Below are 144,179 nucleotides of genomic sequence, written 5' to 3' on the forward strand. Positions count from 1 at the left end.
TATTTTAAATACGTGATCCCATTACATGTATTCCATTATTCCCCAACCCTGGTTCTTGGCAGCTTTGCATCTATTAATGGGCCTTGATGAAGACCCTTCTTCAGTCTTTCACCATGTCCAATCTGCAGTTATTGTTGTTGGCTTAGCTAGCTTTCATTTTAAGTAATTCTGTAAACTAAGAGAACACCACAAGCACAAAAATGTCCAAGCCAAATCTATGCCCTTGGGTAACTTTAAGGGTTACAAGATTCCAAGGTTCCAATATATGTTATGTATGCACGGTGTAAGTGTTAACAAGCCACTGACCCTAATGGTTTCCATGATGACAATTACCAAAATATACTTACTCATATAATCTCACTGCAACCAAAGAATCAGAGAGATTCAGAGAGATTTTGTTCCAGTTCCCAAAAAAGAGGTAAACAAGATGCTTCAATCAACAACAGACTGAAAGTTAAAGGCAGCAGCAAGCTAAATTCACAGATGAAGGGCAAAAATACATTCAATGGAGAGAACTTTATTATGACTGTAACCCGTTACAGTAAAAGGTTTTTGCCTATACAACAACTGCATTCTGCTGTGGGTGTAATTTTTATGAAAAAATGTAACAAATTCATCCTAATTAAGTGATTTTGCCCACTTTGTAATTGTTGATCCAAAACAGTGCTTCCCCAACCATGGTGCATGCATATAACCCATAGAAACAGGTGCAACACCAGAGTGCTAAAGAACATATTTGTCATCTTGTTATTTGTTTACGTGTTTGACATGATTCAAATGGCTTACTTGACACCAATATTTTTATATATATATATATATATATATATATATATATATATATATATATATATATATATATATATATATATATATATATATTTTTTTTTAAATTTAACGAATCAAATTTCACATGCATTTATCTGCAGTTGAAGCTATGGCAATCACCACATTATGTTTGCTTTAATAATGATTGAAGAAAAGTTATATGCTGTAATGATTCATTTTAGTCATAAATACAGATCAATACAGAATATAACTTTTTCAATCATTATTAAAAGCAAACATAATTGTAGTGATGTCATATTAACTGTAGATGTAGGCATGTGAAATTTGATCTGCCAAATTTAAAAAATATATATATATATATATATATATATATATATATATATATATATATATATATATATATATATATATATATATATATATATATATATATATATATATATGTGTGTGTGTGTGTGTGTGTGTGTGTGTATATATATATATATATATATATATATATATATATATATATATATATATATATATATATATATATATATATATATATATATATATATATATATATATATATATATATATATATATATATATATATATATATATATATATATATATATATATATATATATATATATATATATATATATATATATATATATATATATATATATATATATATATATATATATATATATATATATATATATATATATATATATATATATATATATATATATATATATATATATATATATATATATATATATATATATATATATATATATATATATATATATATATATATATATATATATATATATATATATATATATATATATATATATATATATATATATATATATATATATATATATATATATATATATATATATATATATATATTTTTTTTAAATTTAACGAATCAAATTTCACATGCATTTATCTGCAGTTGAAGCTATGGCAATCACCACATTATGTTTGCTTTAATAATGATTGAAGAAAAGTTATATGCTGTAATGATCTGTATTTATGACTAAAATCTGTTAAAACATTTTCTGATACACAAAGTGAAAATTCTGTGCATGTTGCAGTTAGTATAGTTATAGCTTGACAATTGTCCAAGATAAGAAAGGGGGTGTGGACCGCTAAGATGACTCGCTATCAAATAGCTCACCTTCCTCTTCCTCCTTTGAAGTTTACACTTCTGAATTTGAAAACAAAGTGATTTACAGACAAAGAAATGGAGAGAAAGGAGATGTGGTACATGTACAAATATAGACAATGATATTGCATCATGAGCATGCTCTTTGCTGTCCATATATAATCTACTGTTAGTCCTGTACCAATACATAATGGACACAGCTATTATACCTGCTTTATGCACTCCTTCATTTCTTAAAGAAATATTCCGGGTTGAATTCAAGTTAAACTCAATCGACAGCATTTGTGACATAATGCTGATTACCACAAAAATTTATTTTGACTTGCCCTCCTTTTCTCCAAATAAAAAAAAAAAAATCTGGGTTACAGTGAGATTTTTACAATGGAAGTGAAGGGGTGTAATATATATATACCATACATAGTACACACACACACACACACACACATACATATATATATATATATATATATATATATATATATATATATATATATATATATATGTGTGTGTGTGTGTGTGTGTGTGTGTGTGTGTGTGTGTGTGTGTGTGTGTCTTAAAATAGGCTAAAATTGCAGGCAGAAATTATATATTCATACATACATACTCACACACACACACACACACACACACACATATACATATATATATATATATATATATGTGTGTGTGTGTGTGTGTGTGTGTGTGTGTGTGTGTGAGTATGTATGTATGAATATATAAATTTCTGCCTGCAATTTTTGCCTATTTTTAAGATTTACACACTTTAGTTACATAACAAAATTCCATCAAAATGAATTAAGTAGAACAATCAAATTAATTAAAAGAATATAATTATAAAATAATATATAATATAAAGAATATAAAAGAAAATCATATAATGAAAAAATATTTAGTTTTTTTTTATTTACTTTTATTTAAGATTATGCAATTAAATTTGTTCGAATTTTGTTATGAAATTGAAATGGGTAAATCTTAATTTTTTTTATTTTTTTTTAGAGTGCTCATTTTGTTGTGTCCGAAATCGCTAACTTGTTAACGCATTCATTTCGGACAGAGCTTTTATTTTGTTACACTCTTAGTGGAGCCTCAAGTGTGGCCAATCAGCTCTTGCGCTCTGCTTACGTCTTTATGAAAAATGGCGGTGACTCGCAGCAGTGAGTTATGCGACTTGGTGCTGATTAAAAAGCAACTTATTACTATCATAGCGCAGTGTAAGGAAAGAGGACTCGTCCACAGTGTAAAATGGTAAAATACATTATATTCATAATTGAACATATGTAACAGCCTATTTTAATCGTAGTGTTTTCTTGGGTGACACTTAGTTAGCATGGCAGCTAACAGAGAAATGATTGCTAAAAACAACAATAAATATTACATTAAAATGATATTACTAGCTGATGACATCATTGTACTTTTTGTGACCTAATATGATGCTCAAAAATGCTACTTAAAACCTGAGTTTTGTGACCCAATCAGTGGGGCATTTGAAATGTTTATAGATGTTTTCATATCAAATGACTCATGTCATGACAAATTCACTGATAAATTAGCTAAATAAGTGCATATTAGGCAAGATGATACAGTGAGGAAGTTATTGATATTATTCAATATACAAGAAATCTTAATGATCTTATTCAATGGAAGCTATTCTTCAGAAACTCATTCCTTGTAATAGAAACTTTTACATGCAGTCAGCCTTAACAAACTCAAACATTTAGTTAAGTGTATTTATACTTGTGGTTCCATTGAAGTTTAATACTGTATCTTTTATTGTCTGTAATTTGCCGTAGTTATTGCACATCCTGTGCTAAATGTCTGCTGAATGTATGTTAAATGTCTGCACTGTAGTTTTGACATTTCACGGTCTGCAAAGTGTAACAATGATGATAAACTAGCCTTTTGTGTTGCAGGGCATCTGAACTGGCATTTTCTCTTGATCCCCTTCCTCTGAATGAGAGACCCCCAACGTCCGAACTAACTGCGGTCAGTGTGCAGTCCTAAAACCTTTTTAGTGTGGTTTATTTCTGTTTGTCATGTCAGTGCTTGCCATAGTGCATGTGTGGTAGCTGATTGGCTGATTTTTTATTTCAGGAGGACACTCAGGATTTGGATGCCCTTTGTCTGGCTAAATCATATTTCGACCTTAAGGAATATGATCGAGCTGCATATTTTCTCCGTGGCTGCCAGAGTCCGAAAGCATATTTCCTGTACATGTATTCACGTTACCTGGTAAGTGAGAAATTTCTCTGCTGTTTTTTTGTGTATTTAACTCTCTAAGACCCACTGTAGCAGGTTTGCAATGTTTGTTTGAAGCAGTTAAACAGTACTTTTTTCAAATGAAAAAATAATGAGGGAGGTAGTCACTACAAATAACAGTACTGGGTGAATCTGAACTGTATCAGAACAACAGTTTTAGTGGGGAAAAATATGCAGCTTGCTCAAGTAATAGAAAAAAAAGTCTTTATCATCAGTGGCTTCCTAAAAACACTTTAAAAGAGGAAAAAATAAAATATATCATCAATATCGATGTTTGGCTTTCTGAGGGAGGAGAAATGTGGAAAAAAATAAGTAAGTCTTGCTTTTTTTCTTGCCAGTCAGGGGAAAAAAAGAAAGATGACGAGACAGTTGACAGCCTTGGTAAGACAAAACCTTCATTTTTTAATCAGTTCCTCCAGCACAGACAGTCTTTGTAGCACCTATTTATCTGTCCCATGTATCTGTTTGCAGGTCCTTTGGAAAAGGGTCAGGTCAGAAATGAAGCCCTGCGAGAATTGCGGGTGGAGTTGAGCAAAAAGCACAGTGCAGGCGAGCTGGATGGGTTTGCTCTTTATCTGTACGTATCATTTGAAAAATATGTCAAAGATATACTGGGACTGTTGCACTTTTTGTTAATATTTGACAGTTTACTTTTGGTATTAACTTCCGTCTCAGGCGATTCGATCCCAAGTGGACATAGCTAAATACAGGTGCAAACTGGGACCAGAACAGATGTCAGAAACGCATAATGGTACCACATCACATTTGTATTGCAAGCGCTAAAGTGTCCCAGACATTATGAAAGCGTAAACTTTGCCGGTTACGTTCAGGTTGAAGGAATAGTTCACCCAAAAATGAAAATTCTAACTTACTCACCCTCATGCCATTCCAGATGTGTATGACTTTCTTTCTTCTTCAGAACACAGACAAAGATTTTTAGAGGAATATTTCTGCTCTGTAGGTCCATACAATGTAAGTGAATTATGACCAGAACTTTGAAGCTCTAAAAAGCACATAAAGGCAGCGTAGAAGTTATCCATAAGACTCCAGTGGTTTAATCCATGTCTTCAGAAGCAATATGATAGGTCTGGGTGAGAAACAGATCAATATTTAAGTCCTATTTTGCTATAAATGTCGATTTTCACATTCTTCTTTTGCTTTTTTGATTCCTATTCTTCGTGCATATTGCCACCAACTGGGCATGGATGAGAATTGATTAAATATGGTTTTATTATTATTAGAGCCCGACCGATATGCGATTTTAGAGGGGAAAATTCACAGATTACCGATATGCTGGCCAATATATTTAATTTTTGAGCTGGAATGAAAACAGACCTTTTCTATGTGGATTGTGCACTGATATGACTATGCAAAGGAACTCAGAAGGCTGATTTCTTAAATATTTTTTATCAAAGAATATTTGACATTATTATTATACATTGTCAACAAATTCTAGAAATGAACACTGAGAAAATAAAGAATAAATAAAAATAAAATAAATAGCTAAATAAACATCAGTATTACTATTTAGTATCAGTCAAATGCTGACCATTAAAATAAAGAATAAAAATAAAATAAATAGCTAAATAAACATCAGTACTGTTTAGTATCAGTCAAATGCTGACTATATTAATACTGCCGAGTCAAGATAAACAGCACCAGCGGTATTACACCGTATTCTGCTATACAAGTTCAGGGGAAACTTTCAACGGTGGAAAACCAGACTTCTAAATATTACATTTTATAAATGACACAACTGGAATTGTTCGGTTGAAGGGGGTACCAAACTGTGAATCCTGAACAAAACAGTTTGGTGAATACATGTGTACTCATTAGCTTCCACTCAGCTGAGAGCAATAGCCTATTTTCCATCCACTTTTCGTGCTATTTAGTTATCGACAAAGTGAAAATGCGTAAATTTATTTTGCGAAATTTGCCGTCTTCTGCCTGTTTCCATTCAAATGGCCTTTTATTGATAAAAATGGTGTGCGTGATGACGTCATGCCTAAAAAAACACTGTCGCATAAGTTTTGGTTTATCGCAAAAGAAATCTGCCCTTAAGCCGTTTCCATACAGAAATGTGTGTTTATCGCTAATTTGCCTCCCAGATGTCCCTAATTTTTTCTTCCGAAGTTTTGGTAAAATGGGGAGAGTATTGAGACGATTCATTTAAATTAGACAGCTTACTGTCATTTTAATTTCACAAATAAATGCAATCAGAAGATGAGGAATTGCAATCAAAAGGGAGCAGTTGTCCTTCTGATAGGACTGTAATATTGGTCCTGTTGTTGTGCCTATCGCAGGTTGCCATCGGTTCCGACCCGAAAATGAATCGTCATGGCCCTGTTCAAGCTGGCAACCTGCACCAAGTAGTGGGGGAAACTTTCGGTCTTAGTATAAGGATCATCCATCGATGTGTATATGCTGTGTGCACAACTATTAAAGAAAAACTGATGCAGTGTAATATCAGGGTTTACTGAGATTCAATAGGCTATTTTGAACAATCATTTAATCAAAAGCATCGCCATCTCAACTGCATTATACCCGTATATCCCACAACTTTTAACGACCAAATGAACGTGATTATCATCTAAACTTAATTTTAGTGTCATAATGCAGTTGACATTTTCTGAAGAAACTCAACAAATGTGATTCGATGTAAAGAGGGTTAGATTTAAAATATTTAAAAGTTTTAAAATGATCAAAATTTTGTTTTCTGAAAGTGAACTCAGCATTGGACAAATAGTTCTGATAGTTTATAGTCTTGAAAAAAGTGCAGAACATTCTGAGAATGTCATTCAGCCGACTTTATTAGTCTATAGAACAGGGTAAGGCTAATTTAAGTTTGTGTGAAGAAAAGGCATATATAGGTCTAAAAATATAAATAAATTAGTTTGGTAATTAATTTTTTTAATTTAATGCGTTTTTCGTTTGTTAATTTTATTTAATTGAATACAGGGAATTTTGCCAGCATTTTTTCAAAAGTATAAACAATAATTTAATATAATTGGGCTGTTAGTGTTGCAAAAAAGCACACTGAAGCTTTTCTTCTAGTATTGTGTATTTATTTTAATTTAAAACATCTTTGTGCACAGAAATGATATGTTTTTTGTATTTGCTAATTCCGTGACTGCCGTCTATTATTTTGAATGGTGTGGAAAAGCAACTTTAATAAATAAACGGATGTCTACCGCGATTAAATTAATCACAAACAGTGGCCATTCATTTGTTCTCCGTGCACTTGTCAATGTGCATGTCTTGATACGAGATATTTGTGTTGGCACTTCTGGAAGTGTCATGTTTGCAGTGATCGGATCTTTATGCCGTTAAGATCAATCCATAATCACGTACAATAAATTGGCTTTCAAGGATGTCTACCGTCGTCATGATTAACACAGGCTAACGGGTAAATTCTGTCTTGTGACACTACATTTTTGCGTTAATGCCAATTTCCTCGACAAAAAGTGTTTCCAAACCAGTTTTTCGTGACATTTGATGTATTGACATAGAGTTTATGCATTAGAGTTAAACGGAAAAATATTATGTCGACACTTGTGAAATTTTAGCGATAATTTGCATTTCCATCAGCTTTATTTTGATGCGCTAAAACTTTTTTCGCAAAAAATCCTTGGATGGAATCCTTGGTAGTTAATGAAAGTAGCTACGTGATTAGCTAGTTACCTATAAGCTCATTGTCACGGAGAGTAAAAGATGGATGTTGTTTATTTTACTTTCCAGCATTGCGTCTCACCAGCTACATAACAACGTAGCGTGAAATCAACACTCAACATACACAATCCACTACTGCACTGTTGTCTGCTGAGCTGCAAAAAGATGCTCTGATGTTTACCTTTCAATCTGCTACATTACTGACTGCATTGACAAACTATAGCTGGCTAACAGCAAACAGACATGAGTGACATGGTTGTCAGGGACAAGGTTAACGTTATATTAGTTATACTGAAAAGGGAAAATGATGGGGTCATTGTTTATTAAGTTTCCAGTATGTATTTCACAAACTAGTTAACTTACCGAGACACCGTTTAACTCCACCCTGTCTGCAGAGTCACCATCAGTTCAGAGTCAGCTCTGTAAACAATGGAGTCAGAGCGCACTCTGCTGGACAAACTACGCTATGACACCAATTCTAAAGCATTGTTTTCTGCATTATATGTTCTGAATAAAAGTTTGCATATCGGTAAAATATACACCGATACGATATGTCGATGAAAGACTAATATCGGCCAGCCAATATATCGGTCGGGCACTAATTATTATTATTGTCATTATTATACACAAATATATTTCCTTAATAATTTCTTAACTTAAAATTAATATTGGGTTTCAAAAATAATGATTTATAAGTGGGCTGAGACCTTATCACAACAAAAACAGGTACACAGTGAACAGATACAGTGTGAAGTAGGGCAGGGTATTGATACAGGTTCACCGTCTTTCGATTCTGATTTCCATTTGATATTGATTTATAAGGGTATATTTCTATTACAATGTCCATTTTGCTTGCATATGAATGAAAAATTCTCTCTCAGGGAATGCTCTTAATTTTAAAGGGATCTTCTATTCTTTTAGAGTAACTCTTCTGGGTACAATTTAAAAATATTAATTTGACAAATATTCTATCATTAGTTTTTCATTGTATTGGTCACGTTTTAGCTTTTGAAAATTGTTCAAATTCAGCCTATTCCATCAATATACTGTATATTTTTGTTACATGTTTATTGTTTACTTGCATAAGTTGTGTTTTTTTTAACAAGTGTTTACACTGATATGTAAAACACATGCTAAATTGGTACTGTCTCTTTAAGACTACCTTCATCAGTCACTGAGTGCATATAACTAGAGAACATGCACAGTTTCTTTAGCGCATCCTTGTGTGAATGGAATTAAATGTTTCTTTTTTAATTTTTTTTAATCAACCACTAAGCAAATGCAGGTAAAAAAAAAAAGCCTAACAATGAGGATTGAGCTCAAAACCTCATGTTGGTTGTGAGATTAAAACTCAAGTATATTTATAACTTGTTTGTGCACTGAGTAATGTGTGTATTCACAAAATCAGCGACCCTCCCCTCAGGGCGATATAATCATAAGTGGTCACTGAAAATGCATTTGAGATGCATGTTAAGACCAGATGCAAACAGCCTCTTTGTTAATATGCATATCTCTTTTCCCACCAGTTACGGGGTGGTTCTCCGGAAAATGGATTTGCTGAAGGAGGCTGTGGAAATCTTCGTAGCTGCGACACATGCTCTCCCTCTGCACTGGGGATCATGGCTGGAGCTGTGCAATCTCATCACTAACATTGAAATGGTATGTCTTTAACAAAGCCATATCACACAGTTCACCGGATGCACACAAACGTAGAAACTCTGATCCATGTTTTCATCAGCTCCTCTGTGATTCATGTCTATCTCAGCTGAAGTCCCTGTCTCTGCCTGACTGCTGGGTGAAGGATTTCTTCATGGCTCACATGTACACTGAACTCCAGATGATCAAAGAGGCTCTGCAGAAATATCAGAGTCTGATGGAAGCAGGGTTTGCCAAGAGCACCTACATCATCTCCCAGATCGCTGTGGCCTACCATAACATTCGAGGTGTGCCTTGTATGAAAAAGTAAATCATTGAATTGGAGTCATATGACACACTGTTGACTGATAGTTAGGGCTGGGAGATTAATCGTATTTTATTTTCAATTACGATTTTGGCTTCCAACGATTATGAAAACAAGATAATGGAGATAAAACAATTATTGTGCCGCATTCCGTTTCGTAATGATGCTCTCATTTTGTCTTGTGTTATAAATCCAGTGCACCTCTTTCCTTTACAGCAGTGCGCTTTTGCCCTTCCCTAAAAGTCAAACTCACTCCCCGCCAGGCTGTGACATGTTTAGTTCAGCTCAAGCCAAGATGACTGAAAGAGAGCCTTTGGTCATTTTTATATATTGAATAAATGTTTAGTAATTGTCAGTTGGTTGTGGAAGTGCACTAGGGCTGGGCGATAGGTCTCTTACAAAGAACCCGATACCGATTGCAAAACTCAATTGATCAACGATGATCGAAAATATTGTGAAATGGCAAAACCATGGTTCTGGGAAGTCAGCAAATATATTAAACAGTAGCCCAGAGTGTGAAACTAGCACCCACAATCCAGTTCACAAACTCCTCGTCCAAATGTATTTCATGCATGGGTAATTTTGCTCATCTACCCACAACAGGCGGGTGACCTGTAAGACCGACGTCTCGTAGTGACACGTGTCAAGAAATGCTGTTAGTCACAAAGACACGCACATGAAGAAACACGCACACATTATATTTTTAAGAACAGACAAAAGAAAAGCAGCCAATGCTTGTGTCTGATTCGCTGTTTGTTCAGGTCTTGTGGAACAAGCATCTGTAAAGAGTTTTCAAACTTTTTATGTTTCATTCATCTGAAAACTGTTTGCAAGAATAATGTCTTCTATGAAAATGCTGCAAATTATCTCCGATCATCTCAGAAGGTGCTGTGAGTTTAGTTCGCTTTATTTCCACGCGGTTGGCTTGCATTGTGAACGCAACTCTGCAGGTTCAATAATATACGTCCTTGTATTAAAGAAACAAAGAGGAAAGTGATTAAATCAAAGTAATACAAGACATGTTCACCTTGAACTTAAAATTTAGTTTTTATTTTCTTTAGGCAGCTTTAACTGGATTACCAAAACGCAATACAAACACAAATTCGATAAGAACAGATTTAGCAGCATTATTTTGGGAACACAAGGGAATCTATTAGGCTATATTATGATGATTATTATTATCTTTACATTTATAATTGTCTTTAGTTCATAATCAGTAGGCTATTAGTAATTTTTCACTTGTTGTCGTTGATGGATGCTTGCGTGATGGCAAATGGGGCCGTTGGAGACGGTGAATGTATGGATTTGGCGATGTTGTTAAATAAGATTTTGTTTAATCACTTCATTATTTAAAAAAAAAAATTTGTTTAGTTTAATGTGCAGTGTGAATTTAGAAATCTCTTTTGTTTATGTTTTTCATGTTTCAAAAAATGAATGTAATTTTTAAAACAAAATCAAAGAAAAAAAATCACCGACCCTCGTCAGAGGGGTTGACGATATAAGATAGTAAAAAAAAAAATTCACATATCGCCCAGCCCTAAAGTGCACTACAACATAGATTTTATTTATTTTTATCTAATTTATTTTTATATTATTTATTTAAATGTGTATATATATTTATATATTTATTTTTTTTAAATTTTTATATTTATAAATTTTTTTTACATTTATTTTTATTTGTTTTTCAGTTGAATTATATTTAAAGTTTAAGGAAAGTCTAGGTTTTTTTTTTTAAAAGTTCAATAAATGCGTGATGTTTCCAAAGCCAATGAGTAATCGTGTTTAATAATCGTGATCTCAATATTGACCAAAATAATCGTGATTATGATTTTTCCCATATTCGAGCAGCCCTATTGATAGTGGATTTTGCCGATACTGATAACTAAGGTGGTGGGAAAGGCAGATAACCGATTAATCGGCTGATAGTTTTTAAAATCGATTCATAGAATGTAAAAAAAAAATGGTATTCTTTTCTTACTATGATCGGCACAGATATAGAGGCTGACTGACAGACTGATAACCGACTAATTTACCGATTCATTGTTGCAACTATTGGCACTGATCAATCGGTAAAACCAATATATCAGTCTACCTCTTGGTGTAATTGATTTAGAGAATGTAAAAAAATCTAATATCATACTCACTTAAAACTATACTACACTACTCTCTCCACGATCTCAACACTCCATTCTCATATAGGTCACAGAGTGTAGCAACCCCCCTCACAATCCACTCTGACCAGCAGAAAGGGGATTTACCAATACACAATCTTGGGTTCTGCCATATGCTCGAGGCAACATTTAAATAAATGTCCGATTTAAACATTCTGGACACTTTTATCCATACCGAGTGTAAATGCGAAATAACGGGGTGTAACTTAACTTCTCAGATTAGTTTGATAGAGAGGTTTTGCAATGGCGAAACAGGGGCAAGAACTTCCTGTTCAATAACAAATCAGGAAGGGGCTCTCTCAGGTGGAAGTGACCAATGAGCCAAATGTCTGTGACTGAACGCATAGTAATAAAACAAAATCTTCGGTAGGCCTAGCCCACCTTTGTCAATCGGCCTATGTAATTTATTGAAATGCAATCTGGGACACTTACCATTCCAAATGAAGGACTTTGCTATGCTATAAAATTACTTGAAATAAGAGAAGGGTACATCTACAGGGAGAGATTGTAGCAGGTAGTTACATTTTGGAATTCAGTTCATTTTAATAACATTAACCTTCCCAATCATAGATAAATGTAATAAAGCCCACCTGCCCAAATGCTCAAAAACCTTTTTATTAAAGGGTCAAAATGAACACTAACTAAATCAGACAAATTTGCTGGGAATAAAATTCCCAAATACTTAATGCCCTGTTTGGGACACTGGAAGGTGCCCGGATGGAAAGCCATTACTGGACAGTATGCTGTCAGAGCCAAAGCTTTGGATTTAGACCAATTGACTTTGTATCCTGAGAACTTGGAAAAGGAATTAATAATTCTGTGGAGGCAAGGCATAGATCTAGTAGGTTCAGAGACAAATAATAAAATATCATCTGCATAAAGAAGAAGCTTATGCGCCATACCTCCCGCCATCACCCCTGGAAAATCATCCTTCTTTCTTATCGTGGCTGCTAATGGTTCCAGGGCAAGACAGAACAATAATGGGGAAAGAGGGCAACCCTGCCGAGTGCCCCTATTCAGAGTAAAATAATCTGAAATTAATCCATTTGTTTGTACCGCTGCTACAGGGTGTCTATAAAGTAACTTAATCCAACCAATAAATGTACTCCCGAACCCATACATTTCCAAAATCTTAAAAAGATTATCCCATTCTACCATATCAAACGGCGTCAAGTGAGATGGCAGCGACCGGAGACTGATCATTTGCCACTGACCACATGATATTGATGAAACGCTTAATGTTATCAGAAGAGCTACGGCCCCGACTAAACCCCACCTGATCTATATGTATAAGAGATGTCATAACTTTAATTAAACGGTTAGCCAAATTTTTTGACACCATTTTTACATCTAGCTGGATCAGGGAAATTGGACGGTAACTCTTACACTCACTTGGATCTTTGTCCTTTTTAAGAATCAGACTGATCCGGGCTTGCGTCATGGTTGGAGGAAGCTTTTCATTCTTTAATGATTCCGTATAAACTTCTAACAAAAGTGGAGCCAGTTCTGCTGCATAGGATCTAAAAAATTCAGCAGCAAAACCATCTGGCCCCGGAGCCTTGCCTGTAGGTAAGGACTTAATTACCTCTTCAAGCTCCTCCAAGGATATCTCAGAATCAAGATAATTGTTTTGCTCCGTCATCAGTTTAGGGAGTTCTAATGGTTCCTCAAAGTTTCTAATATCTTCATCAGTAGACGAAGACGTGGAACTATAGAGATCAAAATAGAACTCTTTAAAAGCATTATTAATATCAATGGCCGAGGTAAAAATTTCACACCAGCAGATTTCACTGAGGGAATGGTAGAAAAAGACTCTCTCTGCTTTATATATCTAGCCAAAAGCTCCCCTGCTTTGTCCCCCGACTCAAAATATGACTGTCTTGCCCTGAATAGCCAAAACTCCACTTTCCGCAACAAAATAATATTATATCTGTATTTCAATTGGGTCAATTCTCTGAGGCCATCAGACGACATTCGGCGCTTCAGCTCTGCCTCTGCAATTTTTAATATTCCATTCCAACTCCAGAAGTTCTCGTGCCTTGGATCTCTTGATGAATGAGGCATACTGTATGATCCGGCCCCTAAGAACTGCCTTAAGTGCCTCCCAAGCCACACCCACAGAAGATACTGAAGACCAGTTGGTCTCCATATAAACATTGATTTCAGTCTTAACATTTGTTGGAAATCAAGATTTTGCAAAAGGGATACATTGAAGCGCCAACTATGTGATTTCTTTTTCTCCGTATATGGCAACACTTCTAAACTCACCAGGGCGTGATCTGAGACTAAGATGTTTCCAATTGAACAATCAACAACAGATGAAATGAGGGACTTATATATAAAAAAATCTATTCTAGAATAAATCTTATGGACTGATGAAAAAAATGTATAGTCCCTACCAGATGGGTTCAAAAGTCGCCAAATATCTGCAAGACCAAGATTTTTACACATCCTGTGAAGCATCAATGTTGCTCTAGTGGGCTTACACACTTTTGCTTCACTATGATCAAGGACTGAGTCCATCAATAGATTAAAGTCTCCTCCCAATATTATATCATGAGGGGTGGCAGTGGCTTGCAACATCCCTTCGAGATCAATAAAAAGCCCTGATCATCAAAGTTAGGTGCGTAAATATTAGCCAAAATCAACCTTCAAATAATAATGACTCTTCCTAATTTATATTTAATCTGTTTTAGACATTTGAATTGTAGATGTTTATCAATATATGAAAAATGACTCCCCTGCTCTTACTTGAGCCAGCACTAAAGAAAACACGTCCACCCCGTATATTCCCAAATTTTTCAGCTTCCTGTGGGGAAAGATGTGTTTCTTGAAGAAACACTATCACATTTCTTACGCTTAAGAAAAGAAATAACCTTCCTTCTTTTTATGGGGTGCCCCAACCCATTCACATTCCACGTGGAGAAAGATTTGACATTTTGATATAATAGAAAAAATAAATTGTGTGTCAAAAATAAGATTATACAGACAACAATCAAACCAAACAAACAGAAAAAAGAAAAACGTGCGCATTAACCCCGCGCACCACAGTGCCAACCGACGTCAATCCCTTTAAACTCAAAAGGTCCATGTACGCCTACGAGAGCCCCCGTGACAAGTTTGTCATCGGATTGCTCAAGTCCGATGCTTCTGCACAAATTTTGTAAGGCAAAATTACATAACAGAAAATACTTTGTAAAAAAAAAATAAAAAATACACCATGACTTAGTCAATCAACGTTATAAAAGACATCCTTTGTGTGGGCATGTAAATATTTTGCGGCCATCCCCAGCATCCACTCTCAGTCTGGCCGGGAACCCCAGTGCAAAAGCGATCCTCCATCAATGCAAAAGTTTCTTGAAAGAGAAGTGTTATTCCACAAAACAAACTCCAGCTGCTAGGCAGAACCAACACAAACAGAAACAAAAATGGCACCCAGCTTCCTCAGACTATTGAGTGTATTTTCAGCAAGTCAATCCACTCACATAAGAAACACCAAATGGCTTACTCACTCCAATATATTTATGAAGGACAGTGCTTGTTTGGGACATGTAAATACTTTGCGGCCATCCTTCGTTTCCATTTTCAGATTGGCCGGAAACATCAGTGCAAAAGCGATCTTCCATGATGCGAGTTTCTTACACTCCTTGAATCGATCGCGTTTCTCTCTTTTCGAATTCACAAAGTCCTGGAACAAGAAAATATTGTGATTCTTCCAAGAAAGCTTTCCTTTGCTCCTCGCCTCACGTAACACAAGATCTTTATTGGATGATCTCAGAAATTTGGCCAGAATTGATCAGGGCCAATCTCCCTCAGCAGATCTGTGAGCCAGGACTCTGTGAGCTCACTCGATTTCCAGTTTATGGCCTGTTATGTCGAGCAGACTCGGGAAGAGCTCATCTAGGAATTTCACCATATCTCTGCCTTCTTCATGCTCAGGAATTCCAACAATCCGTGCATTATTTCTTTTTTCGAGATTTTCCAGTTTTTCCAAAATGTTTCCCAGGTCTTTTTTGGTTGCAAACGGATTAGCGGATTATTCCTTTTCCGATGACTCCAGATAATCAATCCGTTTCTCAACATCTGCCACTCTTGTAACCAACTCAGAGAATTTTGTTTCCATCGCCGTAATCGATCAACGTATTACAGCGAGATCCTCCAAGTCATTAACAACCTACGTCAGCATCACAAACATGTTGGACAGTTGACGCTGAATTTCCCCAGCCTTGCCATCCAAATCGAGTCCCCGGTCTGCAGGCCCGTCAGAGGTTTCAGCTTGAGCACGTAATTGTCCTCTAATGTCTCCAGAGTCCAAGGACCTCGACTTCCCTGCCATGTTTACCCCAAAGAACAAATATATAACTGGGTGTATTGAATCTAACTGGACTATAACACAAAAATAATAAAAAAAAACTAACAAAGTGCGCAGAGCTCATCACTCACACGTCTGCTCCTCGCATGGTGCCATGCGACCTCAATCTATTGCTTTTCTTACTATGATGGGCACAGGCATAGAGGCTGATTGATAACTGACTACTTTACCGATTAATCGTTGCAACTATTGGCATAGATTAATTGGTAAAACCGATATTTCAGCCTACCTTTTGGTGTAATCGATTTATAGAATGTAAAAAAAAAAAATCGTATTCTTTTCTTACTAGGGTGGGCACAGATATAGAGGCTAACTGATAGACTGATAACCGACAACTTTACCGATTAATCTTTGCAACTATTGGCACTGATTAATCGGTAATACCGATAGATCAGTCTACCTCTTGGTGTGGTTTTACTAAGCTTTTTAGAAGACATTGCATCTGTGTGATGTGTTTGAAATCAGCATATTGAAATTGAATATTAAAATTACGACATCCTTAATAATAATACATTTCTATATTAATAATTTATCTGAATAATTTATGATAATGGGATCATGCAAATAATAATATTTGTTTCCTAATTATATGTTCTGTCCAGATATTGATCAAGCTTTATATTTGTTTAACGAGCTTCGAGAACAGGATCCTTTCCGCATTGAAAACATGGATACCTTCTCAAACCTGCTCTATGTTCGGGTAAGAGCAATTGATCAGAACCATATGGGGATTTCTGTGTCCGATTACAATATTTAAATAAAATAATAACATTACAAACTTATCAGCTGATATTTATATCTATTTTTAATTTGAATATAAATCAATAATAATAACATGAAAACATAGTAAATGTTCATATAAATGGAGTATTGCACAAATGAATTAATTATGAATGGCATATTTCAGTTAATTAAATGCTATGTTTTTGTTTTGTTGTTTTTCTTCTCCAGAGCATGAAGCCAGAGCTCAGCTACCTGGCTCACAATCTAGTAGAGATCGATAAGTACAGAGTAGAGACATGCTGTGTCATAGGTGAGCATTGAACATGGTCAGAGGAAAGCCATTATTTCTACACCCATCATGCATTGACTCTGATGCATAGTGCACTCAAAAATAGCAAGAGCTTGTTGAAATCAAAAGTTCCAGTCTGATTAACTGACTTCTACTCAATTTCTGGAGTCAATGTGCACAGGTTTTTTATTACCCCAGCCAGTTTTATTACAAGTTACTAATGAGCTCTTCAGAGAAGCTTGACAAAGTTTGCAGCATTCAGTTTTCACATCTTTGAAAGGAATTGAGGAGTTTAGTTTGAGACACTTGGTGGCAAGCAGTAAAATAAGCACACCTGTAAATTCCACTTTATACTCAGAGGTAATATGTTCCCTCCTCTAAATCTCTCTCTTCTATATTCTTTCTTCTGCCAAACACAAATGAAGATTTTTAGAAGAATATTTCAGATCTGTAGGTCCATACAATGCATGTTAATGGTGACCAAAATTTTGAAGCTCCAAAAAGAACATAAAGGCAGTATAAAAGTAATCTATACGACTCCAGTGGTTTAATCAATGTCTTCTGAAGTGATCTAATCGGATTTGGGTGGGAACAGACCAAAATATAATTATTTTTGCACTGTAAGTCTTGCCATTGCTGTCTCTAGACACTATCATGATTTTAACCTTGATTACAATTCCTAGCGCCATCTAGCGCTCGGAGCATGCATCAATCACTTCAAACCATGATTGCCTAGGAGACTGATGATGTCTAGATTTATAGTAAAAAAGGAGATTTATTTTGGTCTGTTTTTGCCCAAATCCGATTAGATCACTTCAGAAGACATGGATTTAAACACTGGAGTCATATTGATTACTTTTATGTGCTTTTTGGAGCTTCAAAGTTTTGGTCACCATTCACTTGCATTGTATGGACCTACAGAGCTGAAATATTCTTCTAAAAATCTTAATTTGTGTTCAGCAGAAGAAAGTCATACACATCTGAGATAGCATGAGGGTGAGTAAATGATGAGAGAATTTTCATTTTTGGGTGAACTATCCCTTTAAGTCAGAATTGGTTGAATAAAAGCAGAAATGCAAAATAATACATGCTCATCTGAGATCTATAGTCTCAAGATCTTCACACTTTAGTAATGTGTCCTTAAAATTAAACAACACCAAGTCGTAATTCACTTGTAAATACTGTTTGTTTTGTCCTCCATCCCCAGGAAACTACTACAGTCTGCGGTCTCAACATGAGAAAGCTGCCCTGTATTTTCAGCGGGCTCTGAAGCTGAATCCACGCTGTCTGGGGGCCTGGACTCTTATGGGTCACGAGTACATGGAGATGAAAAACACATCTGCTGCCATTCAGGCCTACAGGTACGTCTGATGAAAAAGAGTAATTCTCTTCAGGTCTTTAAGCTGCATGTTTACGACCAGAAAATGAAATGATACATTTTTACACATTTGTTTGCTGTAGATCAGGAAGTCAGTATTGACTAAATATTGTAGTTTTTGATTATGATAATATCTTGTTTTGCACTTTTGTCAAAGCAGAGCCATACACCATCGTACATTTGTTTTTAATTGTAATTATTTTAAGAAATAAAATGAGTATTTATGAATGTACTGCTCTTTCTCTTAGACATGCAATTGAAGTGAACAAAAGGGACTACCGTGCCTGGTACGGACTTGGACAGACCTATGAGATCCTCAAAATGCCTTTTTACTCACTTTACTACTACAGAAAGGCCCATCAGCTCAGGTGAGTGCATCATATAAATGAATCAGTCAGTCAGAGTTTTTAACAGAACTATTTTGGGTTTCTTTTTTAGTAATACACTGTGTTTTTGTGTTATCTTTAGGCCGAACGACTCTCGGATGCTCGTGGCTCTTGGTGAATGCTATGAGAAATTGTCTCAGCAAGTTGAGGCCAAAAAGGTTTTCGGCACGGGAAAAGACACTTTTCTAAAAATAACAAGGTCTTTTCACTCCAATGCAAACTTCATGCTTTTATCTTGAGTTGTGTTGTCTTTGTTTTTGTGGGTACAGTGTTACTGGAGAGCATATTCTGTTGGGGATGTGGAGAGAATGGCTCTTCTGAAGCTGGCAAAGTGAGTGAGTCATTGTTCCATTATGTCAACGTGAATTTCTTTAGATTGCTTTAATGATGTGATGACCTGTTTTGGCAATACATTGTATGTTTTAGGCTTCATGAGCAACTGAATGAATCTGACGATGCGGCACAATGCTACATAATCTACATTCAGGATATTTTCTCATGTGGAGTAAGTCACTGGATTGGTTCATGTTAGTGCAAGGCATCTGTAAATATATACAACAAAATGCTTAACTCTCATACAGGTTGTTTTTTGGAATATTATAATGCTTAAAGATGGCATTTGCCATCCTTAATGTGGCATTCACCAGTGAAACAGAATGTTCAGGGGGAAATAATGTTTGGATTGTAAAAATTGGGCTATAATATTATTAAAGGAACAGAATATAATACAGTGATCACATAATTATGAATCATAACTGTATATTCTGTGATCTTAGGAGCAGTTGGAGCACGCTGAAGTGAGCACAGCTCTGCGATATCTTGGCCAGTATTACTTCAAGAACAAACTCTATGATGAGGCTTCTCTCTGCGCTCAGCGCTGCTGCGACTACAATGACGTGAGTTTCGACAAATCCACCTCACTGAGGCCTCGATTTTGAGATCACATGATCAGCCAAATTGTACTCGCTTTGTCAAACCCCCACCTATTATCAGACACTTTCACTCACAAAATAAATGAATCATGGCTGACTGCAAACAGCACATTTATACAGTGGCATCAGTAACTAGAGGTAGACCGATATATCAGTTTTACTGATTAATCGTGCCAATAGTTGCTTTTTGGCACTATCGGTTGCCGATATATATATATATATATATATATATATATTTTTTTTTCCACTCATTTTTTTTCTTTTTTTTTTCTTGTCAGTAACTTCATCTGGTGAGGTTACATACAAATACAACACTTTTATACAGACACACTCTTATTCACATACAAAACTCTTCATCTGATGAATATATAGGCTATAAAAAAGCTTAAATTATTAATTACATTTTCACATAACTATCTGCCATTTCAAAATAAGAGTCCTCTGTGTATTTTGGGCTTGTTATAGTTAAAAGTCCTGTGTTATGTACCAAATCAAAAATTTTCTGGTAATTATTGGGATTTAGGTTGCACAATAAACTGCTTTTGGGATTTTATTAATTTTGGACTCTTGTAGCTTCAATGTATGTGCCTGTCATTGTAAAGAATGACAGTGTTTTGTACATTCTATAAATTGGTTTTAAAAAACTATTGGCCGATTAATCGGTTATCGATCTTTTCCACCACCTTAGTTCGGCAAAATCCACTATCGGTCGACCTATATCGGTAACCATTTACTAAGACGACAGCCATAGAAGCCAGTGCAAAATTTACTGAGTTGACCTTTTAAAGGAATATTACTGGTTAAAGACAAGTTGAGCTCAATCGACAGCATTTGTGACATAATGTTGATTATTAGTACAAAATATTATTTTTCCTTGCCCCTTGTTTATTTATTAAATGTGCACTCAGTAACTTTTTGCTTGTGTCATCTTGGACTTACAGTGACTCCTAGTGACTGTAGTTTTCAGTTACAGATGCCATTGTAGAAATTCACTATTCACATCAGCCATGATTAATTTAATCCAAGAGTGAAAGTGTCCAATAACAAGACCGTTACTGAGATTAAGCGAGGAGTATTCAGATGGTCATGTTATTCTAAAATGGCAGCCCCCAGGGCGCCCCTGCCCCATGTAGAATAAACAGCTTTTATAAGTTTACTGATGATTAGAGTCTTCATCTCGTGTGAGTGGACATGATTTTATACATATGTTTCAAAATTACAATTAATTTCTTTAGGAGTAAAACTTTTTTAATGGGAAAAATTACTGAGTGTACCTTTAAGTAGAAAATGTTGCGGTTGCAGTAAGGCACTTTTAATTAAAGTGAATGGGTCTAGTCCATAAACATTCAAATACACACTGTTTCAAAAGTATAGTCACAAGATGTAAACATTGTACATGTTAACATGATTTTAGTGTGATAATATTGCTTACTAACCTTATCTGTGCAATGTTATATCCAATATTTGCTGCAATATTTATAAAACTTGTCACGACAATGTAACACTGGTTAAGAATGGTAAATTCCTGATTTTATCAAACTAAAATAATATTAACAAGTATACATTTTCACGTCTTGTGGCAATACTCTTGAAACAATGTGTATTTTAATATTTATGGACTGGCCCCATTCACTTCCATTGTGAGTGCCTTACTGTAATTGAGACTTTATACACACACACACACACACATATATATATACACATACACAGTTGAAGTCAGAAGTTTACATTCACTTAGGTTGAAGTCATTAAAAAAAATGTTTAACCACTCCACTGATTTAATATTAGCAAACTAGTTTTGGCAAGTTTTTAGGACATCTACTTAGTGCATGACACGAATAATTTTTCCAACAATTGTTTACAGACAGATTGTTTCACTTTTATTTGACTTTATCACAATTCCAGTGGGTCAGAAGTTTACATTCAATAAGTTAACTATGCCTTTAAGCAGCTTGGAAAATTCTAGAAAATGATGTAAAGACTTTAGACAATTAGCCAATTAGCTTCTGATAGGAGTTGTACTGAATTTGTGGACCTCCACAAGTCTGGTTCATCCTTGGAAGCAATTTCCAAATGCCTGAAAGTACCACATTCATCTTTACAAACAATAGTACACAAGTATAAACACCATAGGTCCACACAGCCATCATACCACTCAGAAAAGGAGACGCATTCTGTCTCCTAGAGATGAATGTAGTTTGGGGCGAAACATGCAAATCAATCCCAGAACAACAGCAAAGGACCTTGTGAAGATGCTGGAGGAAACCGGTAGACAAGTATCTATATCCACAGTAAAACGAGTCCTATATTAACATAACCTGAAAGACTGTTCAACAAGGAAGAAGCCAATGCTCCAAAACTGCCATAAAAAAGCCAGACTACAGTTTGCAAGTGCACATGGCGACAAAGATCGTACTTTTTGGAGAAATGTCATCTGGTCTAATGAAACAAAAATTGAACTGTTTGGTCATAATGACCATTGATATGTTTGGAGGAAAAAGGGTGAGGCTTGCAAGCCGAAAAACACCAGCCCAACCGTGAAGCATGGGTTGGCAGCATCATGTTGTGGGGTGCTTTGCTGCAGGAGGGACTGGTGCACTTCACAAAATAGATGGCATCATGAGGAAGGAAAATTCTGTGGATATATTGAAGCAATATCTCAAGACATCAGCCAGGAAGTTAAAGCTCGGTTGCAAATGGGTCTTCCAAATGGACAATGACCCCAAGCTGACCCCAAAGTTGTGGCAAAATGGCTTAAGGACAACAAAGTCAAGGTATTGGAGGGGTCATCACAAAGCCCTGACCTCAATTAGATAGAAATTTTGTAGGCAGAACTGAAAAAGCTTGTGTGAGCAAGGAGGCCTTCAAACCTGACTCAGTTACATCAGTTCTGTCTGGAGGAATGGGCCAAAATTCCAGCATCTTATTGTGAGAAGCTTGTGGAAGGCTACCCAAAACGTTTGACCCAAGTTAAACAATTTAAAGGCAATGCTACCAAATACTAACAAGTGTATGTAAACTTGCAGATTTTAGGCAGTGGAGTTTTGTTATTGGCTTTCCAGTTTATAGAACTAATTGCAGTTTAGCAGAGGATGTTGCACCAGTAACCAAACTGGTTTGCTAATTATTATTATTTTTCCAGGCCCGTGAGGAAGGCAAAGCTTTGTTGAGACAGATCTCTGCTGTGCGAGAACAAGGAGAGCCTTCATCTACAGACCTGTCCTTACCCTGTGTCTTCAACCCTCTGTCCAACAATGCAACTCCAGTTAGAAGAGTGTCTCCACTAGATCTGTCTTCTGTTACACCCTAATGCATGTAAATCAAGGATTGGGTGCTTTTCTGGTTAGTCAACTCCACAGATCCTGAGGAATTCAACATTCTGACTGGAGATTTAAAACTTTATTTAATGCTGATGTTGGAGAAAAAACAAGCAGTTGGATAACTGCTTGTATAGACAAAAGTGTCCATTATACCAAATGTCTTCTGTGTTTTTGACAAAACAAAATCATAAAATTAACAGATTTCAGTGTAATCGTTGAGACAAAATAAGCAGGAGCACAACTAAAAATCAATTTATGAGTATTGGCTGTTTTATTGCAAAGCTCACAAATCTAGTTCTGATTGTATAAATGGTGAAACAAAAACATGCAGACGTACAAACATGACAAACGGTGAAAAACACACACCTCCAGCCATGCAACCTTCCCAAACTTGTGCAAAACAGCAGCCAATGCAAGAACGTAGTGCTTTAATCTATGCATTTGGCAACTTGCATTAAGCACGTTTATTTGGTGATGTGCAGAGTAACACTGAATTCTTCCAGAACAACTCTTGTACTCAAAAAAAAAAAAAAAAAGACAAGTAAAAAGCAGCACCCGTTAACAACACATTTCAAAAAGTAGTAACTGACAAACATGGAATTTTTTGTTTTGTACAAATTTACATATATGGTTTAACACTACCTGTATACAGTTTGTTTTGGATTGCATACGTACTTAAATAATTAACACATTTTAAAAGCATTTGGGGTAACATAAAAATGTATAGGTTTGGTTCACCCAAAAATGAAAATTCTATCATTTACTCACCCTTATGCTGTTCCAAACCCAAATGACTATCTTTCGTGGGACATGACTGGAGATGTTAGGCAGAATAAATTAATGCTTCAGTCACCATTTACTTTCATTGCATCTTTTTTTTTCCTCCATACAATAAAAGTGAATGAGGACTAAGGCTGTCATTCTCTGACATTTTTTTGTGTTCCACATAAGAACGTTTCTTTTATGGGTTTGGAACAGCATGAGGGTGAGTAAAACAATTACAAAATGTAGCATTTTTAGGTGAACTATTAGTTTAAGTCTTTATATTCTAAAGCATTTAATACAGTCTCCAGCTGAAATTAGTACATTACCATAACATTCTCCTTTTACAAATGGAAACCCTCAAAAAATGTAATAAAAAATAATAATTTTGAAACCAGTCTTCACAGAAAAGACACAAAAAATAGTAGAATCAGGCCACCTTATAATATGAAAGCGTAAGAGTAATATGTACATTTAGATAAGATATAAAAGCTTAGGTTTGAACTTTAGTGTACAGGTCCTCAGGCTCTTAATATTTGACCCGCAGCTGGATGGGAGTAGACGGAGGGGAAGGCTGCTGTAAGCGTAACACGTGGGTGTTGGGCGTTGTGGCCTCGGGCCGCTGTGGAGTCTGCCGGCCGTGTGTTTTGGACACTGTGTGTGAAGGGAACAGGGAGCGGAAGAAGGGACGTTTTTCTGGAGGCTGGTTCTCTACGTAAGCTACTGCTGCACCGCAGCCTCTCTTCTTGCAGGATCCAGATGTTATGGGGGGCTTGGGTGGCTGAGTGCTCTGCAGCTGTGCCAGCATCTCATCTTTCCTGAGGAGGTCTGCTTTGACCAGCTGCAAGCTGGTATGCAGCTCTACCAGCATTTGATTCTAGCGGACAGAGAAAGAGGAAGGAGAGGGCAGCCAACTGTTAGAGAGGCCAGAGGGCAACAGGTGAGGGTGGAAACTGGAGTTCTGAGTAGTGTGGGTTTAATTCTACTCGATTAGATTAGAAGACAATCAGGATACAATCAAAGACAGGAATATCACAGAGAGGAGAATTTAAAACAAGGCATGTTAGTAAAATAAGAGGAGTTAAGAGGTCTAGAGGAAGGGATAAGTCATGTATCATTCTCAAGTCATTATTTGGATTTTATTCTTGGCAAGTAGTTCCAAAATCTAAACCAGGGTGAAAAGATTTAGGGGGTAAACAGAGAATATAGGAAGAAACAAAGACAGGAAAAGGTGTTGGTGCAGGATAGGGTATGCATCCAGTTACACATGATAAAACATTTCTAACTGTTTACTACTTCAATGAAATGTACATTTGTTAAAGTACAATATGTGAACTTAAACTGAATCAGAATTGCTTGCTAAGCTTCTTAATGTGTCCTGCCCTTAACATTACCTAAAAGCTCAATGTTTGCACATGTTACCTGATTGGCGAGTTTACTGTCTGCTGATGAAAGGGCATGACGAAGTTTCTCCCTGTCTGTGTTACGGCAGCACGCTCTCTCTCCAGACTGCAGCTTCATGCCTAACATCTGTAGCTCCATTTGCAGCTGCTTCAGGTTCTACCAATCCAACAGATTTAAATGATTAGATTAGATGACCTTTTCGGAGCTTGGAAGTGTTGGACCCCATTGACTTGCATTGTATGGCTATGGATAGTTCACCCAAAAATGAAAATTCTCTCATTTACTCACCCTCATGCCATCCCAGATGTGTATGACTTTCTTTCTTCTGCAGAACACAAATGAATATTTTTAGAATATCTCAGCTCTGTAGGTCCATACAATACAAGTGAATGGTGACCAGAACTCAGAAGGTCCAAAAAGGACAAAGGCAGCATAAAAGTAATCCATATGACTCCAGTGGTTTAATGCATCTCTTCTGAAGCGATATGAAGGTGAGAAACAGATCAATAATTAAGTCCTTTTTTTTTAATTATAAATCTACACTTTCACTTCTACATTCTGGTGTGGAAGTGACTTTCACATTTAGCCACCTACTAGTTGGGGCTGGTCAAATGTGGAGATTTATAATAAAAATACATTTAAAATTTTTTTAAATATTGATCTGTTTCTCACCCACATTTACCATATCGCTTCTGATGATATAGATTTAATCACTGGAGTCGTATGGATTACGTTTATGCTGCCATTATGTCCTTTTTGGACCTGAGTTCTGATCATCATTCACTTGCATTATGAGGACCAACAGAGCTGAGATATTCTTCTAAAAATCTTCATTTGTGTTCTGCAGAAGAAATTAAGTCATACACATCTCAGAAGGCATGAGGGTGAGTAAATGATGAGAGCATTTTCATTTTTAGGTGAACTGTCCCTTTAAGCTTGAGTCTGTGTAGCACTGGTATAAGCTACTGTGCAACACTAACATAGAACTGTCTATTGAAGCGTTTCTTTGCACAATGAGAAATGCAAGTACAGAAATGCTCACCCTCTGGCCCTCCTCTAGTTTGCGCTCAGCTGTGGTTGTCAGAGTACCCGTGGCACCCGTAAGAGGCATGTTCTTTTGGAGACGCTTCAGTTCTGGGGAACAGTGTAGAATTAACCGCTCTTGTCCTTTGTATACAACATCTGTCTGATCACAAGTCATTTTAACAGTTTAATGGTTTCCAAAGTCTACACCCCTTCTCCTTTTTGAACAAAACTTACCAAGCGTTTTCAGTTGCAGTTCTGTTCGTTTCAGGTCCAGCTCAGCCTTACACTGTTCAAGCTCTGCTTTACACTGCATGAGCGCCATGCTTTCATGTTCAGTGTCCCGCTTGTGTGTTGAACTTGAAGCCAAACGGCGCGAGCGCCGTGGACCGTTGGCATCGCTCAGAGGTGGGAACATAGGAGCCGGGGCTATATTTCTGTCTTCCTTTTCCTTAAGAGCTGCAGTAAGCTCTCTGATCTCCTCATCTCGCTCCTGCAAAACAAAACTTCAGTGTTCAAAATCTTTCCTTACAGGAGTCGCTCCTATTACCAGTGTTTGGTAACGTTACTTAAAGTTAATTAATTAAAAGGTTATTTTTATGGAAAGTGAAGTGTTACTTTTGCATTACTTTTCTCTCACAGCCGCTTTCTCTTCTGCTATGCTATGCATTCCATACAAATAAGCCATGCACTGCATACAAGAGACATTACAGGTCATGCTAGCTACTGTACAACACTTATGTCAAAATAACTTAGTAAACAAACAGATATTTCGAAAGTACGCATGGAATCGTATTTAATGCTACCAAAATGTCACACAAACGGTTTGTTTCATGAATCAAACTATTGTTTATTATAAAACATAAATTTAGAATATTTTTAGAAACTAAAAGGCATTTTCTCTGCGAACACAATCAGTGTAGAACATTGCTCGGAGCGACAAATCCAAGGTCTTTTCTCATCCCATTCTCATAGTTATAGGGAGCTGTAACATGGAGCAGTTCGGCTGCATAAGTGAGTGAATTGATTAAGTATTTCACTCTGTGTATCATGTCGTGGCCAGTGGAAGACTAGTCTTATAATCCCTCTGCCTAAACGCATTTACTGATTTAAAAAAAAAAAAAAAAAAATGTATGCAGTGTGTATTAACACATGAATTAACCACGTTTTACTCAACCGAATGTCGATGTCGTATTACTTAAAACAGTGGTTCTCAACCAGAGGGCCGGGACCCATTAGGGGGCCTCGGCACACTTCCAAGGGGGCCTCAAGATGACTTAAAATTAATTAAAAAAGAAATATTAAAATAATTTAAATAATCCTACTTAATTAAAATGCTAAAAAAAATACTTTAAAATGTATGCCTACAAATTATAAACAGACTCTTTCTGAAACTTCTAGAATAAAAAATTATCCATGATTAATTATTTTAATCAGACACGTCTAGTTTCGGGCGAGGGGGGCCTTCAAATATTGTCTTGGACAGTGGGGGACCTTGCAGTCAAAAAGGTTGAGAATCACTGCTCTAAAACACGAAATGAACATGCGCTTTAGCGAGTTGATTGACAGTAGGGCTGAAACGATTAGTTGATGTTATCGACAACTTCGACAATAATAATTGTCGACAAAACTTTTCGTTATCGAATAGTTGTTTGATCTCATTTAACATAACATGAGATCAGATATGAAACTAATGATGGCGCACGAAAGCAGCACTGCAGCTCGCACATGACTCCTATGAGTCACGTGAAGTGACCCGATCTAAGAGGGAGAGATTGAAACTGCACCCGGCTGATGTACACTCCGGCGTGGGTACGCTCGTCCCTTGCGCACACTTGCTCAAGTTAGATTAAAACGCAATGGCTCGCCACGAAGTGAATCATAATACAAATGTGTTGCGGTGCGTATCTTATCGTGAAGAAAATCAGTGATATGCAGCTCTATTAAGAAAAGAGAGTTAAAGATGGATTGATGTGAACAAAAAGGTGAGAGGGTAGTCTTCGCCCATTATATACCCTGCAACTAAATACTTTTTTGTTTTGGCTTGTTTTCCAATAAAATAAAGTACATTTACTTTAGGAGCTATACTGCAGAAGTAAAAATTTGTTGTCTGAGAATGTTGAATATAATATTAAATATTTAAAAATATCTAAAAATCCTTAAAACAGGATACATTTACCTGAAGCAACATATATTTAGACTTGGTTTCATTGAATAGATCTTGAATAAAAATATATTTTGACTTTACTGCACTGGCAGATGAATAAACAAGTGAAAAAAATACACTTATATTCAAAATTAACTTCAAAATACATTCTCTGAAAGCAAGTCTAAATATTATATGTTGTTTCTCAGGTAAATTTATCTTGTTTTAAGGATTTTTAGATATTTTTAAATGGAAAACAAGACAAAACACTTGATCACAATATGATTTTTTTTTCAGTGTTTTATTGTTACTGAATGAAAAGTAATTTCCTTTAATTAAATGGATGTCAATTAAAAGAGGATTTTATCCTCTTTATTATTAGTAAGCACGTTTATTACAACCTTTTAAGTCAAGGTACAAGAGCTAATGATTAATCATTGCAATAATAGACAGAATAGTCGAATACTCGTTACATTAGTCGATTATCAAAATAATCATTAGTTGCAGCCCTAATTGAGAGGCGATGTCTGTATCTAAAAGGTGATTGGCTCCTTTAGGCAGGACTTCCTTTCTACATCCATTGACTGTTGGGTGCAAGAGCTTCTTGGTTGGGTGTTCCAATTTCTCCCATTCATTTATATAGAAGTGACTCGTCTCTGCTAAATAGTCACTGGCCTCACACTCTATAGAACTACAATGCCAATCATGCACTACGTCTCCTCCCCGAAATTTGCACACTTTTACTCCTGTACAGTAGATGTGTACAAAAGCAACACATTACTTTATTTAAAAAGTAACTTGGATATTATGGTCTAAAATAAAAAATATTGCATTACTCATTACTCAAAAAAGTAATCTGATTATGTAACGTGTGTTACTTTTATCGCGTTACCCCCAACACTGCCTATTACTATGAACTCCTGATGGTCAGTGTAGTGATAATCATAGCAACGTCAAAACAACAAGTATTTTTCAGGTGCACAGACCTCCAGCTCTTGGCTGTAGTATTTCTTCAGGCTGCTCTTCAGGTTGTTGATTTTGTTTTCACATCTCTTCTCCATCAGATCCCTCTCACTCTCCAGTGTCTCACTGCACAACGAGGGAGAAAGCTTAAACATCGACTTAAATGAAACATATTTGAGGATCTTCTGCACCATGAAATGGGCCGAGTACCTGAAGTCATCCTGCATGCGACTGATGACCTCCATCATCTCAGTGCAGACCTCTTCTCGAACCTTGGCCTCTTGTTCCTCTTTCTCCTGCCGCTGTCGCAGCACCTCACGCTTCAGAACCTCGATGGCTTTCAGGAGCGCCTGACAAATGCAAACAGATCCAGCTATAATCCCTTATAACATCTATAACAATAATGACTCCACAAAGTCTCTTCCAAAACCTAAAAAAATACCACTGGTGTATACATAGGCAGAAATAGAGCATCTTAAAGTGACAGTTCACCAAAAAATGAAATTGGACGCCGACTGCGAGCCAGGGTTCTTCACCCAACATCAGTGTCTGACCTTACTGATGCTCTTGAGTCTGAATGGGAGCAAATCTATGCAGCTATAAAATCCCTATGGTTCAAAAATGCTTTAGCTATCAATAAAAAAAAAAAAAAAAAGGTTTTCACAACGTTTTTCTACGATTCTGAAAAAGTTGGGACACTTGAAAATGCTAAAAAAAATACATTCTATTCACCCAGTGTTATATCAAAAGCACTACAACGACTAGGGCTGCAGGTTTAATCGAAAAAAGACTGCTGCTCCAATTAACTAATATTGAAACGTGTTAATTTCAGAAAGATTAATGATTAAGATCTACTTCTGTTGAATTAAACAAATGTTTAAGTTTTCCCCCATTCATCCATTATGCAGGTCTTCAGCTGCACAATTGGTCTTCATTGCCGTATTATGCGTTTTGTAATGCGCCAAGCATTCTCAATTGGAGACAGGTCAGGACTGCAGGCATGCCAATCTAGCACCCGCATTATCTGCTTACACAGCCATGCATTTATAATCTGGGCAGTTTGTGGTTTGAAATTGTCCTGCTGGAAAATGCAGGGATGTCACTGGAATAGACAATGTCTGGATGCAGCATATGTTGCTCCAAATCTGTTCATATATTTCTGTATTAATGGTACCCTAACAGATGTTACCCATGCTATGGGCACTGATACAACCCCATACCATGACAGACACCAGCTTTTGGACCTGACCTTGATAACAGCTTGGATGGTCCTGTTCCTCTTTGGCACGGAGAACATGACGGCTGGTTTTTCCAGTAACAATTTGAAGTGTGGACTCATCGGACCACAAAACACAATTCCACTGTTCTACTTTCCATCTCAGATGAGACTGAGCCCAGAGAAGTTGACGGCGCTCCTGGACAGTGTTGATGTATGGCTTCTGCTTTGCATAATAAAGCCTTACAGTCACGTCATGTTGGATTTACTGTAATAACGAGATGCGCTGCGCACATCTTATGTTGTTCCGTGCAGACGTATATAAAACATCCATGGCAGATGGCCCCATCCTGATTTTCTTCTGCTTTTGTGTATATCTCATACTAAATTGTATCAAAAATTCTAACATAAAATAAAGGCAATCTGAGTGAACACAAAATACAGTGTTTAAATGATAATGTTATTTATTGAAGCAAAAAAGTTAGCCAGTACCAACTGGGCAGTGCGAAAAAGTATTTAGTTACTAAATCCCCAAATCTATGAAACTGCATTCATAATGGGGTTCAGCTGGACTAGACACACCCAGGCCTGATTACTGCCAGCCCTGTTAAATCAAATCAACACCTAAATAGAACTTTTTCAGCAGCAAGAAGTTGGCTAAAAGGACTCACCCAGTAGCACACTATGCCAAGGTTGAAAGAAATTCCAGAAATTAGGAAAAAGGTGATTGAAATACATCAGTCTGGGAAGGGTTACAAAGCTTTTTCAAAGGCTCTGGGACTCCAAAGAACACAGAGCCATTATCTCCTAATGGAGAAAACTTGTCACAGACCTTCCAAAATTCCTCCAAGAGCACAGTGACGACTCATCCAGGAAGTCACAAAAAAGCCAAGGGCAACATCCAAGGAACTGCAGGTCTCTCTCGCATCAATAAAGGTCAGTGTTCATGACTATCAGAAAGACACTGGCCAAAAATGCCATCCATGGAAGAGTGGCGAGGCGAAAACCACTGCTAACCCAGAAGAACATTAAGGCTTGTCTGAATTTTGCCAAAACACACCTTGATGATCCTCAAAACTTTTGGGAGAATGTTCTGTGGATTGATGAGTCAAAAGTGGAACTGTTTGGAAGACAGGGGTCCCGTTACATCTGGCATAAATCAAACACAGAATTCCACAAAAAGAACATCATACCTACGGTCAAGCGTGGTGGTGGTAGTGTGATGGTGTGGGGATGCTTTGCTGCTTCAGGGCCAGGGTGACTTGCAGTAATTGAGGGAAACATGAATTCTGCTCTCTACCAGAAAATCTTAAAGGAGAACGTCCGGTCATCAGTCTGTGAGTTGAAGCTCAAGTGCAACTGGATTATGCAGCAAGACAATGATCCAAAGCATAGGAGTAAGTCCACCTCTGAATGGCTCAAAAGAAGCTAAATTAAAGTTTTGGAGTGGCCTAGTCAAGTCCTGGCTTGAACCTGATTGAGATGCTGTGGCAGGACCTTAAATGGGCAGTTCATGCTTGAAAACCCTCCAGTGTGGCTGAACTAAAGCAGTTCTGCAAAGAGTGGACCAAATTTCCACCACAGCATTGTGAAAGACTGATTTCCAGTTATCGGAAGTGTTTGGTTGCAGTTGTTGCTGCTAAAGTTGGCACAACCAGCTATTAAGTTTAAGGGGACAGTTAGTTTTTCACATGGGTGACATAGATGTTGGATAACTTTTATATTTGAAAACTGTATTTTGTGCTTACTCAGGTTGCCTATGTTTTATATTATATCTCCTTTACACACCGAGATTTCTTGAATCTTTTAACTATATTGTGTACTGTAGAGGGTGAAATGACCAAAATCCTTCCCGTTTGTTTTTGGGGAACATTGTTCTCAAAGTGCTGGATCATTTGCCGATGCATCTGTTGGCAAATTGGCGAGTCTCGACCTATCCTTGCTCTTGAAGGACTAGGCTTTTTTTTTTAGGCTCCTTATACTATGACACAATTGCCTCATCTGTTTCACATCTGCTATTTTTCATCACGACAGATTGTTTATAGTCCTAAATTTCCCGTCTCATCTTTTTTGGAGTGTGTTGCAATCATCCAATTTTAAATGTGTGTGTGTATATAACAACAACAATAAAATTCACTTAGTAAAACATCAATTAATGTGTTGTTGTAATGATTTTAATATAGCACATGGTGAATCGAATTTACAAATCATTCCTTTTCATTTTAATAGCATTTTCTATACTGTCCCAACTTTTTCAGAATTGGGGTTGTAAAATGACTGAAGCGCTTACGATTGTTTTTTTTTTTTTTTTTACTAGAAAATGAACTGGATTTACCTCAGGATCAAACATGGTAATGTCTTCTTCCTCATCACTCTCCTCCTCTTCCTCCTCTAGTAGAGTGGTGTTGTTGGTGTAAGTGGGCTGCTCACGAAGCAGAGACAGGATGTAGGCCACACGTGTCCTACTGCATGGGCCATGTACCAACTGAATGATCAAAGATTTGTCAGTGGTGAATTTTAAAATTGTCTATGTGCAAAAAACTAAATGTTCTGGCAGAGAAAGAACCATCTTGTCACCTGAGTGGCAATGGCAGAGAATTTGAGTGCTTGAAGTGTCTCATCATAAGTGGAGGCACAGGGGTTGATGTTGACCACCATGCAAGAGCGCCCATGACCACAGAAGAATCTCTGAAGAACCCTGGTTAACTTGCTGTCTCTGAAAGGAACAACCAGTGGAGGCCGAGACCTGCGGCGATGTGAAACCAGAAATCACTGTGATTTGCGGTGTAAAATTTCCTGGGATATTAAAACCATGCATGCAATGCTTCAAATCAACCCTGTCAGCTCATTTGAGCACAAACCTCAAACTTAACTAAATCATACGCCCACGCTCACCAACAACAGTGCATAGTCACAGGCGTTTCGGTCAGAGGAGTCCAACTGAAAACGACAGGTTTAATATGCCTCAGTTACAATAGGCAGATGCAAATGGTGGTGTTGGTATTTACTTATTGGTTTGGTTGTGTCTCAGAGCAGTGATGCAGCGCCCCAGTGTAAGCAGAGATGTGTTGATGTTGTTTGCTTCTTTCATTCTCTCTCCATTCTGCTGGTCTTTACAGCGCTCAGACCCTGCCAAATCACACACTGAGAGCCTGCCGGAGGAAAGAATTCACAATGCAATAGTGCACAATTCCCATATCAAATCCTGTATATCTGACCAACCTCTTGGCTTTCTTTCAATAAACCTCTAAAATAATTTTAAAAAAGGGAAAAGGAGGAATACACTTATTTTTAATATTCAGATATTAAATTAACATATAGAATAAAGAAACAAACAAAGTTGTAAGGTCTGAGACTTACTCGCTGATTCGAGTCGCCTGTCCCAGCTCTGCTTGTGGCTGGACATGTAGAACGCGGATAGTAAATATACTATGACTAAAAAAGGAGAGAAAAACTTAAATTACTGTGCAACACCACAAGATGCCTCATTTTCACCTAAATACCATGTTGTCTTAAAGCATTTAAGGCAATGATAATGCTCCAAGGCATCACCCATACTCCAGTAATGTAATAATGGGTATTATGAAGACATTAAGCAGGCACCTGCGGCTGGAGTTGTGGTTTAAGTGAGTGCTGGCAAAACTTTGGTTGCGTCGTCCAACTTTAAGCACTTTCCAGGCCTCGTCTGCACTTCGTACCTGAATCCAGGTCAAATCTAATGAGAAGACAGGAATGATTCAGTGAACACTTTACCTACAACAGATAGCCAAATCCGAAAATCTAGCCCAGGAACATGCCTCAAAGCAGATACCTATAGAAAAAAAAGCACTTTTCAAAGGGTTTTCTAGCAAAGACAAAATTGCTAGAAAAGTAACTGTCAGTGCCATTTATTGTGGCACACCAAATCAGCTAATTATCAAAATGTGATTGGTATATTAGCTGAACTTTGGCTCTGTATGATTCTTACCCTTCACATAAGGGTTTCCGTGTTTGTCATCGCTAAGGCGTAGAGTGGCTCTCTTGCAGTACTGAAGTGAAGGTGGAGCATCCAAGAGATCGTAAAGAAATTCGTTGTAGATCTCATAAAACGAGACCCACACTGAGAACTGCACCCCCTCTGCCAGATCTTCACCACCACCACTGAGGGACAGGCCATTCGCCTCCAGACAAACACCATCTGAATCTGAGGCACAAAGACACCAGCTTTGAAGAACTTCGATTTCTCAAAAAACTGTTGTTTTGAACATAAGGATTGTTATAGGAATAGTTCACCCAAAAATGATAATTCTCTTATCATTTACACACTCATGCCATCTCAAAATCGTATGACCTTCTTCTGTGGAAAACAAACTAAGATTTTTTTTTTGTAGGACACGTGGTGTGTTTTTGTCCATACAATGAAAGTCAATGGGGTCCAAAAATTTCAAGCTCCAAAAAAGGACAAAGACAGCATAAAGGTAATCCATACAACTCGGGTGGTTTAATCCATATCTTCTGAAGCTGCAAGACCAAAAATAAGACTCCTTTGTCACTATAAATCAGCAGTCTCTTGTGTGAAGCACAAGGAAGTGTGAACAAGCCTTGTATGGATTACCCTTATGCCCTTTTTGGAGCTTGAAAGTTTTGGACCCCATTGACTTGTATGGACAAAAACATCATATATCCTAAATAAAATCTTTGTGTTTCCGCAGAAGAAAGTCATAAGTTTAAAATGCTATAAGGGTGAGTAAATGATGAGACCGAATTATTTTTGGGTGAACTATCCCTTTACGATGAGCTACAAAATGTTGGCTCAGCCAATGGGGTCACTTTGAGAAAGGACTACCAGTTTGACCATTCAATGGCAAACAGCAGGAATGTTTAAAAATTGTGCAAAAACAGTCATTGTTTTCGCAATTCTCTTTGATGCCACTATTTGTGCAGAAAGTACCCTATTACCCAGCTCTAAAAAAACCTTTTAGAAACTGTGTGGATTGTCAGCAACATTGAGGAAAAAATAAAAAAAATTAATGTACAAACTTTCCAGATGGTTCTCTCATGGAAAACAATGTTGTACATGAATGCCAGATAGATCCTCACCCTCCAGTTGTGTTGCTATGTGAATGGTCACTGAGAGTCCACTGATGCCGCTGTCCCAGGACAGGCCTGCACGCAGCCTAGACTGATGTCCACATGAGATCTCCTCCTGGACAAACAGACCGACAAGTGACTGTCCAGGAAAAATTGAAAACACTTAAAATGATAGTTCACCCAAAAATTTTAATTCTCGCATCTTTTACTCACCCTTATGCCACCCCAGATGTGTATGACAAGTGAATGGTGGCCAGAAAGGCAGCATAAAAGTAATCCATAAGACTCCATTGGTTTAATCCATCTCTTCAGAAGCAATATGATAGGTGCGGGTAAGAAACAGATCTATATTCTATATTTTTACTATAAATTCTCCTCCCTGACCAGTAGGTGGCGATATGCACGAAGAATGCAAATCACCAAAAACAAAAGAAGAAAGTGAAATTGGAGATTTGTAGGAAAAAAGGACTTAAATATTGATCTGTTTCTCACCCGCACCTAAGTCCTTTTTTCCTACAAATCTCCAATTTCACTTTCTTCTTTTGTTTTTGGTGATTTGCATTCTTCGTGCATATCGCCACCTACTGGTCAGGGAGGAGAATTTATAGTAAAAATATAGAATATAGATCTGTTTCTTACCCACACCTATCATATCGCTTCTGAAGACATGGATTAAACAACTTTGTTGTATGGATTACTTTTATGCTGCCTTTGTGCTTTTTGGAGCTTCAAAGTTCTGGCCACCATTCATTTGCATTGAATGGACCAACAGAGCTGAAATATTCTTCTAAAGATCTTCATTTGTGTTCAGCAGAAAAAAGAAAGTCATACACATCTGGGATGGCATGAGGGTGAGTAAATTATGAGGGTATTTTCATTTTTGGGTGAACTATCCCTTTAATCAAAAAAACAAAACAAAAAAACATTGACAGTGCACTGCAAACTGCTGATTTTAAGTATGACAGCACTGGGACGCTTCAGTCCATTTGTTCCACTTCGCTTGTCTGAGTTCACTTCATAGAACTCCAATTCTATAGTTCACAACATTGTAACCAAACCATTTCCATATTGGAGTAAAAATGAAGTAGCTTGCCATTATTGTCCAAAAAAAGTTGGCTACTTTTTTATAGAACTGTTGGATAACTTCTAATTTTTTGTTTCTTTACCTCTTTCAGCAGAGCTTCACGACGCACTTCCTCAGCACGGACCTCACCAGGGTCCAGCTTCCTGACCTCCTGAGTCAGAACAGGCTTGAGATCCATGGTAGGATACAGACGCCCAGAAAGCTTGAGGAATATAGACACCAAAGCCCGTGGCAGCAGACCCGCCTCTCCACCGGTCCCTGTTGAATTAAAGTAACAACAGTATTCTTATTCCTAAAACATCATGTATGCCATCAAAGTTTGATTTTAACAAATTATGTTAAAATGAAATGCTGCCTAGATGAAATCAAACTGATATGCTGAACTGGAGAACAGTGTGTTGCAGCTGTCTTACCCTGTATGGTGTAGGTTTTGCCCGAGTTGGTCACACCATATGTATAGAGGAGCCGATTCTCTCCTCGCAGAACATCTTGTACCATCTCACGTATGGTGTGATCATACACCTCCTGCTGAGAAGTTTGTGGTCCAAATATCTGCACAAATGAAACTCTCTTCATTAGAACAGTGCAATAACATCATCTTTAGTGCCTACAATATCCATTTTTTGTGGTTGTGCATCCACAGTGAAACACTTGTTTCAGACAGCACCATGAAATGGTATATTAGATTACCTTAGTGAAGGTAAACTTGTGCAGGCTTTGAGCAACCCCTCGCTCTGCACTCTTCATGTTGCGGGAGTCCTTGGGAGCTCTTAGGAGAAGACTGTCCTCAGACTGCACATTCACACAGCCCTGAACAGAACATTTCAAACACATTTCAACAAAAACGGATAGTTCCCCCCAAAATTCAAATGATCTCATCATTTACTTGCCCTCATATCATCCCAGATGTGTATGACTTTCTTTCTTATGCAGAACACAAACAAAGATTTTAGAAGTAATTCTCAGCTCTATAGGTACATACAGTGAAAGTGAATGGTGGCCAGAACTTTGAAGGTCTAAAAAGCACACAAAAGGCAGCATAAAAATAATCCATACAACTCCAGTGGTTAAATCCATGTCTTCAAAAGTGATATAATAGGTGTGGACCAGAAAAAGATCAATATTTAAGTCTATAAAACTCCACTATCAAACAGCCCTCCTAAGCACTCTTCTCTGCTAAGTGTTTCTGGAAGATTTGCATTCTTTGTTCATATCGCCACCTACATGGCAGGGAGGAGAATTTATAGTAAAAAATGACTTGAATATTGATCTGTTTCTCATCCACACCTATCATATCGCTTCTGAAGACATGGATTAAACCACTGGAGTCATTTGGATTACTTTTATGCTGCCTTTATGTGCTTTCTGGAGCTTCAAAGTTCATGTCACCATTCACTTGCATTGTACGTACCTACAGAGCTGAAATATTCTTCTAAAAATCTTAGTTTGTGTTCGGCAGAAGAAAGAAAGTCATACACATCTGGGATGGCATGAAGGTGAGCAAATGTTGAGAATTTCCATTTTCGGGTGAACTATCCCTTTAATTGTTTGCCAACAAGGTCCTTACTGATGACCTTCTAAAATGTCTTTCAAATTCCTGTTGTGATTTTTACCTGCTCCTCTCCCCGCTCCTTCTCTGCCTCTGTAAGAGGACGGATCCGTAGGAAAACCTTCAGCTTCTCTGCTCCATCATCAGCGCTGCCTCTTCTGCTCACATCACTCTTAATCTTCACTGACTGATGGTCAGAAGAAAAGATGAAAGAGCCATTAACATCACAGCAGTGAATCTTAAAGCCTGAGGTGAGATATAATTTATAAAGCAAGCAGTTTGTGTTTACTCAAGGACAAGTGCATAACTTACAACTTGTCCGTAATGAAAAGAATAATTGTGAAGGAGCCGCTTAGACACAAGGGGAGACTAAATAATCAACAATGCCAAGCCTGAGGCAAATGTCAAAGCACAATTTGACAATTCAGCATCTTTTTTAAAAGCATGCACACATTTCCATCACTTTGCTTGCACTATTAAAGGGCTAAGATTCAAAACACTTTGGGGCATAATTTGAAACAGTATATCTATTGTTAAATAATTACAAAACAAACATCTTTTCATTAACTACTTTGCTTGAAGGTGTGCTTGTACCAGCTTTCCCTAATATAAATGTCATTTGATTTGATGCTTTGTTATCTAATGCAGTGACACGGACATACATTTTAAGTGTGGCTTTTAATTTGGGCTTGAGTGCCCAAATACCTTTTGTAGCAACTGTGGTCTATTTTCCAATGAGCAGGAGTTCAGTGAACACTACAGTGGCCATCATACCTCTTTAAAAGGAGTGATCGAGTCTGCAGCAGGAGTTAAGACTGAGATCTCAGGCAGTGGAGACACAAACCGCTGAGATCTCATGAGACCCCCAATATCAGCAGCTGTGGACTCGAACACAGCTCCACACACTTCCTCATCAGACAGAACCCCGCACGCAGACGCCAGAGCCATTACACCAGATCTACAATTGAAAACATGTCAAAATCACTCCTCAGCATGAAGGCTTTCACAGTGAGGTTTAGATGTGACGTCAGGATGTTTACGTATGTTGTAATGCTTATTATTTTGAATCTGGAAACAGTAAATGGGCTGTAAATAGAGCAAGGAGTCAGCTTAACAAAACATAAAATTAATAACTGAAGAAAAATAAATACAGAGCTAAAGTTACAAATACAGAACAACAAAATAAATGTTTATTTGTGTAAACCTACTTCATAGACAGATACAATTCATTCGGTTAGCCAGCTAGCTGCACTTCAGTTTACCGAAATCGTTTTTCCTGGTTAGTAAACAATGTCTTTGTCATTTAGCTATACATAATAACAAAACACAAAAATAAAAAAGCAGAAGTCAATACTTGGATTAAATAATTTATTCAATTATTCAGAAGTTGCGTTTGACGTCATTGTATTTGAAAAGACTCGTGTTTTATTTATTCTTACCTTCTTTGTGATGTCCTCTGGGGGAAAAGGTCATTCCAAAATGTAATTTAAGTAATATATGACTATATTACGCCTACAGTTAATCTAGATATCTGACTGCTTTTACACTGTCAACGTGGTATGTAAACGCATCCTTCACTCTGAACGGTTACTGAGACAAAACATTCGAACACTGCGCTCCAACGCTCCACCAATCACCGCGTACTAGACCTCCACCGGCTGACCAATCAGACACGCGGGAGAGAAAGCTCTCATTGGTGATTGGCAGTGTTGGGTAAGTTACTTTAAAATAAGTAATTAATTACTAACCACTAATTACATCTTCTACAGTGTTCTGTGATAATAGATAATTTAATACCAAAAATATTGAGGATGTTGTGATCATGCATTAAAAAAAATAAAATAAAAATATATGAAGGCTAATATATTAACCAATGGGTTGTTAATTTGTTTTGTGTTAATGACATCATTCCTTGTGATGGAATGCACAATTATATATTTTGTTATTCCCAATGATGTGACAAGAAAAAGTGTCACATTAACAGTATGCTATTTTGACATGTACAGTATGAGTAAAAACTTTATTATTTTATGATCTTATAATTTTAATGTCTTTTTGATCTTAATGTTTATGCTTAAATGCCTACAGATAGTTTTATAGACAAATTGCCTATGTATGAGGTTTTTTTCTTACAAAACTAACAAACATATTTATTTATTTTTAATGTAAGAACTGGACCAGATAGTGCTGGAAAAGCAGTAACCAAGAGCCTATAACATAAATAGTTGTGTTTTTGTTACTGCGTAACTTGCATCCATTTTTATTTAATAGTTTTGATGACTTTACTATCATTATAAAATGTGAAAAAGAGTAATAATAAAGAATGAAAGAATGTGTCCAAACTTTAGACTGGTACACTGTAAAAAAAATAAGTAAATAAATAAATAAATAAAAACGTAAAAAGTCTGGCAGCAAAGTTTCCAGATGGATACAGTCAAACTACAGTAAATAACCATACCACAAAATTGCATGCAATAAATTGTAAAAATACAGAGCAGATTTTACAGTCAAAATTAATTAAATTACAGTATATTATTGTTTATAAGTGTTCATTAAACAGTGAAAATCTGATATATTATGTCAAAATACATTAAAAACAACTACTTTTCAAGTTAATCTCTGTAAATATAGGGCTTTTATTGGTTACTTTATGAAACTGCCCAGTCTATCTACAGTAATTTCTTATTAAAATATAGTTTTTTTCATGTACAATAACTAAGAAATAATGTATAAAAACACAATAAGTACATAAAACCAAAGACAAATGTCTGCACATTTACAGTATTAATCAGTCATTTTACAGAACTATTATATTTTAAAAAGTTGATTGGACAGTGGAGAAACAAGCATAGTACATCTTCAATAGCTACATTTAAGGCCAATATCTGTACATTAAGTGTATTTAGAAGTTACTTTATGCAACTGCCCTGTCTACCTACAGTTATTTCCTGTAAGATTTTTGTTTCTCCAAGTAAAAAAATTTATAAACACAGAATATGTACTTTTAATTTATGAGGTTTTTTTTTATGTGAAAAAACTAGGAAATAAGTAGAAATACTTAAAGGAATAGTTCATCATTTTGAACTCTGGGCCCGAATCATGTTTTCATGATCCCTATTAGTAGAAACCAGAACTTCGCTAGCTCCCCTGCTCCACCTGTCCGGTAACACCAGGAAACCCCCTCCTACTCTACTGCATGGGCATATGCGACAGTCTTTGAAATCTATGATAAACGCTTTTCAAAACATGACGCTCACAGTATAATCATACCGGTGTCAGTATGTTATTTGTGCTATTTGGATAGGAACTATTTTTTCTCAAAGACGCACTACCTTCTCAGCCGGTGTAAGCTCCACGAGAGAATTTTTTTTTTTCCCAAGATAACATACTGGCACCAGTATGATTACACTGCGAGCGTCATTTCTTGCAAAATAATGTTTATCATTGTTTTCAAAGACATGTATGCCCATGCAGTAGAGTAGGAGAGGGCTTCCCGGCGTTACCAGATGGACGGAGCAGGTAGCTAGCAAAGTTCTGGTTTCTGCTAATAGAGATCATGACCGAAAACATCATTTTGGCCCAGACTTCAAAATACCAACATATTCCTTTAATAAGTAGCTACAATCAAAGAGAAATTTCTGTATATTTACACAATCAGACATTTTAAGGATTTAACCCATTTTTACACATTCATTGTTTTAATGTAGGTTTGAAGATGTACAAATGTCAATAATTATTGTAAAATACATCCCCAAGTAATTCATACTGACTGCAAATCTCTACACTATTCAGCTTTCATTTAGAAAATGTAAAAATGCTCAAGAACTCAAAGTACATCACAAGTTGCTTTTGAAAGCAGATCTCTTCACATTTACAGTGTTCAGCTAACATTTAAGGGATTTACATCAGCAATCTACAGTCTTTACACATTAAAATGCAAGGAAACACGTTTTACAAGTGTATAAAAAATAAATAGTAAAATTATAGCACAGTTGACTACTTTAAAGTACATTTTCTGTATTATTTTAGTACATGCTTAACCACACATCACATATGTCAGAGGGTTTAAACTCATGGGGTGTTATTTCATGGCATAGTGGTGAGGCACTTTAGAGGATAAGACCAGTGTACAAACCCCATTTCCAAAAAAGTTGGGATGCTTGTCAAACAGTTAAAAACTAACATTTCTCAACGCAAGATTACAAAGAATTTAGGTCTTTTACCATCTACCATATATTGTGAAAAGATTCAGGGAATCCAGAGAAATCTCAGTCCGTGTAGGGCAAGGCCGGAAACCACTGTTTAATGTGCGTGACCTTCGAGCCCTCAGTGGCATTGCATGAGAAACAGTCACGCTACTGTGTTAAATCTAGCCACATGGGCTCAGGAGTACTTCGGAAAACAGTTGTCACTAAACACAGTCCGCCGCTGCATCAAGAAATGCAACTTGAAACTCGATTACGCAAGGAGAAAGCCATACATCAAGCCGAGTTCTCTGGGCTTGAGCTCATCTCAGATGATCCGAAAGACATTGGAAATGTGTGGTGTGATCATATGAATCCACGCTTCAGTTTGTTTTTGGGGATAATGAACGTCGAGTTCTCCGTGCCAAAGACGAAAGGGACCAACCTGAATTTTATCAGCAAAAGGTGCAAAAGCAAACATCTCTCATGGTATGGGGTGCATCAGTGCCCACGGCATGGGTAACTTGCATATGTGTGAAGGTACCATTGACGCGGAGGTGTATATTGGGATTTTAGAGGGACATATGCTGCCATCAAGACGACGTCTTTTCCCAGGAAGTCAGTGGTTATTACAGCAAATCAATGCAAAAAAAATTTATCCACTAATTCATGAAAATCGATTCATGAAAATCGAGTCGATTTGCATTATATTCAGTTCCTTATAACCAAACCTTGCAAGATGGAGGTCTCACTGTTGCAATACCAAATCTGAAGTGTGGTCATATTTTGGGTTTTACAAGAGTGCTGAGGGAAACTTAATCGAAGATGGTCACCCTGTCTGCAGAACATGAAAAAAAAAAAAGAAAAAAAAAATCGCTGTGAAAGGGGGCAGCACTTCAAATCTCCCGAGTCACCTTCGTGACCACCACCCACTGCTTTATAGCGAATGGCGAATGGAAGACACACACACACACACACACACACACATACACATACATGTCTCTGAATAAAGTATGTTGTTGATTAAAAGTTTGAATGTTCATTTGATTTATGGAGTTGAAATTAGAATAATGCTGTTTCAATTATGCGCATTATATACAGGGTTGGGAGGGTTACTTTTAAAAAGTATTCCACTACAAATTACAGAATACATGCTGTAAAATGTAATTTGTAATGTATTCTATTAGATTACTCAAAGTCAATAACGCAATCTAAATACTTTGGGTTACTTCTTCAGTACTGTCAAATTTTTCACTTGTTTTGACTATAAAGAAGTAAATAAAGTAAGAAAATTCACTTAAATTTATCTTGCTTTAAGGATTTTTTATTTATTTCTTTTCAATTTTCTTCCCTTTTTCTCCCCAGTTTGGAATGCCCAATTCCCAATGCGCTCTAAGTCCTCGTGGTGGCATAGTGACTCGCCTCAATCCGGGTGGCGGAGGACGAATCTCAGTTGCCTCAGCATCTGAGACCGTCAATCCGCGCATTTTATCGCTTGGCTTGTTGAGCGCGTTACTGCGGAGACATTGCGCATGTGGAGGCTTCACGCCATTCTCCGTAGCATCAACGCACATCTCACCGCATGCCCCACCGAGAGCAAACCACATTATAGCGACCACAAGGAGGTTACCCCATGTGACTCTACCCTCTCTAGCAACCGGGCCAATTTGGTTGCTTAGGAGATCTGGCTGGAGTCACTCAGCACGCCCTGGATTCGAACTCGCGACTTCAGGGGTGGTTATCAGCGTCAATACTCGCTGAGCTTAAACTACTTCAAAGGTTTCTCATCAAAAAATCCTCCACGTGCAGCAATGACAGCTTTGCAGATCCTTGGCATTCTAGCTGTCAGTTTGTCCAGATACTCAGGTGATATTTCACCCCACACTTCCTGTAGCACTTGCCATAGATGTGGCTGTCTTGTCGGGCACTTCTCACGCACCTTACAGTCTAGCTGATCCCACAAAAGCTCAATGGGGTTAAGATCCATAACACTCTTTTCCAATTATCTGTTGTCCAATGTCTGTGTTTCTTTGCCCACTCTAAACTTTTCTTTTTGTTTTTCTGTTTCAAAAGTTGCTTTTTCTTTGAAATTCTTCTCATAAGGCCTGCACCCCTGAGTCTTCTCTTTAGTGTTGTACATGAAACTGATGTTGAGCGGGTAGAATTCAATGAAGCTGTCAGCTGAGGACATGTGAGGTGTCTATTTCTTAAACTAGAGACTCTGATGTACTTATTCTCTTGTTTAGTTGTACATCTGTCCTTCCACATCTCTTTCTGTCCTTGTTAGAGCCAGTTGTCCTTTGTCTTTGAAGACTGTAGTGTACACCTTTGTATGAAATCTTCAGTTTTTTGGCAATTTCAAGCATTGTATAGCCTTCATTCCTCAAAACAATGATTGACTGACGAGTTTCTAGAGAAAGCTGTTTCTTTTTTTTGCCATTTTTGACCTAATATTGACCTTTAGACATGCCAGTCTGTTGCATACTGTGGCAACTCAAAAAGAAACACAAAGACAATGTTAAGCTTCATTTAACGAACCAAATAGCTTTCAACTGTGTTTGATATAATGGCAAGTGATTTTCTAGTACCAAATTAGCAATTTAGCATGATTACTCAAGGATAAGGTGTTGGAGTGATGGCTGCTGGAAATGGGGCCTGTCTAGATTTGATCAAAAATACTTTTTTCAAATTGTGATGGTGCAGTTTTTTATATCAGTAATGTCCTGACTATACTTTGTGATCAGTTGAATGCCACTTTGGTGAATTAAAGTACCAATTTCCTTCCAAAACAGCAAAATCTGTACATTATTCCAAACTTTTGGCCACCAGTGTATATATATATATATATATATAGCTTATGCCATATTAGGCTACTACTGGTTAGAACAGATATTGTTTAAAACAGACCTGATGAAAAACACTCTGATTCCTGGACAATTTTTGTATTTTTGATGCCCAAAAGTGAAATAGGCCTGTGGTGATTCTAGCATTTGTTTTGTATGTGTTTGACTATAAAGGAACCCAAGGAAATAGGCAAGGGTAAACTATAACCCGACCATTTATTTGAATGTTTGCTTCAAAGTCGAAATGTGCATTTCCTGAAGAATGCGGGTGATTGCTAATCAATAATGCTGATGGATGCTGCTGCAGTATAGGTCAATTCAATTAAATTCAGCGTGGCTTTATTGGCATGAAAGTTTGGAGAAACAATGTTGCCAAAGCATCACAATAAAATTTTGACCAAATATTTGGACAATACACAAAAACAGTAATATAAACATTAATATAACATTAAGATTGATATATATTGATTATGTATTTACAGTATATCATATTCATGCATGCAGTCAAACAGTGACCACATATTCTTTTTTCTTTTGTCAATTTGTCAATTTGTGGTAACCGAGCCTATACTTGGTTTGGATCTGTCTCTGCTTTTTAACTCTGGCAGTAGAGATATATTCTGCCAATTCATAATCTCTTTTTAGGGCCAGATGACATTCTAATCTACTTTGGCTTTTATTTTTTTCTTTCCAATGTTCCAAATACGTTTCTTTACATTGCATTATAATTTGGTTTACTCTGATTGGGGTTTGGAAAGCAGTGTTGTTGTGAGACTGGTCATAGTGTGTCTGAGAGGGGGCAGTTAGTCTCAGGACCAACTGACATAGGGACTCTTTTCTGGGCTCAGCTCTTGGGTTTGGAGGACTTTGGAATGGAGGGTGTCTGGGGGGCTGGATTTAAGGTGAATAAAAAATTTGAGTTCTCTATTTTGAATGTTTATTATCAGTGAGTATCTGCCTAATTCTGCTCTACATGCATATGTTGGTGTTTATCTGTGTATGTGTAAAATGTATCTGCAAAATTCTGCATGTAAAGATTCTGTTGGGTGTTTGTCCCAATGGGTATAGCTATGATGACTGAGCGGACCCCATACTTCACTATATAGCACATTGGGCTGGATGACACTATAAAATATTTTAAACTATAAGTAGAAGTGGTTGCGAAGCTGTTACAAGGTGATTGCTAATCATTTAGTGGTTTTGGTGTTACTTGGTGCTTGCTCTGTGATTTCAAGTGGTTGCTAAGGTGTTTGTATTTGGTTTGTAGGTTTATGGCAATCAGGGGCAGACCATAATAAGCAATACCTTGCCCATAGCAATCACAGGATAGACCATAATTGCAATACAGAGCCCATAGCAACCATAAGATCTCCCATAATAATCAATATCTAGCACATAGAAACCAAGGAACATTCAATATTTATCAATACAGAGCCTACAGCATGCACAAAATATATGCAGCACATCAAATGAAATTACCTTAATTATTATTTCATCAATCTGTGGCCTTTACAAAGCAGATTTGCAGAGCAAAATTTGTGAATTAGCCTTTGATTCAAAGCACTGTCTGTGGTAATTCTCACAATTTGTCACTGTATTAAATAATTAAACTATTTAAAAACTCAATTATGAAAAAACAAAGTGCTATTTTACAGGGTACCATGACAACTTGTCCCCCCTCCACAAATTACATAAATCCATAAAGTCAAGTTTCTGTAATTTTACATTCATTTCTTTATCACGAACAGGAAAAATCTGTAAAATATTACATTGTAATCTCACATTATGGTTAATTACCTGTAATTTTAAAGGGTAAAACTTTACATTTCGGCAAATATCTGTAAACAACAGGCATTTCATTGTTTTATGGAAAAAAAGGGAAAATCTGTAAAAAAAAATAAATAAAAAAATAAAATAAAAATACAGAACATTTCCTGTAAAATTACATTTTTATTTCATTTTTACAGTGTATGTGTAAAGACAAATTATGTACATCCTCTGTACATTCTATGTCTGAGAGAAGCCTTGGGTCAAACCCAAGAGACAAATGTTTTGGACATGTGCATGACTCCAGTCCCAAGACTGATTGGTATCTTGGGGCGCCATAAAAGGCGAGAGTATTATATGTATTAGAAGTCAGTCAGGCTCCGAGTAGCAAAGAGACACTACAGTGTCAATTCAGATAAGCTGAGGAAGGCCATCACTGTGAAAGAAATTAGTGTTTTGGGGGAAATTGTGTGGATTTAGTTTAGAGAGTTGTTTCTTCTTTTTTTATTGCAAAACCAGAGACAGGTGAGTTTGAAGGACTAAACATCTTTTCAAGTTCGACTTTAAACTAAAATGACTGATGACTTTTGATGCATTTGCAACTTTGAATGCCTCTGTAATATAAAGAAAATAACTTTTTATCTGTTTCTCCCCCAGATTGTTTGTATAATTGAGCCAGATCAGACTGGTGAGTGAGATATTCTGTCCTCGGCTAAACTTAGTCCTGAGAATAGTTTCTGTCATGGTGGTGTATGGTTTCAACACAGAGTGTGCAGCAGTTGTTGTACAATAACTATATATAGATACATGAAAGTGCTGACAACAAGATGAATGTGTAAAAACGGCATTTAAAATAGTTTGATCAAACACCTGTTGCTCCATATTTTAAAGGTTTCAGATTATGTAAAGCAGGGGTCTGGGACCTCTTACCAGAAGGTGTTCTTCATCAGTTCTCCATTAGTTATTCTAACTGTGATGATTACTATTCCATGAGACCCTTCTCTTCTTGTTGCCATGGGCAACTATAGCTCTGCCCTGACTGCAGGTAAGAAATCTCAAATCCCTATGTCTGATCCATCCATGTTTCATCATTCATTTACATGATATTTGTGTCCCATGTAATATTGTTAACAATTCAATGTACTGATGTATTGTGTTTAATTACACTTCTGCCTTTTTAAAAAAAAAAATATATATAAGATTGTTTTTTTCTCTGTTGTGCTTGAAATATGCAACTCCTTCATTTGCATCTATTTATTTCTTCTATAATGATATTATTTCACCTAACCAAGGTAACTTATCTTGGATGTACGTTCAATTAAGTGTGTTTTCTTTTCATAAACAATAACACGTTGTAATAATATATTGCGATGCATTTTTTTCCACAGAATTGTATAAAACAAAATATTGAAAGTATTAGAATTCTATACTTAAGTATCTGTGTTCCAAGTTTTTATACTGTCTTCAAGAGACTGTCATTTAGTGTTTATTAGGATTTGTGAGATTCCGAAAATTAAGATTGAAATTGGCATTTTCCATTATTTTCCCATTTTCTTCATCTCATCACAGATGTTGAAGATTTCAAGTCCATTGTGTCAACTTTTGAGAGCCAGTGTACTCTGATTGAAAACTACAGGCTGGAGAAGATACTATCAGTTAATCATGTCAGTAAGTGAATTATTATGTATTAAAAGATTGCATGAACAAGCCATGATATCTGGTATCATGCATAACATAAAATACATAACCAGCTTTAAGTGAAACATTCAAAATTTTTAACAATATTTAAAATGTCCTGTATGATTAAAAAGGGAAAAATAATATTTTTGTCTTATTTGTTGACAAAGGAAATCAACCTCAGTGGTGTAGTGTCATTGTCAGGAAATTGTGCTTTTTAGGCCTGAAATGTCATTATTATTTTTGTTTTATTTATTTAATTTGAATAGGTTACTGCAGAACATTCAAGAAATATTTTTTTTTTTTCTACAAAGTACTAGGACCATAACTATATTAGACATTGGGGGACCACCAGGGGCAAACAAATAGGTCTAATCAATATTTCCATTATTCAGATTAATCATCAAAAATTGATTTGGCCTCTGACTCAATGGCTTATTCTTAAATGAGTAGTCCCAGTCCTAAATATAGTATGTGATTACAGCCCTGTAGTTGTTTATTGTTATGATTAACCCTAAAACACATTATTTTAGCCCTGCCACAGTAAGTTTTAGATTCAAATAGGAATTTGAATAGTTTGACTTTGAATAGATTAATGTTTTATTTTAAAATCTCTTTTGCATTACACATTAAACAGTTCAATCTACCAAATTATCAGACTTGGTTTAGTATATCATTAGGAAGTCATAGGGGCACAAATGGCGAACACCGAGAATGACCCAGTATTACATAGGTATTACATTTGCTGATTTGCATCAGCATGCTGCAGGTTCAATAGACATTTTTCTGCAGATCCAGAGAGTAGAGAAATGTGTTTATTAGGAGTATACGATTTAAAGGGGTAGTTTACCCCCAAATAAAAATTCTTTCACCTTCATGCCATCCCAAATGTGTATGACTGTCTTTCTTCTGCAGAACACACATAAAGATTTTTAGAAGAATATCTCAGCTCTGTAGGTCCATTCAATGCAAGTGAATGGTGACCAGAACTTTGAAGCTGCAAAAAGCACATAAAGGCAGTATAAAAGTAATACATACGACTACAGTGACTGAATCTATATCATCAGAAGCGATATGATAGCTGTGGGTGAAAAACAGATCAATATTTAAGTACTTTTTTATTATAAATTCTCCTTCCTACCCAGTAGGTGGCGATATGCATGAAGAATGCATTTACATATTTTTATTTGGCAAATGCTTTTATCCAAAGTGACTTACAAAAGAGGAATAATACATCATAAGCGATTTATCTTAAGGAGACAGTGGTACGAAAAGAGCTGCATTACAAAGTTTCACTAGCATCAGAATAGTAGTATTCAAGACAGATTAGAGTGCAACAAGAATATATATAATTATTTGTACTTTATTTTTTAATTATGAGTGAATGGTTAAGTGCTCATGGAAAATATGCATTTTAAGCCGTTTTTTGAAGACAGAGAGTAAGTCTGCTTCACAGATGGAATTGTAAATGTCATTCCACCAACGTGGTACAGTGAAACCAAAAATCCGGGAAAGTGTTTTGGTGCCTTTTTGTGTTGGTACAAGGCGCTGCTCATTAGCCGACCGCAGGCTTCTGGTGGGAACGTAGCTCTGCAGAAATGATTTTAGGTATGCTGGAGCAGACCCAGTGACTGTTCTGTATGCCAGCATCAGAGCCTTGAATTTGATACGTGCATCAACCGGCAGCCAGTGAAGAGAGACAAGGAGTGGTGTAACACGTGCTCTCTTTGGTTCATTAAAGACCAGACGTGCTGCTGCATTCTGCTGAATGAGAATCGGCAAACACAAAAGAAGAATGTCCAAGTGAAAGTGGAGATTTATAGTAAAAAAGGACTTAAATATTGATCTGTTTTTCACCCACACCTATCATATCACTTCTGAAGACATGGATTTAACCACTGGAGTCTTATGGATTACTTTTATGCTGCCTTAATATGCTTTTTGTAGCCTCAAAGTTCTAGTCAACATTCACTTGCATTGTATGGACCTACAGTGCTGAAATATTCTTCTTAAAATCTTAATTTGTGTTCTGCAGAAGAAAGAATGTCATACACTTCTGGGATGGCATGAAGGTGAGTAAATTATGAGAGAATTTTCATTTTAGGGTGAACTATCCCTTTTAAGGAATGGTTTGCCTTTCAGAGTATGAACATAATACAATAGATTTTGAGTTTACTTTTGGCCAAAAGGCATGCTTACCAGTGAGTGTTGCTCCTGGGAGTGACTGAACTTTTGTCACAGTAAGAGACTGTGTCAGGATGTCCTTGAGTTATATTTAACATTGCTGTGTTAATTAGTGCAGCAGTCACAATCATATACACACCCTAGAACATTCTAACAATTCAATGACTAATGCACTAATGGCTCCATGACTGATTTCATTAAATGACATGAATAACTATATTTAGGATGAAACTGTATGATTTTTTTTGTAATTTACATTTTTATTGATTCATATGCACGACAGAGAAAAAAATCAACACATATACAAAGAATCAATATTTTACATTTAAACCCCACAAATACAATCCCACCCTGACACCCAACGAACACCCCCGTGGTCCCACATAATAACACACAACCCCCCCCCCCAAAAAAATATATAAATAAATAAATAAAATAAAATAATAATAAACATACATGATTAAACTAAACTACACTCTCCACATCCCCTCTCTGAGAGTCCCCCCCAAAAAATAAATATTTGCCCCATTTTTTATCAAATAAGTCCCTAAACCCCAGCCTTCTACTTACCATTTCCTCAAATGCAGCCACCCAACCCATTTCCTCACACCACTCCGAAAAAGAGGGTGCTCCAATTGCCTTCCACCCCCTTAAAATTATTTGCCTGCCAATCATGAGACTGGTCAGAATCCAATTTTTTATGTGATTATCCCTCAAATTCATGACCGCCCCATCACCCAAAATACAGAGTCTGGGACAGAGCAAAATTTGAAAGTTCAAAACATCACACAAATAATTCTGAACATTTAACTAAAAATCTTGTATCTTAACACACCCCCAAAAGACATGGGTAGTGTCTCCAACTTATGATTGGCATCGCCAGCAGGTGGGTGTGTCTCTAAGACTAAGCCTATATAATCTAGAGGGGGTCCAATAAAATCGATGTAAAATCTTAAATTGCATAAGGCGAACCCTTGCATCTCTAGATACAGACTTAACATTTTTCAGAATCTTAGTCCATACTCCTTCCTCCAATACCAAATTCAAATCTTTCTCCCATAATCTCTTGATAGAAGTTAAAGCTCCATCCCCCAGACCCTGAATTAGCAGGGAGTAATACACTGATGCCTCATGACCTTTTCCAAAAGCAGTAATCACCACTCCCAGGGTATCTGCCGCTTTAGGGGATGTGTGCTACTCCCAAAAATAGTACAAAGCATGTAGCACAGCTGTAAATACCTATAAAACTGAGATCTGTGAATCCCAAAATGATGACCCAAATTCTCAAAAGATCTCAACACTCCACTCTCAGACAGGTCGCCGAGTGTAGTAACCCCCCTCACAATCCACTCTGACCAGCAGAAAGGGGACTTGTTGATGCATAATTTGGGGTTCAGCCATATGCTTGAGGCAACATTTAAATAAATGTCCATATTAAATACTCTGGCCACTCTTGTCCAAATCACGTGCAAATGTGAATAACCAGGTGTGATTTAATTTCTCCGGTTAGTTTGATAGAAAGGCTTTGCAGCAGCAAAATGGGGCAAGAACTTCCTGTTCAATAGAAAACCAGGGAGGGGCTCTTTCAGGTGGAAGTGACCAATGAGCCAAATGCCTGAGACCAAACGCATAATAATTAAACAAAATCTTGGGTAAGCCTAGCCCACCTTTGTCAAGCGGCCTATGTAATTTGTTGAAATGTAGTCTGGGACGCTTATCATTCCAAATAAAGGACTTCGCTATGCTATCAAATTGTTTGAAATAAGAGAGGGGGACATCTATAGGGAGTGACTGTAGTAGGTAGTTGAATTTTGGAATACAGTTCATTTTGATAACATTAACCTTCCCAATCATAGATAAATGTAATGAAGCCCACCTGCTCACATCGCTCGAAAACCTTTTTATTAACGGGTCAAAATTAACTCTAACTAAATCACACAAATTTGCTGGGAATAAAATACCCAAATACTTAATGTCCTGTTTGGGCCACTGGACAGCACCCAGCTGAAAAGCCATTACCGGGCAGTATGCTGTCAGAGCCAAAGCTTCAGATTTAGATCAATTAACTTTGTATCATGAGAGCTTGGAAAAGGAATTAATAATTCTGTGGAGGCAAGGCATAGATCTAGTGGGGTCAGAGACAAATAATAAAATATCATCTGCGTAAAGCGGAAGCGTATGCGCCATACCACCCGCCATCACCCCTGGAAAATCATCCTCTTTTCTATCGCGGCTGCTAATGGTTCCAGGGCAAGACAGAACAATAATGGGGAAAGAGGGCAAACCTGCCGGGTGCCCTTATTCAGAGTAAAATAATCTTAAATTAATCCATTTGTTTGTACCGCTGCTACAGGGTGTCTATAAAGTAACTTAATCCAACCAATAAATGTACTCCCGAACCCATACATTTCCAAAATCTTAAAAAGATCATCCCATTCTACCATATCAAACGCCTTTTCTGGCACCAGAGCCTTGCCCATAGGTAAGGCTTTAATTACCTCTTCAAGTTCCTCCAAGTTTAGCTAAGTCGTCAATTTAGGGAGTTCTAATGGTTCCACAATTTTTCTAATATCTTCATCAGTAGACAAAGACGTGGAACTATAGAGATCAAGATAGAACTCTTTAAAGGCATTTTTAATATCAATGGCCGAGGTAAAAATTTCATCACCAGCAGATTTTACTGAGGGAATGGTAGAAAAAGACTCTCTCTGCTTTATGTATCTAGCCAAAAGCTTCCCTGCTTTGTCCCCTGATTCAAAGTATGACTGTCTTGCCCTGAATAACCAAAACTCCACTTTCCGTGACAAAATAGTATTATATCTGTATTTCAATTGGGTCAATTCTCTGAGGCCATCAGACAACATTCGGTGCTTCAGCTCTGCTTCGGCACTGTAAATATTCTCTTCCAACTCCATGAGTTCTCATGCTTTGGATTTTTTGGTAAATGAGGCATATTGTATGATCTGACCCCTAAGAACCACCTTAAGTGCCCCCCAAGCCACGCCCACAGAGGATACTGAGGACCAGTTGCTTTCCATATAAACACTGATTTCAGTCTTTAACATTTGTTGGAAATCAGGATTTTGCAAAAGGGATACATTAAAGCACCAACTATATGATTTCTTTTTCTCCGTATGTGGCAACACCTCTAAACACACCAGGGCGTGATCTGAGACTAAAATGTTTCCAATTGAACAATCAACAACAGATGATATGAGGGACTTAGATATAAAAAAAAATCTATTCTAGAATAAATCTTATACCAGATGGGTTCAAAGGTCTCCAAATATATGCAAGACCAAGATTTTTACACAACCTGTGAAGCGTCAATGTTGCTCTAGGGGGCTTACACACTTTTGCTTCACTATGGTCAGGTTTGAAAGACTGAGTCCATCAAAAGATTAAAGTCTCCTCCCAATATTATATCATGAGGGGTGCCAGCAGCCTGCAACATCCCCTCAAGATCTATAAAAAAGCCCTGATCATCAGTGTTAGATGCATAAATATTAGCCAAATCAACCGTTGCCCTTGAATTTCTGCTAAAACAGTAATGAATCTTCCTTATTTATCTTTAATCTCTTTGAGACATTTGAATTGTAGATGTTTATTTATCAGTATAATGACCCCCCTACTCTTACTTGAGCCAGCACTAAAGAAAACATGTCCAGCCCATATCTTCCCGAATTTTTCAGCTTCCTGCGGGGAGAGATGTGTTTCTTGAAGAAACACTATATCATATTTCTTACGCTTAAGAAAATAAATAACCTTCCTTCTTTTTATGGGGTGCCCCAACCCATTCACATTCCACGTGGAGAGAGATAACCCACTTAAACTAACATTTGACATTTTGATATAATAAAAAAAAAAAAAAAATTGTGTCAAAAACAAGATTATTAGACCACATTCCCCATTAGTGCAACAATCAAACCCCGAACTTCCCCCCGAACAAAAACAGAAAAAAGAAAAACGTGTGCATTAACCCCACGCACAACAGTGCCAACCGTCGTCAGTCCCTCTAAACTCAAAAGGTCCATGTACTTTGCCATCGGATTGCTCAAGTCCGGTGCTTCTGCACAAATTTTGTGAGGCAAAATGACATAACAGAAAATACTTTGTAAAACAGACCCCAGCCAACAGGCAGAATAAACAAAAAGAACATGTAGATTCATTCACAGAACTGTCAAACACAAAACAAACTCCAGCTGATATAAAGCCATTCAGTTTCCTCGGACAGACAAACAAGGGTTACAGGTGTTCAGTGAGCCAGCTGTTTATGAGTACGGCAGATGACGTAATCCTTCTAATATCCCTTAAAAATACTCCACAAAAACAAACTCCAGCCAACAGGAGGCATAAGCACAAGGAACAAACAAATTCATCCACAACTGACCCAAAAGTGTTATTCCACAAAACAAGCTCCAGTCGCTAGGCGGAACCAGCACAAAAAGAAAGAAACGGGCATCCCGGTTCCTCGGAGGCAGCGCAAAAAATAAAAATAAAACTACACCATGTCCACTCAGCCCGTCAACTTTATAAAAGATGTCCTTTATGTGAGCATGTAGATATTTTGCGGTCATCCATAGTGTCCATTCTCAATCTGGCCGGGAACTTAAGTGTAAAAACGATCTTCTGTCAATGCAAAAGTTTCTTGAAGGAAGTGTCCTTCCACAAAACAAACTCCAGCTGCTAGGCGGAGCCAACGCAAAAAGAAACAAAAATGGCGCCCAGCTTCCTCAGACAATCGAGTGTATGTTCAGCGAGTCAAACCACTAATATAAGAAACTTCAAATGGCTTACTCACTCCAATGTATTTATGAATGAGAGTGCCTGGTTGGGACATGTAAATACTTTGCGGCCATCCTTCGTTTCTATTCTCAGTTTGGCCGGAAACATCAGTGCAAAAGTGATCTTCCGTTGATGTAAAAGTTTCTTACATTCCTTGAACCGATCGCGTTTCTCTCTTGTCGAATTCGTAAATTCCGGGAACAAGAAAATATTGTGATTCTTCCAAGAAAGCTTTTCTTTGCTCCTCGCCTGGCGCAACAGGAGATCTTTATCGGATGATCTCAGAAATGTGGCCAGAATTGATCGGGGCCTGTCTCCCTCAGCAGATCTGCTTGCCGTGACTCTGTGAGCTCGCTCAATTTCCAGTTTGTGGCCTGTTATGTTAAGCAGACTCGGGAAGAGCTCGTCCAGGAATTTCACCATATCTCTGCCTTCTTCATGCTCAGGAATTCCAGCAATCCTTATGTTATTCCTTCGGCTCATATTTTCGAGAAATTTCAGTTTTTCCAGAATGCATTCCAAGTCTGTTTTGGACGCGGGCGGATTAGCGGTTAATTCCCTTTCCGAAGACTCCAGATAATCGATTCGTTTCTCAACATACGACACTCTTGTGACCAACTCAGAGAATTTTGTTTCCATCGCCGTAATCGATCGACGTATTACAGCGAGATCCTCCAAGTCAGCAACAACCTTCGTCAGCATCACCGAGATGTTGGACAGTTGACGCCGAATTTCATCTCCCGACGTGCTTTCCAAATCGAGTCCCAGGCTCTCAGGCCCGTCAGTGGCCTCAGCTTGAACACATAAGTGTCTTTTAATGTCTCCAGAGTCGGAGGATTTTGACTTCTTTGCCACGTTTACCTCAAAGAGCAAATATATAATTGGGTATATCGAATCTCACCAGATTATAATATGAAAATAATTAGAAAAACTAGCAAAGTGTGCAGAGCTAGTCACTCACACGTCTGCTTCTCGCATGGCGTCACGTGTCCCCCCAAAACTGTATGATTTGAAATTGTCACATTTAGAACCTACAAGACTTATTTATGTCTTTTATGAAGGCAATTTAATGTTGTTGTTTTTTTTATGACTGTTCCCTCTGCAGGCTACTGCTGAGGAACCGGAAGGACAGGAAATGAATGAAGTGCAGCAGGAACCAGACCTCAAGTTTCTGTATAGTAACACCAAAGACATCACAGTAAGTCGATAGCAATCTGTGACAATCTTTGATTTAAATGTGAGGTGTTTATTTTGGGATTTCCCCTTTAAGTGTAAAGACTTTGGTTCTGTAGTGCTTACTATTTCTGCGTGATGTAGATGTTTGCTTATATAGCCATTACATTTTGGTGATGCTAGCAGAGCAAAATTCCACATTTCACATTTAAAAAGAAATTTAAAGCTTGTCCTATGGTGAAGTTTTCCTGACAAAAAAATGTTTCTGCTTCATTGACAAGTGTGTTGTTTTAGCAATTGTGTTTTTCATGTCACATTTGCTTTTATTACACTATCGGTTAGGTTCAAGGTTTAGGGTAGGGAGGTAATTTTTGTTGAATTAAAACTCGATAGAGCATTAATCTTAAAAACCTCTTATGTTTGGGAGAAAATTTAACTGATTTTTAGCACCGCACAGTGGACATTTCTCTTCGGACCTGCTGCAATACGTGTAGCCAGAGGGGAACTGGCCCCCACAGTGAGCCTGGTTTCTCCCAAGGTTATTTTTTTCCATTAATCAACATCTTATGTAGTTTTGTGTTCCTTGCCACAGTCGCCTTCGGCTTGCTCACTGGGGTTCAAAATAAAATTATTATTTAATTAATTATTTTTATACACACTTCATAATCGTATTTAATCAAACAACACAGTGATCACTCTAAGACTTTATAGATATTACGGTTTCATTTACTATTAATGTATGATTTTCTGTAAAGCTACTTTGAAACAATGTGTGTTGTGAAAAGCGCTATACAAATAAAAATAACTTGACTTGTGAACCGCGGAATGTCGTTTAGCAAAGATGTTGTCAATCACATAATTTTCATGAGATCAGGGTGAATAATTGACATCTTCCTCTTCAATTTTTCAGGAACCTGTCAACAACTGTTCTTCTGCTCCAAAGCCAGTGGTTTCCTCTTCTTCTTCTTCATGTTCTGGCACAAACCTGCCCCAATCTCTCAACTCTCTTCTCTCTGCTGCCCTCTCAGCATCATTACCAGCTAAACCCAGAGGGAACCTGCAGGGCCCCGTCACTATGGAGCAAATGAAAGCGGATCTCCGAGAGTTACGGGATGAACTAGACCAGCTTAAGACTCAGCATAAGTTAGTGCAATATGCATGCATGCTAACTAAATGACAGTTTGCTTTTTCTTGTTCTAATTGTCTTTTACTGTATGTTCCAAATGTGGTGCAGTATTGTGCAAACATTACTCATCTCTTTTTCCTTTGCACTTTGATATTAGAAAAACTAAAATCAGTGATGGGGTATTAAACACAGGCAGAAAATCAGGAGGGACAGAAACATCAGTAACACTTTAAAATAAGGCTAAATTTGTTAATATTAGTTAACAACATTAGTTAACATGAACAAACAATGGACAATGCTTTTACAGCATTTATTAATCTTGATTAAAGGGATAGTTCACCCAAATATGAAAATGCTCTCATTATTTACCCACCCTCATGATATCCCAGGTGTGTATGACTTTCTTTCTTCTGCAGAACACATTTGAAGAAAAACTTAAATATATCTTAGCTCAGTAGGTCCTTAAAATGCAAGTAGACGGAGATTTCTCTTTTGAAGCTCCAGAAATCACTTGAAACATTTAAAACACCTGAGAACTGACGCACGTGCGTCACAACCGGAAGAGGAGCGCTGTTTACAAGTGAGAAGGAGGAAAGCTGTACAGTAGCTTGGTTGGTTTTGTTTTAGATCTGTATTTATCTGTTTCTTTACTCACAATGGTGCTTTTGTGTGCTTATCCTGGATGTCTCAATCGAGTTGAGAACTTGAGATTGCTTCTGTATCATGGCAACGGAATGCGTCACACGAGAGACCGCTTGGACCAAAAGTGATCGTATCGCTTCAGAAGACATTAATCTGGAGTCGTATCAATGACGTTTATGCTGACATGTAAACAGCACTACTCTTCCATGTGTGTAGCTTCAATAGAGAAATCACCATCCACTTGCATTTTAAGGACCTGCTGAGCCAAGATATTTTTCTAATTTTCTTCAAATGTGTTCTGGTGAAGAAAGAAAGTCATACACACCTGGGAAATCAAGAGAGTAAATAATGAGAATTTTCATTTTTGGATGAACTACCCCTTTAATGTTTATTTCAACATAAACTTACACATTTTTTAAATTAAAAGTGATATACTGTATGTTAACATATGAACTGAACTAATATGAACTAACAATGAACAATTGTATTTTTATTAATTAACATTATTTTAACATATTTATACTGTAAAAAAAAAAAAAAAAAAAATATATATATATATATATATACTGTATATATTGTTCATTGTTAGTTCATGATACTTAATGCATTTACTAATGTTAACAAATGTAACCACATTATAAAGCGCTACCGAAACATTCATACTAAACAATCCTATCTTATATTAAGACCAGTATGCTTTATATAACTTGTCAGATTATAACTTAAGATTTTAACACTGAAGAATAGAGTTTCTGAGATACAACCCCTGTTCCTTATCTCTTTCTTAATGTTATGCCATTGTTGATTGTGTTTCAGAAAAGAGATCACACTGCTCATGAACGAACTGGATGAGGAAAAAAAGATGCGTTTGTCACTGCAAGTAAGTACAAAGATACATGCATTAATAAGGGGCCATCACTTTGCTGATTGGACCAGAAAGACTTGTTTGGGAAAAGTCAACATACTGAAGTGTCCGTGACCTGCTTCAATAAACCAATTAAAGTTCACAGAGAAACAGACACACCTACTATTTACCACATTTTAGAATAAAACTAAAGTCAAATAAAAAAGTCATAAAATAACACAAATGGAAGTAGTGACCAAAACAGGTCTTTTACATATACATACTTTTTTTTTTTTTTTCTATATACACTTTATAATCTTTAACATTCATGTATATAGATTGTACTTCACCCTCACTCACTTGTGTTCTGTTATTTATGTTACTAATTATATTATTCCAAACCCGTATGACTTTCTTTTTTCCGTGGAACACCAAAGGAGGTGATATGTTAACTTTCAGTCAACATTCACTTTAAGTGCATCTTTTGTTCAAAAAATGAAAGTGAATTCTGACTCAGACTAACATTCTGCCTAACACCTCCTTTTGTGTTCCAAAGAAGAAAGAAAGTCATTTGGGTTTAGAAGGACATTAGAGTGAGTGAATTATAACTGAATTCTCAGTTTGGGTGATTTATCCTCTAAGTTTAGGTCTCTGTGGAACAATAATGGACGTTTCTCAATCTGTGGGCGTTTTTGAATCGGGGTGGGCGTTTTTCAACTATCCAATGAAAGTAGGGAATCTCAATGTAGTAATCAGTGGGCGTTTCCAAACCAGGATGAGCGTTTCTGAACTATCCTGAGTTTGGAATGGCATACTACCCATACTACTCCTGCCATATATTTCTATGGCACAAATAGTATTAGTATGATAGTATGCAATTCTGAACTCATCCATGGTCTCTCAATGTAGTAGGCAAATCATGTAAAGGGCTTGTAAAAAGCTCATCCCAGTTTGAGAACGCCCACTGTTTGGAAAATGCCCATTTTTGTTCTGCAGAGACACAAGTCTCCTTTAACATGAAGGTTAATGATTGTAATTATAGATTTTTGATAGCCTTAGCTCATTTAACATTTTGCTGTCTCTCACCTTAGATTGACGTAGAACGCCTTAAGAAACACATGTCCAAGTGAGCCCGTGCTGAGGTAATCGTCACCAAATCAAAGCGGTGAAACCACCAATATGCCACTGTGGCTCTGAATGGACAAACTCGAGTGTAGAAATGAAAAACTCGGCACTTGAGAGATTCTGTGAAATACATATTTATATAATGTCAAATGTCTGGATGAAAGGTTATTTCATGTTTTTAAAATTCTTACAGTTGACTGTATGACTAGTAAGAGACAATAAATGAAAATAGTGTATATTGTTAATGTTTGGACTTCATTGTTTCAGAGCTAATATTCAATTCAATCTTTATTATGTGTCTCATGTTGTTTTATGATGGCAACACAACTGAAAACCTCTTTCCATTTTGTGTGTAGCAGGATTCTGAAAAAGTAACATATGAACCATAATCAGGGCAGGCACCACATGCTCATTTTAATCTTTGCTTGATATTGACATTAACTGAATGAGTAAACACTGACATATTTTGTATTCACATCAACGTAAGAGATGTAGATTTTAGATAATTTAAATCCTAGAAAACTGAGGCAATTCCATAAATATCACTGATATACAAAAATATTAATTTACATTACATAGAAAAACAAAGTAGTCCTGCAAAACTTAAATGATTTACACATTGATATTTCATAACAAAAATCCATCAAATTGAATGAGTAATCTTTTTATCAATCAACCAAAGTTTTATCAATTTCATTTAGTTACACAACTGAATTTTGTTATGAAATTGAAATGTGTATTTTCTCTTGAAAAATAGACTAACACTCAAGAAAACATTTAAAGACTACAAATGAATCAAATGACACCATTATGCAAGTAATTTACAAAAAGAGGCAGTGGTGTTATGCGTACTGTCAAACTAGCCATCAAAATCCTCTGGATCAAAAGTTGGAATCTTCACATGGAATTGGTCTGAAAGTCACATCTTTATTTTCTTCTAGTAGAAGATCATAGCGACAAAGAGGCCTGTTTGAAAGCAAAAGCAGCAATTTATTTCTCCCTTTATTTTTGCCCAATGAAACCATAAAACTAACCTAATTACCTCGGTTACAACAAGCACTCATGTAATCTTCACAGAGACTGAAACTTTGACATGAATAAAATGCTCTGTTTTGAGGTTTTACTGAATGATTGACACTACAGTTTTAAAATACTATATTAACGAAAACAGACTTTGAGATCATACCGGAGGTTGTTCTGTAAAGGAGTGAGGCGTATGCGGAGCAGTCGTAGTTTCTTCCTTGGTCGTAATCCTTTCCTTTTACAGAACTTCACTGTGATACTTTTAACAGGCTGAATGTCTCTATCAAATTGAGCAAGAAGGCTGGTCTCCACATACTTTGCAAACATTATGGACTTACTGGAGTAAAGATGAGAAAACAATTGCATCAGTCCACATGAACGAATCTAGAACTGTTCTATAATGAATGTCATGGGAGTGGGAAAGTGTATGTGAGAGACGGGAATGTTTCATAGACGTACTGGTTGAGTTCAACTTGTGTCTCTTGTTTTCCATCTTCTAATTTAATTGTTAAAGAACCCCACTGTGTTTGCTGGTTCCATGTCACAATATCAACCTTGTAACCGAACTCTGGGGGAGACAAAAATCACTTGCAATGAGACAAAAAAAAGTCTCAATTTACATTGTCTTTTACACAACATATGTTACTATGAATAAGCAGACAACTTAAAAAGGACTGTTCCAGGTTCAATACAAGCTCTATCAACAGTATCTGTGGAGTGCTGTCAGTTGCAACAGAAAATAATCTTGACTTATTCCTCGGTTTGTAAAGACAAACAAAATCGTCTTTACAGCAATGCACTTACAATGAAAGTCTACGGGGCAAGGCGCTGAACATCTATATAATTTATAGCCACAGATCTTAAATATTATACTTGCTGACATGAGTCTAGTGTGATAAAATCACTTACTAACCATGGCTGGGTTTCCCAAAAGCATTGCAAGCTTAAGTTGATTGTAGAGACCATTGGCGCCAGTGGTTTCTATCTACTTAGGCTTACGATGCTTTTGGGAAATGCAGCCCAAATCTGTGCAAAGCTATAACCAGGGTTGGGCTGTAACAGAATACATGTAACGGCATTATGTATTCAGAATACGTTACGTTTTCAAGCACCTGTATTCAGAACACAGTTACTTTATACAATTTTGTTAGAATACTTGAAGAATATTTTGTTGTCATTATGATAGAAGGCATAAAAAAAAAAAAAAAAAATGAATAGCAGGTTGTGTTTTTGGGATATTTTAAAAATGGATCACGGTAAACAAAAGGTCTGATGGTAGGCACTAAAGAATAGAAATGCAACGTCTTATTCGTGTATAATGATTCCTGGATTTAATATCTGGCAACCACACCAGCACATCTTAATCAGCGCGCTGTCAGCTGTATCAATTGACCTGTTTCAGTGACATCACTTTTTCCTCGCAGCCACCATATGTGACCTTCAGCGGGAGGAAACAATGCCGATGGATGGAAAAACACCCGTGAAACGATAAAGAAAAACATCAAAAATTGCTTTTGATCCATGGCAATTCCCAGGAATAGTTCATACAGGTCTGAAGACAGCACAAGTTTAGCCAAATTGGACTTTTGCAGACATAAAAATACTTTATCCGCGATTCATCTCCGCATGCTGGCGAGTCTGATGTGTGACCAATGAGTACACACGCCCACCGGTATAATCACCATAAACATCTCTCATCCAGAAGTTACACATTGTTGTAAAAGTACTGTAATATAAATTACAATTGTAATAAAAGTATTATTGCATTCTGAATACATTACTTTTTGATGTATTCGGAATAATTTACTGAATACATTTAAAGGAATAGTTCACCCCAAAATGAAAATTTGCTGATAATTTACTCACCCCTCAGGCCATCCAAGATGTAACAGTTTCTGTCTTCATCAAAACAGAATTTAAGATTTTTAGGATTTCATTTCAGGCCTCCTCCTCTAAACAATACAAGTGAATGTCCTCCATTTATTTGATGGTCCAAAATGCATATTTAGGGTGCATCAAAATAATCCACAAGACTCCAGTCGACAAATAAAGTTCTTCTGAACCCAAACGATTGATTATTTTTAGAAACAAAACAATACTTATACTTTTTAACTACAAATGTACATACATCATCCCTCTCATGAGCGTGCATCACAGATGTACAGAAGCAAACATTTGTAGTTAAAAAGTATATAAGTATTGTTTTGTTTCTAAAAATAATTTGGACCATCAAATAAATGGAGGACATTCACTTGCATTGTTTAGAGGAGGAAGCCTGAAATGAAATCCTAAAAGTCTTAAATTGTTTTGATGAAGAAAGAAACTCAGATACATCTTGGATGGCCTGAGGGGTGAGTAAATTATCAGCAAATTTTCATTTTTGGGTGAACAATTTCTTTGAGTATTCAGTATTCAGCCCAGAATACTTTCTTAAAGTAATCTGCCCAACCCTGGTTATAACCAATATTTCAACTCCTGTCATGACTATGTAAAGCCAATAAACCAAATAACTTGCACCACTAGTAGTCCCACCACTAAAAAGGATGATTAAGACAGCTTTACAGCTCTGGCGACACTAACAATTTATGAAATAAAGGACGAGTCGATATTACATTTTCTGTGGAAATCGACAGCATACCATAGATGCGGTCCAAGCTGTATTGAGCCCAGAATATTCCTATACTTTTGGTATTTTGTATTTACGTGTCCATAAAATTCAAACAAATGATAGTAATAAACATAAATGCTATAAAATGATGCCCACTGCAGTACGGAAAAGCATTGTTTGTTTGGAAATATGTTCTTGTTTGTTCCAACTGCACCAGTGCCTCCTTCCATCGAATGGCATCATAACCTAAAAAAATGTAATAATGATGTGATCAGAATGCAATGGAACAATAGGAAATTAATGAAATTAAACGCACACAGATTGTACATTGCATATACTCAGAGTTAAGTATACTCCGAGTTTACTTAGTGTTTGAAGCTTACCAAAAACAGGGCATCCAGCAGACCCAAATTTGCCACAGTCCATGCATTTCCCATCCAGGAAGTCTGTGTAGGAGTCACAAGGGTAGGCAATAATGGGACAAGACCCATTAACAGAGCTCATATAGAGAAACACTGACCTCTGGTGGTCACACTTGAAATACTCCGATCCTGTGATGAAAGTATGGAAGTATATTAATGACAAATGTCTTTCATTTTAAAATTAAAAGCACATAGGAAGTTTTGAGGAGAATGAACCATTTGGACATACATTATAGAACAAAGACTTCTGCAGCATGTATATGCATAAATGTAGATACAGGATGTGTAGATGCAATATTGATGTAAATAGTTGTATTTTAGGAGAATATTGAGCACTGATTGACTAAGTATGGTATAAGCAACTGAGGCATATTTGTAGATATGGAATAAACTTCAATCTCATTGACACCAGTCAGCTGTAATTGGCAAGCATGTTGTTAATATGCTTCATTTATAAAAATCAGAGAAGCTGTGCTATCCATTGATTACAGGAATGTTCCGGGTTCAGTACAAGTTATGCTCAATCAACAGCATTTGTGGCATAATACCGATTTCCACAAAAAAATGTATAAGTATAATTAATAAGTAGACTTGCCCCTCCTTTTCTTTATATAAAAAAAACAATCTGGACTACAGTGAGGCACTTACAATGAAAGTGAATGGGGCCAATTTTTGAACGTTAGAAAGATTCACTTTTTCAAAAGTATCCACCAGACATAAACAATATGCATAAAATCACTTACTAACCTTTTCTTTGTAAAGTGAATTTTACAACTTTGTTGCCATGACGATGTAATGTCAACAAACCCTAAAACGACTTGAAAATGACAATTTAAACAACTTTACAGGTCAAATAAAAAACAAGTTTTAAAAGAAAATGAATGTAAGTGCTTTTATAAAATTATAAGCTTCACATTTCTGCCTTTAAACCCTCCAAAAATTGGCCCCATTCACTTCTATTGCAAATGCCTCACAAACCTCAATTTTTGCTTTTTTTAAAAGGGATGTCAAAATTAATTTTTGTGCTTATCAGCATTATGCCACAAATGCTGTCAGTTGAACTTAACTTGTATTGAACACAATATTTCTTTAAAAAAAAACAAAAAAAAAACAATATGGGATTTGACCCTTGTTTTGACAACATTTTTAAAAGGAAATTCCTTTTAATATTCCTTGTCTTTAAATATAAGTTTAGCTCTATGGACAGTATCTGTGGCATGCTGTAGTTTACCACAAAGTGTTTTTGCCTCTAACGTCAATTTGTAAAATCAATAAAAATTATTTGACAGTTATGCTAGGTAGCTGATATGCACTTTAATTTTAATTTAACAAGATTTTTGATAAAAAATTTAATTGGGAAAGTGTATATCTTAGGTTCTGCAACTCACCTTTTCTTTTAAAAATGTCCACTATTTTTAATAACCTTTTTGCCTTTTAGTTAATTTTAAATGGTTAAGATGGTTTTAAAAGTTCGAATATTCCATGTAGTCTGTCAAATTATATGAGGTTACAAAACTGTCTATAATAAAGGAATTTGGTGTCAAATAGGTTTAGGTAGCCCCATAGACTTCAATTGTAAGTGCAGTTCTGTACAAAAGGTTTGTTAGTTGTTTTACAAACTGAGTCGAAATTATTGTGGTAATCTACAGCATGCCACAGATACTTTCCATACAGCTCAACTTGTATTTAACTTGTTTTTAAATTGCTTTAAAGGGGTCATGACATGACTAATAAAATTTTCTTTGATCTTTTGACATATAAGAGTTTATTGTACTATAAAAACATACTGTAAGTTTCAGAACTCAAAACTTCCTCCTAACTGCAAAAAGTGCATTTGTTGAAACCAAGCTGCCAAAACAACTCATTCTCTACTTCCTCCACATTGTGATGTCACACTTTGGTAGACATTTGCATCTGACCACCTCCACAACAATACATCATTGCAGATTTCACCTCATCACTTCCGTAGCTCACTCAGTAGTGTTGAGCAGTGAGATGGCAATGAGTGAGCAGGTCAGTCAAGATCAGAGAGCCAATCATAACAGTGGGCATTTACTGTCAAATCTTAAAGGAGAAGCAGCACAAAGACAGAGCATTTCCGACAGAGTGTCAGAATGAGGGTGGAAAATGATCATATTTTACAAATATATGGCAAAAACTTCACTAATATCATAACTGGACCTCCAGGAACATATTAAAATAATATAAAAAGGCATGCCATGACCCCTGCAATGTCACTTTTTCACCTAATAATAAAATGCTTTAAGCTGACCTGAAAAGATGGTTTTGGGGCATCCTGGTTGATCTGCTCCACCATTTGCATAGTAATCGATGTGACCCAGGAGGTTCCGGTAGCCTAATGCTACAAGAAAAGTAAAATAATAAATTAATTACACTGTCCAACTCACTTGGACTGAACACAAGGCATGTTTAACGGCAGTAATGTTATTTCCTACATCCAGTCCTATCTGCTTTTTTACAAAAGCGTGCAGGAAATACAGAAAAAAAAAAAAAATTTGCTGTTTGAAACAAATGTACCATCTATATCAGTGTGTAGTGCTTCCACAAACTGGGCATCAGAGGAGTCTAGGCGATCACTGATAGGCTGACCATTAAATTGTGGTCCTGCTGGATCCAGTGCTGAGTAAAACAATACATGCACATTTATGTAGCTGGAAATCTCACAAATGGCACAAGTTACTGGAACGATAGATGGGTGAATGCGTTAGTAGGTGGATGGAGGTATTTTACCTGTTATTCTGCCGATTTCACCATTAAATTTGGCCCCAGTGAAACCTGAAATGTGGGCTCCCAGACTGATGCCAATCATGTGTATAGAGCCAAGTGCAGCCCCATTTTCCTGCAATGCCAAACACAGGCACGCACTTAGTTTAAAGTTATAATTCTGCCAGTCTGCTACAGAAAAGTAGAGCAAACGTAATGGTGAACATTTTATAGTAGAATGAATGAATGCTTTAAAGCAAACTAATGAATGATATATTTAAGAATGGAATTTTCTTTGCAATTTTTTTTAGTTAGATTCTTGCTATTAGGAATTGACTATTATGTCAACATAAGATCTGCAATATATAGACGAGTATTTATTCTCATGCAAGTGCTCATTTGGCCAAGTTAATAATTAACATGTAATAACATACAATGTCTGCATAGTTCACCAGTGAACAGACAAAGCTACTGCCTACACTCTTGTTAAAACTTGACCAAGAGAACTTACCCTTACATACCCTTAAATGGTTGTTAATACAGCATACTTTTAGTCATCTGTGCCATATATGTTGTGTTATTTTATATGAAATACTCATTAAACAGGAATTGATACATATGCATAGAGAATGTGGCTTAATTTGATACTTATTGTTTTTGTATTGTGAGATTGTTTTTATGACAATTAAGCATAATTGATTTATGCATAAAAAAAACAAATGCTTATTTTAATATCCTTAATATTGTTTTTGCATTGTGACATTGTTTTCAGGCTAAATTTATCCCCAGATTCTCATTACCATAATGTGTCTGGACATTTTACTTTAACAATTTCCCATTATTCTCACAAATTTTTACTGTAATGTTTTTGTATTTATCAGCAAACAAATCAGCAAATAATAAATGCAATAAAACAAATGCTACTACAGTGTATAAATGTTACAATTCAAATAATTATATCATTTTTTCAACAAAAAAAATTTGCATTATGGTTATGAGAATGGGGGAAAGTGCTTATTTTTATGAAAATGAAAAAAAAATATGAATATGGAAAAATAGGCCTCATTCTCTTTTTACAAAATTTAATTTAGGTCTTTCTTGGTCTAGATTTTCTCATCATTTACTCACCCTCATAATATTCCAGATGTGTATGACTTTCTTTCTTCAGCAGAACATAAAAGATTAAGAAAAATATCTCAGCTCTGTGGGTCCTTACAATGCAAGTGAATGGTGACCAGAACTTTGTAGCTCCAAAAATCACATAAAGGAAACATAGAAGTAATCCATAAGACTCCAGTGGTTAAATCCATACCTTCAGAAGCGATATAATAGGTGTGGGTCAGAAACAGATCAATATTTAAGTCCTTTTTAAACTCCAAGTCCTTCTTAAATCTCCACTTTCATTTTTACATCTGAAAGTCACATGTGGTGCCTGTTTAGTTTCACTTTCACATCTGAAAGTGAAAGTTGAGATTTAGAGTAAAAAAGGACATATATATTGTTCTGTTTCTCACCCACACCTATTATAATTGCTTCTCAAGATATGGATTTAACCACTGGAGTCTTATGGATTACTTCTATGTTTCCTTTATGTGATTTTTGGAGTTACAAAGTCTGATCACCATTCACTTGCATTGTAAGGACCCACAGAGCTGCGATATTTTCCTAAAAATCTTTGTGTTCTGCTGAAGAAAGGAAGTCATACACATCTGGGATGGCATGAGGGTGAGTAAATAATAATTTTCATTTTTGGGTGAACTATCCCTTTAAATATTTTTTAAAAAAAATATTTTTTTTGTTGCATCAAAAGCGATTGTTTTGCTTTAGAAGACATTAACAACTGGAGTCGTATGGATGACGTTTATGCTGACTGTCTGTGATTTTTGGAGCTTAAGTAAATAAGAATTTTCATTTTTGGGTGAACTATACCTTAAATATGTAAACTGTATTTTAAAACATGCACACATAGAAAATGAAGGCATTTTAGAATTCTCCTGACAACCTCCCAAGTTGTTCAATATCAATTTCCAGACCATCATAAATGTTGATGTCTGGCACACTATCAATTTCGACTCACCCACAAATGAATTTCCAGTATTTCCATTCTGGTTTCAAGATTATTATATTGACCAAAAAGATACAGACATCCCTTATGTTGAAAAATTCTGTATCCCAGATTCCACAGAGGAAGTTTGATTGTACCTTCATTTTATGGATGAGATCAATAAGCTTTGCAGCCACCACACGTGTGTTCTTGACAACTTTGAGATAGTTGATGTTGGTGGCACCATGGTTCCAGTCCACCACGATAAGGTTCATGTCTCCTTGGTTCAGAAGAGACTTCACAAACTGGTACATCCACACTGGGGGGGAGCCAGTGGGACGGTAGCCATGGATGAGGAAGGTGGTGAGACGGCGGAGGTCAAAGTGAGGATTACTAAAGGGCTGTTGGTGGGAGAGCAGCTGGCCACAGGACACATTCTCCCGTGTGTACAGCAATAATCGAACATTCACAGCCGTCCCAACAATGGAGTGTTGAAGGTCAAGATCGGTCATCTTCTCACATTCCTGAGCTTCAGGGACAAATATTATGTTTCAAGGCTGGTTTCTCAGTCAAGATCTTCATTAAAAACTATTTTTACAAAATGAAAATAGACAAAAATATAACATTAAAAACAGACATTAAAATGGACAAATGGACATTAAAGCTGATGTGTAATTTTTCAATTTGTAGGTTGATTTCCCCCAAAACACTGCATTCTGTGGTGCTATAAAAACATTGCTATGTTTGTTTGAGTCAATGTTGCAGTGTCAGTCTGGTCAGGGTGCTCAATTAATGGTGCGAGTTGGGGACGGGACTATCTGTTTGTCTGGACAATGAAAGATGGTGCATTTGGAAAAGCTGTTTGAAAACAATGTTTATTTTTGCAATTCCGTTTGGCGACGCTAGTAGTGGCACAGAAATAACACACCTCCACTTTAAAAAGTGAAAATCAAGTGTTATGGATAGGGTACACTTTAGTTTAGACACCACACTTTTATATTACACATCCCATACACTGGGGGCAGGGTGAAGCTTATCTGCCTGGATACAACTAAAAGGAGTGGTGTCAGAGGCAGTTTTCTCCCCCATCGAAAGGCTCTCTCCATCATGCCATCAATCAAGGTCCAACCAAGAGAGTGCAAGTGTGGAGTGAGCATGCCAGTGTTAAAAGGAAGCCAACCTTGGGAAATTCTGACATGTTTGACAGCGGAACACGCCAGGTGGACGTCTAACTGCGTGTCATGTCATAGTTTTCATTTTTGTACTGTGTGAAGTTTTTTTAAATCCCCATTTGACAACGTATATATAGACATATGTAGAATTAATTTGAATTCTTTTGGTAAAAATTATTGCTATTTCTAAATGATTGTGAGTGTTCAGAACTCTAAGTTTGACGCAGTCACAGAGCAATGCAAATAAGCGCTACTCAGAGCCCTTTAAGAATAGAGCAGCAAGCAGTACGCAATATGCATTGCTGCGTAAACTAAGTAGTTGGTGTAGACATAGCTGCATGTTGTGACGGATTTGCGCTTAACGCTTTAGAAACTTGTTCATGATTGCTCGTTTATATCCACAGTGTATGAGTAAAGGAATGAGTAAAATCCACATCATTTACATTATTGTTTGATTATATTAATGCCATGAATGTTATGTAATAATCACTTTAATAAAGCTTGTTGATATTCGTTTGTGAATCTGAGCATGCTGTGGTATATGGCGCCCTATTTTAAGAGCACTAGCGTTAAGCACAGCGCTATGCTCTAAGTCGTAAGTGTAAAGTCAACGGGCATGGCCATGAAGTTTTGGTATTTTTGTGCAAGCATGCGCCTGACCTGGCGCAAGTGGGTTTGGCGAATTTGCATGCGTAAAACGCAATTTAATTCTGAGGTTTTTCTCCGGTTATTGCCGCGTCAGTGTCCTATTACAGTATAAAGTCCATTCAAGCATCAGAGGCCTCGTGTATAAATCTCTGCTTAGATTTCCTCCTAAAAAAAGTGTGCGTAAGTACAAAAGTCAGATTTTGCATATGCACCAAAAAAAAAAAAAAAAACAGATTTATAAAACCGTAGGTAGGCCAGAACCTGCGCATAGTTCCCTTAATAAATCCCAGCTAGCAGAAGATTATGCATACATGCACACGTGATTCATTCCCCACCCTATCTCCTCTCCAAAATAACCATATATGGAGTGTACAACGTCTGTTTTTACTATTCATATACTCATCAGCATACAATTACCATATGCATTTCACCATACAGACACGCGAGTACTGCGTTTAATGGTACGAGAAACTGTATTAAAAGAGATAAAACTGTAAATGTCACATGTGCCCAAAGGTTAGATGCTGCACCATGAAGAAACATCATTTATTAAGATATTAACTTGTTTTCAAAGAACATATCTTGAATATCCCTTGGCAAAATGTTTTTATCTTTGCAAACATAAATCTAACCTAAGCAATTTTGCTTCTCAGAAAACCTTTTAAATCATTTTAAGGGTGTTTTTATTAAGTTAAATATTTATTACTGGGAACGAAACAAAAATTATTAAAATTCTTTGTGCAGCATTGTCTGATATCATCGGATTACTAAGATTTTATATTTGACTGGTATTTTAGATTTAAAAAAATAAAAATAAAAAAACAGCTGAACATCACATGTACTTTTCATCATGTTTTTATTAGACTAGAATGGGGGTGTCACTGCGATGAGGGTTGGGATGAAGTGGAGCAGGCAGCACATTTGATGTGCATTGCTGTACCTGTTTGCAGCTGTACAATATTGTTTCTGATGAGACATGTCTCTCCAATGATCCATTCGACTGCTGAATGTGTCCAGCAGTGCCTGACTTTTAGCTACTGTCTGCTTTACCAAGCCATTTCACGTCAGTCAGTGTCAAGTGCGCATCGCATTACAGATAATCATTATTCAAAGGCTGTACTTATTTTTATTTACTCTATGTTCCTTCTCTATGATGACACAGGAAAGTTCTCCAAATGCAGCGCATCCCAAACCAATATTTCCCTTTTACAGCTTATATATGAATGCCTTTTCAATTAGTTACATACAAATAATTTAGCCTACTATTGTCTTGATAACGATTACTGTTTCAAGTGCTTAACTACATACTTTATTCTAAATGTGAATTAAAAGAAAATCAGAGTTTATAATCAGTCTGTTCAGTTCATTATTTGTCCAGCTGGAGTCGTCAGTTCACACACACACACACACCCACACAAAAGTGTCCGGACGGTGTGCACATATTTACGCCAAGTTTATTTGTTTTTTATAAATCCCGATATGTTCGTGGAAATTGCTGACGCACATTTCAATGCCCATTTTGTGCGTACGCAACCTTTATACATCAGGCCCCAAGTCTATAAACAAAGACAGCACATTCATAAGAATTTGGTAATGTAAATAGAATGCAATCAATTAGAAGAAGAGAAATATGAAGGTATGTTCTTTTGTGCATTCATTTTGGACATTCAGGATTTGGATGTACGCTCCATTATATTATAGATAATGTAAGTATTACTAATAATATTCATCTACTGACACACAAATCATGGCAAGTGATTGTATCATATGCATTTAACTTCTACCAGTCGATTTTGAAAATTTTTATTAATTTATGGATTTTTTTTTTTTTTTTTACAAATTACACTTCCAATGAAACGTAAATATCATAAAAATAATGAAGTGATCAGAAAAATCATACCAAATTCAAACATTTTACCCTCTCTCTCCAACTTCTTCCACCAGCCCCTTTTGCAGTGACTTAATCACTCTACGAAAGAGGTGGAAACATGCTAATACAAATATATAATTAATACTTGTAAAAATAAACAATTATAATTGAAAACTAAACCATTACAACTAGAAATACAAATCTCAAAGTCTTGTTTCATAAAATGGCTACAACAGTGGTTGCCATAATGTTCCACTATATTTTCAGAGTTTAGACATGAACTTTATTACCACCTGCTGGTGGAATCTCCAAACTGCAAATGTAGGAACTGAGTTTAGACTTTGAGCTGAAAACAGTGGTATTGTAACGTCAAAGTGTAATGAACAATTTCTCAGGAAACTGTACCACTTCATTAACATACAACATTAACATACACCCACAGACAGCGCAAACACTCCCACCCACGGCCACTAGCGCTTTGTGCTGGCAGGAAAATTTTGTTAAAGAGGCCCTATTATGCTTTTTGGGATTTGACCTTTCCTTTAGTGTGTAATATAGCTGTTTGTGCATGTAAAAGTCTGAAAAGTTACAAAGCACAAAGTCCCACAGAAAACACTGCTCCTGAACTGCCTGAAATGCCTAGTTTGCAGTCCAGCCAATACATCCATGACATAGCTACGTCACTATGTAACACATTTGCATAATGCCCACTTCAGGAATGTGCAGCTCAGGAAGCCTCAGGAGCTGAAATTCGGTTATGGTAAGGGCCCTTACATTTCCAACACAGGCTCCAAACGGTTGACCAATCACAACAGACTGGGCCAGCTGACCAAATCAAAGCAGAATGGGCATTTCGGAAAGGGGGGCTTTAAAGAAACAGGAGCTACAACAGCGCATTTCAGACAGAGGGTGAAAAGAGGTGCTGCAGCAATGTACAGTATGAGAAAAATAGTGTGTTTTGAACATTAAAGCATGTAAACTTGTGCTTGCACAAAAATAAAACTTCATGGCCATGCCCACTGACTTCACGCTCAAGACTTATAGCATAGCGCTTGGCGCTAACGCTCTTAAAATAGGGCCCTTAATATGAAAAAGTGAAGTGAAACAAGTGCAAGAGTGTGAGTGAAAGAAAAAGCTAAATAAACGTGCAAAACGTGAAAGAAAAATATTGGAATCGTGAAAGACAATGCAAAAAGTTGTAGGAAAACTGGGAATATTGACAAGTGGTGGTGCCCACATTGAATTATGCAACAATTTAAGATTAACCTTTATAGTGCAATACCCATCATAAATGAAACAGTATGCGCAAGAGAAACAAATTTTATTTATCTCTCAGCTGACTGTCATGGTGTGGAGTTTTGACTCAACAATGCTACGGTTAACCACTGTATGCTGCGAGCAGCAGATACACAGTGTCAATGAACATTTCGTAGGTTTATGTGGCAAATATATTAATGCAGAATAAACTGACTCTTAGCAGAAATCCACTTCTGGTCACTTGGAAGATTGTCATGTGGGGTTTCAAACTCCTTTTAAAACAATAAATGTTTGCTTTTTAAAAGATGTTTCAGGGGTAGTTCACCCAAATTAAAATTGTCATAATTTATTCACTCTTATATTGTTTCAAACCTGTATGACTTTCTTCCATGGAACATAAAAGGAGATGACATGTTAGCCTCAATCACCATTCACTTTCATTGCATCTTGTTTTCTGTTTTTACAGCGAATGATGACGGAGACTGTCAGTGTCTAATGTTTTGCCTAATATCTCTTGGTGTTCCACAGAGGAAAATTACATGAGTTTGAAACAGCTTGAGGGTAAGGATGACAGAATTTTCATTTTTGGGCTAACTATCCGTTAAACTATCCGTTTAAGGCAGCAACATTGGATTTGCATTACATGCAATGTTACCTGTATATGTGTCAAACAACATCAGAATCATGTATAAGAGCCCCCAAAAGAACATCCCACTGACCTACAAAGACACAAGAGGCACAACAAGGGAATATGATAAAAGATCAGAAAATATATTGTACTCCAAATGAATCTACAGCAGTTACATGAAATAATCGGTCACAGATCTTGGCAGCTTTTATTTTTTCCTCACTTTAAAGTGACAGACTGGTTTTATATAGCAGTGGTGCTCATTACTGTACAATAGGGTGTGCGTGTATGCGAGTGGGGATTCAGTTTTTGCCAAACATACTCCACAAGGGTAGTGAAACCTGAAAACCCTCATGTTGTTCCAAACCCAGGTGACTGGGATTTTTAATTCTGTGAAACACAAAAGGAGATGTCAGGCAGAATTACACCATCAGTCACTATTTACTTTCATTAAAAAAAAAAAAAAAAAAGTTCTTCCATACAATAAAATTGAATGGTGACTCATTCTGCTTAACGTGTAATTCCTTTTGTGTTCCATGGAAAAAGAAAGTCATATGGGTTTGGAACAACAAAAGGGGAGTGAATGATGAAAATGTTTATTTTTTGTTGAAATCCCTTTAATTGGAATGCAAAAAGGTTTGTTTGAGGGGTTTGAAAACATCATTAGCTCAGGATGAAGAAATAGAAGTCAATGGAGAGTCCCCACCATGACAGAAAACAAATTTGTGTGTGTGTATGTATTGTTAATTGTGATCTGATACATGGCCAAATATGAGCATAAATAGTTTATATATTTGGGCATACAGTATATGTACAGTACATATTCAAATTCCACTAGTAGGCCTATTTAGGAAAATATATGCTGCATACATACAGTATATGAAAACAAGTCATTTCTGTGGTATTTTGAAATATATATTGCATATATTTACAAGTATGTAAACTTATATGAACATATTTAATATTTGTGTTTTGCATATCCTACTATATGCATCTCAATACATTTTAATGTCTCAGAAGTTGATTTTACTAAAGTTGAAAAGACAAACTGGTTTTAACCTGTTACCATAGAGAGTGTATATGAATGTGCTTTCCAAACAAGCAGAACAATAACTTCAACATTTACAACACCTGAACTTTCCTCATTTCAAACCATTCTGAATTAAACAGTATGCACCAAATAAACAGTATGCACCAAATGTGACAAAACACCTCAATGTAAACAGGCAAACACACAGTCAGCCATGTGCACATGTATTAACCAATGGACATTTACATATTACATACAAACAAACTATCTGCCAAAAACAACTTGATGACTTAAGTAATATTTTGAGGGGTGTTTACAGGGGGGAAAAAAGAGGACATCTTACCATGGTGGAGGAGTAACCAGACCTGTAGTCTGACAATAAGGTGTTACTAACAAGTCTGCTAAGGCTTCATTTGAAGATAACAGGAAGAGCAACTCCTCCTTGACTTTTACAGGATATGCTCCACCCACTATTCCTACAATCATTCACCTACAGGTGGCAAATTCCTGAAATCTGATCCTGACTTTATTTGGTTACCTGTTGTGAAAAAGAGCAGAGCTCTCAAACCACTCTCATGAAATGGGGAACATGTTACAAAGAGTGACTCTGGTGAAGAAACATGTCTGTGTGTGCTGAAGCACTAATGGTGCTTTTCAACTTTTCAAAACTTTAAAATTATTATAAAAGAGAAGTGATATTTTGATAAAAGAAATACAGTTTGTTTATAGCAATTAAAAACTAAAATGTTTTATTCATATACATAATTTTAAGATTTACACATTTAAGTTCCAGAACTAAATTCCATCAAATTGAATTGTGTAATCTTTAATAAAATATTATGTAAAAAAACCTAAATGTTTTAATTTTTGTTAAATACATTTTGTTAACTATTACACAATATCATTTGATGGAATTTTGTTATGAAATTGAAATGCGTAAATCTTTAAACTAGGCAAAAACATTTTTTAGTGTACGTTTATATTTAAATTTTTATATTTCAATAATTAACACAACAATTGTGTATATTTTATTGGATGGTAATTCTTACACTTGCTTGGATCTTTGTCCTTTTAAGAATCAGACTGATTTGCGTCATGGTTGGCAGAAATGTTCCATTCTTTAATGATTCCGTATAAACTTCTGGCAAAAGTGGAGCCAATTCTGTAGCATAATATCTAAAAAAAAAAACTCAGCAGCAAAGCCGTCTGGCCCTGGAGCCTTGCCTGTAGGTAAGGCCTTAATTACCTCATCAAGCTCCTCCAAGGTTATCTCATAATCAAGATAATTTTTTTGCTCAGTCATCAATTTAGGGAGATCTAATGGTTCCACAAAGTTTCTAATATCTTCATCAGTAGACGAAGACGTGGAACTATAAAGATCAAGATAGAATTCTTTAAAAGCATTATTAATATCAATGGCCAAGGTAAAACATTCACACTCTCTGCATTATATATCTAGCCAAAAGCTTCCCTGCTTTGTCCCCCAACTCAAGTTATGACTGTCTTGCCTTGAATATCCAAAACTCCACCTTCTATAACAAAATAGTATTATATCTATATTTCAATCTGATAAATTCTCTGAGGCCATCAGATGACATTCGGCACTTCAGCTCTGTACTTTTAATATTACCTTCCAACTCCACGAGTTCTCGGGCTTTGGATTTTTTGATGAATGAGGCGTACTGAAAAATCCAACCCCTAAGAACTGCCTTAAGTGCCTCCCAAGCCACGCCCACAGGGGATACTGAGGATCAGTTGTTCTCCATATAAACATTGATTTCAGCCTTTAACATTTGTTGGAAATCAGGATTTTGCAAATGGGATATATTAAAGCGCCAACTATATGATTTCTTTTTCTCCGGATGTAGCAATACCTCTAAACTACCAGGGCGTGATCTGAGACTAACATATTTCCAATTGAGCAATCAACAACAGATGAAATGCGGGACTTATATATAACAAAACAAAAAAACAAAAAACAAAAAAAAAATCTATTCTAGAATAAATCTTATGGACTGATGAAAAAAATGTATAGTCTCTACCAGATGGGTTTAAAAGTCTCCAAATATCTGTAAGACCAAGATTTTTACACATCCTGTGAGGCATCAGCATTGCTCTAGTGGGCTTACACACTTTTGCTTCACTATGATCAAGAACTGAGTCCATCAAAAGATTAAAGTCTCCTCCCAATATTATATCATGAGGGGTGCCAGCGGCTTGCAACATCCCTTCAAGATCTATAAAAAAGCCCTGATCATCAACTTTAGGTGCGTAAATATTAGCCAAAATTAGACTTTGCCCCTGAATTTCTGCTAAAACAAAAATGACTCTTCCTAATTTATCTTTAGTCTGTTTGAGACATTTGAATTGTAGATGCTTACTTATCAATGTAATGACTCCCCTGCTCTTACTTGTGCGAGCACTAAAGAAAACATGTTCACCCCATATCTTCCCAAATTTTTCAGCTTCCTGCGGGGAAAGATGCATTTCTTGAAGAAACACAATATCATATTTCTTACGCTTAAGAAAATAAATAACCTTCCTTCTTTTTATGGGGTGCCCCAACCCATTCACATTCCACGTGGAGAGAGACAATCCGCTCATATTAATGCTTGACATTTTGACATATGAGAAAAAATAGATTGTGTGTCAAAAACAAAATTATAAAGACCACATTCCAACATTAGTGCAACAATCAAACCCTGAACCTCCCCAAGAACCAAACAAACAGAAAAAATAAAAACATGCTCATTAACCCCGTGCACGACAGCACCAACTGGTGTCCATCCCTCTAATGGACTATATATATATATATATATATATATATATATATATATATATATATATATATATATATATATATATAGCAGTAATTCACTGTGTTAGAAACAAAATGTTAAACCGAGTGGTCCCTGCAAACAAATGATGCGAAACCTTTTCTCAGAACCAACTTTTGTCACTTAACAGTCGTACGTGTAATGTGTGGTCCCTCTTTTGGGGCTAAATGAAAGCTGTCCTCTGGCTCCATCTGCTGGAGTAAAGCAACACTGCGCTGTCGCAATTCATTTATTCATTACGACATACCAAACCATCTTTTCAAACAGAGCTTGACAAGAGATTACCGACTAACCACAAAATATCTAAATTCTCCCATTTCGAAACATAAAAAACAAACAAACAAACAAACAAACAACAAAATCTGTTTTTTTTTTCTCTCCAAAGAATGGTTGAAAGGTACAGTGATCTCGACAAGACCATACTAGTGGGAAACATCCACAGCTGTGTGACAGAGGAGATACTGTTTGAGTTATTTCTGCAGGTGAGCTCATCTCAGATCATAAGTGCACTGCTCAAACTAAAAACAATGCTTTTGTCCTCTTGAAATCTGATATTGCATTACCTGTAATTATAGAGTACACTGATGTTTTGACAAAGGGTCATGTTAAGGGTGGTAAATTTACTTTGAATACTTGTTTTATAACTTAATTACTGGAATTGACTTTAATTTATAACTTTTAAAAAATCATCTATGTTGAAGAAACTAGTTGTTTAGATGTTTTTGACTTTTATCTGTTGTAGAACTAGAAATATATATATATATATATATATATATATATATATATATATATATATATATATATATTTATATATATTAGTTCTACAGTATATTTAAGAAAAATTGGATATTGGGAACAGTTTGAATGTGAAAGTGTGATATTTGTTCATACATAATTCACTCACCAGGCTGGACCAGTGGAAAAGGTGCATATATTCAGAGATGGACACCATAGACCTTATGGATGTGTTTATTATAAGCATGCAGAAGCTGTTCCCTATGCAGTAGAACTCCTCAATGGAATCTGGCTGTATGGACAGCCAATCAAACTGCAGTGTAAAGTTGGTGCGTAACTTTGTCTTGGACTTTCTGTATGTTCGATTCAGTTTTGAATTGAAGTCAAAAATGTTATCTTGAATGCACTCAACAACATATATCAATAACTGTGCTATTTTTAGGTGGCTACTATCAGAGTTATGACATGCGGTTTGGAAACTTAGAGAATGGAGTGATAGCAAACAGGTGTGTCAGATTACAATAAATGTTACACAAAAGTTATACGCACTTGCAACTGGTAAGCTACTTCTGTTTAATTGTAGTTGCAATTGTAACTGTAAAATGCACTAAAGTGTTGGTTTCTATGGCAAGTTAGATCACCAAAGTTTCTGTTACATGATGCCTTCTCCAGCTTCTTCATTCTTTACAAATGTTGAATTATAGTATTACTTTTCTTAGAAAGGCATATAGTATGATTCAACATTAGAATTTTGTGGCTTTTAGTTATGTCTTAAAGGGATAGTTCACCCAAAATGAAAATTCTCTCATGATTTACTCACCCTCCTGGCATCCCAGATGTGTATGACTTTCTTTCTTCTGCTGAACACAAATGAAGATTTTTAGAAGAATATTTCAGCTCTGTAGGTCCATACAATGCGAGTGAATGGGTGCCAAATGTTTGAAGCTCCAAAATCCAAATAAAGGGAGCATAAAAGTAATCCATAGGACTCCATTGGTTAAGTCAATGTGTTCTGAAGTGATATGATACATGTGGGTGAGAAACAGATCAATATTTAAAAAACATTTTTTTTATCACAAATTCTCCTCCCTGGCCATTAAGGGGGATATGCACGAAGAATGTAAATCACCAAAAACAGAAGAAGGAGAATGTAAAAGTGAAAGTGCAGGTTGATTGAGCAGGGAGGACAATTTATAGTAAAAAAGACTTAACATTTATCTGTTTCTCACCCACACCACATATCATATCATATCGCTTCAGACTATATGGATTTAACCACTGGAGTCATCTGGATTACTTTTATGTCACCATTATGTGGATTTTGGAGCTTCAATTTTGGTACCCATTCACTTGTATTGTATTGACCTACAGAGCTGATGAATTCTTCTAAAATCTTCACTTGTGCTCAGCAAATGAAAGAAAGTAATAGACATCTGGGATGGCATGAGGGTGAGTAAATGATGAGAGAATTTTCATTTTTGGGTGAACTATCCCTTTAAATGCAAGTGTACTCCTTAAAACTAAAAATTACAGTTTATCTCTTACAGGAAAACAGAAAAAAAATATGTTGTTTTTTAATTCTTTTTTTAATTGGGTGACATCTTGTTATTTTCTTTGTTATTGACATCTTTGTTATTTATCTTTCCCTATAGTAAGGATGTCGTGCTCAGGGGCAATATGGATTTGAACTGTAATGACAGTCCAGGTTTAAAGAACCGTTCTAATGAAGCACATGGATGGAGCAACATGGTAATGCTGAAAAATAAAGTTTTTATCTCTTCAAATGAGGATAATTGCACTTTTCTGTGGTAAATGGTTCCTTTACAATCGAGCGCAACAGTCGATTCCGGAAGTTAACATCTCATGCATTTCTGTCATAGACGAATTGATTATTAACAATAACTTATTAACCTTTAAAGACAGACCTACCATGAGCTCTGAAGTTGTTAATCGATTTAATTTGCTTCTGTTTGATTACATCATCATGGGATTTCCATAGGCATTTTATGAAATTCCTATGGGAAATATATTTCTGGAACCAAGATGGCTGAAAATGTGGGTGGGCACTGTTGAAGAAAAATAAATAATATCACCTCTTGCCCTGTTTAATCAATTTCCTCATTGACAATAACACAGGAACATTCAGATCAAGACATAGGCAACCAATTTTTTATTATTTTTTCAATTAATTATTATTAATTTTTATGTGTGTTAGGTACACAACAGAGCTCCTGATATGTGCTCTTCAGTTGTGCCACCTGTTGTGTGGTACTGTCCACCTTTGCAGCAATGGATGAATTCTGGTTACCCCCCTTGGACATCCTATATGGAAGAGAACTCCCTTCTATTTAGGTCAGACAACACCACGGTGGATTGTGCAAAAGTGAGTTTAGAGGGGAACAAACTTGGTATTGCAGAAACAATATGCAGTCCTAATGGCAAACTTAAATGCAAATCCTATTTTGCTGGATCCGATTCACATTAAGGTGACGTGTGTACATTTCTTTACATTAAAATACTTTCCCATATCCCAGCTTAAAGGAATATTCCGGGCTCAATACAAGTTAAGCTCAATCGACAACATTTGTGGCATTACTACAAAAATGTATTTTGACTCTTTCCCTTTTTCTTAAAAAAAAGCAAAAATGGAGGTTACAGTGATTCACTTACAATGGAAGTGAATGGGGGCCAATTTTTTTAGGTTTTTAAACAGAAATGTGAAGCTTATAATTTTATAAAAGCACTTACATTAATTCTTCTGTTAAAACTTGTGTATTATTTGTGCTGTAAAGTTGTTCAAATTCTAATTTTTACTGTCATTTTAGGGTTTCAGGGTTTATTGACATTACATCATCATGGCAATGAATTTGCTTATAAAATTGGCTTTAAGTTTACACAGAAGAGGTTAGTAAGTGATTTTATCAGATTAAAATCATGTTTACACGCAGATTTTGTTCATGTCTTGTGGCTGTACTTTTGAAACCGTGAGCATTTTAATGTTCATAAATTGGCCCCCATTCACTTTCATTGTTAGTGCCTTTCTGTAACCTCGATTTTTACATTTTTTTAAAGAATTTTTTGTGGTAATCAATATTGTGCCACAAATGCTGTCGATTGAGCTTAACTTTAATTGGACCCATAATATTCCTTTAACATGCAGAGACAACTAAAAGTAAGCCATTGGTAGGTTGATTTCCCTGAAAAGCATAAACACTGTGGCTCTGTGGCGCTTTCAAAACATTGCTCTGTCTGTTTGAGTTTACCAATCAGTCAGGCACAGCAAGATTGACTCAACCAGTGGTGTCGCTTTGGGATGTGACCATCTGTTTGGGCGACCAATGGAAGATGAGAAGAGTGTTCAAACATAATCATTATTTTTGCGATTGCATTGGGTGCCGATAGAGGAACAGAAATAACACACTTCACCTTTAAAAATGTGAAGTTTGATTCTAAAGCCTAAACTTCATATTGACTATTAAATCCAGAAATATGTTTTTCGTTTTCAGAGAGAATTGTACACACATCCTAAAACATCTTGCACAAAAAAAAATCCACAATATATTCCACTGACTGCTTTTGATCATGCTGATTCAGATTGTAAGCTGTAAAGCATTAATATCTGTAAATGATCTCATCTAATAAAGCCATTGAAAGCACCTTAAAGTTTCATGAATTTACAAGCACAGATCTGATTATCGCAAAATCTTGTTTTGTTCAGTAGGACTTTGTATCTCTTGTAGTTGTGAAATAAAATGTGGCAGTAGCAAAAATGACTAATTGATCACTTAGTCTTGCACAATGACAGACATTCATTGTGGAATAAAAGCTAAATTGTCTCATTAGATGATAATTTAAAAACAATTTCTGAGAGCAATACCAAAAGTCAATTTACTGGAATAGCATGTTGTGGGCAGGACAGCGCAAGCCCCTCCCGCTCTTGAGTGTAGCTGTGCTTGATAAGACACAATAGCTTTTATAGGCTATTGACAATTTAGGTTTTAAGATTTCACAGCCACATCTCTCCACCTGGAATATAGTTGGATTGTGGAAATCTGGAGGTATGATCGGTCTTTGAAACTTTGAAAAGGCTTAATATTTTTGTTTTCAACTTTCATTTGTAGCCTTGCATATTACAATCTTGCCTACTCCCTTGGTTTTACACCTTATGGAAATGCTGATAAAATTGTTCTCAGTAATGCCAATCAACAATGGTAGTTGCTGTTCAATAAAACTTTATTGCCAGGCTATATAACAATCAGAAGGGGAGAGAGGGATGACAGAAGCTTTGGAAAACACTGACTCTTCTCACTTTTACAGTAACTTGAAAGACATCTGTCATTAAGACAGTTAGAGTATTATTATCATTAAATAAGTGGACAACTGCCAGTCTAAAGTTAGTTGCTATCAAACATTTTGAGGAAAAGTGTAAGTCTGCATTAGTAAGTCATTCATCCAAATAATGTCTAGAAGAGGTTGTCGTTTGTCATCGGCGGAGGTGCTGTTCTTGACACTTATTGTCATGCTGTTTGTGGTATGTGTGGGACTAATTGTCCTCTCTTGGCTTGCACTGGACAAAAATGGTATGAAACTCTTATTTTCTCCATATCAGTTATTTACATTCTAAATAATTATGAATATATGGGTGGTTGACATTGAATACTTCTGAGAAGTGGGCGTGTCCTGCATTGTGACTTGCTAAACTCTATCTAAAACTATTTTAAACAGCATTTAGCTAATTAATTAGCTATTATTTTATTGTTATTATGCATGTGGTGTTATGCCCATATTTAATGAGAGACTAGTACGTGGAATATTTGTGCTATATTTGTACTTTTAAAAATTAATTTATTAGGCCGCAGAACCCTTAAAAATGAACTAGTGAAGGCGAAAGGATTAAGAATGTTGAAAACTTGAAAAAAATGGTGACCAGTAACATAACCTAAAATATAAATTTTTTTAATGTATGTTATTTTGCACATAAAAATTGATGTTGTTTAAAAAAAGTTAATTGTATCAGAATACCCCATATACACAGTGTTCTGCAGTTGTCCTCATTTCATTTTTTGAGTTGGTAATGCTTTACAGTACAGTTCGATTATTTTGTTAATCCATTAGGTATCATGAACTACAACCCCAATTACGAACAATTTGGGACAGTATAGAAAATGCTAATAAAAACAAAAAGGAGTGATTTGTAAATTCGATTCACCCTGTGCTATATTAAAAGCGCAACAACAACACATTATTATTTGATGTTTTACTTTGTGAAATTAGAGTTGGTAGAGGCTCACCAATTTGCCAACAGATGCGTCAGCAAATAATTCGGCGCTTTGAGAACAGTGTTTCCCAAAGACAAATTGGAAGGATTTTGGGCATTTCACCCTCGACCTCTAATATAGTTAAAATATTAAACGAATCCGGTTAAATCTCTGTGTGTAAAGGGCAAGACCGAAAACCATTTCTGAATGCACGTGAACTCTGATCCCTCAGATGTCACCGTCTTAAAAACTGTAATTTTTTTGTAATGGATGTCATGCACATTGGCTGTACTTTAGTAAACCTTTGTCAGTCAACATCATTTGCCTCTGCATCCACAGATGCAAGTTAAAATTGTATTATGCAAAGCAGAAGCCGTACATCAACACTGTCCAAAAGCACCGTCGACTTCTATGGGCTCAGTCTCATCTGAGATGGAATGTAGAACAATGGAATCTTGTTTTGTGTTCCAACGAGTCCACGTTTCAAATAGTTACTGGAAAATACAGCCATCGTGTTCTCTGGGCTGAAGAGGAAAAGGACCGTACAAGCTGTTATCAGCATCAGGTCCAAAAGCCATTGTCTGTCATGGTGTGTCAGTGCCCATGAAGGATATGTACAAACTTTGGAGCAACATAGGCTGCCATCCAGATAATGTCTTTTTCAGGGACATCCCTGTATTTTCCAGCAGTACAATGCCAAACCACATACTGCCCGGATTTCTAGTGTATGGCTGCGTAAACAGAGGGTGCAGGTGCTAGATTGGCATGCCTACAGTCTTGACCTGTCTCCAATTGAGAATGTGTGGTGCATTATGAAGCGCAAAATATAGCAACGAAGACCCCGTACAATTGTGCAGCTGAAGACTTACATAATGGATGAATGGGGGAAATTCTCGTGTCTTCAGTGCCCAAATGCTTAACCTGTTCATGCTCATTGACCCCACCCATGGGTTTGACTTTACTTTGCTTAAATTAGTTCACATTTACCATATAGTATGCTGTTCAAAATTGTTCGTAATGTTGACAAATTATACATCTTTATAATATGTCAACGTTATTAACTCTTTTTTTGACTAGACTATATAGTATATGTGATCAACAGGTTAATGTGTTATTAGAAGAAATGGTGGTGTTACACGGTGGTAAACACTCGACTGTCCCAACTTTTTTGGAGCGTGTTGCAATCATCTGATTTGAAATAAGTGTACAGTGTATATATATATATATATATATATATATATATATATATATATAATTCACAAGATAAAACATCAAATAATGTGTGTTGGACAGAATTCACAAATCACTCCTTTTTGATTTTATTAACATTTTCCATACTGTCCACACTTTTTTGGAATTGGGGTTGTAATTAATGAACTGTTTTTTATTTTTATTTTTTACAGCATTTATTAATCTTGGTTAAGGTTAATTTATCAAAATGCTGTTAACTAATTTCAACACAACTTTTAATGTAAAAATGTTGTAATATTTGTTGATTTTAAATGAAATTAAGTATTTTTCATTGTTAGATTTAACTAATGTAAATGAATACAACCTTTTTGTTTAGTTTTAATGTTTAATTTCACCTTGACACATTTCCCCTCTACCAAAAGAGTATTTATGTAGATATTTTTTTTTTCTTCCTCCTAATGGTTAGCTGAGATTTTGTTTCATTTTAGCTAAAGAGGATGAAGGAGGTGGAACAGGCTCAGAGTTTGCTGGGACGCTTGAAATTTCTCGTGGAGCCATTTTTTCAGAGGAACTCCTCAACAAAAGCAGTGTACAGTTTAAAGCTCTGGCTTATGACATTGAGCAGCAGGTAAAATAGCTATTTTTAAATAATCTTTCCAGATTTGTATGCGGATATCTTTATGAGACGATCATTGGTAATATATAAATCTTCTACTGGAAATAATTATAACATATAAAGTGTAAGTTAACTAGTTTATCATTATTCCAGCTTGTTTATGTGTGAAATAAACTTCTAATAAAATCTTCATTATTTATATATAAATCTCTTACTGGTATTAATTGAATTATACAGTGTTGTGTTTTCATAATAGTTTCACATTAACTTCAACTTCAATATGACCTCAGTTGTGTGCTTATCTGTATGTAAATTGTATTTAGATAAGAAAGTTATGATTCAATAACACACAAAAAACAAACTTTTGTGTGTTTTCAGAGTACACTCAAAGTATGTGAATCTATAAGCTAATCAAATGTTTAAAGAAGGTAATTTACATTGAATGTGTGAGTGTGGGCTATTCCCTGAATCAAACGCAGAATCAGCTATTTCTACGTGGTGTAAATAAATGATTGTTGAAATATAAAAATGTTACTCCTGAGTGCCGGACATAGTGGGCAGAATGTGTTTTGCAGCCCTAAGACCTGGAATGTTTACCATTTTGAAACAATGAATTCTAGATGTTACAGAGCATTGTTCCATCTATGTACTACATTTTTTTTTTTTGTAAAGATAAATGGGACAAACAGATACAGCGATACATTATACAGTATTTTAGTGAGATATAGAGTAGCTTTGTTTTATCTGTGCTTTGCTGCCTGTTTGTAGATAAATGAAGCCTACAGTCGCAGTTCCCTTCAGGAGCAATTAAAAAATTGCAAAGTGAATGAATTCAGGTGATGCTTTATATTTATTAATGTCCCAGAGCTGTAAAGAACAATAACATTTACAGTTAGCAGTTTTAAAGAGCATGTGCATGCATTTAGTTTTTAGAGACAATGTAATTGGATATCAAAATTATCGACAAATGTTAAATGCCTACAGCTTTTTTTTTTTTTTTTTCATTCTATCGGACAAATATCCATAACTGAAATGCTATGCACAAAAAGAAAGATTTGTTTCTCAAAACTATAAACATAATTTCTATGATCAAGTGAATATGATATAGTTTTGAATAGAGTATTTAATTTCATCCTAGAAGTTGGAGGTTTGTACAACTGAGTTTTGATTTTTATAGCTTTGAGAAATGTGTTGTAGGTTTTAAGCAAGGGCGTAGCAGCCGTGGGGTGCGTGGGCGACACATCCCCTGTACTCTTTTAAAAGGTGATTTTTGTCCCCCGCACTTCCAAGCTAAACCCATACCGAGTACAAATGGTGGATTTGTATACAGTGTTATTTGCATTTTGTTACTTTGGGTTGATTGAGCAACCATCCAGCCAATCACAGGTGAGTTTCATGAGCAGAAACAACCCTTAAGTAATAGGCCGTCAGTCAGACTGACAGTCTAATCAACACGGCTCAGTTCATTTCTACAATGTTGCTTTCAACTATGCTCATTTATCCATGTTTTGTAATCACAATTGATGTTGATCTAAATTAATGATCTAGAGATGAGGAACACACAAATGATTAAAAAAATATTTATCGGCATATCATTTTTGATTGGCAGCATTACGTGAAATGCACTGCAGAGAAAAAAAAAACAAAGGCCAATCATTCTTTTAAGCACACTTGTAAGTGGAGTTTATATCAGCACCTGAGTCTTCATTAAGTTATGCTTTTTACATTATGTTTGTGAGGTAATAGTTTGATCGGTTATTTTTGCCAATTTAAGCAGATTACTAGATCTGTGTTAAATATGTAAAGCTATTTTTAATATCAGCTTCTGTTTTTTACCTCTATGTTGGTGTGCAGTCGACAGACTGTAGGAAAAAAGATAGATCTGCTGTGTTCTTAGAACTCTTTGGCATTTTACTGAAGTCAATAGATATGTAGACACACTTTTATACATGAAAACGTACGGACATTATTTAAACATTTTTTATAAGACTATTATTGTTGTCTTTTGATAAAAGTCATGTCAGCAGCTCACAAACTGAAGGGAAATGATAGATTTGCTTTGTTCTTATAATACTTAAAACCTCTACTAATGTCTCTTTGTAGGTCTGCAGACATACACATTTTAAAGGATTAAAATTATCTTTTGATCGTTGATTCAGTGACTAACTCATTTCACACAAGACACTCATTTGTCACCACCTTCTGGCATCACCAGAAATGGTCACTGAATGAATCATTAAATGGATCAGAACGAATTTTGGTGAACATAGTCAAAACACTCGAGCCACTTGGATACATTTAAATCCCACAATGCACAAGCACAGAGTAAAAAATAAATTGTGCACATGCACAATTGTCATTATTGTAACTGATTAAATAATTTATTCAGGACCAGCTTGTGCTCAGTCTTCTATTGTCAAATGTGAAACAGAAGCAAGTGCTCCACAAGATGCCCTTTATTTTTGCAGCTAATTTAGCTACATTTTGCAATTATTTTGCAATAATTTAAAATACTACAAATATTCAAAGTAAATAATATGTATATATTAAAATGATACTTATACATATATATTAATATATACTGAAATATATTAATACTGCACTGTCCCCCTACTTTTAAAATGACTGCTACGCCCCTGGTTTTAAGAAATGTGTCTTAGCAACTGAGAAAACATGTTGATGTCTAACACCAGTTGCAGTCGTTCTGCCAACACTTTTCCAGTGTTTATGTGCAATTCTTAAAGTGTTGACAATTTGGCATATCTGTGAAAAATGAAATAAAATTCCTCACTTTTCATCTCTCTTAGTGAGGGCAGTGTGATTGTGCACTTTGACCTTCTCTTCAGTGGTGTTGTGGATTCAAACACAGCTCAGGAACAGTTAGTAGAGGGTTTACAGCAGGGTGATGCTGGATCTGATGAAGGACTCATGATTGACATCAGCAGTGTGCGGGTCACAGGTGACATCATCACTAGTGACTGTAGATGTCAGATTTCTCACGTATGGATTTTGTCTGAAGATCAGCATGTTCGTTTTTAGTTTTTAGTCAAAGACATAATATTTGTGAACTAATCAGTCCACAGCTTGGCTCTGAGAGTTTCTTTACACCATATTCATGCAATGTATTCATATATACAATATAATTTCAAACATATGCCTTCAGATAAAGAAACTTCAACACAGAGACCATCTACAGCAAAACCAGGTGAATTATTTTCTTGTTCTGTAATGATATATTAGAAGTTGCATTGGATAAAGAGTAAAAAAAAAATAACAGAAAGAATAGTTGTTTAATTAAATGTAAAGATAGTTTACAAAAAACCTCTTCTACGTTACCTTGCGAGATATTAATTTAGTGATTTAGTAAGTTTTTAGCTGAATTTGATATTCAATTAATCAACAACAATATTTATTACATCACAAAAATTCAAATGTTTAAGTTTACAAATCATTAAAATAATTTCTAAGAGCGAATGTAAGAAATGAGGACAATGCTAGCGGGCCATGTTCCTTTAGATGTGTAGAATGATAATAGTTGTGCATCTTTCATTAGCCACTCTAGTGAAGTGTCCAGATGGACAGAAGGCATGTGCTGATGGTACAACGTGTGTTTCTCAGACTCAGTTCTGTGATGGAATACACAACTGTCCTGATGGCTCAGATGAGAACCACAGTGTCTGTTGTATGTATTTGGACATGTTCCAGCTTTTGATATGTTCTTTTATTGTTATTGAACACATAAAAAATAGCATTTATTGTGTTTAGATGATAGATTATACATTATCCCTGTTGAGGGAAACAACATCAGGCACATGAAAACCCCATAGACAATGAAGCAACGATGGGGACATGTCCCCGAAATATTCAGTGATTGATCAATATGGGTTTTGGGGGAAGTTAGTGTGTCCTAAACAATGTCTTGTAGCATGTTAGCAAATCTTTAAGAATATATCCTTCATGCTCCATAGCAACAGTGTGTGATGGACAGTTTTTATTGGTTGGGTTGACCGGATTCTTTCACTCTAAAAACTTCCCGCTGGAGTATGACAGTAACACAGCCTGCCGCTGGATCATACGGTACTATGGTGCTTCAAACTGATTTAGTTATCCAGAAACAAATAATCTGAGATGTCCCTGCCTCACACATTTTTTCATTTGATCCACAGAGTGAACGAAGGCTTAGCCATAAGAATTGTTTTTCACAGTTTCTATATGGAGGAAGACATTGATGTTATGGAACTATATGAGGGCACTGGACCTATGAAAAAATTAACATGTATGTTCAACTATCAACATTATTGCCTGTACTTCTCAAATGGATTTTTGAAATCTGGTTGTGCATTTAGACTTTATATAAAATGATGGCTGTTTGACATATTTTCTTTCTCAGACTCTCTGTCAGGCATGTCACCTGGAAATATCTGGCTTCTATCTCATGAGGCCACTGTTGAATTTTATGCAGACTTCATCAACAACTTTCAAGGCTTCAATGCTAGCTACAGAGCAGAGAACATCAGCCAACTTTCTAGTGGGTATTGTTTTCAACAAAGTAAAAAAACAAAAAAAAAACATAAACTATCAATTTATCATTTATGAAGTTTTGAATCATGATTCTTAATTCTTACTCATCGTAAAGCAGACTGCACCCTTTCACTCCTAATTGAGTGGCATTAATGAGAAACATGACTTATTGAAGATGGATGTTCAAACAGGGCCGGTATTAAAATGCATTCTTTGGTGGGGCACTTGTATGTTTATGGGGGCAAAGTTGATCGCTTCGCTGGGACTCAAGGCAAATCTAGGGGGTCAGTGCCCCCCCAGCCCACCCTTTGAAATGGCCATGTGTAGAGAAGTTAAGCTCAATTGACAGTATTTGTGGCATAATGTTGATTACCACAAACATTTATTTCTGTTTGTCCCTCCTTTTCTCTAAAAAAAGCAAAAATGTAGGAAACAGTGAGACACTTACAATGGAAGTCAATGGGGCCAATTTTTGGAGGGTTTAAAATGTGAAGCTTATAATTTTATAAAAGCATTTGCATGAATTCTTCTGTTAAAACTCATGTATTATTAGAGCTGTAAAGTTGTTTAAATAGTATTTATTTTACAGTCGTTTTAGGGTTTTAGAGTTTGTTGACTACATCGTCATGGTAATAAAATTGGCTATAACTTTACACAGAAAAGGTTAGAAAGTGATTTTATCACACTTAAATCATGTTTACATACATGTTGTTTATGTCTTGTGACTACTCTTTTGAAAAAGTGAGTATTTTAACATAAAAAAATTAACCCCCATTCACTTCCGATGTAAGTGCCTTACTGTAACATAAATTTTTGCTTTTTTTAAAGAAAAGGAGGAATGAGTTGACCACATACATTTTTGTGGTAATCATCATGATGTCACAAATGCTGTCGATTGAGCCTAACTTGTATTGAACCCGGAACACTCCTTTAAATGTATTAAAATCAATCAATATACTAATTTGTTATTGTGTTTAGTGATGTCTTTACTGAGGTTTATACTCTTTGTCAGATGAAGACAAGATAAATTGTTCATTTGAAGAGGACTTCTGTCTCTGGAGGCAAGAGCAGGAGGATGATGGTGACTGGTTAAGAGTACGAGGCTCTACTCTTCCACCTGACACTGGCCCAAGCTTTGATCACACAATGGGCAACCAGTCAGGTGCCATTCAGTATTCCAACTGCTCTTAACTATATATTCAACTAATGTAGGCTTAGCTGCAATTTGCAAATAATTACAGAACATTGTGCAATATATTTTCAGTTTCTATAATATTGAATGTTATATTATGCTATTAACCAAAGCAATCAATTAACTGATATACTGTTTAATAACTTCAAAATGTTTAAACATGTTATTCACATATACATACCTGATACATTTGACATTGATTTTTCATCTCAAGGGTACTACATTGTGACGCCTCTGAGCCCAGGAAGTTGGGATAAGAAATTCCGTATCTACAGTGTCCCTCTGTCTCCTGTAAATGAATCTATATGTCTGCGATTCTGGTTAGTTTTTTGATAGTTCTCACTTTCAGGGCATCATCATTTATTAGAAATCCCTCTACTTACAATCTACAACAGTGCCCTTTGAAAAAAGTCCTTTTATAAGTGCATGTTTTTTCAAAATGAGTTATGAGACACTTTCCATGTAAAAGGTACAAAAATATGGCCTGAAGCTCTTGAAAATATATATTTGTTTTCATTTTCAACAACAAAAAAAATTCTACTTTTCATGCTAGGTTATTGTTGTTAGATAACAGTTTATATAACATATAATAGTTCTCAAAAATATATATATTAATAAATTATCATTGCCTCTAATGCTTTTAAATAAGTCTTTGGACACCAAAGTGTGCCGTGTTTGTGGAAAGTGGCCCAAATTTTAACTGAAATGGGCTAGAATGATATTATGGCGATAGTAGCTCTCTGTCAAGTAGGCTACATGACATTAGCTCATCTGTAAGCATTTGATGAGTGTGTCTGTGCTCTTTAAGGTATCATATGTTTGGAGAAGAGGTTTGGTGGTTGTCGGTCCTGGTAGAGGAAGGGTCAGCATCCACTCTCCTCTTTCAAAAAGAAGGGAACTATGGGGACAACTGGAACTATGGCCAAGTCACACTAAACTACAAAACGGATGCTGTGGTCAGTTCACAAACAATTCTGCTGGCTTTAAAGTAATGAACTGCACAGAGTTAAAATTGAAGGATCATTGATGATTACACCATTTTTTGTTTGTCTCTCAGGTAGTGTTTGAAGCACAGAAGAAGGCAGGCTTTCTGAATGATATTGCCCTGGATGACATCAGTATAGTGCCTGGTTCTTGTTTAGATGGCCCCCCTGACCCAACCCCGGTGCCCCCACCCATCACTTCCCCTCCTGTACCAAGTAAAGCAAGATCTAATTTACTAACATATTAACAAATCTACATACAATTGTTTTGTTATGCCATTTTCATTTAGGTAAAGGAGATCCATTTAAAAGACATTTAAATTTATCTTCAAGCAACATGATGACTGAAAATAAGTGGACATAATGGCATAGGTGGAAATAGTTCTTTTTTTATATGTTCAGTCCCTTAAAGATGCACCCAGTAACTTTTTGTTCCTATAATCTTGGACTTACAGTGACACCTAGTGGTGTGGATGCAGCATCATTCAAAATCAATAGTTTTCAGTTACAGATGCCATTGAAGAAACTCACTATTCACAATCAGCCATGATTAATTTAATCCAAGAGTGAAAGTGTCCAGTAACAGGATGGTTACTCAGATAAGCGAGTAGTATTCAGCGGGTCATGCAATTTTAAAATGGCCACCCCCATGAGGGCGCCCCTGCCCCATGTAGAATAAAACAGCTTTTATAAGGTTACTGATATGACTAGAGTCTTCATCTCATGTGAGTGCTCATGATTTTATACATATATTTCAAAATTACAATTCATTTTTTTTTGGAGTAAAACTTTTTTAATGAGGAAAAAATTACTGAGTGCACCTTTAAAAGTTTCATCAGTATCCAAATTCCCAAAATACACAGTAAAAACTGGCCTAGCCTTTCCTATAAATGTGACTTTTTAATAAAGCTCAGTAGCTTAGTAAGACACCAGATAACCTATAACTTTAGTTTAACAATAGTTCAAATGACACCCTTGACAAATTTGACAGATTTTGCAAACATTAACCCACAATTCAACATTGCAACGTGCATGTTAAATAATAACCATTGTATTACTGTTATCGTATGAAGAACATTGTGCTCATTTGTTTTTCTTATAACTATGTAATACTAAATTGAACACTCTCATGTAGGCTACTATTGTTTCTTTGACATAATAGCTGATTGTGGGGGACCCTTTGACCTGTATGAATCAAATTCAACATTCAGCTCTCCAGATTACCCCAATGGCTATGGAAATGATGCATTGTGTAAGTAATACACTCTAATATTCACTGCTTTCAGCTTGGGCCTTAAACCATTAAGAACACTGAACAGTTTATGGAAGGATTCTAATAGAAAAATGGAAAATAACACCCTTGCCTAACATTGGTTAGGTATGTGGACTTTGTATGCTAAGGAAGGACAGAATATCCAATTGCATTTCCAAGATGTTGCTTTGGAAGCATCAAATGACATTTTGGAGGTTCGAGATGGAGTGGAGCCCCATTCAGAGTTGTTAGGTAAGTCTGTTTGGAACGGGCACAAAAATGCATATTTTCAGGGGTGGGGGCATTAACATCCTAAAGATGATAAAGGGAAATAAATGAACAAGAGAGTTGACCACAAAAAATGACAATAAGCATTTTGGCTATTATTTTTTACAGAATGTTAAAGTAAATTTGAATAATATGTACAGACACAAAATGATCATGTTTGGAGTAACACGTTTTCATCCTCAAAGGTGTCCTAACAGGAGATTGTTCCTTTTCGGATCTTTTCTCCACGAGCTCTCAGATGACCGTCATGCTCTTCACTGACTCATCGTGGAATGACAGAGGCTTTCTAGCCAACTTCAGCACAGGTCTTCACCTCGGTCAACCAGGTATGTTTTCTGTTATACATGAACTGCCACAGTATGGTAACATGGAGACTGTCTACTACTATAAGTGGAAAAACTGCAAAATTCTCATCAATATGTAGGTCCGTGTCCGACCAGGCAGTTTCAGTGCAGTACAGGAGTGTGTGTGTCCAACGCCAGTGTGTGTGACGGAGTAGAGAACTGTTCTGATGGCTCGGATGAAGCTGACTGTGGTAAGTTGTCAAGTTAATTAAACAACAATTTTATTGCATGAAATGGGTTTCTACCCAACAAACATATGGCTTATAGCCATTTTAATCAAATTGTGTTGACATAAAGGGTCTGTTGTATTTTAGTGCATATAATAAAATATAATCTCACTGGAGCCGGACTATTGAGACTTCAGGTCCAGCATAGCCTTTACACAGTGTGCGCTCAAGACTGGACTTCTCAGCTATCTGACTTTTTTTGTCGCTACTTGGGCTACAGGTAAGTACTGTACTTACAGTGATTACATTTGTGCACACCTCAGTCAGATTAAGCTTAAAATAGTTTAGTCTGTTATACTTTAAGGACAAAAGGACTTTGAAATGACTAATATCATGTTTGTTGATTCATCTAGATCAGGAAATGCTTCATTCTTTACCGCTATGGATGGAGATGCTCCCTTTACCACTGTAACGCTGAATACTAATGGAACATTGGATCTGAAACCTAGGTAAATTACCTTATAAAAGATGTACATTTACATATTTACATTTTTTGACCTATCAAATATACTGAAAATAGCTGTAGCTACCACAGAGAATTGTTGCTAAAATACTGTAGACAAAAAAATAATACATACATGCATACATAATTTATATGCATATACACTTAAATGTATAATAAGCTCATAGTTTGTCTGATTTGCAAATTACCTTTATGTCATGACAGAAAAACGTCTGGATGTCCTGTAGATCCTTTAGAATTGGATCCTATAAAATATCAATCTCAAATCATTTTGTGTCTTTTTCACAGTGACAAATGTCTGAGCGGGAAAGCTGTATCCCTACACTGTAACAATCAACGTAAGTTTGAAATCCGCAGGTTGCATCAGGCTCGCTTTAAATGTAATATCTTTCAAAAAAAAAAAAAATGGAATGATGTGATGCTAATTTTTTGTTCGGTTTATTAAAGGTGCAACAGGTAATTTATTTTCCTCTTTAAAAAAAGTTTTAAAGGTGCACTAAGTACGTTTTTGCTAATTAAAAGCATTTTACACATCAAGACATGAATAACATTTTTTAGAAATATGTTGAGAATGATGTTGACACATGGTATGAAGACTCATATCAGAAACCCAATAAAAGCTGTTTCATTTTACATGGAGCGGGTCGCCCCCTCATGGGTGCTGCTGTGTTGACAGCACCTGTCACTGTGTAATGCAATTGACTGAGTTACTACCTTTAATAATGATAATAATATGTTTACTTTATACTGTATAGTGCTTTCAGCCAGTGCTCAAACATAAAACTTCATGTAAACTAAACAAGCTAACCAAACAATAAAACAAAAAACACAACATACTTGCAACAACAGAGCCCAAGTCAACAGTATAGTCCAGAGTGATGGTATCAGCAGGAGTGTGATCCACCAGACAGTACAAACAGAATGAGCGCAAGTGGAAAGATAAAATGTTTAAACAAGAGGTCCCTGCTGGAATCATGAAACAAACCGCTTCTACCTGCAGCTCTCACGGCGCAGATCATGGATAAACGGAGCAAACATCAAACGTCAAGTGCAAGCACAACCGGCAGAGAGCTCGGAGTCTGCCAGGTGTTGTGCCGAAATCGTACCTAACCTCATTGGTCCCTACCCCTAAAACCTATCCATACACCTACCACTAAACATACGTAAGGATACTAGGGAGTCAAGATTCGGCACTACACAAGTCAGTCCAGAGTGTAAAAACAAAGCAAAAATTTGTTTGGAATGAATACAAGAATGTCCATAATAGGAATGTGTGCATTATGAGATGGAGAAAAACACAGACTAAAAGTACCAAAAGGATGATAAACAAACATATTCAGTGTAAAGTGGCAGCACTTTGTAAACAAACTTTCAGTATCCAGGATGACAAGTGTCAATAAAGAGTCCAAAGCCACAAGTACTACAGAGAGCAGTGGGCGAGTAAGAGCCAGCTAAAATCTTACTGAACGCACCTTTAATTCCTAAAGAAATTAATCGTCAATTTGGAACACATGTATAAAATCATGAGCAATCACATGAGATGAAAACTCCAGTCATATCAGTAACCTTACAAATGCTGTTTTCTTAAACACTGAGAGGGTCCTCTCATGGGGGCTGCCATGTTAGAATCACATGACCAGCCGAATACTACTCGCTTAATCTCAGTAACCATTCTGTTATTGGACAGTTTCACTCATGTGTAAAATGAATCATGACTGACAGTGAATAAAGAATTTTAACAATGGCAACTAGAGCTAAAAACTATTGTGTTTGAATTATGCTGCATCCACACCACTAGGTGTCACTGTAAGTTCAAGCTACAAAAAAGTTACTGAGTGCACCTTTTAAGTTAGTCAAAAATACATTCAATCAATTAACACAAAACAGTTACTTAAATACACCTCTACAATGTTGAAGATGTTTTCAATATCTGTGATCAAAGTCATTTTGAAATTTTTTCTGGGGCTTAAATGAAAAAAAGTGGTGTAACCGTCCTGAGACAATAAATAAATAAAGTCTCATTAAAAGCTGACATTTTTGAAAAATAAATGTTATCATAAGTAGTTTGGAATAAAATTTGATTATTATTTCATTAAAACCTACATTACACCGTATGTGTTTAGCCTGTGGAGTCCGTAAGGTGCCCTTGCAAAATGAGCCAAACAAGGACACAGAAATGAGACAGATAGCAGGTAAGGTGGTGGGAGGACAGGATGCCCAGGAAGGGGCGTGGCCATGGATCGTGTCTCTGCGATGGCAGGGGCGGCATGTCTGTGGGGCCTCGTTGATTGACAGGGAATGGTTGGTTACAGCCGCACACTGTGTTTTTGGGTGAGTGTTGCTCAGTATTCTCAATAGAATGCTTGCACTGGAATAGCAATAAGGAACAAGCAATGATACTAAATGTTAATGTTTTGATCCTGTAGAATTAATGTTTACCTGTCAAACTGGGCAGCAGTTTTGGGGCTTCACACTCAGTCTGGGACTGATAACTCTGACAGACAAGTCCATTCTGTAGATCAGATTATTATGAACAAGCGCTATAACAGGAGGACAAAGGAATCTGATTTTGCCCTAATGCATTTACAGACACCAGCCAACTTCACAGGTACGTAAGCAAATATTAAAGTTCCTTTTATTTTACAAGTACTTCTACAGGAAATGGGCACTATCAAGGAATGTCTGCCAGACATATACAGTATGTAAACCATATTAATGTATTATTATCTTCCAGATTACATTCAGCCCATCTGTCTACCAGATCCTGGAGAACAGTTTGAAGTAGGGAGGAAGTGCTCTATTGCTGGTTGGGGAAAACTGGCTGAAGATGGTCAGATACACATTTGTGCATCCTCTTTTACTTTATGTATAATTTTAATTCTGAGCATTAAACATTATGCAAACTGTGATTTTAATTTAGAATCTTTGTATGGCTGTGTATGAGCCATTGTTTTTTACTGTGTGTTTGTTTGTGGCGATCCTCAGGGTCAGTAGCTAATGTGTTACAGCAGGCTGTTTTGCCCCTGTTAAACAATGCACAGTGTCAGGAATGGCTGCCTGAGTACAACATTACAGAGCGGATGGTGTGTGCAGGATATGCCGAAGGTGGAGTGGACTCTTGTCAGGTGTGTACATTTCAAAATTAACTTAATAGCTTTATTTGTTATGTAGCAAGGATTCATATTATATATTGTGCACGCATATGTATATGCAATAATTTTTATGCATGTTCTTGAACATTGTGGGAATGTTATTTTGTTATCATTGCCGAAATAATGTTGTATTGCCATGTTTGTGTAAGATTCTTATAACTGTAAATACCTGTCTTTTTTCATTTTGATGATTCTGTTAGTATGACAACAAACAACAAATTCATTTTTTGATTAAATGCCAATAATCTGAGAATCTTACATTGTACTCTATGATATTATACTAAAAATAGATGCCTTTATAAAGGAAACTGGTTTGAAAAAAATAAATATATATATATATATATATATATATATATATATATATATATATTTACTGTATATACAGTATATGAATGTGTTGTCTTATTTTGTGCCGTATATTACAGGGGGACTCTGGAGGTCCACTGATGTGTGAAGAGGATGATCAGTGGGTTCTTGTGGGGGTGACATCTTTTAGGAAAGGCTGTGGACAACCTCAGCGGCCTGGAGTGTATGCTCGCGTCAGTCAGTTTGTTGACTGGGTGGTCGAGACACGACGTCTCTACTCAGACTGGAAGGGATAAAATCATTTAATATAAAGAGATATCTTGAATTGATTGTTTTCTTGATGTCTTTGGCTTCTGAACATTTGAGTCCTGGCCTAGCAAGTGACATGTTTTCTCAACTACTTGTTCTGGTAATTGCCACTAATGTGGTGTGTGCATTTTCTTGTAAGTTGCTGCTAAAAACGTCATTGTGAATGATGATGAAGGAATGTCTTTGTGTCTTTGTAACTAGTGTTCAGTTTTATTTACCCAAATTTGAAATAATGTTTTTGCTACAATTAATTTTTTAACAATGTATAATGAATGAAGATGTTCTTGTAATTCTTGTAATTTCTGAGAACTTGTTCAGTTGTGTGGTAGCTCTTTGTTCACCTGAACAGCTTGTAAAAGGTGAGCTTGTGGCAATCCATGAAAAAACGACAGGTGACACTGTACACTTATTTCTTATGCTGTACATGAGACGTGTACATTTTCTCAGGGTATATTTGATTAAATGAAAATGTATCTGAAGATAGCCTTATGGATTACTTTTATGCTGCCTTTATGTGATTTTTGGATATTCAAAGGTCAGATCACCATTCACTTGCATTGTATAGACCTACAGAGCTGAAATATTCTTCTTAAAATCTTAGTTTGTGTTCAGCAGAAGAAAGAAAGTCATACACATCTGGAATGGCATGGGTGAATAAATAATTTTATTTGGGGCTGAACTGTTTCTTTAATTGTCATGAAAATATCACATTTATTAAATGTTGGTACAAACAGGCTTCATTTTCTTTATGCAAAATATAATTTCTTATTTATTTATTTTACGGGTCAATTATGTAGATATTGACAAAATGCAATGAACATATCCGGAACGGTTTTTGAAACTCGTCCGGATTTATTTTTGAAGCGCACCGCAGCACGAGCGCCACGCTCAAAATCCACCCAGTTTCCTCTTTCTTTACATGTTATTTTTGACATAAAATTCAGTAATCCCTGGTCTATAAAACGAGAAAATGCAAAACCTCTGTATCAACGGTGTCCATAGATTTTTAGCAGTTCTACATTAATGTTTTCTTGTCATTTAGTAGGTTTTCTATCCAGCTTTTGTTGAGAACGAGGGACAAAAACAGTATGGTTGAAATGATCTCTCAGACAAACATTATACACGCTTTTCGACATTTACCACACGTTGTGTTCGCTGTGATCATTATTGCAGTTTTACATCCAGGGGTTTGTCAGGATGCTGAGATAAATCCGAATAAATGTCTTGTGTGGGGTCCTGGACTGAATCCTGATGTTGTGCTGCCTGTCAGATACTTTTACATTCAGACTGTAGATTCACATGGAGGAAACATCACTGTCTCTCCAGGTGAGAATCTAAAGGGAAACATATGTCATATGAAGTGGTTTCATTAATACAACATTACAAAATTCACTCTACAAATACAGCATTATATAATTCTCGACAGTGTAGTAGTTCATGTACAGTACTACAGGCAAAATATATGAATTAAAGGTTCATTACATGTCTGATTATTTGGTTGTGCGTGATCAGTTTAGCATTACGTAATCTAATAATGTTGAAAATATGTTATGAATGAAAGATGAGAGTTAATTTCAGATACATGTTGCGGAAGTACATCAGTCATATTCTAGAAAGATATTCTAGAAGATTTCAAAGATAAAATACAATAATCAATGCTTTCCTAAATGGTTAATCATTATTTTCCCTTCATGTAAATTGACAGAAAGCAGTGATTGTTTTAAATGATCCCATCTTTGTTAGGGCATGTCGCTTTCTCTTCTTGTTCACCCTGTATTGATTCTGTATTATTGATTCAAGGCAAAGACTTATTCAAAGTGAAGATAACCTCTTTGGAAAAAGAGTATCTACGTATCCATGTCCCACCACCCTTGGACCGGGGCGATGGCTCCCTGCTTGTGCGATACCGTCTCTATGGAAGCTCTGCAAAGGGTTTGAAGGTTGAAGTGTTGTATCAAGACAAGCCCGTGGCAAAGTCACCGTATACTCTCAAAGGTGCAGGGAAGTTTTGTGTATGTGACTGCAGCACAGTTCCTGTAGGATGTAATGTGTTCCATGGAATGCATGTTAAACAAAATGAAAATCAGTTAATTGTTCCTTTTTTTTCTATCAGGTCCTATTTATCATGAATACTGTGATTGCCCAGAGTCAGATGTGAAAGCCTGGCAGAGTGTTATGCAGTGTTCAGAGGAAGATCCCCAGATTCAGATTGATTTCAGCTCATTCCCTTCTATAGACCTGCAGCAGCTTTTGCAGGAGGTTCCACAACGCTTTGCAAAGCGAGGTGGACTCATTCACTATACCATCTTAAATAACCAGGTGCATCGGCGCTCTCTGGGCAAGTACACAGATTTCAAGATGTTCTCCGATGAGATGCTGCTCTCCCTTGCTCGAAAAGTAAGACACAGACAATATTATGTTGGCTTGACAACCTTCTAGAGTCTACACCTTCTAGAGCTTGTAAGCTACATCCACCAAACATGGTGCAGACCTTCAGAATGTTCTGGAATAGTGTGCTATATCTTTTCTAACTGACTGGACTTCCGGTTTTTACACAACAGACGATCAAAAAATAGAAAAAAATTCCATAGACATACATTGACGGAATGTTCTAATGTGCTAACGGAATGTTTGTGAATTCAAACTCCAACTGTCAAAAATTCAAATGCAAACAAACCCACAAAAGGCCTTTGATCTGTGTTAAGTTGCTCTCTGTCTTGACAAATTTTATCTAACTAGTTTTTGCTTGTAGTCTTATTTCACTGTTAGATGCTTTAGAAACTGGGAGGTCTTTTACTAATGGCTTTAGATTGTGTTAGAATGGCTCTTGCAGAACAAATCATGAAAGATTTTCTGGGGTGTACTCACTAAGCAGTTGCGCCACTTTTTCCCATGGTCTTTATTCACAAACCATCGCTAATCCGGGTTAACCAGGAGCTTAATATGCTGAAATAGCACGGTGTCCTATTTAAATAGTCATTGTAACTATTTACAGTGCATCCGGAAAGTATTCACAGCGCTTCACTTTTTCCACATTTTATGTTACAGCCTTATTCCAAAATGGATTACTTTCCTCAAAATTCTACAAACAATACCCCATAATGTCAACGTGAAAGAAGTTTGTTTGAAATCTTTGCAAATTTATTAAAAATAAAAAAATGAAAAAAATCACATGTACATAAGTATTCACAGTCTTTGCCATGACACTCAAAATTGAGCTCAGGTGCATCCTGTTTCCACTGATCATCCTTGAGATGTTTATACAACTTGATTGGAGTCCACCTGTGGTAAATTCAGTTGATTGGACATGATTTGGAAAGGCACACACCTGTCTATATAAGGTCCCACAGTTAACAGTGCATGTCAGAGCACAAACCAAGCCATGAAATCTAAGGAGTTGTCTGTAGACCTCCGAGATAGGATTGTATCAAGGCACAGATCTGGGGAAGGGTACAGAAATATTTCTGCAGCTTTGAAGGTCCCAATGAGCACAGTGGCCTCCATCATCCGTAAATGGAAGAAGTTTAGAACCACCAAGACTCTTCCTAGAGCTGGCCGCCTGGCCAAACTGAGCGATCAGGGGAGAAGGGCCTTAGTCAGGGAGGTGACCAAGAACCCGATGGTCACTCTGACAGAGCTCCAGCATTTCTCTGTGGAGAGAGGAGAATCTTCCAGAAGAACAACCATCTCTGCAGCACTCCACCAATCAGGCCTGTATGGTAGAGTGGCCAGACGGAAGCCACTCCTCAGTAAAAGGCACATGACAGCCCATCTGGAGTTTGCCAAAAGGCACCTGAAGGACTCCCAGACCATGAGAAACATTGATTGAACTTTGGCCTAAATGGCAAGCGTCATGTCTGGAGGAAACCAGGCACCGCTCATCACCTGGCCAATACCATCCCTACAGTGAAGCATGGTGGTGGCAGCATCATGCTGTGGGGATGTTTTTCAGCGGCAGGAACTGGGAAACTAGTCAGGATCGAGGGAAAGATGAATGCAGCAATGTACAGAGACATCCTTGATGAAAACCTGCTCCAGAGCACTCTGGACCTCAGACTGGGGTGAAGGTTCATCTTCCAACAGGACAACGACCCTAAACACACAGCCAAGATAACAAAGGAGTGGCTCCGGGACAACTCTGTGAATGTCCTTGAGTGGCCCAGCCAGAGCCCAGACTTGAAACCGATTGAACATCTCTGGAGAGATCTGAAAATGGCTGTGCACCGACGCTCCCCATCCAACCTGATGGAGCTTGAGGGGGGGGGTTAAAAATAAACTTGCAAAGATTTCAAACTTCTTTCACGTTGTCATTATGGGGTATTGTTTGTAGAATTGAGGAAAATAATGAATTTAATCCATTTTGGAATAAGGCTGTAACTAAACAATGTAGAAAAAGTGAAGCGCTGTGAATAATTTCCGGATGCACTGTACAGTGCAAACATGGGTCCTTTCTATGTAAAGTAGGCATATTGTAGTATGTTTCATACTAATCCTAATGTGCATCGTCACAGTGTAATATGCCAGTTTATGTATATTTACTGACAGTGGAAAAAGTATATAGTTCCTATTACTTCAGGATATTTAATGATTGATTGGACATATTGCTCATTTATTTAATGTATCTTTTGTTATTTCTGTCCTGTCTCCACCAGGTAAAATTACCTGATGTGGAATTTTATATTAATGTTGGTGACTGGCCAATGGAGAATAGGAAAGTGAATGACAAACCAGTACCAGTTATCTCATGGTGTGGGTCCACAGAAACGCGGGACATCATTCTTCCCACCTATGACATCACACACTCAACCTTAGAGGCAATGAGAGGTGTAACAAATGACCTGCTCTCAGTCCAGGGGAACACAGGTGCTGCTTTGAAGTTCATGTCAAGATTATATAGTGTAAAATGTTAGTTTACCGGAACTCTTATGTCTCACTCCCTTATTTGTTTTCCAGGTCCTGTGTGGTCGAATAAACTGGGCAAGGCATTCTTCAGAGGCAGAGACAGTCGAGAAGAGCGCTTGCAGCTGGTAACCATGTCTCAAGAAAATCCTGAATTGCTTGATGCAGGAATAACGGCGTTCTTTTTCTTTCGTGAACGGGAGAAGGATCTTGGTAAATCTCCGCTGGTTGGTTTCTTTGACTTCTTTAAGGTAAGGAGGGCAGGTAAGGGCCCTAATTATTATTATTTGAAAAAAGCTTTAACGGATAGTTCACCCTAATATAAATATTCTTTCACCTTTTGTCCAACTTCATTCAACATTCATTTTTATAGTATAGAAAAATGATGCACTGAAAGAGAATGATGACTGAGGCTAATATTCTGCCCAACCTCTCAAAGTCATATAGTTGTGTAATTGATTCAGAATATTCATTTTTGGTGTACTATCCCTGTAAATGTATAGTTAAATATTAGTTTTTATTTTAAATGTATATTCTATAGTAAGTCTAGTTTCAGTTTGATTGATACTCCCCAATTGGATCTACTTGGCTTGTAAAGGTGCTTAACTGGTAGTTTTTCTGTCCAGCTCATTTTGCTCAAAGTGTTTTTATTCATAGTTTGCTAATCCAGTCAGCCTTTTGTTTCTATTGAGATTTCGTTTTGACAACTCTACTTAAAAACAATGCATTAAGTATGGTGATGCAGTAAATTTTACTTCTCACAATCTCTTTAGTACAAATACCAGGTGAACGTGGATGGAACAGTAGCTGCTTACAGGTTTCCTTACTTGATGCTGGGCAACAGCTTGGTCCTAAAACAGGATTCACCATACTATGAACACTTTTACACACATCTGAAACCAGGTGTACACTACATACCTGTGAAGAGGAACCTTTCTGACCTTATTGAGAAGATTAAATGGGCAAAGGTACAAAGCCTTACACCAGCCTCAATTTTGAAGTTCATAAACTAACTAAAAACATAAATAAAAATTTGACAGGGCAACAATAACAAAATCTCCCATTTATTGGTGCTTTCAGCATATACACCTATATAACTCCACCTTCATGGTTTAATGTACACAGAGCAATGATGCAGAGGTAGAGAGCATCGCTAAGAGAGGACAGTCACTGGTGAGAGATCTACTTCAGCCTCACAGACTCTACTGCTACTACTACTCAGTATTTCAGGTAAGAATTTCACTTACAATTAAACAATTACGGCTGAATGATTGATTGAGGTTAACAACATACAGTGGCTCCATAAAGTATTTGAACACTTAAGCTACACTTAAATATATGAATTGCATTAAATAACAAAATATCAAACCTAGTGCAAACAAATGATGCTAGACCTTTTCTTGGAACTAACAGTCTTTTTTTTTTTTTTTTTTTTTTTTTTTTTTTTTTTTCTTTCTGTTACTACCATGTTTTCAGTATGCCTGTTCTATTAAAGAAATTTTGGAATCGATTCCAATTTCTGGTTTCGAAATTGGTGGAGTCATTACCAAGAGTTCCAATCAATATTGATTCCAGACTAATTTTCAATGCCAGACAATAGATTAAAAAAAAAAACAAAACAAAACAGGAAGTGAAGTTTAATCTCTTAAACAGTGCAGTATAAATGTTCTTAGCATTTTTTAATGATACCATGAATGACAAAAGATCTTGATGTTTTCTATTTATAGGTCTATTTTAAAAATAGATATTGGCCTGTGTACACATCCCAATTTACAATGCTTCAATCCCATAGGATGAATGAGCAACTACTGCAAATAATGTTAAAAGCAACATTGTCTAGTGAAAGTGCCTCAGCATTTGTTCTTGTTTAAAGAGATGTTTGTACTCGTGTGCGATTGTCCACTACCTTTTGTCTCCGAATAAAATGTCCCAACAATACACTAGTTTTATTTATTAAAAAAAAACAGTGGTTCTTGTTAAACTGGCTAATTTCATGCAATGTAAAAGTATTTAAATGTAGTTTTATTTCCTAGAATATTTTTAATGTAAAAATTTTGTAAAATGTAGGCTGATGAGAAAAATTAGTACAAAAGTTTACTGATATAAAATCGGGAGACAACTTGATCCTCATCTGCCATCTTCTGGTTGTAGACAGGTGTTAAAAATGAGCTTTGCGGCAAACTTGCTGCAAATTGTCCGTTGTCGCCAAAGGTTTGCTGTAGGTTTACCACTAGCGGTGAAGAGCTGCAAACTTCTGGCGAATCGGATTTGTGGCGAATCACAAGCTCATTTGCATGTGAAAATAATTTGTGGCAAGTTTGCGGCTAGTTTATATTTTTTGTAAAGGTTCTCACGCCATTGCGCTTATGTGACCGATGCGTCTACGCTGGCAGGAAGAGTTTTTTTTTTTTTTTTTTTTTTTTTTTAAATGCATTTAGACTAGTATATTGTGTCATCTTACTTGAACCTCATAATCAGCTGTCTGTGTTTGATGACATTGCAGGGCGTTCCAAATGAACAAATTTTGTCAAGTGAAGTGAACTTCAACAGATACCCCATGCTCAGTGAGTAGGGAGCAGTGAACACTGTCTAGGGTGTACCTGTAGATTGGAATGCACCTAAATAGTTAAAATCCTGACCCAAAACTTGTCAGCGCACCCACCTTTCCTCTCCTCAGCTGATTCAACACTACTGAGCAACAGTTAGTTGACAGGGTGTTCCAATGTTAGTGGCTCTGCTGGGTAAAGAGCTCCCAATTGATAGCCTTCAATTGAAATACTCAGTCACAGATGTGTTACATCCTTAGTTCTGGGTAACCTTTAGTCATTAAACAATCTTGTGCTTTTAAAGGGATAGGAAACCCAAAAATGAAAATTCAGGCATGAGCTACAATCCCATGAAGCATTGAGAATGATGTAATTAAATAAAAAAAACTATGGGAAAATATTGATTAAAAGTATAGAAACGATATATTTTACTTTATTGCAAAATATTCCGACGTGTACAAATATACAGTATAAGTAGTTTGAGGTTGAAGGGGGACCGTCTCAGTTGCGTCATTCACAGTGCGTCATGGGAGTGGGTAGGGATGCCGCGATTTTATATGGTTTCAGTATTAACCACGATAAAAAATGTCACGGTTAGTTTAACCACAAGGATTAAGAATGTACGCTTAACGTGACTTTTTTTTTTTGCACGTGGCAAAAATATGATATAAATATATAATATAAGAGTTTTTAGGTGTAAGCCTATCTCTTTTGCTTGTGCCTGGGTGGTTAGAACTGTTGGTACTATGGTTACAGACGGTGTCCGCATGGTACTTGGTCAGGTGTTGCAAACTGAACGTGAACTTTCAATTTACGTGACACTGGGATCTTAAATCGGCTGTTTGAGTCATTTGAATGACAGAGTTACTGAAGATGACGGATGTAACACATGCAGTCAGACATCTTATAAAGGTACACTTCCTACTATTGGAAGATGATTGTTCACTAGTCATCTAAAAACCAACTAGTAAGTTTCATATTTTTACCTGTCGTGCTTTTAAAGTGATGAATTAAAAGATGCTATTTTTTGTAGTGTTTAAGCGTGCTGACAGCGCACGGTGCATTTGTGTGTAGTTACTATCAGCGTGGTGAACTTTGAGAAGTTGCTTTTTAAATCATCCTCATTATTTTTAAGCATTGCTTGTGTACAAATTCTCCACATTCAACAATAAATGTCAATTTTAGTCAGCATTATTGGACTTAAAATAGGCTGCTTTAAGCTATGTTCCCATTACTATGCATAGTCCATGGGTTTGTTTGTGAGATGTTGTGGACAGATTAAAGGACTGTATTTTTATGGAGTCTGTTGCAATTCTTTGGCAATTAAGCTGGCACCACACTAACAGATCGATTTTGGCCCTTTGACACATGCTGACTGTTTTGCTGAGATCTCGCTCTCTTCAGTCAGAGGTATGACACGCTTGCTGAATAAGAATGGTGGAGGGGTGACAGACATACCAACCAGTGTTGCCAGTTCTCAAAAGAGAAACAAGCGACCTGGTCTGAAAAAACAAGCCCAAAACAAGCGACATGCCACACCAAAACAAGTGAAAATAAGCGACCCCCAATTTATTTTCTCTTTTTGTGGGGGGCTGGATTATGAAGGGTCTTGTGGTCTTAATCATTGATCATTCCCATTGTCATGGAAAACCTAAAAATATCAGGGAATATTGAAATATAATAAGTCGATAATGAATAATATTCTAAATATTTCATGAGCTTGAAATTGCTTCTGTTGAGTACAACTTGCTAATCCATAATGATGTCTCATTGTCACTGAATCGTTCTAGTGGGTCCGTTATTTTGAATGAGGAAAAGACATGAAAATACATAGGTCAAAAAGGGTGGGAACCCTGACTTTAACTGTCATAAACGTGCTGAAATTGAATGATCACAAACTAAGGCTTGAATAAATTATTTTAATTACAGGTCTGATTCTCTGCCGAACTCCGGTCAAGTCAAATCTGTATTAATGTATCGTATCTAATTAACCAAGCAGCGACTCTGAAACAATGGAGAAATTAACTTCTAACTCTAATATTTTCCATGTATATGTCTCTTTTTGTCATTATTGCCGTGATCGAGGAAATTAACTGGGCCGCCCTGTCACTCACCTGTCCAGTTTCAGATGAAAAGCACGTATACTCACGTGTTTGCGAGACCGCGAGTGCGGAATTCCGCCACTGCACATGTCAGATGACTCATCCACTGGCCATGTGTCTGACACCACTGATGTAGAGTGTGGCAAGAACAGTAGATGAGGCTGTTTGGCAGCTGCTATTAGTGGTGGATCGCAGTTTATTGTGCTCTGGAAGCCCAAGCTTCAGCAAGCCCCAAAACATGACTGTACTGTGGAAACTTGATGAAAAAACAAGCCCAAAGTCGCTTATAATAAGTGGACACGGCAACAATGATACCAACTCAGTGCAACTCTCTCTCTCTGATTCCCTGTCAAAATAACAACAGGAGTACCCTGAGCGCATAAACAATTGTAAAAGTGGGATTTAGGAAGCAATTCATACCTTGTGAAAGTGTAATTTTGTAATTACCCCCTTAAGGTTTGCTGTAGAACATGTATGTCCATTTGCAGCTTTCAGTGAGAAAAGAAATTACGTTCAATAAAAACAGACTGTTGTGCATCTGCTTTCTAATTTCATTAGTAATTTTAGTGCGGAAAAATGCTTGGTGACAGAATCACTATGGATTACAATCAGCATTTGTGATATGCAGCTGACTGCAATCGCAGATGAAAGCGTTCAGATCAGCTTGATGCCTTGTCAGTTCTTCAGTAAAAGAAGAAGCTCATTGGTCACTTGATGAGAACACAAGAGCCCGCCCCAGTGGTAGAACGATTTTTTTAGTTGATATTGGATTCTTTTTTTCCATTGCTGGAACCATTAACTCAGCAGGGAGTCAAGACGGTCAAGTGATTAACGACCTCCCACTGAGAGACGCTAATGCTTGCTTAGTCTCCTTCCGCCTGGCTGGTGATAATGTTAATTCCTCTTTAGTTGATGGAAATAAAACAATCAATATTTTAATCTACATTTTTAATTGCCTTCACAATTGATTATTAGTCAAGGTACCAACAGCATGTGTGTCATGTCCTTTTACAGACCTATGCAAATCGTCAGACAACTCAACCTGTCGTTCATCCTGATATGGAAATAGTGCTTCAGCCATCTGATCACACTGCACTGTGTAACTGTGAGAGAAGATCAGTTGACAAGCAACATCAACAGAAGAAGGATGAGCTTTGACAGAGTCAGCAAAAAAGCAATGACAACCCTTCACAGCTCCTCTTCCACCAAAGATTTACTGAAACTAGTTAAGAGTTACAGAAATGCACATGAAAGAAATGGAAACTAGTTTACGAAAATCATTCCAAAAATGACATGGAGCATTTGTTTGTGGTTATATACTTTAAATGTGTGTATACTTTTGAAGAAAAAGATTTATAGGCTTAATGAGTGTGCCTAGCATGAGCGTTAAACTTTGCATTAGGACATTAATCTCACTAATTAGTTTTGATAAGATTTTATTTTCCATTTTTAATACTACGGTTAATTTTGCAGATGAGATACTGAAGACTTCACCTACTTATTTTTTACAGAACTTTGAGTGAATTGAACCAGTGTTTTTTGAAAATTTCTCCTTGATCTTGCTGGACTGTATCTACATGAATGGCATGGTTGATATATATTCTATATGTGAGCCACTCTGATGCTCAGACAAGTATTGTGATCTGAGTACTGAAGTTTACAGTACTTTCAATTACCAAGCTCACTACAAAACTAAATGATAAAGCGAAGAGGAGTTGGACAAAGATCTTTGATCAGAAGAAAAAATTATACATTGCAAATAAAAAAAATATCTGCACATTGCCATTGTTGCTATCTTGCTCAGTCTACACTATAATATTATGTACCAATAATATTAAACATAGTTGTCACAGAACTCATTAAAAAAATGTGTCTGAGTGAAAATCATTTAAGTTGCCTTAAATTTGCAGATGTTCCTTTGCTTCCCATGTTCATTTGTGCCAAACAGCTGTTCTTGAGAGGTTTGCAAGTGACTGTGATCTTTCATTTGCCAACTTAAGGATTTCTGAAAACCATTAAAGCTATTGTTTTTTTTAATAAATTGTCCCTTTAATCAAGTTTGTGTGCTGCTTGATGTGTTTTGCGTTGTGTTTTTTTGCATTTGTTGTAGTAATATTTTCTATGTCTAAATCTATGTAGAATAAATTCGCCACTGAGTATTTTTTTTTGTCTTATATTCTGGTAAAAATATCTTTAAACCAGAAAAAAAAAAAAAAGAAAGAATTGAGAAGCAGAATGGCATGAGTATATTAGATCTTGTTTTCTGAGAAATCTAACAAAATTTGTTGGGATTTATGCTTAAAACAAGAAAAAAACTATATGCCAATCACAAAGGATTCCACTGTTATCCTACAAGGATTTTTTTTTTTGACCACAAGAACAGATTTATGAATGTAAATTTAGGATATCCTGGGAGTATCCTGATGCTCAGGTGTTTGTTAACTTACCAATTTACAAACTAGGCAACTACGGACATCAGTGTAATCAAATGCAATTAGAAAGTTGGGGAAGGTATGTTCTAGCTGTTATTCTTAGAGATAGTACATCCCTTTTGCTTACCTGGTTGAAACCTTTCAGTAAAAATTGATTAAATCCAGGAAGAAAGGCATAAATTATACCTCAATAGAGCAAGGATAGCAAAAAAAAAAAAAAAAAAAGGGTTTTGGAAGGTTAAAATGCAAATGGCACATCATTCTCAAGAGGAATGATACCAGCATCCAAAAGCTGCCCAAATTGGTGTTTGAAAAATTGCCATAGCCATTTGATCAGAAATTTGTTAGGCAGTCTACTTTAGCAAGTTTGGTGGCCAACATGTTATCTTGACTATATAAGCATCATAAACTGGCTACTTTTCGGCCCCTTGGCACCATTCCACAAAATACAGTACATGGTTGGTTGGTTGGTGAGTCAAGGTGTGAGCTATGAGAATCAAGACAATGGGTCAGTTCCATTATTTGGTGATGTTCTTCTTCTGGACAGCTAAAGAAAGGCATATATTTTTATTTTTCCCTCTTTTTGGATATTCACTTGTCTGTGTCTTTGCAACAGTGGCATAGCCACAGGGTGTGCAAATGCCACTCAAAGTGGACAGATGTCATTTAAAGTTCAGTTATTGGTTCAGTTGGCTAATGTTCCCATTGAAATGCAAGCAAGTCCAATATGCATCGACCTAATCAATGGTTTGCATCGTCAGACATTGTTATCCTTTATTCATATTGGTTCAATGATTAATGTAACATTAGTATAATTTTTTGTTTGTATTTGCAGTCACTCATAAACCAAGCATCCCTGTGTTCCCTAAATGTACAGAATCTTCAATAAAGTTTTTGAATCTTCTGACTGCTGTTCTTCTGTTCCACAATGCATCAAACATCAATTTCTTATCCAAAATTAAGTTTTTGATCCAGTGAATGAAACCTTGTGTATTTTAATCAATATTCCTATACAGTGCAAATTACCCCTTCATGTACATTTTGTGTCTTCAGCATATTTTGGAAAATAATTATGAATCGTTCCAAAATAATCAAATCGATTTTCGAAATCGAGCTAAAATAGACATTAATGCAATGGTTTTTCGTTACTTTATTGTGCTTCAGTTTATTGCACACCTTGTTTTCCCATGTCACACCCAGAGTCTTGTTTCTGGCTACACCACTGCTTTTACCATGGAAATTTGGAAACACATTAAACTCAACACACTTTGCTATTGGTATACTTTTGTTCTAAAAGCCGAAGCCTCTCCCCTTACCTCCCACTAACGCTCCTCTACGGCTCCTGAGGGACCATATGGGTGAGATGTGAAAAGGTGGGAAACAGAGCATGGAGATTTTTGGAGAGCTTTTCACTGGCTCAAGCCTTGTGTGCCTCCTTTTTCTCCATATAAAGCGACTTCGACTAAACGTCACGATCTGTGCCCCACAATCGGTGCGCATGATACAATCATGTTCAGCAGAGATGAAAGGTATGCTCGCTGGACTCTCATTGTGAAAAATATATGTGCTCAGAAGAGACGCTTGCAGAGGGTGGGAAATAGGACAAGGTGGTCTCTGAGATTGAGTTGCTTGAGGTTTTCACTTGAGCCCTAAAAATGTGTTAGAGTGTGTTGGTGCCTAATCAGTAAATGTCCTTCCAATGAATGAAACTCGACAAGGTTCAAGCTGGAGAAAACCCTGGCATTAAAAACTAAATGTGTTTCGATGGGTAGTGGCTTTCAGCCGCCGGCAACCAAACGCTGAGCACAACTGAACATGGCTATGTGCTTCGGTTCATAAGGTGACCGCCTCTCCTCAGTGCCGCTCTGTCCTCCACCTTACGGTTCGGGACTCAATTTTATGCTCAGAGGTACAATCTCTCCTCGCCAAAGATGCAATAGAGGAACTACTGGTGTGCGAAGCACAGAATGGCTTTTACAGCCATCAATTTTCTGGTCGCCAAATGTGATGGTGGGCTGTGGCCCATACTGGACTTGAGGCACTTGAATTGGATACTTATAAGTCTCCATTCAAGGTAGTTACTCAGAGACAGATTTTGTCTCATGTCCGTCCACTGGACTGGTTGTGTCAAGTGATTGGCAGATGCATATGTGGAGATCCCCTTTGCTACAGGCTATTCTTGAGATTCGCCTTTAAGGGGACTGCATTCCAGTTCAAGGTCCTACTCTTCGGGTTGTCCTTGGCCTTTGCATATCTACGAAATGTGTAGATGCGGTGTTCGGTCCGCTGATGCCGAGCCGCATCCACATTTCCTCAGCGATTGGTTACTGATAGCTCTATCAAAGGTACAAGTGTGCAAGCACAGAAGACCTGTTGCTAGAGCACTGGGGCCTCAAGGACAACTGGACAAAGAGTGTGTGAGCGCCCAGTCAGCCACAAAATGGCACCACAAACTGTGTGGCACATAAATCACCAGAGTGGAGTACAGTCAACATTGAACCTGGGGAGCCGAATTGTCCCCTGGAGCGAGTCGTGTCTCCTACGTGCAAAGCAGGTTCCCGACCACCTGGACAGCAGAGCAGGTTTACTCTAGCATCAGCATGCAACAGGACAGGGGAATAGAGACTCTACCTCAGTCAGCTGGTTAGAGTGGTAGAGCTGTTAATGCTTACCCATGGGAACATCCTTTGAGGTCGGATTTGCTCGCAAACCTGAGGCACGATCTGGTATCCACAGCCAGAGCTGTGGAGGCTGCATGCTGGCCTCTGAACAGGGCTCGTCTGACACAATGGGGTTGTCACAATCATTGTTACACACCATACTACAGGTCAGAGTCCCTTCAAATAGGCAGCTGTATGCCTTTAAGTGGCAACTATGCTGATTGGTGCTCTTCCTGGCAAGAGGACCTAAAGCATTACACTGTGCAGACGATACTATTTATTATACAAGAGCGGTTGGATGCAGGATTCTCTCCATCCACACTCAAAGTATTTGTTGCTGCCATAGCGACCTCTCTTGACAAACTATTTGTTAGCTTTGGAGGCTGCACAAAGGGTTTGGCCATCTCCAACTGTCCCACTTGGTCATGCATGTTATTGTGCTCACATATGAGGCATACAATGCCCCACGGTCATAAAAGCACATTCAAAGAGGAGTATGGCCTCCTCCTGGGCATGGGCAAAGGCCGTGTCTCTAGAAGACATACTGTATGTCCCCTAACACCTTTGCCAGGTTTTATAACTTGCATGTATCTTCCTTCTCTTTCCAGATCTTTTCAGAGTAAGAAGATTGATCACTGACCAATTGATTAGTATTGGTGTTAGAAATTTGGTCTCCTCATTCACAATGGTGAAAGAGAGCATATGTGCCAATATTTCACTACCCTGTCGGCTGGTTTCATGCTAAAAGCCATTGGTTCACTAACCTGTTGACTAGTGTCATGGTAACAAAGCCCATGGCATTCGCTCAGCTTCCCTCATTTCTGCTGACTGAAAATAGGTGTTGAGACAATGCCCCATGACTACTAACTGACGCAGCGTCGAAGTTACCTTCTTGAAAGGGAACATCTCGGTTAATACGTAACCCTGGTTCCCTGAAAGGAGAGAACAAGACGCTGCTTAGCTTCGGCTCAACTACAGATTTTTCGCTGTTATGGACTGAGAGATGTCCTCCTTCCTTAAGTCAAAAAATCCTAATGGTAAGAAGCATGGTTTCGCTAATGGATTTTTCATTACACACACAGTTTTTTAATGTGGTTTTGGGTACTAAAACAATTCGAGTTTCTGCTACATGGCTATTCAGGCTGCTGACATGCTCCAGACATGCTGGGACTTAGTGCTCATGCAAGAGATGCAGGTTTGTATCTGGCCTGTGTCTTTTCCTGATCACCCCCCCTCTCTCCCCCCTAGATCATTTTCTATCTCCTTTCTATTGTTCTGTCAGTAAATTTTAGCATCTGTAATTTCAAGTGCTGCTGCCTTGTATCTTCGACCCAAATGACCACTGTGCTGATATTTAGTACAACAGCATGATAGCCATTATGTGACAATGACCCTGTTTATATGCACTTAAAGTCCCAGTGAATTGCCTTGGCAAACGCAGTTTTCTTTGGTGTGTTGACATATTTCAAACTGAAACATAGACCCTGTTTCCACCTGGTATTAAGATGTGGCTCGGTCCGATCCGACCACATGTGGTAAGGTGAGACACATCACTGTTTACACCTGGTTGTTTCAACGCATCTTCTGTTGTTTAAATGTGTCTTCTGTGACCACAACATGTTTCATGATGACATACATCAGTCACTAGGTCAGTGTGTTGCTGCATGATAATAAACCAGATAATAAACTGAATAAAAGTCAGAGAAGACAAAAGAAGTGTGAAATAAATGGCACGCTGTTTCTCCCTGATGCAGCTGAAATTTAATCTAAGCACAAAATCAACATTTCGAGCAGAATTGTCCATTATTTTAGTGGATTAGTTGTATTAACCTGAGCTGTAGATGTTTGTTCTTCTCATAAGTGTCCCTGTATGTTGATATCAGACACACTGAAGAAGATCTGTGAAGTTCTCATGCTTGTGTATCCGCTTTTTTAATTTTTCTGATCGGACGGTTATTTCCTTTTAAACCACTCTTAACCGGCAAAGTTTTAACTCTTGTTTTAGCGTAGGCAAAGGGTGGTGCTTCGCTGCTGCCAGGACGCATACAGGACAAATTCGCGTTTACACAACAAATGTGATGCGCTCAGACGTACGAATGTGGTTTTTGTGATCCAATCACAAAACGTTTTAGACCCCGTTCAGACCTATATTTAGCGCTGACCAAATGTGATCCGATCACCAAAAATGGATCCTTAATACCAGGTGGAAACGGGTCATAAATTTGTGGCAAGACATGTTGAATGGCTGATCTCTTTTTAAAAAATAGTCAATAGGCTTTAGTTTGCAACATTGCATCCCTGGCAAACACACACACACATTTTATAACCTGGGCCAGTGTTTAACTCAGGAAACGACAGTTTGTTGTCCGTGAAAGATGAATGAGAAACAAGCAAGTAAAAAATCACAATATACCAATGTTTTGAAACCCAATACACTAAATATAAAGATGAAAGAACACTTACTTGTGCTGTACATCCCAAGAACCCTTTGAAAAATGCCTGCATTAAAAATATTAATAAACTCCAGCCAAGTGATCATCCCTATGCCCCATTTCTTTTGAAGACAATTACCCTTCAATGTGAGAATTTCAGAGGGCTGAAAGATGATAATGGTCAATCAGATCTTACTTTTAAGTCTTCCTTACTAGAAATTATGTTCGGAACGACCCTGCGGCATGGGTGGAGCTCCCTTCGAAGTGCCCTGTCAAGGCATTGGCTATGACAGGGGTTGGCAACCTTTTTGACATGGAGTGCCATTTTTAATTGTCCTTGTTAATCGCTGTGCCGATTTCCCCAAATCCGTATGTATGTAATGAATGTATATTTGGACAGTATGTATGTATGTATATACATGTATGTGTGTTCTAAAAGTTTGAGCCTGCTTGTGAAAAAAAAAAACGTAAAAATATTTCGCATTTTTACTATTTAATACAGGGTGGTTTTTTTTATTGATTTTTTTATTACAAATTACATAATCAGCATACCAGTTTGAGTGAAAGTTTTGTGCAAAACCAGATGATCCATGTTATGCCAGCATAATTTGTGAATGTTCCACAGAGCAACTTGAAAACCTAGTTTTTTGTACAAAAGGAGTTAACACTACTAGTGTCACAAATTTGCTTTGGCTATTTGATTAATAACGTAGAAATTGTGTGCAATCTTAAGTATTTCTAAGTCATTTTGTCATAAATTTTTCAAATGCTGAAACTTTGTTTATTTCAGGGTTTCATTTAGACTTTTGAGCCCTCAAAGTTTTTATGTTTGCTCTTTTCTGTTAATAATTGAGAGTCACCGTCATTGTGCTTCAAAATGTGTGTGTGCAGGCTTGAAAATTTCATGCATTAATATCTTCATGCTTACATCAATTGATGTTCAAAAGCAAAAATTAAACATGAAAATGTAGACTGTCAACTGCTCAACCGTGCAGCTTTTTTGTGTGTCTAAAGCTAATAAATATGGGCTAAAAGAAAAACATTTTTAATTTTGATTTCATGGGGTCTTTAAAGCTGAAGCATGTAATTTCTGCGCCACTGTTGCCACCCAGCGGAATTGCAAAAAAAACTTTGTTTTCGAACATCTTTCTGAATACTGAATATCTGAAAAAAGTAACTAGAGGCAACTAGAAATACTTCCCATGTTAGCTTGTTAGCTTTCATTAGTGTCGACTGCTTTGGACAACAAATATGCAAGAAAATTATACAATTTCTAAATGGGGGGGGGGGGGGAACATAATCTTTTGTGTTTACTATTTTTTCCATACTGAGTGGAAACAGGCAGCATAAACAGTCAATTTGAAATGACATGTACGTTGTCCATAGTAAGATTGAAATTTATCTCAATTTAATTAAAAATAAAAATGATAACATAAAACTAAGAAAAAATCTTCCCCTAAGAAGCTTGCTTAACAGCCGTGATCCATTCACTTTCATTGTGTGGAAAAGAGCAGCTTAGATATTCAGCTATAAATAATTCCTGTTATGTCCCACAGATTAATGAAAATTATACATGTTTCCAAAACAGGACAGTGAGTAATTGATGATGGAATTTTTAGGGAGGCCAGCAGGGGGTGCTCACCCTACTGTCTGTGTGCATCCATCACTTTACTGTAAAAAGGCACCGTCTTTCATATGTGATGTTAAATCAAGGTTCTGAATCTCTGTGGTCATTAAAAATCCCAGGGCACTAATCGTTAAGAGTAGGGGTGTAACCCCAAAGGCCAAAAATTTGCCCATTGGCCTCTATCCATCATAGCTTCCTAATAATCCCCTATACATGAATTGGCTACATCACTGCACTCTCCTCTCCACCAATAGCTGGTGGGCGTTCTGGCGCACTATGACTGCTGTCACATCATCCAGATGGATGTTGCACACTGGTGGTGGTTGAGGAGATTCCCCAAATACTATGTAAAGCGCTTTCAGTGCTTGGAAAAGCGCTATATAAATGTAAGGTATTGTTATTCATTTTCATTTTTGGGCAAACTATCCTTTTAACACACTATAGTTTGTGCCCTGGATCAACAAATATTCTTTACTAAATTCACACCACTGGTTTCTAATCATATATGCATAACCACAATAAATCAACAGTAAAATCAAAACAAATTTTTTTATCTTTCATGAAGCCTAGAATGTTGTGTGATGGATGGATAATGAACAGACAGATGGAAGTAGTGGATGGATGGAGAGGAACAGTGTTATGAGCGTAAGGTCATGGCCAAGCTAATGTTGGAAATATAGATTTCCTGCCCACTTCAAGAGACAGACGCATCATTCTTTGTTATGTTCAATAAACATAATTCTGTCTACAGCCTGTATACCCTGTGAACAGTCTGAATGACAAAGCACAGGTCACTATTGGGAGAACAAAATTAATCAAGATTTGTTTTTTAAACTATAAGTGAATCTTACAATTTATAGGCCCATTTCTGAACTGACAGAAATTGGATAGCCTTCTGGCACACATAGTAAAGTTACCCTTGTAAACAGTTAGTCTGTTTCTGAGACAGAGAGTGAATATTAGTTTAAAAAGCCTACACTAGTGTTTCTCAGTCCTTCTGGAGTTCCCCAGCACTGCACATTTTAGGTGTCTCACGATTCTGACACAATTCAGGTCAATGATAACTTAATAATAATCGCTTTAGTGAGGGGTCCAAACCCCTCATGTCCTTGCTTGTCCCCGTCAACAGTCTAACTCATGGCCAACAACAAACAACCGTACTGCAGCCCAAGAAAACTTGATTGATTTGACTGACCTTGATGTTTTAATGTTGCTCATATATTAATGTGACACTATACTGTTTAGGTATGACTCACACATTTTAACATTGATGATCCCTCACAGCACACCCCTTCATGGTTCCGATAGATCCTAGAAGCTTGGAATGTTGCATCAGTAAAAAGCTTAAATTTTCACGATTAGGTGTCATTGCTCATGGTGTTTCTATGGCCACGTATACAATGCAGCTACATATGGTTGTCACTCCCCTTGTTAGTGCTTAATTCCATTTTGTACGTGCACAGTTTGGTAATTTACGGGAGTGACAACTGCATTCTACAACCAAATTATCTCAGGAAAAATCCAGGCAATGACAACCGTATTTACATAAAATTCTTGTTAATGATGTGTTAAGCATGTTTGAGATGTATCTGTCTTCTCCTGGTGCAAAGCACACAAAAACAGAGGTATGTGTCTTTACTCATTAACACTGTATATTCCAGTCTGTCTTTGGAAACAGCGACAAAACACACCGACTCTTTCAATGGCAGTTAACTAAAAATGTCAATGGTGGATAATATTTCTTTGGTCAAAAATAGCGAGCACCAAATGGGTTACCCAGGTTTCATTCATGTTAGTTGTTCACATGTGTGAGTCACTGAGGCGTTGATACAGTATGGTTATCAATTTCGAGAGTAATTACTGCATTCCGTACACACATGGAATTGATAATTTAGTTGACTCACTAGAACATTTAAATGGCAGTCTGATCCCATGAAAGTTCAATGACTATAACAACATTTTTGTAAAATGACATTACGTGGTTCCATGCACGTATCACGGCAGTTCTGAGGTGAAATTTCCTCTGAGTGAGTAACTTGCGCATGCGCTTTAATTCGATTTTGTCTCACCATATAAGGATGGGCTTACCTGGGCTTTCTGTATTCGGAGTCCATGTTCTCGTTCATGTCCACATGATTTTAAGATTAATTGTGATTTATAAAGTGGGATGCATTTAGGAAAAATTTTTAATGTGTAGAGATGTTTTAAAAAATTGTTCGTAGGAACATTTAGGAAATTGTTGTACATTCACATTTTAGATCATTCTACGAATGTCTTTATAAATGAGGCCCCAGTTTGTTAAAAGCGCTCACAAAACTTTTCATTGTGCACCTGGCATTTTTTATGTCACTGATATACCTAGCTTCAAGAACAACAAAGCTGACTTTGTATCAAGAATTTTTGATGCCAAGCATCACCCTCCTGCCGAAAAGCATGAATTGGAACATGATAATTAAAACCATGTTTTGGTGACCCTTTCTTTCTGGTGATGTTACTGTACTTTTACAGGGATGCCAAGATCTGTGTCCAATCCAATTTGCTTTGAGACCACATCGCCCATCATCATGCTTCACCACTGATCTCATCACAGATTTACCTGTGCTACAACGTTTTACTACAAATTACTTCAATTCGTTGTCATTGATGGTAGAGGTTTACCAAGGACTTGCTTCTTGTTCCCCTTAAAGGTATGTTGCAGGTTCATTACAAGTTAAGCTCAATTGACAGCATTTGTGGCATAATGTTGATTACCAAAAAAAAAATATTTTGACTTGTTCCTCCTTTTCTTTAAAAAAGCAAAAATCGAGGTTACAGTGATTCACTTACAATGGAAGTAAATGGGGACAATGGAAGTGAATGGGGCCAATTTTTGGAGAGTTTAAACAGAAATGTGAAGCTTATAATTTTATAAAAAGCACTTACATTCATTCTTCTGTTAAAACTTGTGTATTATTTGAGCTGTAAAGTTGTTTAAATTGTCATTTTTACAGTCGTTTTAGGGTTTGTTGACATTACATCGTCATGGTAATGAAGTTGTAAAATTGGCTATAACTTTTCACAGAAAAGGTTAGTAAGTGATTTTATCACACTAAAATCATGTTTACACGCATATCCTTTGTGTTGTGGCTATACTTTTGAAACAGTGAGTAATTTAACTTGAAAAATTGGCCCCATTCACTTCCATTGTAAGTGCCTTACTGTAACCTCGATTTTTGCTTTTTTTTAAGAAAAGGAGGAATGAGTCAAAATTAATTTTTGTGGTAATCAACATTGTCACAAATGCTGTCGATTGAGCTAAACTTGTACTGAACATGGAACATTCCTTTAAATGACTCCCTAAAGCTTTGGAAATGTCAGAGAATGTATTTCATCACATATTTCACCCATTTGTCCTTGTTAATGACATTGTCTTGGAAACAGTTCATTTCACATTTAAAAAAGAAAATCTTTTGCGAACAAAACCGCTACACATATATCTCAGTTAGCAAACTTGTGAGGCACGCCCTTACAAAAACTGAGAGTTCACTGCAAATTTGCCACAAACTTGCCGCAAATTTGCTTCACATGCAAATGAGCTTTGCGGCAAATTGTCCATTGTTGCCAAAGGTTTGCTGGAGGTTCACCGCTACCAGTGAAGAGCTGCGAACTTCTGGCAAACATTTGCTGCGAAACATTTGCTTCATATGCATGTGAAAATAACAAGTGGCAAGTCTGCGGCTAGTTTAGATTTTTTGTAAGGGAGATCACCCCCCAAAAGAGGCTGGCTGACTGCCAACACTGCCTTGCTCCTTTACTCAATCCAGGTAAAATGATTTGACAGAATCAAAACTATCTAAACAACACTATCTGCAAGCAAACTCAGCCCTTCAAACATGCACCTGTTTTCTACCAGATGTCACTACCTCCACAATACTAACCTGGGTTTCTGTGGTTACTTTTGATTGTTTGCACAATGGTTACCCATCTCTACATTTGTATACGAAGAAGTGTTTGTTTTTGTGAAGTCTTGCTTCTGTTACCCATATTAGCATATCTAAGCAGTCTCTACCAATGTTCCTAGTGGTTTTTCTTTTTGTATTACTTGCCTCTGTTCTTTGCTTGTGGCTTTTGGATTGCGAATTGGAGTTGTTGTGATTTTTGGATTGTGACTGGATGCTAATGCTAAAATACCTAATTTTAAGATTTTATTTTGTCCATTAAAACTTTATATTATTTTTGAGTTTGTAATTATTTCAAACAATCTGTTTCTAATAATAACATGCAACAGAGCCATTCAGTTATGCCATCAATTTATAGGCTAACCTGTAAGGCTAACTCAAAAGGCTAACTGTACACATAATACTCAGACCAGCTGGCACCAACAATCATCCATGCGATTTTCAAATCAGCCAATTGTGTGGCAGCAGTGCATAAAATTAGGCAGATATGGGTCAGGAGCTTCAGTTAATGTTTACATCAACCATCAGAATGGGGAAAAATGTGATCTCAGTGATTTGGACCGTGGCATGATTATTGGTGCCAGATGGGCTGGATTGAGTATTTCTGTAACTGCTGATCTCCTGGGATTTTCACACACAACAGTCTCTAGAATTTACTCAGAATGGTGCCAAAAACAAAAAACATCCAGTGAGCGGCAGTTCTGTGGATGGAAACGCCTTGTTGATGAGAGAGGTCAACAGAGAATGGCCAAACTGGTTCGAACTGACAAAGTCTACGGTAACTCAGATAACCGCTTTGTACAATTGTGGTGAGAAGAATATCATCTCAGAATGCTATTCTGAGATGTGGGTTGGCGCTGTTTTGGCAGCACGAGGGGGACCTACACAATATTAGGCAGGTGGTATTTTAATCTTGTGGCTGATTGGTGTATAAGGAACCTCCAAAAACAGCCTAGTCCTTCAAGAGCAAGGATAATTAGAGACTTGCCAATTTGCCAACAGATGCTTCAGCAAATAATCCAGCACTTTGAGAACAATGTTCTCCAAAGACAAATTGGAAGGATTTTGGGCATTTCACCCTCTACAGTGCACAATATAGTTAAAAGATTCAAGGAATCTGGTCAAATCTCTGTGCATAAAGGGCAAGACGAAAACCACTTCTGAATGCACGTGATCTCCGATCCCTCAGACATCACTGTCTCAAAAACGTCATTCATCTGTAATAGATATCATGAATATGGGTTTGGGATTGTGTGTGAACACCACTCGCCACAGCATCCACAGATGCAAGTTAAGACTTTGCTATGCAAATCAGAAGCCCTACATCAACACTGTCCAGAAGCACTGCCGACTCTCTGGGCTCGGTCTTATCTTAGATGGAAAGTACAACAGTAAGGGTACCATTAATGCAGACAGGTAAAGTATGAACAAATTTTGGAGCAACGTATACTGCCATCCAGCACCGTCTTTTCCAGGGACGTCCCTGCATTTTCCTGCAGGACAACTTCAAACCACATACTGCCAGATTACAAGTGCATGGCTGTGTAAGCAGAGAGTGTGGGTGCTATATTGGCCTGCCTGCAGTCTTGACCTGTCTCCAATTGAGAATGTGTGGCACATTATGAAGCACATTAGATGGCAATGAAGACCCCGTACAATTGTGCAGCTGAAGACCTGCATAATGGATGAATGGGGGAAAATTCCACTTTCTAAACTTAACAAACTTGTGTCTTCAGTGCATAAATGCTTAATAAGTGTTATTAGAAGAAATGGCGATGTTACACAGTGGTAAACACTCGACTTTCCCACCTTTTTTGGAGCGTGTTGCAATCATCTGATTTGAAATTACTGTATATATATATATATATATATATATATATATATATATATATATATATATAAATGAAATTCACAAGATAAAACATAATAGAATGTTTAGTTGTAGTGCTTTCAATATAGCAAAGGGTGAATATAATTTACAAATCACTCCTTTTTGTTTTAGCATTTTTCATACTGTCCCAATTTTTTCGGAATTGGGTTTATACATGAAATTTCTCCACTTGGCAATCGTACTTTTTTTAAACAATAGTTGATTCACTGTTGTACTATAGACTTTGAAATGCAAAGAGAGGCTTTTACGCATGTTTTATCTTATTCTGACCTTTACAACTAGAACGCCAGCTATTTACAAAATATGCATCATCAAGCGGAATGGTTCTGAGCACGGTGAGTTACAGTCCCATTAGCATTTTAATTAGAACACAGTTTGGTGTGGTATGGTTGCAAACCGTTCCCCACACGGATATCTCAGCTCAGTTTGCTAACCATACTCAGGGCAGGAGACTCACTATTGCTCACTTGTTAGTTGTTGCTACGGTACCTCCTGATTTTGCAGCACCACAATGAAAAAAGAAACAGTAACCTGTCAATGAGCTCAGATACAGAGCAGCTCGATTTAGCAAGAGTAAGCGTTTGGCCTGATGATAAAATGTAAAAAATGTAAAAATAGATCTCCTGCTTTTTGCATGCTTTTTTATTACTTATTTTGGCTTATGAGATAATGCTTTCAACTACCAATAAGACTGTTGTACTCACGGCTCTATTCAAGATCCTGTTTACATTCATCCCACAGAGTCCCACAGATTTCCTCCCAAAATCAGCTCCATTAATACATTAAAAGTCTGTAAATCCTACCTTGACCTGATAATTGGGTTGTTCACCTATTGATTTTTTCTCTTACCTCTTTTTCTCCCTCCATCCCCCACTCTTTTTCAGAGTGCAGGTCTTTAGGTCTTTGGACTTTGGCACTCTTGGTTGCCTTATTTCCACATCCTTAATGAAAAGTACAGGCAACCTTAATGATAATTCTGTATCATAGGGACATCAACCTGTTCAACTTGGGTGGTCCTCATCTCTTTTGATTCCGCAGACAAAATACTAACAGTGCTGGGTAGTAATGTATTAAATTTAATCTGGATTATGAAATCAGATGACAAAAATGGAGTAATTGTTATTGGATTACATTTAAAATACTCATAATTGGACTACAGATACTTTTTTTTATAGATAACATGATTACAAATTAACAATGCAACTGCAGTAAATTGTTAATAATTTATTGATCATCCTAATCATTCTCTTTTTACAATCTTTTACATTTTTCATTCTAAATCAGCATACCAATAACATTTTTGGAAGAGAGGGTGTAATGGCGATCTGAGCAATTTTCCGTTCCGTTCCACAAGGGTGTTTCACAAAGGATTTGATGCGTGAATCCATAACTTGTCTTGTAAAAGTTTACTTTTTCTTTGTCTTGTTACATTACAAGAGAAATCAAACTCAAAAACTTCTTTACACTTATTCACATTCTAAAAACATGAATTCTAACCTTTTTTCCACGGTCAAAAGACTGTCTAGCCACAACCCTTCCTTGTTCCTTATTCTTCTTCATAATTGTTACGCATACGTAACACGTATAACACTAGTCAGTCACGTGATACAATGCAAATAACATAAAATATACATTTATCAAAAAATATAATCACTCTTAATATAAGGAAAAAATATTACCAATTTCTTAATGTTGTTTATGGCTCTAACACTCCGGCCCCTAATTGTCTATGCCAAAAGCATAACAATTATCTTGTTCAAATATCTGAATAGAGTCATAACAATAATTCCTTTTCTTTTAAACAGTTCTTTTAGAAAATTCAAATTTTCTATGAAATTTCTATTCTAAGTCTTTATGTAAAGTTCTTATCCTTCTTCTGCTTCTTGCAATAAGCAGAGATTTTGTCTGATCACAAGCATGTCGAACAATACCAGAAGCATCTGGTGTGGTCTTGAGGATTCTTCCCATAATCCAATAATTTCTTGGGCCAGAATTATCCACAATGAGAACAATGTCTGTATCACAGGGACATCAACCTGTTCAGCTTGGGTGGTCTAACTGTACCAGGTTTCTTTTCAATTTCTGCCACTTATGTCATTCCTGCAGTAGCGGCAGATATTCCTTAGTCCATCTAAACCAAAAGAGGTCTGCTATGTATTGAATTTGCATCCATCTTCTACGTGAATAACAGTCCTCCTTCACAAAAACTCCTAGTGGCATGACTGGTTGTTTTTTCATCAGCAGAAGATGATTCGGAGTCAGAGCCTCCAAGTCATTTGGGTCATCTGATGCTTTAGTAATCGGTCTGTCATTTATAATGGCTTCAACTTCACACAAAAGTGTGTGAAGCCCCTCATCATCTAATATCTGTTGATTCAATACAGAATTAAAAATCTTTCTAACTGTGCGGATTTGTCTTTCCCACACTCCTCCTTGATGTGATGCTGCTAGAGTATTGAAGATCCATTTGATTCCATTTTGGACAAGAACTTCAGCTATTTGGACTGATTTAATTCTTGAATAGCTTCTTTAAGCTCTCTTTCAACACCAATGAAGTTCGTACCATTCTCTGATCTAATTGTAGACACCTGCCCTCTTCTGCAGATGAAACGTCGTATGGCATTTATGCATGATGAGGTATCGAGACTGATGGCCACCTCTATATGAACTGGTCTTATAGTCAGACATGTAAACAACACTCCATACCTCTTCACAATGCTGCGTCCTCATTTTATTAAGAAGGGACCAAAATAATCCACACCTGTATGTGTAAAGGGAGGATTATCTGGCAACAGACAATCTCTCGGTAGATCTGCCATTTTCTGTTCATTGACTTTTAATCTTCTACACACTGTGCATTTAGAAATCAGCTTCCGTATGGCTGTACTGTGTTGGGCCTCATGTATTCAGATAGAAGACAAAGGCAGGCCTAACACAGTCATAAAAACCTAACTCAAGCCCCCACATACTAGGTCGTAAATCTTACTGATAAAAATCGCACCAAAATCAAACAAAGGGTGTCCAAAACAGACTACAAATCCCATGAAGCCTTGCTCACTAAAGGATCGAACTCTCAACTCCTATTGGATGAGGCACACAACAGAACGTCCCTCAAACCATGACATCATCAGGAGTAGAAATACCTCTGAAATGCTTCCGGGATTTGCTTCCAGCAACTTTGTTTGCAGTGTGTAGACGCAGCTCATCGCTGCTCTCAGGTGTAGCCTCGTGGCACAAGGAAGTCACGTCCGACTTGAAACTGTGGCCATACAATCTCCATCTCGCTGGACAAGTTGAGATTACTCTGTGTTCAACCAAACACTCTAACGGATCCAAAGGAGACTGCCGAGCAATCCGCATCTTCATCCGTTTGCCTGCAGAAGTGAAGAGATTAAAGAAGATTCCATCTTCAATCAAGTCGACATTTCTGAGTTCTCCGCCATCCCGCCGAGAATCAGCAGCTGTGCCCGCCAACAGATCGAGGAAAAGGCCTCCCGTCATCACCCGAGCCTCAAGGAATGGGTCGGAGTTAAAGGACGGATGAACACACATTCTGCATCCTCATGTGATTCAAGTAAGAGGTTTACGTCTGGGCAGAGATAGAATATTATAGTGTGTTATTCTTGTGTTTCAAGGTTTTTGCTTGTACAGTTTATGGACCGCCATGTCCGCTCATTATTAATACTCAGGGTATTAATTATCACGAATTTGTTTGCTGTATTGTGGTCCAACCAAATTGGACTGTTGTGCATTTTCACTATCGCAGGTGAGACCGGCAAACTGAGTTTATCCATTAAAGAGTCAAAGAACGCGGGACTTTTACGAGCCGTCCACCGCATCTCTGAGCGATAAACTAACAGCTGCTTTCTCTCCCACGAGCGCGAAACCGGCTTTAGGGCCATCACTTTATTCTCTCTCTCTCTCTCTCATACTAACCACACACACACACACACACACCTAATGTGTTATAGAATTATTTTGATTTCCATATTTAATCATATCACTGTTTAGTTTGTAGTTGTAAGTCGGAAGTTTATTGACTGCATTGTATTAATTATTAATTGATATTACTGCATAAATAAACTTTGTTTATATTACAAAGAGAAGTGTTTTGGTTTGTTTTGCATATGCCTGTGTCATGCTGACGGGATGTCAGTGCTCGGATTCAAGCCTTCATTCATTGTTTTTTTTCCCGAAAATCGATATTCTTCGGATGTCGATTTTCCTAAGAAAACAATCTAATATTGAGACTGTTATACTATCTGGTTATTAGTCCCTGATTCCAGGGTGGTGCCCCGTCAATGTTAATCCTTATTAATGCTCTATTGATTTTAATAATTAATAATTGTCTTTGATAATTATTAATTATGGCTAATAACCAAACTCACTCCTAAACGTAGCGCACTACATTTACTGGAGCACCATATGAGGTTTTAATGAATTAGATTCAATTAATTAATTTAAATATGAATTAATAACTAAAGAAATAATTATTAATTATTTCTGATAGTAACACTGATCTAAACAACCAGTAAAGCCCTACAACTGGCAGCTGCAACCCAAAATTTGTTTAATAGTTTTTCAAGGATTTGATTTCTGCCACTATGGCCTGTGTTTTTAGGTATATCCTTCAGAATCAAGGAAGTTACATGCTGCTTTTCATCAAGAATTCCTGGATGCTTAGCAGATTCTGGCATTGCGGACTGAATTAAATGATCACCTACTTGCAGTATCCCATCCTGCACTAGTGGGTCCAGTTTGTACAGAGGACTACTTCTTTTGACACAGTTACTGCTTTGCAAAGACTTGAATTTGTGAGGGAATGTCTGTCTTTGACTGTAACGAATCAGACTCAGTTCTGCATTTTCCACATCTTCTACTGAAAGAGGTTTTTTAGTCAGTGTTTGTTTCAGCTTGGACATTTGAATTTGCAAATGAGCTTGCAGTTTATTTAGATTATTTCCAGTTTGACTTATGGTAGCCTGAATTTCACGTCTCTTGTTTGATAGGTGCTGGAGTATTTCCTTCAGCCGAAAACATCCAAGCAATCGCTCTCTTCAGTCTGTACCATTCTGAATAATACTCAATTATTTTATCCAGAGGTTTCGCTTTTCCTGTAGCACTGACACAATTTACTACAGCTGATTTTTTCAATTCAACACCACTTCACCTGTCTGATCTGGTCGCACAGGCCATTCACTCTCATGTTTGCAAAGGAATTCTGGTCCTTTGATCCAGTTTTCCTTTTTCATGAAGTTTTCTACTTTGATGCCTCTAGAGGCCATGTCTGCTGGGTTTAGTGAGGTGCCGACATATCTCCACTGTGAGGGCTCAGAAGCTTCTCTGATGAAGGAAACCCTATTGGCAACAAATGTTTTAAACCATGAGGCTTCATTCCCAATGCATTGCAGTACAGAGAGGCTATCAGTCCAGAACACAGAATCTTCAAGTTGTAACTGAAGCTCTTGCTTAAACATTCTGTCCATCTTCGCTGCAACAACTGCTGCAGTCAACTCCATTCTTGGAATTGTTATCTGTTTCAGAGGCGCAACTCTGGATTTACCCATTATGAGTGAACAGTGTTTTTTTCCATACTCATTTGTGAATACTAGATAGGAAAAGGTTCCATAGCCATTTTCACTTGCATCTGCGAATTTATGTAATTGAGCAGACTTAGTAGGTCCAAAATTGTCTGGCTTGTAGCATCTGCCTACACTGAAGTTTTACAATTGTTGTATGTCTTTTTGCCACATGAAACATTTTTGTGCTTGCTTTTCTGGCATGTTTTGATCCCAGCCCAACTTGTCTTTGCACAGTTGTCTTAAAATGAGTTTCGCTGGAAGGATACAGGGTGCTACAAGACCAAGAGGATCGTATTTGGAGCTTACCACTGAAAGCATTCCTCTTCTCGTAGTAGGTCTCTCTTGTACATTTATGGAGAATCTGAATGTATCTGATTCTGTGCACCACCGTACTCCAAGAGCTCTTTCAATTGGTAGAATGCTTTTGTTGAAATCTAAGTCCCCGACCTCTTTGGATCTTGCCTTTTCTGGAAATTATAACAGGACTTCTCTGCTATTGCTCACCCACTTAGTCAAATGGAATCCACCTTTAGAGCACATAGATATCAGACTTTGCGATAGTTTGATTGCTGCATCCTCAGAGGTGACAGATTTTAAGCAATCATCCATGTAAAAGTTTTGGAGAATAGTGCTGGCCGCTTCAGTTGTTTCCTCTGTTTTTCCATTCATTGCAGCCTTTCGCAAAGTGAAGCATGCGCAACTAGGAGATGAGGTTACCCCGAACAGGTGCTCCTTCATCCTGTATTCCTCTGTAGGCTTATTTAGATCTCCTTCCGGCCACCAGAAGAATTGCAATAGATCTGAATCATCGTCTGGGACTCTCACTTGGTAGAACATTGATTCAATATCTGCCATGATAGCAACTGGTTCTTGTCTGAAACGATTCAGTACACCAATGAGAGTGTTGGTTAGGTTAGGTCCCTGCAACAGTTGTTTATTAAGTGAGAAGCTCTGGTAGGTCACAGTGCAGTCAAAAACAACTCTTTGTTCTTTTTCGGGTGATATATTCCATGGTGTGGAATATACCACACTCTCTCTGTTAGTTTTAGTTGTTCTGAAGGCACTTTTTAAGCATAGCCTTTATCAAGTATGTCTGAATGAAAGCCTTGTAGTCTTTGTGAAACTCTGGGTTCTTGCTGAGCTTTCTTTTAAGACTGATGGCTCTCTGCTCTGCTATGAATCTGTTGTTGGGCAGCTTGATAGTATCGTTTTTAAAGGGCAATCCAATCCAATAATATCCATCTTTATACTGTACTGACTGCTCAACGGACTGCATGAATTTCAAGTCTACTTGTGACATTTCAGCTTTGTCACTGTAATTACGTTCAGGGAAGTCTGCATTGAATTGCTCTACCAACAGTGTTTCAATGTTCGCAACTGCTATCCTGTCCACAGTGAAACTTGGAGTTCTGACCTGGTCCGATTCGGTGCTCACATCTGTTTGCAAAGGCCTATTAACTATCCATCCTAATGCCGTCCTGATAGCGTAAGCTCCATTTCCTTCACTGTTTATTATTTGCCATGGTTCTATTGCCTTGTGCGCATTAGCGCCAATCAGCAGGCCTACCTCTGCATTGAGATGAGGAAGGCTAACTTGTCTTAGATAAGGCCAATTTTCCAGGTACTGCTGTTGAGGGATATTTTCTTGTTTTACAGGAATCTCTTTCTGTGTAAACACTTTTCGAAGTTCTATGTAGTTTTCGCTTTCTAAACCACTTATTTCCAGGTCTGACAGAATGTGACTATGTACAGGTTTTTCTTGTCCCATAGTATGAAGTAGTATCTCCGTCTTTCTGCCTCTCAAGTTCAAATCTCTCATCGGTGCAAAATGTTGCCGAACTTACTTGATCAATGAAAGCATATGTCTTTACTATTTTGTCACTTTTCTTTGACTTGATCTTCACTGGCACTATAGCAAGAATGCATTCACTGTTTCCGGCCCCAGTGTATGCACAAGTTGCATGGTCTATCGAAGTTGTTGTTTTGTTCTCATCACACATTGTTCTCGTTGGTTCCAGAACAGGAATTCAAGGCATGATTCTTTTGACAGAACACGCACGTGACACGAACTGTTTTGTCAAGTTGAGTTTTTGTTTCTTTCTTAGTCTCACTTTTGTTTTTCTGTTCAGTACAGACACTTGTAACAAAACTACTTCCCTTAGTAGTAACATTTTTATACTTAAAGTCAGAAGCTTTGCTTTTCTTCCCAACATCAGCGCTTGCTAGCTCCTGAATGTCTCAAAACAAGGGGTCGTTTTTTACTTTGGCTTGATGGTCGATATATTCCACTAAGTCTGAAAACCCAGCTCTTCTGCCTTTCCGTTCATGAATATCATATGCCACATTTCTCCAGTTCTCTCTCATTTTATATGGAAGTTTGGAGATGATAACTATAATTTATAATAATTATAATTATTTATCACACATTATACATTTGCACATATACAGTGAAATTCTTTTTTTCACATATCCCAGCTAAGCTGGGGTCAGAGTGCAGGGTCAGCCATGATACGGCGCCCCTGGAGCAGATAGGGTCAAGGGCCTTGCTCAAGGGCCCAACAGTGGCAACTTGGCAGTGCTGGGGCTTGAACCCCCAACCTTCTGATCAGTAACCCAGAGCCTTAGCCGCTGAGCCACCACTGCCCCTCATGTTGGTAGGGTTGTCCATTTCAGCCATGTAATCTGCATCCTGCATAGTGTTGTGGCATCCAATCAAGAAAAGAGCATATGCATTTAGCATCTTCCCGTCCTCCGATTTGATCTGAGGCCATTTTAGTGCCTTCTCAATGTATGCTGAAGCAATTTTGAGTTCGTCACCGTAATGATGTTGCAATAATATGAGTGCAGAAAATGGATATAAAGAGGCAATAAGATTATTGCAACATCATTACGGTGACGAACTCAAAATTGCTTCAGCGTACATTGAGAAGGCACTAAAATGGCCTCAGATCAAATCGGAGGACGGGAAGACGCTAAATGCATATGCTCTTTTATGACCTTACCAGGTCTTGTGGTTCACCAGTGATATATTGCTCCAAGTAGAACAGCTTGTCCTTAGTGTTCTCAGTTTTACTGTCTATGCTATTGTTAAAGGCTCGCATAAAAGATCTGAAGTTAAGAGGATCACCAAGAAAGATTTTGACATCTCTTTGAGGTAGTTGGGACAGATTTTGTTGCTTTACTAACATTTGTGTGATCTCATTTTGTCTTTTCATTATTTGAAATAAACTGTCCTCTGAATTTTCAGATTTTGGAAGATTTTGTCCCACACTATATAATCGAGTTTGGTCAGCAGCAGGCTTTTGTTTTCTTCTGGTTGCAGCTTGAACATCAGAACCTTCATCGTCAGGATCTTTCTTAAGTTCCGAACTCCTTTCATCTACTGCACGCTTTGATTGAACATATTCTTGCGTTGATTCACCAGAGTTTTCATGTTCATCATAAACATTCAATTTTGCATTAGAAACAGCAATTGCCGTCTGCAGTTTTAATTGCTCCAATTTAGCTTTCAGGTTTACCTCTTCTACCTGTAGGGCTTGTTTATTTTTTAAAGAAGCAGCTTTAGTCAACAGAGCAGCTTTCTCAGCCTCTACTTTCATTCTTAAAATGGAACTTAAAATGGAACTTAAAATGGTGGCTGATGAAGCGACAGAACTACGTCCAACTGATGAACCTGCTCTACTCTTTTTTTCTTACTGCTGAAGCAACTTCAGAGACAATGTCCCCTGGTCCAATGTCCTCATTTTTTACTGCACTTGCATCCTTTACATGTTCAATCCACTGTTCAGTAGCAAGAACAAAATCCTTGATATTTGATGATTTGGGCTCAAACCAGATACGCTGATCATCCTCTTTATCATCATCCAGCAAAAGTTCTTGAATGTTTTCATTTAACTTAATGAACTCCTGATACAATTTGGTGAGTGTTGTAAGAACTTCTTGTTCTATCCTTCCAACATTTCCATCATTTTCTTTTAATTGGTCCATTTCATTAATTTGAATGGTAATTTGAGCCATTTTTGACTTTCTCAAATTAATGAGTCTTTTCAAATGCTCTTCCTGAGCTTTATGTGTGTACTTGACCGCCCTCTTGTGGCCATTTTTATCTGAGTCAGCAGTTCCCTATCTGTCACTCACTCGATGTTGTGTCGATGTAGTGACACTAGGGGTCACTCTTGGGAGCCCCGGACACCTCTGATCTTTGAGAAAAGGCCAATTGGAATTGGCTAGTGGAATTTGCATGCCACTCCCACCGGACATACGGGTATAAAAGGAGCTGGCCTGCAACCACTCATTCAGATTTTCTCTTTGGAGCCAAGTGGTTCTATTCATTGAGCTGAATTCTTCCACTGAGTTCATTCACCTCATCTGCTGGATTTACTGCGCATTTCAGCGGCTTCTCCCCCTCTGCACCGGTGCAATGCAGAGAACGCCCCTGAAAGAGTATATTTTCTCCTTCTAAAAGAGTGGCACTTACGGGAGAGTCTTTTTAAAGATGCTTTCCGTTTGTGTATAATTCCTGGTTGTGGTCATTACCTCTCTGCTTCTGATGGCCATGATCGTTGTCTTTCGTGTCTGGGCGCTGCCCACACGGAGACATCGTTCGTGGATGGGTCATGTCCTCATTGCGAGAACATGACTATGGCAACATTGCGGTCGCGGCTTTCTTTCGTAAGAAGGGAAGCCACCCCAGTGGCTCCCCGCCTCGGTCCTTCTACCTACGGGTATGAGGCCGCGTCGGTTAGCACTGGGGGCGATTTGGGGACTTCAATGGGACTACCTCACATGGAAAACCTCCCATTCCCCAGCACGCTCGTCTGCCCCGGTCGGGTTCTGGGATGAGACCGCCGTCTCAGGGTGAGTTCCTGCTCTCATTCGGAGCTCGCGAAGAGAATGAGTTTTCGATTGCAGCATCGGAGAGCGGGCTCATCCAGTCCGATGCTGAGGCCTCGGCTGGGCTCCCACCTTCGGGTGCGGTCGCCCAGTTGCAGGCCAACACTGAGCTGATGGCCATGCTTGCCCGGGTGGCCGCGAGCGTCGGGCTAGAGTGGAATCCTCCGCTCTCCCCTGAACCCTCGCGGCTTGCTGATTGATTCCTGGGCCCAAAGTGCTGCTCACGGCCACGCCCCGCCCTGGTCCCTTTCTTCCCGGAGGTGCATGAGGAGCTGACGAGGTCGTGGAGGGCACCTTTTACTGTCCAATCCCAGTCTTTCAGCTCCCCCGCTCTCACTACCCTTGATGGTGCTGCTTCCAGGGGGGCCTGCAACTGCGTTGGCACATCAACTACCTCGAGTTGCTGGCAGTGCTGCTCGCCCTGCGGAGGCTCAGGCCGTTGATCCAGGGCAAGCATGTGTTGGTCCAGACGGACAACACGGCGACGGAAGCGTAGGCCGCCTTGGTGGTTGATGTACGCTACCGTCGTCGTGTTGTCCGTTGTTGCAACTTGCCCGCCGTCTCCTGCTCTGGAGTCAGCAGCGCCTCAAGTTGTTGCGAGCCACTCATATCCCGGGTGACCTCAACACCGCAGCGGACATGCTGTCACGATGGATTATGCTCAGATGAGAGTGGAGACTCCACCCCCAGGTGGTCCAGCTGATTTGGAGTCGATTAGGTCAAGTGCAGGTAGACCTGTTCGCTTCCCGGGAATCCTCCCACTGCCCGCTTTGGTACGCCCTGACCGAGGCCCCCCTCGGTACAGATGCGCTGGCACACAGCTGGCCCTGGGACTATGCAAGTATGCGTTCCCCCCAGTGAGCCTACTTGCACAGACTCTGTGCAAGGTCAGGGAGGACGAGGAGCAGGTCATCCTAGTAGCACCCTACTGGCCCACCCAGACCTGGTTCTCTGACCTCACGCTCCTCGCAACAGCCCCCTCCAGTGAATTCACCTGAGGAAGGACCTTCTTTCTCAGGGACAGGGCACCATCTGGCACCCGCGACCAGACCTCTGTAACCTCCACGTCTGGCTCCTGGATGGAACGTGGAAGGCCTAAGTGGCCTACCACCTGCAGTGGTAGACACGATCACTCAGGCTGGGGCCCCCTCTATGAGGCGCATGTATGCCTTGAAGTGGCGTCTGTTCGTTAAGTGGTGTTCTTCCTCGTGCAAAGACCCCCAGAGGTGCGCAGTCGGATCAGTGCTTTCCTTCCTGCAGGAGAGGCAGGAGGGGCGGCTGTCCCCCTCCACCTTGAAGGTGTATGTCACCGCTATATCGGCACATCACGATGCAGTAGACGGTAAGTATTTAGGGAAGCATGACTTGATCACCAGGTTCCTGAGAGGCGCTAGGAGGTTAAATCCCCCCAGACCGCTCCTCATTCCCTCGTGGGACCTCTCTGTGGTCCTTCGGGGCCTACAGGGAGCTCCATTCGAGCCCCTGGAGTCAGTTGAGCTAAAGGCACTCTCTTTGAAGACTGCCCTCCTGATGGCGCTCACCTCCATCAAGAGGGAAGGGGACCTGCAGGCGTTCTCTGTCAGTGAAACGTGCCTGGAGTTCAGTCCAGGCTTCTCTCACATGATCCTGAGAACCCGACCGGGCTATGTGCCCAAGGTTCCCACGACCCCGTTTATGGATCGGGGGTGAACCTGCAAGCGCTGCCCCAGGAGGAGGCAGACCCAGCCTTTGCATTGCTGTGTCCGGTGCATGTTTTGCGCATCTATTTGGATCACACGGAGAGCTTTAGACGCTCTGAGCAGCTCTTTGTCTGCTTTGGCGGTCAGCAGAAAGGGAGCGCTGTCTCCAAACAGAGGATCGCCCACTGGGTCATTGATGCCATCGTGATGGCATATCACGCCCAGGACGTGCCGCCCCCCTTGGGGCTGCGCGCCCACTCTACTAGGAGTGTGGCGGCCTCCTGGGCCCTGACCAATGGCAGCCTCTTTAGCAGACATCTGCAGAGCAGCGGGCTGGGCAACACCCAACACCTTTGCGAGGTTTTACAATCTCCGGTTTGAGCCGGTCTCGTCCTGTGTGTTGTCAGGTACGAGCAGGTAAGTTCCAGGACAGCTGGCCGGGTGTACTGCTTGCGTATAGCCCTTTCCCCTCCCCGAGGTGAAGACGTGCGCTTTGACTCCCAGTCGTGTTCACAAACATGGTGTGCTGCTATGGCAGCAACGTACACCTTCAAGGTGGAAGGGGACAGCCTCCCTTCCAACCTCTCTTGCAGGAAGGAAAGCACTTATCTGACTGCGCACCTCTGGGGGTCTTCCTGATGGGAAGAACACCACTTAGCGAACAGACACCACTTAAAGGCATACAGGCGCCTCGTAGAGGGAGCCCTAGCCTGAGTGAACGTGTCTACCACCGCAGGTGGGAGACAGCTTAGGTCTTCCGCGTCACGTCCAGGGGCCAGACATGGAGATTCCAGAGGTCTGGGCGCGGGTGCCGGATGGTGCCCCTTCCCTGAGAAAGAAGGGCCTTCCTCAGGGGAATTTGCCCGGGGGGAGCTGTCACGAGGAGCGTGAGGTCCGAGCACCACTTCTGGGCGGGCCAGTAGGGTGCTTACCAGGACGACCTTCTCCTCGTCCTCCCTGACCTTGCACAGGGTCTGTGCGAGCAGGCTCACTGGGGAAAACGCATATTTGCGAATGCCAGGGGACCAGCTGTGTGCCAGCGCATCTATGCCGAGGAAGGCCTCGGTGAGGGTGTACCAGAGCGGGCAGTGGGAGGATTCTTGGGAGGCGAGCAGGTGCACCTGTGCCTGACTGAATCGACTCCAAATCAGCTGGACCACCTGAAGGTGGAGTCTCCACTCTCCCTTGAGGGTAACCTGTTGTTACGGCGCGTCCGCCGAAGTGTTGAGGTTGCCCGGGATGTGAGTGGCTTGCAGCGACTTGGTGCTGCTAACTCCGTTGGAGGAGACGGCGGGCGAGTTATGACATACAGCGGGAGCGTATGTCATAACTGGATGAATTTCTTCCTTAGCCCTGTGGCAGGCGGGTTTGCAGAGAAACTCCCTGCCGGCCCAGTACAGGTGCTAACTAGGCCCTGTACTGGGATAGGTGCTCCACATTCGATGGTTCCCCATAGGTAACCCCGTGTGATGTATCTTCCGCAAAATTGTTTCCCTCTTGGTAAACTGTGTCTTCCTTGGGCAGAGGCTTCTGCCCCTGGTCACCGTGTCTGTAGAGCTCCTCCCCCCCTCAGGTAGGACCTACCACGGGACTTTTCCACATGACACACTTCCGAAAAAACGTGGTAAGACCATGTGACGTATTTCCATTCAAACACCCCCCCCCCCCTCCGGGCGAGGTGTAGTCTCCGTGGTGTGGTCTCCGCGGTGTCTTCCCCTTGGGAGTGACACCCCCCGATGTGGACACTTATGGCCCCCAGTCAGTTAACGATTTCCACTCTTTTTGGGGAGAAAAAAAGAGGAGAAGTGGACACGGCTGGGCTAGCCTGTCCCCATTTTTTTGGGCAGACTTATCCCCAGGTACGGGGGACTGTTCGACGCTCGTAGGATCGTTGGGAAGGTTACGTGATGGCCTGGTGCGCTGGCTACGAGGCACACAGCGGTCTGCCCGTCTCGCACCGCCAGTTCACGTAACACAGTTCAGTCATTGTGCCGTTTTGTATAGGGACCCCTAGTGTCACTACATCGACACAACGTTGAGTGAGTGACAGATAGGGAATGTCCTGGTTACTTTCGTAACCTCCGTTCCCTGATGGAGGGAACGAGACATTGTGTCCCTCTTGCCACAACACTGAACTATCCGCTGAAATGGCCGGGACCTTGTCTCGGCTCCTCAGCACAAAACCTGAATGAGTGGTTGCAGGCCAGCTCCTTTTATACCCGTATGTCCGGGGGAGTGGCATGCAAATTCCACTCGCCAATTCCCATTGGCCTTTTCTGAAAGATCAGAGGTGTTTCGGGCTCCCACTGACACAACGTCTCGTTCCCTCCATCAGGGAACGGAGGTTACGAAAGTAACCAGTACTACTTCTGCGTCATCCATGATTCAGTAATAAGTCAAGATCAATGGCTTGCAAAACGTAATAGCAAAATTACCTTTTAAATTGTAGGAAGAGTCATGTTTCAAACTGAAGAAACAAGTTTAAATGTCTTTAAATATCCAAAATGATCCCAGGTAATCCTCTCGTGTCTCCTAGTTTACTTTCAATTTCGTCCATCACAATAATCTCAAACTCGCAGTTTGTTCCGCTCACACATCATGGAATGTTCATAATCCTTCAAAATCCTTTTCGGTAAACATTGCAGCATCAATCCTGGGAAACCGATTTCCACTTCATGCAATTCCAATGTGAAGAAGTCTTTTGACTATATTGTAATGGTGATCTGAGCAATTTTCCGTTCTTCGTCATTTCCACAAGGGTTTTAACACAAAATATACATTTATCAAAAAACAATCATTCTTAATATAAGGAAAAAATATTACCAATTTCTTAATGTTGTTTATGGCTCTAACAGAGGGGGAGGGGGAGTGTTGTGTGTATTGCACTCAGAACTGATACTCGCTACTAGCCAGCCAGGTGAATTGGAAGAGTGTACTTCAGCATTTAACCACTGGATCTATAGAGATTGTTTCATTTTTAAGAATGAAATTATACCAACAGTGTGCAGCTCACACAAAAATCTAGTGCAGTGGTTCCCAACCCTGTTCCTGGAGGCTCCCAAACACTGCACATTTTGTATGGGGGGGGGGCTCGGCATATCGCGGCGCCGTTTTGTGGCCCGATCTGCATAACGCGGTGGCCCATTTCAGCTTATCGTGGCCCATCGGGAAAAGTCCCGGTTCTCCCGATGGCCAGTCAGGGCCTCTAGGAACAGGGTTGGGAACCACTGATCTAGTGGATGCCATCTCTAAGGGTCCTGCCCACAAGGTACATGATAGTTCAACTGCAAAATGTGCAGCAATATGGAGCAAAGCACATCACTCTACTGCTGCTGCTAATGCAGTGGAGTCCACTGCATGAAACTTGACAAAACTTGACACAATTGTTCCTTGTGTGACTTGGTGGAACTTTGCTGTTTTAAAATATTCTGCTCTTTTAGAATATTCGTGCTGTTCAAAAGATAATATCTTGCACCTCAGCTTTGGAATAGGTCATGGACTATCATTATGCAGTAAGGGTTCAAATTGTTTTGAATTATAAACTTTGTCCATGCATTCATTGCTGTTAGATTTAATGTTTATTTCATTAATGTAACTTTTAATGCACTTTTTAAAAATGTCATAAAGAGCTCTTTTTGTGAGTCTCTTTTTGTTAATAATAAAGAATGGAATGCATTTTATTCCTCTTTATACTTTTATTTTAAAATAATTATCCTACTCAAATACATGTGACATTAAATAAAATAGAATTAGGTTGAAAGTAATCCAAAAGTAATCAGATTAGATTACACCAATAATGTAATCTACGAAATTACGTTACTGATTGCATTTTTTGTCATGTAATTTGTAATCAGTACCAGATCACAATTCTCTAAATAATCCACTTAGCACTGAATACTACACCGATACAAGCACATTGATTAGCATATGTGCAGGTGCAATGTAATTACTTCTTCAGACTTCCATTTAGTCCAACCAATCTTAAAATGTTATTTAGGTCTTTTGTATCACAGCCTTGAGTTGGCCCCTGGGGAATGGCAATAAATAAGAGAGGAAACAGGGCCATTATACTCAACAAGTATGTCAACAACAACTGTCAACAAGACTGAATGTCTTGTCTTTCATTATGGCCTTGTGTTGGGCCCTATAGGGAATAGAATGGACTGAGAATGCAAAGAATGAAATTATACTGTATGCTTCTACAATACAATAAATAAATATTTGTTAGTGACAAAAAGAACCAGTTTCAGTTCAGCAAAAACTCTTCCCAAAGATTCTTTAAAGAAACTCTAAAAGTTTAATAGTTAAATAAATAAACAAAAGTTAAATTAATTTACTTCTCTTGGCTGAATTTTTTTTTGCCAGTTTTGCAAATAAATTATTAAAGGGATAGTTCACCAAAAATGAAAATTCTCTGATCATTTCCTCACCCTCATGCCATCTCACATGTGCACTCTTCAGAAACCTATAAGAATGGCACTTATGCATTTACTTGGCAACTTAAACCGCATTTTCTGGGAAAAACCTAGGTGTGTTTAACTGCTTTCTCTTTACCCATTAAGTGGTATAAGGAAAATAGTGTTTGCATTTTCATTACGTTTTCGAATGCCTCCTCCTACAAAAACCTTGGGAAAAAGCCGCCGCCACACTAGCTTCTTTTACTGAAGAACTGACAAGACGTTAAGCTGATCTGAATGTTTTCATCTGCGATCGCACTCAGCTGCATATCATTACATTCTTAGTCACTCAGCAACAATTGTTTATGCTCACGTGAGTTGTTTTGAGTCTGCTAGTGTGATGCCGGCTTAAGCCACTTTCTTAAGTGCAAGTTTCTTAAAGTGCTTGAGTGCTTACTTAAGTGCATATAAACTGAATCAAATGTCTTGACAGAATGAAAGATATAGAATGAAAGATATATAGGGAATACAAGATATAGAAGCCTATGATGTCGACACCGCAAACAACAGGTGTAGAGCTGTAGTTTCAACCACACAATTTTGTGATGCTGTTTGTGAATGTTTGGTGGAACTATGTTTTGGGAAACAGCAAATCATTGGTAACCTATGTTGGTAATGATGGAACTAGCAACCATAGTGGCTAATGATGTTTTTGGGGAAACGCACCCGTCAAATTTACAAACTTTTGGTTGACTTCATTTTTGTTGACTTGAGACGCAAACTGTTCCAGGAATGATTCAGTCCGAATTTGTGAACCGGTTCAATCGATTCAATGAAAAGAACCAGTTCAAACAATGATTTGTACACAAACTGGACATCACTAATTTACAGTAAGCTCATTTTCCACTTGTGAAAGAATTTTACATTATATGATATTTATAGTCTCAAGAACTTTTTCAACAACAAAGAACGTTTTGTTCAAAGGGAAGTTTCCATGGATGTTAAATGTTCTTCATGGAACCACACATCCCAATGAAGAACCATTTAAGAACCTTTATTTTAAAGATAACTGAAATTTCTATCATTGCTTGTGGCTTATTCTGTTAAACTGTTTAAAATACCCTTAATCCCCCATGAACAATTATACAATAATTTTGAATTGCATTTTATTTTATTTTATTTTTACATTGCAATAAAACTACCTCAGAAAGAGGACAATCTTTAACACAGTTAGTGGAAAACAGGATGGTTTATTTATTTTCAATTTTGGCCCAAGGACTTAAAAAAAAATAGGTTATCAGTAATCTTTAATGAGAATCTTTTACCTCACTACTTATAAATAATTGAGTCATCAGTGTTGTTGACTGGAGAAGTTTTAGTTAAGAGTCCTACAGGCATCAACGGCAGGTTTTTGTTCAGATGTAACATGAACAGATAACCCTTTGTGCAAACAAGCCAACCCCGTATGGTCATTTTCTTGGACAGATTTATGTCTTCAAACATCACAGTGCAATTGTCTAGTCCACCCACTCATTTGCTTTACAAGCTAAACTATACGCAAGACTCTATTTAGTGGAAAAATACCATTGTTGAGATGCCCATAAGCATTTGTGTGGAAAAGAAAAGATTACATAAAAAAAATGTTTTTTCTCTTATAAAATAATAATACAAATTTAGTGATTTTGGCATTACTCTAAAATTGTAATGCAATAAATGGTATGTGTAAGTGAATATCTAAATAGTGTTTTGCTCGTATTTATAACACATTTTGTAACAAAAAAATAATAAAAAATTAAAATTAGAAAGAGAGAGTGGTTGTTTGATTGCCTCTCCTTCAGTAATCTAGTCCCTGTCTCTGTATGTACCTGTTTACACATTTATTCATCCATGTGTCTATCTGGATCTTTATTGCACCAAGGGGAAATCAAGGTAAGAAACATCCTTCACATGTAGACTGTCCTGGTTAATTTTCCTGTACTACTGCGCATTCCTGTCAGAACACAGTAATCTGTAGTGCAAAGGTTAGTCCTTTGATGTCTGGATTACAGTTACAGACTGTTTGTCTACAGCTGTGAGGAATGAGGTAACCCAGAGCAGTTTGTTTCAAGCAATGCCCAAGGGGCTTTTCTTTAGAAACCCAGTCTTAAGGCCTGTTCACACAGAGTGTGTTGTATTCCATGTGTGTTGTTTTGATTATGCTCTTCAGACTCATGATATCTGTGGCTGACTGCATTCACAGCAGTTTAACTGCATGCACCAGACATATGATAACCTTTTAATCAGGGACTAAAAACGGTTCAAGGAACGAAACCGAAAACCGAAAATGAACAAAATTTTTAGCAGAACGCAACCGAAAACCGGAACATTTTTAAATGCTGGTAACCGTTTATAACCGGTTAATTTTGTTCCGATAATTTTTTCATGAAAATAAAGGCCAAAGGGTTTATCACAGTAAAGTTTTGGAACTACACCACTTCATGTTTCCCGAAAAATGAAACGTGTTTTGATCCTGACAGAACCGAAGTCCTTTTTAACAACTATGTTAATGCATGGTTAATCCATGTACAAGGAAAACATTATTAGAGGTATAAAGTAAATTTTCAGTTGTTTCCAAGTCTTCACTGAATTATTGTTAGATATGATGCATTAATGCAGAATTGATGTTTTGACTGAGAAGCAGATCTGTAAATAAAATTATATTTAACTGTTAATTAACTGCTTGTTATGATTTCTATGCCGATAAATCCACCACACAGGGAAAAAAATATTTGCTTATTTTCACTTATATTGGTGAGGCAAGTGGCCTATTTTGGGCTTGTTTTTCCAGACCATGTTGCTTGTTTCTGTTGTGAGATCTGGCAACAACTGGTATTCACCCACTCATTAGTGCAGAATACTGTCATTTTAAAAAGAACATTATTAACCGTTCTTTTATTTTGATCTAAACGGTAACCTATTGGAAAGGAGGCTGTGGAACTTCTGAACCGGAACGAAATATACAGTTTTTGCTCAGACCAAACTGATATGAAA

The 144,179-nt window shown here is 37.5% G+C and overlaps 6 protein-coding genes across 13 annotated transcripts; 4 read left to right on the plus strand and 2 right to left on the minus strand.

The window, feature by feature from the left end:
- Positions 1–3,083: 3,083 nt before the first annotated feature.
- LOC127431054 (cell division cycle protein 23 homolog) lies at positions 3,084–37,297 on the plus strand. The gene is made up of 17 exons (XM_051681279.1): positions 3,084–3,193; positions 3,859–3,931; positions 4,040–4,177; positions 4,543–4,585; positions 4,676–4,781; positions 9,400–9,532; positions 9,639–9,816; positions 16,979–17,076; positions 17,328–17,409; positions 18,596–18,749; positions 19,015–19,134; positions 19,235–19,310; positions 19,422–19,483; positions 19,579–19,657; positions 19,929–20,048; positions 23,227–23,426; positions 37,164–37,297. Exons 1-16 carry the CDS (start codon positions 3,084–3,086, stop codon positions 23,392–23,394), a joined length of 1,740 nt encoding a protein of 579 aa, XP_051537239.1. The 3' UTR covers positions 23,395–23,426; positions 37,164–37,297.
- Positions 23,402–41,754, minus strand: LOC127431045 (kinesin-like protein KIF20A). Of its 6 annotated transcripts, none has more exons than XM_051681266.1 (19): positions 39,830–41,754; positions 39,396–39,579; positions 38,686–38,808; positions 37,763–37,882; positions 37,486–37,624; positions 37,155–37,330; positions 35,998–36,103; positions 34,886–35,101; positions 34,522–34,633; positions 34,279–34,353; positions 33,927–34,070; positions 33,496–33,664; positions 33,254–33,403; positions 29,913–30,052; positions 29,726–29,828; positions 26,831–27,086; positions 26,613–26,704; positions 25,589–25,726; positions 23,402–25,043 (listed from the first exon to the last, which is right to left on the minus strand). In XM_051681266.1, exons 1-19 carry the CDS (start codon positions 39,832–39,834, stop codon positions 24,696–24,698), a joined length of 2,796 nt encoding a protein of 931 aa, XP_051537226.1. In that variant the 5' UTR covers positions 39,835–41,754; the 3' UTR covers positions 23,402–24,695. The 6 variants fall into 6 exon arrangements, with proteins under 6 accessions (XP_051537226.1, XP_051537225.1, XP_051537222.1 ...); XM_051681265.1 differs by having other exon boundaries at positions 26,613–26,752; XM_051681262.1 differs by having other exon boundaries at positions 26,613–26,752; positions 29,726–30,052; positions 35,998–36,127; positions 40,061–41,754.
- A 6,559-nt stretch (positions 41,755–48,313) lies between these two features.
- Positions 48,314–61,196, plus strand: si:dkey-71d15.2 (SH3 domain-containing kinase-binding protein 1). Its single transcript, XM_051681300.1, has 6 exons — positions 48,314–48,460; positions 48,985–49,079; positions 57,167–57,259; positions 58,145–58,377; positions 59,819–59,882; positions 60,938–61,196. The coding sequence occupies exons 1-6, from the start codon at positions 48,430–48,432 to the stop codon at positions 60,974–60,976; spliced, it is 555 nt and encodes a 184-aa protein (XP_051537260.1). The 5' UTR covers positions 48,314–48,429; the 3' UTR covers positions 60,977–61,196.
- Positions 61,197–61,206: 10 nt separating this feature from the next.
- On the minus strand, positions 61,207–76,794 carry LOC127431056 (lipase member H-like). 2 transcript variants are annotated; one of them, XM_051681281.1, is made up of 12 exons: positions 76,741–76,792; positions 75,395–75,458; positions 69,951–70,321; positions 67,776–67,884; positions 67,563–67,664; positions 67,297–67,386; positions 64,986–65,153; positions 64,759–64,848; positions 62,454–62,562; positions 62,158–62,331; positions 61,824–61,937; positions 61,207–61,334 (listed from the first exon to the last, which is right to left on the minus strand). In XM_051681281.1, the coding sequence occupies exons 1-11, from the start codon at positions 76,741–76,743 to the stop codon at positions 61,853–61,855; spliced, it is 1,365 nt and encodes a 454-aa protein (XP_051537241.1). In that variant the 5' UTR covers positions 76,744–76,792; the 3' UTR covers positions 61,207–61,334; positions 61,824–61,852. The 2 variants fall into 2 exon arrangements, with proteins under 2 accessions (XP_051537241.1, XP_051537242.1); XM_051681282.1 differs by lacking the exon at positions 61,207–61,334 and having other exon boundaries at positions 61,435–61,937; positions 69,951–70,380; positions 76,741–76,794.
- Positions 76,795–79,509: 2,715 nt separating this feature from the next.
- Positions 79,510–100,806, plus strand: LOC127431042 (enteropeptidase-like). Of its 2 annotated transcripts, XM_051681257.1 has the most exons (28): positions 79,510–79,716; positions 80,142–80,298; positions 80,412–80,475; positions 81,622–81,718; positions 82,185–82,352; positions 86,907–87,046; positions 89,842–89,993; positions 90,198–90,239; positions 90,588–90,716; positions 91,003–91,111; positions 91,201–91,310; positions 91,425–91,562; positions 92,568–92,717; positions 92,962–93,067; positions 93,556–93,703; positions 93,805–93,946; positions 94,893–94,982; positions 95,109–95,234; positions 95,456–95,596; positions 95,695–95,805; positions 95,929–96,061; positions 96,195–96,290; positions 96,593–96,642; positions 98,428–98,635; positions 98,731–98,912; positions 99,039–99,134; positions 99,290–99,429; positions 99,882–100,806. In XM_051681257.1, the coding sequence occupies exons 1-28, from the start codon at positions 79,621–79,623 to the stop codon at positions 100,056–100,058; spliced, it is 3,498 nt and encodes a 1,165-aa protein (XP_051537217.1). In that variant the 5' UTR covers positions 79,510–79,620; the 3' UTR covers positions 100,059–100,806. The 2 variants fall into 2 exon arrangements, with proteins under 2 accessions (XP_051537217.1, XP_051537218.1); XM_051681258.1 differs by lacking the exons at positions 79,510–79,716; positions 80,142–80,298; positions 80,412–80,475; positions 81,622–81,718; positions 82,185–82,352 and adding an exon at positions 83,933–84,027.
- Positions 100,807–100,945: 139 nt separating this feature from the next.
- Positions 100,946–112,954, plus strand: poglut3 (protein O-glucosyltransferase 3). The gene is made up of 8 exons (XM_051681280.1): positions 100,946–101,397; positions 101,872–102,066; positions 102,185–102,468; positions 104,724–104,934; positions 105,025–105,221; positions 105,744–105,938; positions 106,096–106,200; positions 110,633–112,954. Exons 1-8 carry the CDS (start codon positions 101,160–101,162, stop codon positions 110,774–110,776), a joined length of 1,569 nt encoding a protein of 522 aa, XP_051537240.1. The 5' UTR covers positions 100,946–101,159; the 3' UTR covers positions 110,777–112,954.
- The last annotated feature ends 31,225 nt before the right edge of the window (positions 112,955–144,179 follow it).

The sequence above is a fragment of the Myxocyprinus asiaticus genome, chromosome 40 (genome assembly GCF_019703515.2).
Source record: "Myxocyprinus asiaticus isolate MX2 ecotype Aquarium Trade chromosome 40, UBuf_Myxa_2, whole genome shotgun sequence".
NCBI classification, from domain to species: domain Eukaryota; kingdom Metazoa; phylum Chordata; class Actinopteri; order Cypriniformes; family Catostomidae; genus Myxocyprinus; species Myxocyprinus asiaticus.

Bases quoted from the DNA above. Each gene is read 5' to 3' on its own strand.
- LOC127431042 (XM_051681257.1), top strand. From the start codon at position 79,621: ATGGTTGAAAGGTACAGTGATCTCGACAAGACCATACTAGTGGGAAAC. The intron at 90,717-91,002 runs GTATGTATTTGG...CATGCTCCATAG, and splicing joins TGAGAACCACAGTGTCTGTT to CAACAGTGTGTGATGGACAG. The intron at 96,643-98,427 runs GTAAGTTTGAAA...GTATGTGTTTAG, and splicing joins CCTACACTGTAACAATCAAC to CCTGTGGAGTCCGTAAGGTG.
- si:dkey-71d15.2 (XM_051681300.1), top strand. From the start codon at position 48,430: ATGGGCAACTATAGCTCTGCCCTGACTGCAG. The intron at 58,378-59,818 runs GTTAGTGCAATA...ATTGTGTTTCAG, and splicing joins CAGCTTAAGACTCAGCATAA to AAAAGAGATCACACTGCTCA. The intron at 59,883-60,937 runs GTAAGTACAAAG...CTCTCACCTTAG, and splicing joins AGATGCGTTTGTCACTGCAA to ATTGACGTAGAACGCCTTAA.
- LOC127431045 (XM_051681262.1), bottom strand. From the start codon at position 39,569: ATGGCTCTGGCGTCTGCGTGCGGGGTTCTGTCTGATGAGGAAGTGTGT. The intron at 33,665-33,926 runs GTAAATACCAAC...ACATCGCCGCAG, and splicing joins AGACACAACCAAACCAATAA to GTCTCGGCCTCCACTGGTTG. The intron at 25,044-25,588 runs GTAACATGTGCA...TCTGTCCGCTAG, and splicing joins ACAGTAAACTCGCCAATCAG to AATCAAATGCTGGTAGAGCT.
- LOC127431056 (XM_051681281.1), bottom strand. The intron at 70,322-75,394 runs GTAACATTGCAT...TTGTCCCTGAAG, and splicing joins GTTGTTTGACACATATACAG to CTCAGGAATGTGAGAAGATG. The intron at 64,849-64,985 runs GTAAGCTTCAAA...ACATTTTTTTAG, and splicing joins TGCTGGATGCCCTGTTTTTG to GTTATGATGCCATTCGATGG.
- LOC127431054 (XM_051681279.1), top strand. From the start codon at position 3,084: ATGGCGGTGACTCGCAGCAGTGAGTTATGCGACTTGGTGCTGATTAAA. The intron at 17,410-18,595 runs GTGAGCATTGAA...CTCCATCCCCAG, and splicing joins AGAGACATGCTGTGTCATAG to GAAACTACTACAGTCTGCGG. The intron at 19,484-19,578 runs GTGAGTGAGTCA...TGTATGTTTTAG, and splicing joins GCTCTTCTGAAGCTGGCAAA to GCTTCATGAGCAACTGAATG.
- poglut3 (XM_051681280.1), top strand. From the start codon at position 101,160: ATGGTTGAAATGATCTCTCAGACAAACATTATACACGCTTTTCGACAT. The intron at 102,067-102,184 runs GTGCAGGGAAGT...TTTTTCTATCAG, and splicing joins GTCACCGTATACTCTCAAAG to GTCCTATTTATCATGAATAC. The intron at 106,201-110,632 runs GTAAGAATTTCA...GTCCTTTTACAG, and splicing joins ACTACTACTCAGTATTTCAG to ACCTATGCAAATCGTCAGAC.